Source organism: Phyllobates terribilis, unplaced genomic scaffold, assembly GCF_046119375.1.
Source record: "Phyllobates terribilis strain yellow unplaced genomic scaffold, ASM4611937v1 Scaffold_203__1_contigs__length_3528282, whole genome shotgun sequence".
NCBI classification, from domain to species: domain Eukaryota; kingdom Metazoa; phylum Chordata; class Amphibia; order Anura; family Dendrobatidae; genus Phyllobates; species Phyllobates terribilis.
The window spans coordinates 189,623-333,801 of record NW_027362963.1 but is presented as its reverse complement, the minus strand read 5'-3'; positions in this window follow the sequence as shown (position 1 = coordinate 333,801).

The following is a 144,179-nucleotide window of genomic DNA, read 5'->3' as shown; positions in this document are numbered from 1 at the left end:
GATAGTGGAGGGTCTTGGCCAGTCCTTGATTACGGTGACTTTTTCAGGGTCTGGCGCTACACCTTCGGCGCTTACCACATGACCTAGGTACTGCACCTTGGGCTTCAACAGGTGGCATTTGGACGGCTTTACCTTCAGCCCAAAACCAGATAGGGCTTCGAACACCTCGGCCAGGTGCTCCAGGTGGTCTTCATATGTCTTTGAGTAGACAATTACGTCGTCCAGGTAGAGCAGGACAGTTTCGAAGTTCTTGTGTCCTAGGCAGAACTCCATTAACCGCTGGAAGGTTCCTGGGGCGTTGCAGAGCCCGAATGGCATGCAGTTGAACTCGCTGAGGCCCATTGGCGTGGTAAACGCAGTCTTTTCTTTGTCCGCCTCTGCCACAGGAACCTGCGAGTACCCACTGGTGAGATCCAAAGTGGAGAAATAATTAGCAGATCTTAGTGCAGCTAATGACTCCTCAATTCTGGGTAATGGGTAGGCATCATTATGTGTAATGTGGTTAATTTGCCTGTAATCAGCACACATCCTCATGGTACCATCCTTCTTTCTAACGAGAACTAATGGAGCTGCCCAGGGGCTACAACTATCTCTGATCACCCCAGCCTCCTTCATCTCCTGCAACATTCCTTTGGCACATTGATAGTGAGCTGGGGGTACAGGCCAGTACACGAGTCCTCATGAACAGTTGAACAGTTGCATTTAATGAAGCCACATGTGACGCGCCCACTGGGCCTTGGGGTACCTGGCGCCGGGCCGGTAGATGCTGGGGGATGTCACAGTGGCGGAGACCCGGTCCGTGACCCAGGGTGGTCAATAAAAGGGGTTTATTTATAGGGGATTTATAGTGTTTGTATAAAGTTTGTGACGCCACCTGTGGTATGCGGCTACAGGGAGCCGCCGCTGCGGAGCAGGTCCTCTGGAGCTGATGTTAGTGCAGCAGGGATTGTGTGGCTCTCCACGGGTAGAGCTTAGCTCCAGGGCAGTGTGGATGTTATAGGTGGTGCTGGGCATTGTAGTGCAGGGGTTGATGGCACAGCAATAATCAGTCCACAACTTAATGACGGTTCCTCTTATCTTTACTAGTGGTGAGTAGACAAGCCTGGACTAGGGTACTGGCTAGAAGTGGAAGTCCGGGCAGCCTGGAAGCAAGTAAAGAATCCTCCTTGCCAGGTGAAGTTGGAGGCCTTCCCTTTCCACTAAACTCTATGGCCCTGCTGCTTGTAGCTGTGCGGTGGCCCTCGTCCCTGAGTGCAACGGTTCTGTGCTCACCCGTATGGCAGGCAGCTCGGGCCTTGATGGTGCATCGCTCCCATGTGGCGGTGCTGGGCCCTGTAGTGCTGCTGAGCCTCCGGGCGTCTGATGGGGCCAGGAGACCTGCAATCTCCTGCCCTCCGGTTTCTGCTGCTGGGCCTTCAGTGCCCCACAGCCTCGGACTCTGGTGTCCGGTTCTTCTGTGACGGTCCTTCTGGGGTGAGCTGCCGCGCAGCTCCAGTCCCCAGCTCCTCTCTCTTCGATGTCCTGACTTCAACTCCTCACACTAAGTCTCACTAACCCCGCCTCCAGATCCCAGTTGCCAAGGGGAGGAGCTCCCCTTGCTGGTCTGGAGCCAGGAACATGTTGCGTGCTTAGCAAAACCTGATTAGGGGACCCCTACTTACTTCCAGGCATGGCATCACCTCTTGTGAGGGAGGCAATGCCACTGTGGCAACCGGACCCCTGGGGTGCCACACATGGCCAGTGCAATTTAAGTTTCTTGAGCAACAGGCTCCAGTAACAAACAGTTTCATCATAAAGGCACATTAACAAACAGTCTTTCTTACTAGCACAGTACATCACAGATCAAGTCTCTTTAGCAGCACACTTCTATGCCCCATAACAGTAATGATCCCACCAGCAGTCCCCGGTCCACTGTGTCATAGGCTTTAGCCTCTAGTGCAGTGAGGTACGAGGGATGGTTAGAACGCAAGGATGAGTCCAGTCCTCAGATGTGGTGTTCAATCCTTGCTTCTGCTAAACAACAGTTAACTCCTTTCTCCACTACTTTCTCTTGTAGATACCACTAGCAATTAAAAGGCAGTCACAGTGGGAGAGTCCCAGAACCCTCATCAGCCTGGTGAAGAGGTCTGTATCTTTTAAAGGGTTTGTCCACTACTTTCATATTGATGCCTTATCTGTAGAATAGGGCATCAATGTATGATCGTCTGGGGTCCTGCACCCCACACCCCTGCCGATCGGCTGTTATTGGTGGCGGCAGCCGCCGGCAGGAAGTGCTTACCTGGCCATCAAGTTACAGTGGCCAGTGCTTGTTACTGCACATCTGCCTTCTATTCAATTCAATGGGAGGTGGATGTGCAGTATCCCGCGGCGGCCACTACAGATGGACGGCCAAGCACCGCAGGTAAGCACTTCTGGCCGGCGGCGGCACCGATGACAGCTGATCAGCAGGGGTGCCGGGTATGGCATCACGGCCGATCATACATTGATGACCTATCTTTTGGATAGGGCATCAATGTGAAAGTAGTGGACAACTTCTTTAAGCTGGCTCTCCAGCTCAGAACTGACACTACCCAGTCTCACTGGGGCAGGCCTGACCACTCCCCTTAGCTGCACCCTGTTAACCCCCCTAGTTGCTGGATGCTTAAAGCGCACCTGCCAGCAGGATTGTGCTTAGTAAATTACATAGACTGACAGGTGGACACCGTTACACTGAGTAAAATGATACCTTTCATGATGAAATCCATCCAGCGGTTCTTTTATAATCTTTATTTTCAGTTCTGCCATAATGATATGCATGTGCTCTGGTGCTCTCATTATGTATTCATGTATTCCTATCTCTGGCCTCTGACAGGTCACTGTGCTTTCAGTGACCTGCCTACTATTTTAAATACTGACTGTGTAATTTCCCTGCCCATGTGAAATTTACATATCCCAAAATGGCCGCCCGATGCCCGCGCAGTAGCATCTTTCGGTTGCCGAGAGATGCTACTGCGCACATGCGGCACCATATTTCTGCACCCACGCTCTTTTTCCAAAAGCAAAATGGTGCTTGTGCGTGCGCAGTAGTATCTCTTGGCAACCGAAAGTTGCTACAGCGCATGCGTGGGTGTTGGGCGGACATTTTGGGATATGTAGATTTCACATGGGCAGAGAAATTACACAGCCAGTATTTAAAATAGTAGGCAGGTCATTGAAATCACAGAGACTTGTCAGAGGCCAGAGATAGGAATACATGAATACAGAAGCAGAGCACCAGAGCACATGCATATCATTATGGCAGAACTGAAACTAAAGATTATAAAAGAACCACTGGACGGATTTCATAATCAAAGGTATCATTGGCACCCACCTGACAGTGTATGTAGTTTACTAAGCACAATTCTGCTGACAGGTACGCTTATCAACACCTTATGTAATATCTACCTGTCACACTCTTCCCTCCTTTTTTGAATGTCGTCCTCGACGTTTGCCTTCTACCTGGTTACCTTAACCAGCCTCTTGGAGTTGTGGTAGTTCTCCCCTAACTATCCTCAGATAGTGTTCCCCCAATACTGCCTCTTTACTTAAAGGTGAGTTGGTAGTTAGGCACTATGGACCCCTTTAAGCAATTTACACATACAGCACACTTACCCTATCTACATCTCTTGTCAATCGGTCTCCTGCAAGAAATACACAGATTTAACCACAATTTTAACCAACAACTATTCTTCAGCTGGAGCTTTTTGCTCGTCTTCAACCGGCTCTCCCTAACTACCACTAAACATTTTTCAAATTCAAGTGCAAAAATGTTAAATATAGCATAGTCTTTGTAAAATATTTGGCATGAAATAGAACACATATATTCAACACAACCCATTTTCTTGAGAGAGTGTGCCACTTCAAGAACACAGTCCTTTGTTTCTTAAGGCACGGGGTCCTTGGTCCTTCTAGGTAAGGACCCTGGAACAGGCAAGGGAGACAGTCCTTTAAAACGGGGGCAGAAACAATGTCCGTTTCTTGTAAACATCTAAGGCACAGTCCATAAAGTGAAATTTGGAAAACAGTTCCTGGACAGGATACGGCACAGTCCATAAGTTGAGAGTGAAGACTCCCCAACTCACTTGAGGTGCCCGCATATCCAGCAGAAAAGGACACAACAGGTGCAAATAAAAAAAATAAGGCAAAACCAAAAATAAATATCAACTTCTTCAGCTACTACCGTAGTTTTTAATATACCATAGGCCTATCCGGCCTTAACAGGAAAGCAGTAACGGTCCTTCTACTGTGGTCACAGTCTCTGGTGGCTTTACCAGCCTTCAAGGAAAGAACACATCACATTACCTAGGCAGAGATGAGGAACTATCACTGGAACACGGCGTGCAACCAACACAACTCGGTGATTTTTTTTCTTTTTGAGAGAGAGCAACACTGTCCTAGTCCTTTTTATTCTTTGGTTGGCACCAGTCCACAGTAAATGGACACTGCGCGGCATTGATAGTGGGGAGTTGAACTGATGCTGGGAGGGGTTCCTCTCTTGCCACCCCAGCAGAAGTGGCCCCCTCCTTGGTTGTGGCCTGTGGGACAGGTTTGCTCTCCCAGTTGGGACGAATCCTGAAGCGGGGCCCAGTAGAGATGGGGAAGAATCCTCTCATTTGACACGAAGCTCTTGGTTCTTCTGCATCTGCCCAATCCTCGGGGTGGTACTACTCCATTTCAACTATGCGGGAGACTGAAATGGCGTACCAGCCCCGAGGTCCCCACATCTTTAAGAATCTGACCTTGTCTCCTGGCCAGAGACTCCGGGTCCGTCCTAGGGCATAATCCCTCTCCACCGACCTCCTGTTGACAAATATGTCCAGGCGAAGCCAAATCCCTTTAGCTGATAAAAATTTATGACCGTACCTCTGATCATCCGATCCTCCAGGCAGTCCCTTCCCGGGTACTCTCTCCACTCCTGGGCACACTCCTCCATCCGTCTCTTCTCCTGGATGATCTTTTCTTTCCATGCAGCCAGCCGTTGTTGGAAGTTGTATTCTTCCTGTTCTTCTTTGGAGATGATGGGCACAGGAACAGACCTTTCAGCCTGGCCAGGCTGAGCAACAACATCGGCAGGTGGTGGGATAGGTGCCCCCGGTGGAGTAGGTGGTAGGGTAGGTACTGGTTTCCTGGTGTTGATAGGCAAGGGGAACGTATATGACTCCTGTTTCCTCCAGGCCCCCATCCTTTCACCTCCTCTGGCTATCCAGGCTATATCATGTATTTCCCGGATCCATCCCCTCACTCCACCATACTTGGGATTCACACAGTAGGCCCTAGGGGGTGAGAATGGACCCCGTGGAGGTGGCAGTTTGGTCATCCACTGCTCTCCAGGTAATGCTAACAGAGAGTAATCCAACTCCTCTTCCTCCGCTAGCGGCTTTACGACCGGTCCCTGCTTGGTGGTGACCATCATATGGGTATGGAATGAGGCCGGGGGTTCCCTCACCCTTGCGCTGGGTGAGTGGCGGTCTCCGAGCGGATCATCACTACTGGTATCAGTTGGAGAGCGGGGGCTAGTGACTCACCGGCAGGAACACAGAGCGCCGCCATCTTCCTTCCGGTCCTGCGGTGCACGCTGGTCCCGATCAGAAGTCCCGTCCCTCTCTCGAGAGCGGAGGTCGGGGCGGACGTCACGGCCCCAGTGGTGGCTTCCAGTGCGGTGGGCCGGGTCACGGTCAGGGTACCTGTGGGCAGCAGGTCCTCCGGTGAGTCCGGTACTGGTCGGAATGGTTCTGGAACGAGCAGCGGTCCTTCAGGTGGGTCCGGTGCTGGGCAAGATTACGCGGTGGCCTGCGGCGGGATGACAGCCGGGGCTCCGGACATCGGCTCACGGTCCACAGTTGGTGGTGGGATGGGCACAGGGTCCGACGGCAGACCTCGGGGTCCCAACTCCTGCCTTCGGGCTGCCTCCGGATTCTGATGAGGTGGTGCGGCCGTGCCCTGGCCTGGCTGGGTATTGCCCGGTACCTCGCGGTTGTGGGTGAGGTGATGAAGGGCTGCGTCCTCCCCTGCTTCTCTTCTTGCTGCAGACTGCTGGGACATAGCACACCTTCCTAGCTCCGACATACTGGCAGGCACTATGACTCGCACTCTCCTCTCCTTTTCACTCCTGACCAGAATGGAGTTCTTCTGGCCAGAAGAGCTCCAGCTCACTCTTACTCCTCCTCCTCTGGGACAGTACCTCACTGGCCATTGGTCCAACATGCTGGTGGTTGGGGTGTCTTTTCTCTGAGGCCAGCCTTCCCCAGCTTGTTCCACTGCAGGAGGTTTGGCCCTGTTTGGCGCTCTTTTATCATATACTGCTACAAGATGGTATGTCCTTCTTCTTCCCCACTGTGCTTTTAACAAAAACAGACACCATTTTAACTGTACAACATGTGTCAAGTCTTGCATTTTGCAGGTGCCTGTTTCTCTGTATTTTATCTCCTTATTTCTTCCCAGTCATCACTGGCTGTCTTCCCTTTTCACTGGTATACCAGGGTTGAACTGAGGTGCTTTGCTGCTATGTTTTTCCAGACACTTTGCCTCTTCTCCCTCCTATACGCTAATTCCCGCTCAGGAATCCCCGTACGGGCCACCAATGTTACGTGGTTACAGGTTCATGAATTCTTTGGAATCCTGGGCGAACCGTTACTCAGGGTGACCATATACTGCAGTTTCTCTCAGTCATACAGGGGCATTGACCCTCAGGCACAGACATATAGCTGGATTCACTTGCTGACCAGACACATTTGACACGAGTCCTCATGAACAGTCGCATTTAATGAAGCCGCACGGCCAGTGCAATTTAAGTCCCTTGAGCAACAGGCTCCAGTAACAAATAGTTTCTTCTTAAAAGCACATTAATAAACAGTCTTTCTTACTAGTACAGTACAGCACAGATCAAGTCTCTTTAGTAGCACACTTCTATACTCCCACAACAGCAATGCTCCCACCAGCAGTCCACGGTCCACAGTGTCACAGGCTTTACCTTCTAGTGCTGTGAGGTACGATGGGGCGATTAGAATGGAAGGATGAGTCCAGTCCTCAGATGTGGTGTTCAATCCTTGCTTTTGCTAAACAACAGTTAACTCCTTTCTCCACTACTTTCTACTATAGATACCACTAGCAACTAAATGGCAGTCACAGTGGGAGAGTCCCAGTATCCTCATCAGCCTGATGAAGAGGTCTGCATCCTTAAGGATATGTGCCCACGATGCCCAGCTCGCGGTACACTACACCGAAGGACCTGCCGTCACATGACTATGATGTCAGCGCAGGTCCTTCAGTCCACCGCGATCTGCCGGCAAGTGAAGACGATCGCAGCGGGGGCCATCAGAAGGTAAGTATAATATATATTTTATTCTTTCTTTTACAGGTTCTATGGTACCTGGGTCTGGAGGAGAGTCTCCTGTCCTCCAGACCCTGGTACCATCCGCACACTGAAACGTTTGGACTCCGCATCTACAGATGTAGTGATGCGGATTCCATGCGTTCCAATGAAAGTCAGTGGCGGCAAAAACGCTGTGCTTCCGCAAAATATTTGGTAGTGCTGCGTTTTTTCCCACAATGATAACCCGCAGCGGAAATTTCCGCAGCATGTGCAAAGCACATGCGGATTACCATTGGGGAACATGGCAGGCTTTCTACCATGCATTTTTGCAGCGTTTTTGCCGCTGCGGAAACGCTTAAAAAACGCATCGTGGGCACACAGCCTTAAGCTGGCTCTCCAGCTCAGAACTGACACTACCCAGTCTCACTGGGGCAGGCCTGACCACTCACCTTAGCTGCACCCTGTTAACCACCCTAGTTGCTGGATGCTTAACAACATCTTATGTAACATCTACCCATCACAAGTTTACCAGTAATTCAATTTGCGTTGAATACATTTGCCGCAAATCACATTTTCTGGCCGAATTCAAGTGAATTTGTCTCATTGAATTTTAGCAGTTTGACGCATCTCTAGTAGAGAGATAAATAGACACTCAGACATGAAGTACAGACAGATAGATGATAATAGATAGATGGATAGATGGATATTTTCTTTGTTTTTGCAACTACCTTTTAATAGTTTCCTACAACTCTACTGTAGTTCTAATATAGTATAATATCCTCAAAGCCCCCAATACTCAGTATAATGCTCTCTACACCAGGATGTCTGCATAGCTCCCATATCTATATATATAATCGTCTTATCCCGTCTGTCTGTCTGTCTGTCTGTCTGTCCAGGAAATCCCGCGTCGCTCATTGGTCCGGCAGCAGCCAATCAGCGCCGGGGGATTTCTAAAAAAAGATGGCGGCCGTTAGTGGCTCATCTGCGGGACGGAGCTGAGCGGCGATGCAGCCGGGAGATGAGCACCGCGAGGCGCTCATCTCCCGGCCGGCAACAGCAGAAGGAACCCGACCGCCGGACCCATCTGCGGGACGGAGATGCAGCCGGGAGATGAGCGGCGCGAGGCGCTCATCTCCCGGCCGGTATCAGCGGAAGGACCGCCGGCGCCGCTGACCTCCATGTGGAAGGGAGGACCGGGGAGCGGCGCTGCGGGTCGGGATACTTCTGCTGCGAGCGCCCGCGATGTCCCGGGTTCTCGCAGCGTAAGTAGCCGCACAGGCAGCGCCGCTCCCCGGTCCTCACCAAGACGATTCGATGATTGGTCGCGGTCTTCGGACCCGACCAATCACTGATCTTAGCGCAAAACTTAAACACCGCTGTGCTGATTGGTCGCCGACGCTGGCCGCGACCAATCACCGATTTGGGCGCCAAATTTAAATATCGGCCGCGACCAATCACCACAGCGGTGTTTAAATGTGGAGCCAAGATCGGTGATTGGTCGCGGCCGATATTTAAATTTTGGCGCCCAAATCGGTGATTGGTCGCAGTCAGCGTCCGCGACGAATCAGCACAATAGTGTTTAACTTTGGCGCCAAGATCAGTCATTGGTCGCGGGCCAAGACAGCGACCAATCACCGATTTGTGCGGCAATTTTAAATAGCGTCCGCGACCAATTGGATGTCAGCAACCACCGTCCGCGACCAATCTGCGCTTTTTGTGCCAAATTTATACACTGCTCTGCTGATTGGTCGCAGCCGGCGACCAATCAGCGATTTTGGCGCCAAATTTAAACCCCGCTCTGCATCGCTCTGCTGATTGGTCAAATTTAAACAACATTCTGCTGTTTGGTCGCGGCCGGCGACCAATCAGCAGTATTGGCGCCAAATTTAAACACCGCTCTGCTGATTGGTCGCGACTAATCATCGATATTGCCGCCAAATTTAAACACCGCTTTGCTGATTGGTCGCGGTTGCCGAACGCGACCAATCAGCGATTTTGGCCCCAAATTTAAACACAGCTCTGCTGATTGCGCCTGGTCGGCCGCATACCTATTCTAGAATACCCGATGCATTAGAATCGGGCCACCATCTAGTATACACTATAATGGCCCACATCTCCTGTGTACACAGTATAATACTCCTCACACTGTATGATAGCCAACTATACTAGTACTAACATTGTGTACTGCCCACAAAGCCCCCAATTCTAGCCGCAGAAGGCTTATTACGATCTGACTTTACAGGACGCAAAGGAATACGCCAAATTAAAAACCAAAATATTGGCACGCTCAGGAGTGACTATGTCTGTCAGAGCACAAAGGGTCCACCACTGGGCGTATGCTGGCGACAGATCTCCACGCTCATAGATGTTCGACTTGTTACATCTTCTACAAAAATGGCTGCAGCCAGTGTCTTCCTCTCCTGCCCAGATGGTTGAGCATGTGGTGATGGACAGGTTCATCCATTCCCTAACCAGGCCGATGCAGACCTGGTTTGCCCAAGGTGACCCTCGGACGCAGACAATCTCGTAGGTCTGGTAGAAAGATACCAAGTGGTCGAAAAATCCCTGGGGAAACCCGACATAGCCACCTACCCTTACTGGAGTGCCCAAAAGGGGATAGGTTCACCATGGAAGGGATTCAGAGCTACAACTGATGGCATTCCATTTCCACTGAAGAGACTGCAAGGTCTGTTGTGAAGGATGTGATTTGTTGGCGATGTCGCAGTCCGGGACACGTAGCCGCCCAGTGTCATACATCTGCTGAGCCTAGGCAGATGATGTTCATACTATGCTTACCCAACATGCAGTGTGGACTGTCGACACGGCGAGGGGCCGCAGGGGTGTGCCATGTCTGTTAATGGAGTGATGGGCTGTTGGACTCCAGGAGTCTGGTGACCTTGATCAGGGATAGTGTTCTGGTTCTCATTTCCACTGTCGAAAGTAAGTTCCTGGCCAAGTGGCAGGGCCCATATGAGGTGGTGGAGAAACTCAGTTAAGTGAACTCCGAGTCCACCAGCATGGCTGAAGAAAGCCGCACCAAGTATACCATGTGAACTTGCTCAAGCTGTGGCGGAACCGGGAGCCTGTGGAAACTCCTTGCCTGGGAGCCGCTCCCGAAGGCAAGGGGGAAGAGGTCACTATTTCAGAGACTCTATTGCCAGCCCAGAAGCAAGAGTGTCGAGAACTACTACAGTGGAATCGGGAGCTGTTCTCAGAGTTGCCGGAGCATACTCAGGTGGTAGAGCATGACGAGTTAACAGAACCACATGTAAGAGTGAATCTGAAGCCGTATCAGGTTCCGGAAGCACGCCGGGAAATGATCTCAGCCGAGGTGAAAAGGAGGTTAGACCTCGATGTGATAGAGGAGTCAAAGAGTGGGTGGTCGAGCCCAATCGTCCTCGTACCAAAACCCAACGGAGAGTGGAGGTTTTGTAATGACTACCGCAGGCTGAATCAGGTGTCCAAGTGTGATGCGTACCCGATGCCCCGCGTTGACGAACTCATCGAAAGGCTTGGACCGGCGAGATACATCACCACTCTCGACCTGACGAAGGGCTATCGGCAGATCCCCATGTCCCAGGTGGCCAAGGAGAAGACGGTTTTCTCTACACCCAAATGGGTGCTTTCAATACACTTGGATGCCATTTGGGTTACAGGGGGCCTCAGCCACCTTCCAGAGGGCTATGGATCGGATCATAGCCCCACATAAGAAGTATGCCGCAGCCTACCTTGACGACATTGTAGTTTTTAGCCCAGACTTTAGAACTAAACTACAGCCCATTCTGGATGCTCTAAGGAAGGCGCGATTTGCAATAAATCTGAAAAAATGCACCTTTGGAAAAGAGGAGGCCAAGTACTTGGGCTATGTCGTCGGGAGAGGCGAAATAAAGCCGCAAGTTAATAAAGTGGAGGCAATCCAGACCTGCCCGCAACTGCTCTCCAAGAAGCAAGTGAGAGCATTCCTGGGAATGGTGGGATATTACCGGCAGTTTAACCCAAATTTTGCCATGATGGCTGCACCACTGACGGATCTCCTAAAAGGCACCAGGTCAACCATGGGGAAGTGGACGGAGAAAACAGAGACCACATTCCAACTGTTGAAGTCAGCACTGTGTAAACAACCGGTCCTGGTCGCACCAGACTTTAACCCCTTTACGACATAGGGCGTATTAGTACGTATCTGTGCCCTGGGCCTTATGGACCAGATACGTATTAATACGCCCTATCTTTAATGCGGCACCGCGACCGAAGTCGCGGTGATAGCATTAAAATTCCGGTGCCATCTTACCTTAGGGTAGATGGCGCCAGCATCTTGGGGGTGTCGCCGCCCCTTCACACCCACAATCGCTGTGATTGGCTGTTCAATTCTGAACAGCCAATCACAGCATTTCTCACTGTTTCCGGCAATCAGATTGCCGGAAACAGTGATGTGCAGCCTAGGGTCGGTGCGCCTAAGAGCACTGATCCTAGGCTGTTGCCTAGTAACCCTGCCTGTCACCTCCCCATGACCCCCTGTGATGTCAAATAAGCCCCAGCCAGGTCTGATTGGAGCGATCGATGATGACATCGATCGCTCCAATCAGAGTACCTGAACACAGGTGACAGGGCGGTCACAGGGCGATGACCGGCTTGTGACCTGTGACCTGCCTGTCACCTCTTTGTGACCCCCTGTGATGCTGCCCAGGCCCCTGCCATCTCTGATTGGTGCGATCGATGTCATCATCGATCGCACCAATCAGAGTACCTGACCGGGAGGTGACCGGGTGGTGACCAGCCGGTGACCTGCCTGTCACCACCCTGTCACCCCCCTGTGACCGCCCTGCAGATCCTCACACTTGGTGAGGATTTCTACAGAGCGGTCACGTCTGATCTGCGCTGTGCTGGGCCTTGTAGTGCCACAGAATCTTCTGTTACACTACAAGACCTTTCTCCTACCTGCACCAGTCGCTGCTGCTGCTCCGGCATCCTGCTGCGGTCTCCAGGGTCCTGGATCTCCTGCTCCGGCATCCTGCTGCTGTCTCCAGGTTGCTGGGTCTCCAGCTTCGGCGTCCTGCTGCTGTCTCCAGGGTCCTGGGTCTCCAGCTCCTTATCCAGCTGCTGCGGATCCTGCTCCAGAGCCTCTTCCAGAACCTGCAGCTGATCCTGCTGAAAGAAGAACAGAGAAGACTTTGGTAAGTCCATCTCTGTTCTCCCCTCATTCACCCCTCCCCCCCCTCCTCTCCCCACCTCCTTTTACCCCCAATCCTCCTCCCCCCCAGTTTTTTTTTTTACGTGCGTCCTGCAGCGGCCGAGCGCTGAGCAGTGTCTATGTCACTGATCAACGTCCGTGCTCGCTGCTTTTCAGGACTTTTTCTTGCCCCTGTCAATTCCCCCCCCCCCACCTTTGCACCACATCCGCGCACACACCCATCAGCTGCCGAGAGTTGATAGGTGACATAGTTCACCGATCCGCACTCGTGCTCGCTGTTTGCACCACCTACGGTAGTTCCTTTTTTTCTCTTTTTTTTTTCAGAAAAAAAAAATTCACACCAAGCACACTGACACACACACACTCTAAATAAAGTACTGACACACACGCACCACATACACGAGAAAAAAAAAATGTCCGGCTCATCCCAAACTTGCTATTCAGGGGAGGAGGCATACGCTATTGTTGCCTCCGACACTGAGACTGACAGCGAGGGCGAGGATCCCACATTTCTTTACTTTTCCGACGCCTCATCATCCTCCTCTTCCTCCTCTTCTTCCTCCTCTTCCTCCTCAGGTGCTGCTGGACCGCCCCGCAGTCGTCGCAGGAGAGAAGATGTTCCAGCGCCCCCCACTACTGACCCCATATGGACCTCGCCCCCCGAAAATGTTAAGCCACTGATTCCTGATTTCGTGGCGGAATCAGGAATCAAGTTTGACACCACCGGCCTCACAGAAATAGACTTTTTCAAAGTCTTTTTCTCTGAGGATTTTATAAACCTCATGGTGGGCCAAACTAATTTGTATGCTCATCAATTTTTGGAACAAAACCCCTCTTCATCATTTTCTAACTGGTCTCCTGTAGACGCAGAAGAAATGATGAAGTTTTGGGGCCTGGTCCTTCATATGGGGATCCTGAAAAAAAACAGAGGTTCGGCAATACTGGAGTGTTGACGTTTTGTATAACACTCCAGTGTTCCGAATGGTCATGACCCAGACACGTTTTGAGGCCATCCGCAAGTTCTTGCATTACCAAGATAATGCAATGTGTCCTGCATGCGATGACCCAAACTTTGATCGTCTTTTCAAAGTTCGGCCGGTCATCGAGCACTTCAACAAGTTTGGTGAAGTGCACGTGCCCCAAAGGGACATCTGCGTGGATGAGTCCTTAATTTCTTTTAAGGGGCGGCTTGAATTCCGGCAGTACCTGCCCAGTAAAAGGTCCAGGTACGGGATCAAGCTGTATAAACTTTGGGGGAGTACCTCAGGGTACACTCACAAGTTTAGAGTTTATGAAGGGAAGGACTCCTGGATTGAACCCCCTGAATGCCCCCCTGTTCTGGGAGTGAGTGGGAAAATTGTGTGGAACTTGGTGCACCCACTGCTGGATAAAGGTTATCACCTGTACGTGGATAACTTTTATACAAGTAACCCGCTCTTCAAGTCCCTCTCTGCGCGACATACCGCAGCTTGCGGTACTGTCCGCAAAAATCAGAAAGGCCTCCCAAAGGCGCTAATTGGGCAGCTGCTCAGAAGGGGTGAGAGCAGAGCCCAATGTAGCGACCACCTGTTGGTGGTCAAGTACAAGGACAAGAGGGATGTCCTTCTCTTGACCACCATACATGGTGATGGCAGCACCCTCAGCACTGTAAGAGGCTCCACTACACAGGTCGCCAAACCAGACTGTGTAGTGGGGTACAACAAGTACATGAGGGGAGTTGATCTCTCCGATCAAGTCCTCCAGCCGTACAGTGCTTTGAGAAAGGCCAAGATATGGTATAAGAAGCCGGCCGTGCACATTGTTCAGATGGCAATGCACAACGCTTTCCTTCTGTCAAAATGTGCAGACCAGACTTCTACGTCGTACCTTCACTTCCAGGAGACAGTTATCAAGGCCCTGATATTTGGCAGTGGTGGTGGAGCGGGCCCCTCTACTTCTAGAACTGAAGGACCTAGAATTGTACCTGGCCAGCATTTCCTGGGGCAGATCCCTCACAGCGGAAAAAAAGGTAAGTCACAAAAGAAGTGCCAAGTGTGTTACCGAAGGGGAATACGCAAGGACACCATTTACCAATGTGACACCTGCCCCGACAAACCTGGCCTCTGCATGAAAGACTGCTTCAAAAGGTACCATACTTCCATGGACTATTGAATTAATTTCTGATGTATGACAATCTGACAAACACTACACAGCTGACGTAATGTTCGTCAGGTTGTCATACTTCAGTTGTGTAGTGTTTGTCAGGTTGTCCTACACAACTGGCGTATAACACTACATTATAAAATTGACAAATCAGGTATCTTCCAAAAAGGGGGCACTTGTTGGGCATTTCCACTGTTTAGGCACATCAGGGGCTCTGAGAACGTGACATGACGCCCGCAGACCATTCCATCAAAGTCTGCATTCCAAAGCGTTACTCCTTCCCTTCCGAGCCCTGACATGCGCCCAAACAGTAGTTTTTCTCCAATACATGGGGTATCAGCGTACTCAGAAGAAATTGCACAACAACTTTTGGGATCCAATCTCTCCTAGTACCCTTGTGAAAATAAAAATATTGCGGCTAAAAGAGCATTTTTGTGGGAAAAAAAATATTTTTTTTCACGGCTCTACGTCATAAACCTTTGCCAAACACTTGGGGGTTCAAAGTGCTCACCACACATCTAGATAAGTTCCCTGAGGGGTCTAGTTTCCAAAATGGGGTCACTTGTGGGGGAGATCCAATGTTTAGGCACACAGGGGCTCTCCAAACGCGACATGGTGTCCACTAACAAGTTGAAACCATGTCGCGTTTGGAGAGCCCCTGTGTGCCTAAACATTGGAGTTCCCCCACAAGTGACCCCAGGTGCTTCACAAATTAATCCGTAAAAATAAAAAAGTGGTTTTTTTTCCACTTTTTCATTTTTACGAATCAATTTGTGAAGTACCTGGGGATTCCAAGTGCTCACTATGCATCTAGATAGGTGCCTTGTGGGGTCTAGTTTCCAAAATGGGTTCACTTATGGGGGAGCCCCAATGTTTAGGCACACAGGGGCTCTCCAAACGCGACATGGCGTCCACTAATTATTCAAGCAAATATTCCAATCAAAAAGTCAAATGGCGCTCCTTCCCTTCCAAGCCCTGCCGTGCGCCAAAACAGTGTTTTTTCCCCACATATGGGGTATCTGCGTGCCCAGGGAAAATTGCACAACAAATTTTGGGGTCCATTTTTTCTTCTTACCCCTGCAAAAATAAAAAAAATTGGGTCTAAACTAACATTTTTGTGAAAAAAGTTAAATGTTCATTTTTTTCTTCCACATTCCAAAAATTCCTGTGAAGCACTTGAAGTGTTAATAAAGTTCTTGAATGTGGTATTGAGCACCTTGAGGGGTGCAGTTTTTAGAATGGTGTCACTTTTGGGTATTTTCTGTCATAAAGACCTCTCAAAGTGACTTCAAATGTGATGTGGTCCCTAAAAAAATGGTTTTGTAAATTTTGTTGGAAAAATGAGAAATCACTGGTCAACTTTTAACCCTTATAGCTACCTAACAAAAAAAAAATTTGGTTCCAAAATTGTGCTGATGTAAAGTAGACATGTGGGAAATGTTACTTATTAACTATTTTGTGTGACACATCTCTCTGATTTAAGGGCATAAAAATTAAAATTTTGAAAATTGCAAAATTTTCAAAATTTTTGCCAAATTTCCATTTTTTTCACAAATAAACGCAAGTGATATCGAAGAAATTTTACTACAATCATGAAGTACAATATGTCACGAAAAAAGAGTCTCAGAATCAGGGGGATCCATTTAAGTTTTCCAGAGTAATTACCTCATAAAGTGACAGTGGTCAGAATTGTAAAAATTGGCCTGGTCATTAACGTGGAAATCACCCTCGGGGGTAAAGGGGTTAAGAAAGAGTTTGTGGTCCAGACAAACGCTTCAGAGCTTGGTCTAGGAGCTGTACTCTCTCAAGAGATAAATGGATAAATGGGGAAGAACATCCCATTCTCTATCTGAGCCGGAAGCTGTCCTCCTGCGAGAAAAACTACGCAATAGTAGAAAAGGAGTGTTTAGCCATAAAGTGGGCCGTAGATACATTAAGATACTACCTACTAGGCTGGAAGTTTAAGTTGGTGTCAGACCATGCCCTGTTGAGATGGTTGAGGGAAAAGAGGGGTAACAATGCCAGGGTAACTAGATGGTTCCTAGCTCTTCAGGACTTCAACTTTCACGTAGAGCATAGGCCTGGGAAGTTACATGGGAACGCTGATGCCCTTTCCCGTTTTAGGTCAATTAGGATTACCATAATTTTTAATATTTGCCAAATGCCAGAATAAGGAGAGAGAGAATGTATTAAGGCATTTAAAAAAACGGGAAAGGTTTATTCTGATTTCATGTCAGATATTGAGAAAAACATGCATATGTGTCTTTTTATATACTGTATGTAAACTTCTGGTTTCAACTGTACATCTTGAGCCTCTTCCTTGTATAATGTGCTCTATTCTGCGCCCTTTCCTGGTATAATGTTCCCCATCCTGAGCACCTTCCTGGTATAATACACTACATCATGAGCACCTCCTGGTATAATGCACTCCATCCTGGGCATCTTCCTGGAATAATGTACCCAATTCTCAGCACATTCCTGGTATAATGTACCCCATTCTGAGCACATTCCTGGTATAATGTCCCCCATCATGAGCACATTCCTGGTATAATGTCCCCCATCCTGAGCCCTTTCCTGGTATAATGTTCCCCATCCTGGGACCCTTCCTGGTATAATGCACTCCATCCTGGGACCCTTCCTGGTATAAGCACCCATCAGCCCACGGGTGCTTTTAATTAGTGTTGGTTTCTACCTGCCCACTTAAATTTGTAGGTTTCTCTCCTAAGAGAGGCATGTTTGCCCATTTATATTGTAGGCTTATAGCCCAAGAGAGGCATGTTTAAGAGGTTAGTTACCCATCATGTGGAGGCTACCTTGTCGTGGTTGATGGGCATACATGAATTGGCCAATTTGTGCGCTAAGAGCCTTCATTTTTTGTAAGTACATTTTATTTAGCAATAATGCAGTTTAGCTCTTATGTTCTCAGTGTCAGCATATGTATTGTCCCTTGCAGTGTGTTGCTGTGCTTTCTTATTGTACCCTTCCTGGTATAATGCCCCCCATCCTGTGCCCCTTCCATTAATAATGTTTCCTGTTCTTCTCCAATACATTTAAAAATAAATAAATTATTCTTCTTCCCTTCCTCCACTTCCACAACTCGCAGCGTATTCTTCTATAGCACTTGAAGGAACTGGCATCTAACTTCGTCTTGCTGGCATGGTGCATTACGTCACGGTCATGTGCCGCCTGTGACTGGCACACCAACGTCAACAGCCGGCCTCTGATTGGCTGGCAGGGTGTATTGCGGTGCAGGGACACAGATGGCCTCTGCGTCTCAATACATTTCAGCTGAATGTGTGTCCTTGCATGCACCTCTAACTGAAATAGGTGCTGGTGGCGGCCGACCCCCCTCCTGCACGGGCCCGGTCGCACCCTCTGTGACCGATGTCGTTCCGCTCCTGGAAGGGATATGCTGATGTTTACTATTGGATTCTATCATGTATGTGAGAATAAAAGGCTTCTTGAGATTGATGACACTGCCATATCTAGCAGCCAAGACTTCTCAATAATAGCGGACAATTGAGGCTGCTGGGATCTAGATCAATCACACAACGACACGTGTACAATGCAATAGTGTTTTTATTAGCAAAATCATAAGAATCATTAACCTGAATTACATCGTGATTTACCAATAAAGAAGGTCAGCTCCTGATTTTACATAATGGAACATAATAGCCAAATTGTAAAATCCAGGATCTGGAGCATTTATTCAAGATTAATAGATTATTATTAAGTAAGTAAAATTGTGAAGGCTCCGGCTTATTTACAGATAATAATGGACTTTGAAGTGAAAAAACAAGATATATATGATGTTTAAGTCCTGGAATTCGGAGATGTCCACATGTGTAATGGAGGCCTCCACCATCCAGGTGCCTAAACTGTAAACAGGAAAATTATGTGCAAATTAATCAATATGGCAAAAGTCTGAAATATTCTATCTGCTGACAAGAGCGGTTTATCTCCAGTTTACCCAATACAGAGAAAATGCCGCCAGTGATCAGTAATGGCGCCATCATCCCATTCTCTCACACATTTACACTGCTGCACTGCCATCTAGTGATGAAAAAAAAAGTACAATACCAACACAGTTTATTGTCACTATTGGTGGGATCATATTATTAACACGGCTCATTATAGACTGCAGGTTATTTACAAGTTAATGAACGTTACAGAATATAATAACTAAACTATTGTACATGGCTTTATCAGTGAAGAAGGGTTCTTGTACATACCTCACAAATAAGAAAGAGAGCGAGTGTATAGTGCTGGGACCCTAATCTCACCTGCTCGTTTATATGTGCTCACACAGAAATATTCTCCTAATGAAGCCATGCTGGTTCAGTATGCCTTCAATTTTGAATAAATCCCCAACAGTGTCACCAGCAAAGCACCCCCACACCATCACACCTCCTCCTCCATGCTTCACGGTGGTAACCAGGCATGTAGAGTCCATAAGTTCACCTTTTCTGCGTCGCATAAAGACACGGTGGTTGGAACCAAAGATCTCAAATTTAGACTCATCAGACCAAAGCACAGATTTCCACTGGTCTAATGTCCATTCCTTGTGTTCTTTAGCCCAAACAAGTCTCTTCTGCTTGTTGCCTGTCCTTAGCAGTGGTTTCCTAGCAACTATTTTACCATGAAGGCCTGCTGCACAAAGTCTCCTCTTAATAGTTGTTGTAGAGATGTGTCTGCTGCTAGAACTCTGTGTGGCATTGATCTAGTCTCTAATCTGAGCTGCTGTTAACCTGCAATTTCTGTGGCTGGTGACTCGGATAAACTTATCCTCAGAAGCAGAGGTGACTCTTGGTCTTCCTTTCCTGGGGCGATCCTCATGTGAGCCAGTTTCTTTGTAGCACTTGATGGTTTTTGCAACTGCACTTGGGGACACTTTCAAAGTTTTCCCAATTTTTCAAACTGACTGACCTTCATTTCTTAAAGTAATGATGGCCACTCGTTTTTCTTTACTTAGCTGCTTTTTTCTTGCCATAATACAAATTCTAACAGTCTATTCAGTAGGACTATCAGCTGTGTATCCACCAGACTTCTGCACAACACAACTGATGGTCCCAACCCCAACTACCTCTTGAAGCTCATCAAGAGAATGCCAAGAGTGTGCAAAGCAGTCATCAAATCAAAAGGTGGTTACTATGAAAAACCTATAATATAAGACATAATTTCAGTTGTTTCCCACTTTTTTGTTAAGTATATAATTCCATGTGTTAATTCATAGTTTTGATGCCTTCAGTGTGAATGTACAATTTTCATAGTCATGAAAATACAGAAAAATCTTTAAATGAGAAGGTGTGTCCAAACTTTTGGTCTGTACTGTATATACATCAGCAGCCGCGTATATATATATATATATATATATATATATATATACGTGGCTGCTGATGTTCTCGGCTGTCCCCATCAGTCCCATAGACACTGAATGGAGTGTGGCAGTGAGCATGCCTGGCAACGGCTCCATACTATTTCCTCCATAAGAGAGGATAGGGATCCCCACTCTAGTGATTGGTGGGGTTCCCAGTAACTACCATCACCGATCCTGCAGATCCTTTCTCCTGTCAATAGGTTTTTTATGTTTTACATGGTCCAATAGAGAGATCAGAGGTGCGATATAGTGAACTAACACATGCAAAGCCTAAATTATATAAAATGTGAAACCACCAGACTGTTACTGTAGCCAAACATCTTCTAACCTTCCTTACAATTCCTAAAATTGTTGACCAATGTTTTTCTTTAAAGGGGTTCTCCAACCATAGACACTTATGACATATATACTTCAAAAACTCTTACCAACACTTATCAACCATTTGCAGTCCAAAAAGCCCCTCAGTGGCCAAGAAAGTAAGGAGAAAGTTTGGCCAGTTTTAAGGGCCTGTCTCCAATAGGTGGATGTCCCCAGGTAAATATCATTACTGGCAGATAAACCCTTTTACCACTTTGAAAACCTAACACTCAGAGCAGCGATTCATCCGCAAAACAATTTTATATTATGACGCGCCCCCTGGGCCAGTGCTGTAGGGGATACCCGGAGCCGGATCTCGATGGGGGTAGTAGTCCTTGTGGCGGTGACCCGGTCCGTGCCCAGGGTGTCAAACTAAGTGGCAGTCTATGGCAACAGATGTTAACTTGATTGTCGACTACGCCACCCGTTGAGTGCGGCTTTGAAGCCGCCGCTGCAGAGCAGTCCACTGAGGCCGGTGGTATATGTGCAGCAGTGATGGTATAACCCCCAACGGGAGGGGTATGGCCTCAGGGCAGAAGGTGTAGATGATGGGGGTTGTGAAGATGCAGAAGGGAAGACTCAGAGTCAGGAGATGCAGTTCAGGGCTTTTACTTACTGGTGTTCTTTTGGTCACTCTGGCCTTGAGTGACCACCCGAGCCGTGCTGCGTCCACCAGGTCCTGGACTCGGCCAACCCCCAGGCAATTCTGGAGCGTGGTCCTGAGCTCCTTTCTGACTCTCCCTTCCTCTGGCCATTCCCACCAGGGATCCACTTTTGGCCGGCTCCCTCGGGTCTCTTGGTGGTCAAGCCTCCTCTGGGCTCCCTGACCCTATGCTCGGTGTGCCTTTCTAGTGGATTTGGTGAGGGTCGTGGCAGATCCTGCCCACAACCTCCGGTTCCTGGTTAAGGTTCGTTTTGGCCTCTGCCAGCTTGGGTTCCGGTACCCTTGTGCGCCAACCCTTCACCCTTCTGTCCTTATTCTGGGATCTTGGGGTTCCTTCTTGTTTCCTCTCTGGGTCCTTCTCACTCCTCTCTCTCTCTCTGCAGGCTCTGCTCTGGAGCTGGGCCCAGCCGGAGCCACAGCTCCCTGTCAGCCCTCCTTGCTGAGCTCCTCTGCTCTGCTCCTCAGGCTAAAGACTCACTGACTGACTGACCCTGTTCTAAGATGGTGCCCACCTTATATACTCCCTCTATGTGTGAGCTCAGGTGACCAGCACCCAATGAGCTCCTATCTTTACCCAGACTACTCCCCCTATCTGCCCCTACACTACTGGGATGTTCCACCCCCCTCCCACTCCAGCCAGGGACAGACGCTGTCGTACCTGCACATATACTGGTGGGAGTACCGTCGTTCTGTCCCCCGGAAATGGGATGTATGTAGTGCATGCAGCCTACTAGCTCAGTTCCACACTCCATCCTTACCCGGGAGTGGAATACCACACCTCTGGCTTGAGGTGTAATACCCCTGTAGCAGCCGAATCCTCAGGGTGCTACATTCCCCCCTGGTAAATCACAGCACGTCCTCGGGCTGTAAAAGAATAAAAACATCCACAAACATACAAATTTTCTTTCAAAAACATCATAAACATATAAAACATTATATATATATCATCAGCATAAAACTTTTCATATAAAACTTTTCATATAAAACTTTTCATATTAAACATTCTTGTTCCTCCGGCCACGGTGCAACTTGTGACCGGGTAAAGTGCAACAGTCTCTTGTAGTAAAAACAACAGTTTCCTATAAAACCGGTAGGGGGCGCCTTAGAAAGCGCAACTATATACAAGGGAAGGTATGGCCGCTCTCAGTCCTCGGCCAGTGGGATTAGGGATGGCTGCTCACAGTCCTCAGCCTGTGGGGAGATGGGACACACTGGAACAGTTCACTGGTCCCAACGGGGACTATAATGGTAACAGTTATTGTACCTTCACGGGTAACTATTTACAGTGCTCCTACTGTACTTTAGTAGCGACGTCCTCCAGCTCCTTCCTCCGTGTATTCTTCAGACCCGTCCGGGTCCTCTTGCTCCTCCTGACACCTCAGCTCTTTCTCTGTCAGTCGGTGCACATGAAGGGCATAGGGTCCTTTGGCACATTGGTGCCGGGTGAAGGTGACCTCATCACCCAGGTAAAGATCACGACCTCTGTGTCCCTCCGGTAGGTGGGACTCGACATCTCTTCTGGTCACGAAGACGTCGCCGGGGGTGTGATGATCTCGAATGAAGCCCCAACCGTGCTGCAACTGGAATTTAATTACAGTCCCGGTGGCACGGGGACCGTGGGCTGCACGGGGGTTCCTCCTGGTCCGGCTCTTCTGTTCTGCACTTTTTATTTGCAGCCGCTGCTCGCGGACCCGCCTCTCTCTTCTTTCTCGGTCAAAGGCTTCCAACTGCTGGCGGCAGCACTCTGCACGCTCCGCTGCAGCCGCCCGGGTTTCTTGAGTGAACCCGATGAGGTCTCCTCCTGCGGGGTCCCACTCAAACTGCGCCTCCTCTAACGAGAGCGGGGTCATCTTGACGGGCGCCGGAGCCGGGATCAGGGGCTCATCCAGAGGTCTTTCTTTCCGGAGTCGGGGATGGTGGAACTCCGGTGGCCACACAAAGGGCTGCCCATCCGGGCATGTGTGCTGGGCAAATAGGTTTTCACCCAGGTGTGGCGCTGTGGACGTTGAGGGCGCTGTTTTGGTGGCGGCGCCCGGGTTCACCAGGCCTTGCGACCAGGCTTGGGGCACCCTGAATGTAAAATGCACCGTGAAGACGGCGGCGCCCGGGGTTACTTGGCCCAGCGACCAGGCCGGTGGCTCAGTGGAGGTAGAGGGCGCTGTTGGTACTGCGGCACCCGGGGGTACTCGGCCTTGCGACCAGGCCGGTGGCGTCTCCTGCTTGGCCGCGCTCAGGGTTGAGGCGCGTGACGTCACAGGGGGCGTGGTCGCGGCTCCTGCTTGGGGCCTAGTCTGGAGCGGTAGCGGTGCGGCAACGGGCACGATCAGTGGGACTTCGGGCTCTGCGACGGGGAGCGGGGGTAGGCTTACGGTGGCTGGGCTTGGGGTAGTGACGTCCCCTTTACTTGCCTCCGTCTCTTCAGCTCCCTCTGCGGCGTCGTCTCCGGCCTCCGTCCCTTCTGCATCCTCTTCAGGGGCAGGCGTGCTCCTCGTTGCAGGTGGTGTGCTCCGCTGGCGGGTTCCAGCCTGCTGGGCCATCTCTCTGCTCCATGCGGCCAGTACGTCCCGCTGCACTCGGGCCATCCTCTGAGCCAAGCCCTCCAGTGCGGTCCGTGCATGCTCCCGATCTCTGGGGAGCTGCGCCAGGATCTCCACCAGGCCTTCTGGGGTTGTCGCTTGCAACAGGCTCCTGACCACTGGGTCGGTGCTGCCTGCCTCTCCCTCCATCTCCGGGTACGGCTCCTCCAGACTCCTCCAGGCTGCTCCCATCTTCTCTCTTTTGTTTTGTATCCGCCCATACTGAGGGCGGTCCTGGGGTAACTTGGTGATTGTCAGTTCCAGGGGCAGTCCCCTCACGCTGATGGACATCTCTAACATCACAGTCTCTGCTGGTGGGGGCGGTTTCCGCTTTTGGCGCCATTCCTTGACCTGGCCCACGATGGGAGGTGGCCTCTTGCCACCCTCCGGCACGCCCATAATGGCGTCCGCTCTGCCAGGGCGGGAAATCTTCTGAAATGGCAGGAATCGTCTCCCAGTGGCGGGAAACTTCGTGGATGGCGGGAATCTTCACCGATGGCGGGAAGAAGGCTGAAGATGGCGCCGGATGGCGGGAATCTTCACCGATGGCGGGAAAACTTCACGGATGGTAAGTTTTAAAAGTCTCTTTTTCAGGCACGCAGTACCCGGTGGTTGCGGGCACGAAATCCTGCCGACTACGCAAAAAGTTGACGCGCCCCCTGGGCCAGTGCTGTAGGGGATACCCGGAGCCGGATCTCGATGGGGGTAGTAGTCCTTGTGGCGGTGACCCGGTCCGTGCCCAGGGTGTCAAACTAAGTGGCAGTCTATGGCAACAGATGTTAACTTGATTGTCGACTACGCCACCCGTTGAGTGCGGCTTTGAAGCCGCCGCTGCAGAGCAGTCCACTGAGGCCGGTGGTATATGTGCAGCAGTGATGGTATAACCCCCAATGGGAGGGGTATGGCCTCAGGGCAGAAGGTGTAGATGATGGGGGTTGTGAAGATGCAGAAGGGAAGACTCAGAGTCAGGAGATGCAGTTCAGGGCTTTTACTTACTGGTGTTCTTTTGGTCACTCTGGCCTTGAGTGACCACCCGAGCCGTGCTGTGTCCACCAGGTCCTGGACTCGGCCAACCCCCAGGCAATTCTGGAGCGTGGTCCTGAGCTCCTTTCTGACTCTCCCTTCCTCTGGCCATTCCCACCAGGGATCCAGTTTTGGCCGGCTCCCTCGGGTCTCTTGGTGGTCAAGCCTCCTCTGGGCTCCCTGACCCTATGCTCGGTGTGCCTTTCTAGTGGATTTGGTGAGGGTCGTGGCAGATTCTGCCCACAACCTCCGGTTCCTGGTTAAGGTTCGTTTTGGCCTCTGCCAGCTTGGGTTCCGGTACCCTTGTGCGCCAACCCTTCACCCTTCTGTCCTTATTCTGGGATCTTGGGGTTCCTTCTTGTTTCCTCTCTGGGTCCTTCTCACTCCTCTCTCTCTCTCTGCAGGCTCTGCTCTGGAGCTGGGCCCAGCCGGAGCCACAGCTCCCTGTCAGCCCTCCTGGCTGAGCTCCTCTGCTCTGCTCCTCAGGCTAAAGACTCACTGACTGACTGACCCTGTTCTAAGATGGTGCCCACCTTATATACTCCCTCTATGTGTGAGCTCAGGTGACCAGCACCCAATGAGCTCCTATCTTTACCCAGACTACTCCCCCTATCTGCCCCTACACTACTGGGATGTTCCACCCCCCTCCCACTCCAGCCAGGGACAGACGCTGTCGTACCTGCACATATACTGGTGGGAGTACCGTCGTTCTGTCCCCCGGAAATGGGATGTATGTAGTGCATGCAGCCTACTAGCTCAGTTCCACACTCCATCCTTACCCGGGAGTGGAATACCACACCTCTGGCTTGAGGTGTAATACCCCTGTAGCAGCCGAATCCTCAGGGTGCTACAATTACATCCATTTATAATCTACATAATAAATTGAGCAACTTTGTTACTAGATAGAATTGCTTGTCTTGCACTGGCCCTGAGTTATACCTTATTCTCTTCCACATCTACATTGATCATTCTTAATTTTACTGCATAGCCTGCTTGTTCAGTGTCTGGACAGCAATTATGCTCTTTACTTTATTTGTATTCTTGGCATCATACAGTCATCTGATGTGTTAGAAGGGGCATCATTAAGTCAGTTATTAGTGGAAATAAAATTCAATGCTGGATCCCTGCGGATCCATTGCCATATGGCACCCCTGGATCCCATTGACGCAAGCCGCTGAGTGGTCTTCGAGGTCTGCATTGTTTGGATGGTAAGGAATAGCGCTGCATGCTGCACCTTTTTTGCCATGAAAAGCAAATGAATGCATAATGGACCTCCCATGAACACAGCTGGCCATGGGAGGAAGCAAAAGAGTATACAGACAGGACAGCACAGGATGGCAGCTGATTCTGTGAGGTAAAACATTTCCCTGCCTGTTTAAAAACTTGTTTTACCTCATATAAAGAATCGGCTGTGATCCCCTGCTGTAATGTCTGTATACTCTTTTGCATCCTCCCCGTCCAGGAGATGTGGTATGTTCAGACCATGTTCCTGTATGGTCAGACATTACACAGTACACAGCAGGGGCATATTTCTAAGATTATCTCAGCACAGGAACATTTTATTTAAACACATCCAATTGTGGAACTTATTATTATTCCAAGATCTATTGATTAAAATGAATTTTGTTTGTGGGAAAATGCCTTTAAATAATTGAAAGAGGGTTACAATTGCTCCTTTGAAACTTGATGCAGGTAATCTTATATGAGAGTAATGGCGTATTCACACATCTGTGTGTCATAGATCGTGATGCACAAGCTGTTTGCGAGTCTCCTGCCCCGAACTTTGACAGCCTCATATACATCTATTAGGCCACATTGGCAGAAATGGAAGCTGGCACGTTTAGGTGGGCTGCACTGTGGGAATGAAGAGCCTTGGGATTCCCAAACGTTTTTTATTAATATCAATGCGTTTCTGCAATGGACCAGGGCCTTTCTCAAGGTATAAAAAAACAAGCTCTTGACTCCCGCAGCACGGCCCACCTAAATGTGCCAGCTTCCATTTTTGCCATTCCACCTCTTGAAGAACCTTTCCTCCAGCCACAGGGCAGCAGCAGCTTTCTACACCATTATAGCTGTGGTGACTGCACACAACACCTCTAGGTGAGCGCTGCCATCAATTATCCCGACCCCTTATCAGACGCTATTGCCCTATTTTGTGTGCGCTCCTGTCCTTCTCCACAGCGTCTCTATTAGGCCACCTTCACACGTTCAGTAAGTTTCATCAGTGACGTGTTTCTATTATACTTTTCCTCTAATTGTTCCACTCCTGGTTTTGGCTTCCTAATACTGAGGTAAAATACTGACCAAATTACTGAATGTATGAACATGGCCTTAAGCTCTTAAGTTCGGGTCAAGAGGCCAGCAACTAATCTTTGAATCACTTTGTGCTCAGACCATGACACGCCTTAATGTGTAGAGTCACTTTCATCTTACAACTAAATAAAAACTACGTATTGTTTTAAGGGGGTATGCAACCACTTATCAATTAGGAGAAGGCATCAATATAAGTCAGTAGTATCAGATTGATAGGTGTCCAAATCCTAACACCACCAATCAGCTGTTACCAGCTCCAGCATGGAATCAATGGGGTGGCAGAGTGTTGGAACTCTACCAATCTGATCTTGGTGGTCCATCCTAAGTATAAGTGATCAATATCATAACAGTGAACACCTCTTTTAACTTTTTTTTGCAAATACTTGCTTCTCTCATCCTGAAATGCAGCATGTTTTTGGATCAAATCACATGTGGCATTTTTGTTGCATACATTTTTTTGACTAAAATTCAATTCTTACATTTAAAGGGGTTGTCTTATCCTAAAGAGGACCTGTCACCAAATTTTTCATGTTTTTTTTTCTATTTTATCTTTCATTTGCGGAGATATTAGCAATGAAAGTATTTGGCGCCTAATGAGTTAAAAAAATTAAGTCCAAGTAGATGTTATCAGAGTTTTCACTGGGGGTGCAAAATTCTTCTCCCTGCATGATGCTGACCAATTATAAGCAGACGACAGCACTGAAAAGAAAGATGATCACATCCCCACCATAGCTTAGAGCAAATTTCTCAGTGTCTAAGATGTAAGGATACAGACCTGGTCTCCTGGGCTAACCTCCTGCATGATTAGAGCACACAACTAACTAATACCTTTCAGTTAAGGTCTCTGTGGGTGAAGGGGCAGCACAAGAGAGTTTAGTTGTGCAACATTACAAACCTTTCTAACAGCTTTCCTCCTCTTATGGTACTCTCACCTGTACTGCGCCTATCCCAAACTGCCTGTCCAGAAATGAGAGCACAGCATCAGTATCACACTTAGATCCGTTGTGCTCAACTTGTACTCATTCTGCAGTGAGATTAGAGCAGACTGTCATTACATTTCACCATAGAAGTAACCCAGAACACACTGCTCCTGTGTGAGGTGTAATAACAGGCTAATATCACTGCAGAGAGAATACAAGTTGCTTGAGCACAGAAGACATAAGTGTGATACTGGCACACTCCATAATCAGGAGAGTCAATAAAAGGGTTTGTAATGTGACACAGAGAAACTCAGCTGTGCGGCTCCTTCCTTGTCTTAGAGCTGTTATCTCTGCTTTCTAATCATGCAGAAGGTTAGACCAGGAGATCAGGACTCTCCATCATTATACATCTTAGGCTAGGTTCCCACGATGAGCTTTTGGTGAGTTTTTGATGTTGCAGAATTTCTGCACCCATTAAGATAGGTTACTTGCATTATTTCTAAAATATGCAGCGAAAAAACTCACTAAAAACTCATTGTGAGAACGTAGCTTTATACCCTAAGAAACCCGCTTTGAGCTATGGTGGGGGCGTGTTCTTCTTTTCTTTGAGTGTTGCTGCTTGCTTATGATTGGTCAGCATCATACAGGGGAAATCTGCAGCATATTTAAGGATTTCTCACAAGCCTCATTCGGGTAAATGCAAAAAGGTAAATAAAATTACCAAAATCTCCACAACAAAAGTGTAGCTCTACCTACAGCGTATTCACACCCAGACTATAAGATTATGGCCGGTCTCTGGGTGGGTGTTTTTTTACACAGTAGTCAGAACCTACAACATTGTGGTGCCGTGCATTACATGGGCTATACTAAGGGAGCGCCTGTCAGCATAGAGCGAATACGTCCATATACCGACCAGCAGAAAGTGTAAGAGAAGAACTATAGAAGGATGGACCATAGTGGAGCATTCCGGACTGGAGCAACATAAGGAGCCAGAAGGCTTCCCCCCGGTATTCCATGCTATGTGCTCCTTATAAAGAGACATCTCTCCATAGACCCCTCTGTGAAGACCACCCCCTTATCCAGATGATACATTCTCACTTCCACCATATATAATGCAGACTGGCCTTTTTTTTTTTTTTCAGAAAATCACCAATTTTGGGTCGTCAGCTGTAAAAGAAGAAATGCTTTACACCAGTGCTGGGAACCTATGGCAGCATGCAGAGGGGGCAGCAGAGCCCTCCTGGTGGGCACCATGGCCGCAGCACTAGCGCTACTGGATCGGGCCGGCGGGGAGAACTCTGAGCCGCCGAGTGCCGGCACCAGCTCCGCTACTGCAGCTAGATGTGCGATCTCTCTCGGACGGAAACACATCGAGCTGAAGTGTATTGCAGCGCACGAACTAGCCAGGCCCGTGCGCTGCAATACACGCTGCCGGCCAATCAGAGGCCAGCGGCTTCCGGCCAATCAGAGGCCAGCATGACGTCGGCCGGTCAATCAGAGGCCAGCGGCTTCCGGTCAATCAGAGGCCAGCATGACGTCGGCCGGTCAATCAGAGACCAGCGTCTGTCGGCCAATCAGAGGACAGCATGACGTCGGCCGGTCAATCAGAGGCAAGCGGCTTCCGGTCAATCAGAGGCCAGCATGACGTCAGCCGGTCAATCAGAGACCAGCGTCTGTCGGCCAATCAGAGGACAGCATGACGGCGGCCGGTCAATCAGAGGCAAGCGGCTTCCGGTCAATCAGAGGCCAGCATGACGTCGGCCGGCCAACAGAGGCCAGCGGCTTCCGGTCAATCAGGGGCCAGCATGAATTCGGCCGGACAATCAGAGGCTAGCAGCTTCCGGACAATCAGAAGAGGCTGCCGGCCAATCAGAGGCCAGCATGACGTCGGCTGGCCAATCAGAGGCCAGCGGCCGCTTGCCTCTGATTGGCCGGCAGCGTGTACTGCAGCGCGCACGGGCCTGGCTAGTACGTGCGCAGCAATACACTTCAGCTAGATGTGCCGACTACAGGAGAGGACGCTGCGCGGGAGAAGAAGGAAGGTGAGGAGGAGGGTTTATTATGTGGTTTTTTTTTTTAATATGCGATGCACAGTGACTGGGGGGGAGGAGAGGGAGCATGTATACCAGGATTGAGGGGAGGGCCAGCATATATACCAGGATTGAGGGGAGGGCCAGCATATATACCAGGATTGAGGGGAGGGCCAGCATATATACCAGGATTGAGGGGAGGGCCAGCATATATACCAGGATTGAGGGGAGGGCCAGCATATATACCAGGATTGAGGGGAGGGCCAGCATATATACCAGGATTGAGGGGAAGGCCAGCATGTATACCAGGATTGAGGGGAAGGCCAGCATATATACCAGGATTGAGGGGAGGGCCAGCATATATACCAGGATTGAGGGGAGGGCCAGCATATATACCAGGATTGAGGGGAGGGCCAGCATTTATACCAGGATTGAGGGGAAGGCCAGCATATATACCAGGATTGAGGGGAGGGCCAGCATGTATACCAGGATTGAGGGGATGGCCAGCATATATACCAGGATTGAGGGGAGGACCAGCATATATACCACGATTGAGGGGAGGGCCAGCATATATACCAGGGTTGAGGGGAGGGCCAGCATTTATACCAGGATTGAGGGGAGGGCCAGCATATATACCAGAATTGAGGGGAGGGCCAGCATATATACCAGGATTAAGGGGAGGGCCAGCATATATACCAGGATTAAGGGGAGGGCCAGCATATATACCAGGATTGAGGGGGGGAGCATATATACCAGGATTGAGGGGAGGGCCAGCATATCTACCAGGATTGAGGGGAGGGCCAGCATATCTACCAGGATTGAGGGGAGGGCCAGCATATATACCAGGATTGAGGGGAGGGCCAGCATATATACCAGGATTGAGGGGAGGGCCAGCATATATACCAGGATTGAGGGGAGGGCCAGCATATATACCAGGATTGAGGGGAGGGCCAGCATATATACCAGGATTGAGGGGAGGGCCAGCATATATACCAGGATTGAGGGGAAGGACAGCATGTATACCAGGATTGAGGGGAGGGCCAGCATATATACCAGGATTGAGGGGAGGGCCAGCATATATACCAGGATTGAGGGGGGGCAGCATATATACCAGGATTGAGGGGAGGGCCAGCATATATACCAGGATTGAGGGGAGGGCCAGCATATATACCAGGATTGAGGGGAGGGCCAGCATATATACCAGGATTGAGGGGAGGGCCAGCATATATACCAGGATTGAGGGGAAGGCCAGCCTGTATACCAGGATTGAGGGGAAGGCCAGCATATATACCAGGATTGAGGGGAGGACCAGCATATATACCAGGATTGAGGGGAGGGCCAGCATTTATACCAGGATTGAGGGGAGGGCCAGCATATATACCAGGATTGAGGGGAGGGCCAGCATATATACCAGGATTAAGGGGAGGGCCAGCATATATACCAGGATTGAGGGGGGGAGCATATATACCAGGATTGAGGGGAGGGCCAGCATATATACCAGGATTGAGGGGAGGGCCAGCATATATATCAGGATTGAGGGGAGGGCCAGCATATATACCAGGAGTGAGGGGAGGGCCAGCATATATACCAGGATTGAGGGGAGGGCCAGCATATATACCAGGATTGAGGGGAGGGCCAGCATATATACCAGGATTGAGGGGAGGGCCAGCATATATACCAGGATTGAGGGGAGGGCCAGCATATATACCAGGATTGAGGGGAGGGCCAGCATATATACCAGGATTGAGGGGAGGGCCAGCATATATACCAGGATTGAGGGGAGGGCCAGCATATATACCAGGATTGAGGGGAGGGCCAGCATATATACCAGGATTGAAGGGAGGGCCAGCATATATACCAGGATTGGGGGGAGGGCCAGCATATATACCAGGATTGAGGGGAGGGCCAGCATATATACCAGGATTGAGGGGAGGTCCAGCATTTATACCAGGATTGAGGGGAGGGCCAGCATATATACCAGGATTGAGGGGAGGGCCAGCATATATATCAGGATTGAGGGGGGGAGCATATATACCAGGATTGAGGGGAGGGCCAGCATATCTACCAGGATTGAGGGGAGGGCCAGCATATATACCAGGATTGAGGGGAGGGCCAGCATATATACCAGGATTGAGGGGAGGGCCAGCATATATACCAGGATTGAGGGGAGGGCCAGCATATATACCAGGATTGAGGGGAGGGCCAGCATATATACCAGGATTGAGGGGAGGGCCAGCATATATACCAGGATTGAGGGGAGGGCCAGCATATATACCAGGATTGAAGGGAGGGCCAGCATATATACCAGGATTGGGGGGAGGGCCAGCATATATACCAGGATTGAGGGGAGGGCCAGCATATATACCAGGATTGAGGGGAGGGCCAGTATTTATACCAGGATTGAGGGGAGGGCCAGCATATATACCAGGATTGAGGGGAGGGCCAGCATATATATCAGGATTGAGGGGGGGAGCATATATACCAGGATTGAGGGGAGGGCCAGCATATCTACCAGGATTGAGGGGAGGGCCAGCATATATACCAGGATTGAGGGGAGGGCCAGCATATATACCAGGAGTGAGGGGAGGGCCAGCATATATACCAGGATTGAGGGGAAGGCCAGCATATATACCAGGATTGAGGGGAGGGCCAGCATATATACCAGGATTGAGGGGAGGGCCAGCATATGTACCAGGATTGAGGGGAGGGCCAGCATATATACCAGGATTGAGAGGAGGGCCAGCATATATACCAAGATTGATGGGAGGGCCAGCATATATACCAGGATTGAGGGGAGGGCCAGCATATGTACCAGGATTGAGGGGAGGGCCAGCATATATACCAGGATTGAGAGGAGGGCCAGCATATATACCAAGATTGATGGGAGGGCCAGCATATATACCAGGATTGAGGGGAGGGCCAGCATATATGCCAGGATTGAGGGGAGGGCCAGCATATATACCAGGATTGAGGGGAGGTCCAGCATATATACCAGTATTGAGGGGAGGGCCAGCATATATACCAGGATTGAGGGGAGGGCCAGCATATATGCCAGGATTGAGGGGAGGGCCAGCATATATACCAGGATTGAGGGGAGGGCCAGCATATATACCAGTATTGAGTGGAGGACCAGCATATATACCAGGATTGAGGGGAGGACCAGCATATATACCAGGATTGAGGGGAGGGCCAGCATATATACCAGGATTGAGGGGGGGCCAGCATATATACCAGGATTGAGGGGAGGGCCAGCACATATACCAGGATTGAGGGGAGGGCCAGCATATATACCAGGATTGAGGGAAGGGCCAGCACATATACCAGGATTGAGGGGAGGGCCAGCATATATACCAGGATGGGGGTGAGCACATTCTTTATTTCTGCAGTCTCTTACCCCTGCTCCTCTTTGTGGCTGCTCTATGCTGCCCTCGTCTGCTCTTTGTATCAGTTGTTTGTATCAGTAAAACCTCAATATTTAGGATAAATTGCCGTGTTGGCACTTGGCGATAAATAAGTGGGTTTTGGATTGCAGTTTGGGCACTCGGTCTCTAAAAGATTTGCCATCACTGCTTTAAACCAATCAATGTGCAAATATCAACATTTTTGAGAAAATACAATACATTTGATCAGATGTCAAAAAATTTTCCAGAAAAAAAAAAATTGTGATCAGAAATCATAAAGAAAAATTAACTCTTTAATACCATTTTTACCAAAAATACATTGTAAAAAAAGAAGTGTAATTTTCTACAGTACAATATTTATTTCTATTTTTCTCAAAAGAATTTTCATTTTAGGCCCCCCAACAATTGAAAATCAATGTAAAAAGTGTATTTTAATACAATAAAAAAAATCAGGGTAATTGTTCAGTTGTATTGCCAGTTTTACAGCACGACCCGTAGCGATTTACGATCCCACAGGCCGATGAGCTACAATCTTCCTGAGAAAGGATTCATCAATGTATCAGATGCTTTCTTGCATGTTTCTACATGGAGCAATACACATATGTTCCATGTCCCTTCCTCTAAGAAACCTTCAATGAACCCTGATAGGATCTACAGAGAATAGACAAGACGTCCTTTACAGTGTTACACACTTACTCGATACTCAGTCTAATTTCATCATTCATTTTACTTTCTGCTTATAAATGCATTCATTAAAATAATGAATATCTGCATTGAGGACAGTAGAACTAGTTTGTGTTTGTTCATCAAGATGCATTATCTTGGTTTCGTCTTGGCACTGTAACTGTTGGTAGGTAGGCAGAGTACTGGAGAGGTTGCTCCCGTCGTTCAGAGAGTTGCTCCGGTGCGGTGTTCTGTTGGTAGACTGACCGCTTTGTTGGTTTGCTATCAGGTGGTGAATCATATCGGTTATGAGATTGAGTTTATGATCCATTTGAGTTACCTACAAATGTATAAAAAAAAAATTCAAACAAAGAGAATAGCATAGATACAGACCACACTCCATACACATTTCACACTACCCGTGAGCGCTGCCTGATATTGTAGCTTATCCCTAACCAAATCAATGGGGCACTGAGTTGCAATACCAGACACACCCCATGGACTAGAGAGGCACAGTTTTGGGGAGAAATAAAGTAGATAGATCCTTTAATGCAATATTGGTTAGCCATTTAGACATTGTTGTTTTATTTGAAAACTATAGTTGGTGCGATTCGTTTCGCAGCACTTGGTCCATCGGCCACGTCAGTAATCTTTGGATGCTGGACAGGAGCCTCAAGACCTGCCTTCTACCTTCCAAGATTCCCTGCTTCTCTTCTGATTAGTTGCATCTTTATGGTTACAGCATGATGCATATGTGACATTGCATCAGGCCGGCTAATCAGTAGAACAGCTGTGGATGTCGGGATGTAGGAGGTGGTTCTCAGGGCTCCGATGCAGCGGTCACAGATTATGGATGTGGCTGATGGACTGGGTCCTGCGAATTGACTCGCACCAACTCTATTGGAAACCTTTGTCAGATTGAACTGCTTAACTCAGAAAGAGCTTTCTGTCCACATCCATCAAAGTAGTAGCCAACAGTTAAAGGGGTTTTCTACTACTCGGACATCTCCTTCTCCATAAATAAATTTTTGCCCTCAGTAAAATAATAACACCTATACTCCCCTCCAGTGTTCCAGCCGTGTCGGCATTGGCTCTCCTTGGGATCACGTGACATTGTTATGTCAAGTGATCCCTGCTGCCAATCAGCGCTGGCTTCACTCTTCCTGCCTCTGACGCGCCCCCTGGGCCAGTGCTGTAGGGGATACCCGGAGCCGGATCTCGATGGGGGTAGTAGTCCTTGTGGCGGTGACCCGGTCCGTGCCCATGGTGTCAAACTAAGTGGCAGTCTATGGCAACAGATGTTAACTTGATTGTCGACTACGCCACCCGTTGAGTGCGGCTTTGAAGCCGCCGCTGCAGAGCAGTCCACTGAGGCCGGTGGTATATGTGCAGCAGTGATGGTATAACCCCCAACGGGAGGGGTATGGCCTCAGGGCAGAAGGTGTAGATGATGGGGGTTGTGAAGATGCAGAAGGGAAGACTCAGAGTCAGGAGATGCAGTTCAGGGCTTTTACTTACTGGTGTTCTTTTGGTCACTCTGGCCTTGAGTGACCACCCGAGCCGTGCTGCGTCCACCAGGTCCTGGACTCGGCCAACCCCCAGGCAATTCTGGAGCGTGGTCCTGAGCTCCTTTCTGACTCTCCCTTCCTCTGGCCGTTCCCACCAGGGATCCACTTTTGGCCGGCTCCCTCGGGTCTCTTGGTGGTCAAGCCTCCTCTGGGCTCCCTGACCCTATGCTCGGTGTGCCTTTCTAGTGGATTTGGTGAAGGTCGTGGCAGATCCTGCCCACAACCTCCGGTTCCTGGTTAAAGTTCGTTTTGGCCTCTGCCAGCTTGGGTTCCGGTACCCTTGTGCGCCAACCCTTCACCCTTCTGTCCTTATTCTGGGATCTTGGGGTTCCTTCTTGTTTCCTCTCTGGGTCCTTCTCACTCCTCTCTCTCTCTCTCAGCAGGCTCTGTTCTGGAGCTGGGCCCAGCCGGAGCCACAGCTCCCTGTCAGCCCTCCTGGCTGAGCTCCTCTGCTCTGCTCCTCAGGCTAAACTCTCACTGACTGACTGACCCTGTTCTAAGATGGTGCCCACCTTATATACTCCCTCTATGTGTGAGCTCAGGTGACCAGCACCCAATGAGCTCCTATCTTTACCCAGACTACTCCCCCTATCTGCCCCTACACTACTGGGATGTTCCACCCCCCTTCCACTCCAGCCAGGGACAGACGCAGTCGTCCCTGCACATATACTGGTGGGAGTACCGTCGTTCTGTCCCCCGGAAATGGGATGTATGTAGTGCATGCAGCCTACTAGCTCAGTTCCACACTCCATCCTTACCCGGGAGTGGAATACCACACCTCTGGCTTGAGGTGTAATACCCCTGTAGCAGCCGAGTCCTCAGGGTGCTACACCTCCAGTTATAGCACATACCTGTACATCCGGAGGAAGTAAGAGCAGCAACAGCTCTCACTTCCTCTGGATGTATGCAAGTTGGCTAATGGTGGGGAGAGTAAAGTCAGCGCTGATTGCCCCTAGGAATCATGAGATATAATGTCATGCTGTCAAGTAAGGTGTGGGAAAGACTAAGTGCAACACAAAGGGAAAAGGGAAAGGGAACCCAGACTAGGGAAAGTGGGGAGTGGAGAACTCCTAGGCTGATCTAGTGTCACCCTGTCTCCAATAATGTCCCTTTATTGGTTCTTCACCAATCGCCGCACGCGTATCTCCGCCTGTCTTTCCCTGCCATTAGGCTCAGGCTAGGGAACAGAAAGGATGAGCACTAGTTGATCCCCACTGAACACTAAAGACAACAAGGGGGGACAAACAAGGGAAAATCGCTTAGCTTTAGTCGACTCCAGACAAATGCGCACACGTTCTCTAGCACAGGAGAGGAAGAAGTACTGCTCTTGCTCGCTCAAGCCTTCACAAGGGGTAATGAATATCGCCGGCACCTCCCTCTGGCTCACAACAGGTATTTATACATCCAGGCCAGGGTGTTAATTAGCCAGAAGGAAGCTAGCCGCTGGGTCGTAGAGATACATATTCTAAGAAGTTGTCTGTAAGGCCAAATGAAGAGATCTCCTGCAACCAACTGCAGGATGACTGTCTGTCACTTCTGACACACCCATAACACACGCAATCCCCAGGAGAGCCAGTGCAGACACCGCTGGAATAGTGCTGGCACTGGAGGTGAGTATAGGTGTTATTATTTTACTGGGGGACACACATATGGATTGAGAAAGTGTTGTCTGAGTAATGGAAAACCCTTTTAAGCCTCCATACACAATAGACTAAGCTAATAGTCCAAGGGGACATCCAGACTCTTCCCTGACAGATGAGGTCAGAGGAGGTAAAATTCAAACTGCCTGACCCTTAATGCCCGACCCTTTTGTTATTCAGGTGATAAGCTGCTGCCAGAGCCGTTTGGCAGTGATTTTCACAGTTCTCCACTTTGAAAACACATGAACATTTAACCAAGCCAAACCTTCTCGTGTATGAGAGTTGGGAGAGGTAGTGGACGGCCGAACCAGCAATCAACTTTCAGTTATTGTGTATGGCCACCTTAACTTGTTGTTTCCCAAATTTTTTGTGTTAAGTATATAATTCCACCTGTGTTAATTCATAGTTTTGATGCCTTCAGTGTGAATGTACAATTTTCATAGTCATGAAAATACAGAAAAATCTTTAAATGAGAAGGTGTGTCCAAACTTTTGGTCTGTACTGTATGTATATATATATATATATATATATATATATATATATATATATTATTTAGAATCATTTATTTTTATTTCAGACATGTAGTTCATACACATTCTAAAATATGTAGATCTATATTCTTTCTATTTGAACAAAGGAAATGTTTGATGCCTAAAAGGAGTTTTAATAAGTGATCTCTTGAGCTGCTCAGGATGGATAAGAGCATCTCGTCAAAAGCCTAAAGGGAGAAGGCAGGGAGCAGCTAACTGATGTATAGAAATGAATGGGCTGGACAGAGATAACGGTATGTTAGGAGTTAACTTTTCTCCTGGAATGTGACTACTGCACACTCTCTACCAAGGTCTACTAGTGGCTGAACTCCATGGAAATGAGCTTTACACTATGTAAGATAAAAGTTCTCATTGCAGGAGAATGACAGCAGATAGAAAAAGCAAGTCAGTGGCAAACTTGCGTATTTTCATGCTGTTTAACTAATTAAAGCAACTTAGTAATTTGAGAATACCTGTTTATTGACAAAGGTGTTATGAGACTTAATGAGGTTGTCTGGTTTAGAAACCACTTGCACATACTTGGGGCACTATACAGGTTAATAGTGGGGATTCTCCGTTGTAAACCTGAACCCATTTTATGCAGACTAGAGAGCAGTTACATGGAGTCATTCCCACTTTGAAGGTCCCAGTACTTCATTCATTACATAGTCAGCTTATTGATTTCACTGGATACTGTGCAGTACCTCCTGTTTCCTTTGGTGGCAGTGCAGGAGAATTAAATGCTTGTTGCCAGATTTTTCAACAAATGGCTTATCGCTGAGATTGCCAGCAACAGATCATCCTTTAGTCAGCATATTGGGGCCCTTCTAACAAAAATACATTAACTAATGCAGACATTCCCTTTAAGTACAAAGCATATGCCAGTATACTATCTGCAAAGTAAAAAATAAATACATTCTTAAGTGCTTAATCCCATTTAACTTCGCTTGGAATTTTTGTTCCAGTTTTCCAGTATATTGTAGGGTAAAAAACCAGCCCTCATACAGCTATGTCACACGAAAGGGGAGAAAGAAGGAGAGGAACAAAGAAAAAGTGCAAAAACTAAAACTGTCCATGGTGAGAAGGGATTACATAAAATTTACTTTAAATGTCATTTTTTTTAGCTTTTCACTTTTTAACATCACAATCAAAAAAACCAATCCTGAAGTCTTACAATTTTCACACTGGCCACTAGTCCTAAGAATAGACTCATTGTGAAGGAAGGGTGAGGAGGTGAGCTGTGACTATCATTTAATGTGAATGGTGGCTACTTTATCTGCTTTATATAGAGGTGTCATCTTTCATTGTCATTTTCAGTCATGATAATAAAACTGCTGAAAATTCTTCTGCATACAACAGGAAATATGAAACTAATTTTGGCCAGGGTGATAATTGCAGGATCTGTGGGTGTGTTTTTTAGTTTAGATGGTTACTATAGTGGAAAAAAAGTAAAAAAAAAATAATACATTTCATGTAAAAAGGTAATTTAAACAATTGGTTATTGTTTGATAACACATTCTCTTTAACTGCTCTTCTCTAATAAGATGGCAATATTGCACCGCTGCAAAAATAGGAAGAAGTAGTTTGTCAATTTTAAAGCAGCTTCTTGGAAACGAATGACTTAGTCATTGATATAACATCCTGACAAAATGACTGTTCACTGTCTGTTTCTGAGAAATTAATTCAAAGGCCACAACCGATATGGCTGCACTTCCTATTATCACTTTTGGAAAGACAGACAGTGGATAATGATTATTTCTATTATATAAGATCTACGGTATATTCTGATTTGCTAAAAGTGAGATAAGTGACAAGTCTATTGGAAGTAGCAATCCTAAAAGTCAATATCGACCCTTTAACGAGCCTTGTCACATGACTTGGGAGAAAAGCCAAACCAGAATCTCAATTTGCAGCCACGGTGTTTCAGGGTATTGCTCCTCGTCAGTACAAAGCATGAGATCCGATTTGACTGTATGAGAGGCTTCTCACTGGGATCTAAAGGGTCATTTTTCTCCTTGTGGAGATTGACATGCCTGGCATGCCAGTGTATATATAGATACTCGGCACTCAAATATTCAGAATGATAATGCAATTCTTTATTTCATAAAGAAATCCCAAAATTCAATGTAACGTTTCAGCCTTATGCAAAAGGCCTTTTTCAAACACTGAGACATAAATGAAACAGATAAAGAAATCAATATTACAAAATTAACACCACAATAGAATTTTTTATTTTAATTTTTTTATTATAAGAAAATAACATCCTGTTGTATTGTTGAAATCACTTGAGATTTATTTAAATATAAAGACATTATTATATAATGTCAAATTAATGTGGGAATTCACTTACTTCATTCAAAATAAATTACAATATGACCAATTAAATTTCAATATCTCATATACAGTTGAAACCAGAAGTTTCCATACACTATATAAAAAGACATACAGTATATGCATGTTTCTCTCCATATCTGACATGAAATCAGAATAAACCTTTCCTGTTTTAGGTCAATTAGGATTACCATCATTTGTAATATTTGCCAAATGCCAGAATAATGAGAGAGCGAGAATGCAGTAAGTAATAAAAATGCTTAAAACAAAGTCAAAACTTTCCATCCATTTCATTAGTATTTGGTACCATTGTCCTTAAAGTGAATGACTTGGGTGAAACATTTGGGATTTCCTCCCACAAGCTTCTCACAATATAAGGCTATGTGCCCACGTTGCGGAAATGAAGCAGAAAATTTCTGCTTCATTTCCGCACGTCCTCTCCCGGAAAAACACATGCGGAATTCCACGCGCGTTTATCCTGCGTTTATCGCGCGTTTTCCACATGCGGAATTCCACGCGCGTTTATCCTGCGTTTATCGCGCGTTTTCCACATGCGGAATTCCACGCGCGTTTATCCTGCGTTTATCGCGCGTTTTCCACATGCGGAATTCCACGCGCATTTATCCTGCGTTTATCCTGCGTTTTTTATTGCATTGCAAAGGTAATTCCGCTTGCGGAAACGCAAAATTAATTGACATGCTGTGGATTATTGCGCGCATCAAAAACGCTGCGGAAAAATCCGCAGCATGGGCATAGAACTTGTGGATTCCCCTTGGGGACCATGGGGGGCAGATTACCTAGCGTTTCACAAGCGTTTACCCTGAGGAAAGTCCGCAGCATATACGCTTGTAAAACGCTACGTGGGCACATACTCTTAGGTCGGAATTTGGGCCCATTTCTCCTGACACAACTGGTGTAACTGATCCAGGTTTGTAGGTCGTCTTGCTCGCACCGGCCTTTTCAGCTTTGCCCATACATTTTCAATAGGACTAAGATCAGGGCTTTGTGATGGCCGCTCCAAAACATTGACTTTGTTATCCTTAACCCCTTATTGACCAATAGACGTCTTTTTACTGATCTGCAGTATAAGAGACTAGCGTTCCCCGACAGGTGACTATCCTGTAGCTGTCACCTGTACATTATAGCTGACAACTTGCGGCATCAGCCATGATCAGTGTTGGCACAGACCATGGACGTTTAACCCCTTCGATTCTGTTGTCAATAGTGATTATAGAATCTAAATAGTTAACACAGTGTGGGGGCTTCCTTTTAACTTTATCGGCACCTTGATATCTTGATTGTGTGGTCCTGATGTTTGCCTTGCCAGCTCATGGCCAAATAACTACCTTTAAAGTATGCCGGCTATAATTGCCTGTTCAGAAGTTATCAAAATCTAGATTGTAAAAATAAACTTTTTCATTCTTGTCATTCCACTTTCCATTACTTCCTGAAAAGAACCAGAAGGGTTAATGAACTATATGAAAGCAATTTTAACCCCTTAACGGGTGCCGAATTAGTACACACATTTGGCCTCCCCCCGGTTCAGTGAGGGCTGCTGCGCTGAGCCCTCACTGAACCGAGCACATGTCAGCGGGTGGAATCGCGATCCACTCGCAGCTGTTAACATGTTAAATGCCGCTGTCAATCTCCGACAGCGGCATTTAACGCGCGCTTCCTGGAAGCGCGTCCTAAGCCCCGCCCACCGGCGACCCCGTCAGGTGATCGCGGGTCACCGATGGGTGGGCATGACAACCCAGGGTCTGCAGCGGACGCCTGTGGTTGTCATGATCTGGTCGCTATGAGCGCCACCTAGTGGTCGGCGCTCATAGCACAGGACCAATTCTGCTATATGCAGGGGATCTGCTGATCCCCAGTATGTAGCAGAAACAATCGGATAGTTGCTGCTTCTAGTCTCCTATGGAGACTATTGAAGCATGCAAAAAGTGAAAAAAAAAAGTTTTTAAAAATAAAAAAAAATTAAAAAAATATAAAAGTTTAAATCACCCCCCTTTCGCCCCATTCAAAATAAAATAATAATAAAAAAAATCCACACACACATATTTGGTATCGCCGCATTCAGAATCGCCCGATCTATCAATATAAAAAAAGAATTAATCCGATCAGTAAACGGCGTAACGAGAGAAAAATTCTAAACGCCAGAATTATGTTTTTTGGTCCCCGCAACATTGCAATAAAATGCAATAATGGGCGATCAAAACATCGTATCTACCCCAAAATGGTATCAATAAAAACTTCAGCTCGGTGCGCAAAAAATAAGCCCTCACCCAGCCCCAGATCCCAAAAAATGGAGACGCTACGGGTCTTAGAAAATGGCGCTATTTTTTTATTTTTTTTTTAACCAAATTTTGGAATTTTGTTTCACCACTTAAATAAACAATAACCTATACATGTTTGGTGTCTACGAACTCGTAACGACCTGTAGAATAAGAAGGGTAGGTCAGTTTTAGCAGTCAGTGAACATGATAAAAAAAAAAATAAAAAACAACTGTGGTATTGCACTTTTTTTGCAATTTCACCGCACTTGGAATTTTTTTCCCGTTTTACCGTACACGATATGGTAAAACTAGTAATGGCGTTGAAATGTACAACTCGTCCCGCAAAAAATAAGCCCTCACATGGCCATATTGACCAAACAATAAAAACACTATGACTCTAGGAACAAGGGGAGCAAAAAACGAAAATGCAAAAACGGAAAATGCTCCGGGGCTTAAATACGTTGAGGGGTGCAGTGTTTAACCCCTTTACAACCCAAGGTGGTTTGCACGTTAATGACCAGGCCAATTTTTACAATTCTGACCACTGTCACTTTATGAGGTAATTACTCTGGAACGCTTCAACGGATCCCCCTGATTCTGAGATTGTTTTTTCGTGACATATTGTACTTCATGATTGTGGTAAAATTTCTTCGATATCACTTGCGTTTATTTGTGAAAAAAACGGAAATTTGGCGAAAATTTTGAAAATTTAGCAATTTTCAAAATTTGAATTTTTATGCCCTTAAATCAGAGAGATATGTCACACAAAAGAGTTAATAAATAACATTTCCCACATGTCTACTTTACATCAGCACAATTTTGGAACCAAAATTTTTTTTTTTGTTAGGGAGCTATAAGGGTTAAAAGTTGACCAGCGATTTCTCATTTTTCCAACAAAATTTACAAAACCATTTTTTTAGGGACCACATCACATTTGAAGTCACTTTGATGGGTCTTTATGACAGAAAATACCCAAAAGTGACACCATTCTAAAAACTGCACCCCTCAAGGTGCTCAAAACCACATTCAAGAACTTTATTAACCCTTCAGGTGCTTCACAGGAATTTTTGGAATGTGGAAGAAAAAAATGAACATTTAACTTTTTTCACAAAAATGTTACTTTAGACCCAATTTTTTTTATTTTCGCAGGGGTAAGAAGAAAAAATGGACCCCAAAATTTGTTGCGCAATTTGCCCTGGGCACGCAGATACCCCATATGTGGGGAAAAACCACTGTTTGGGCGCACGGCAGGGCTTGGAAGGGAAGGAGCGCCATTTGAGTTTTTGATTGTAAAATTTGCTTGAATAATTAGCGGACGCCATGTTGCGTTTGGAGAGCCCCTGATGTGCCTAAACAGTGGAGCTCCCCCACAAGTGACCCCATTTTGGAAACTATACCCCTCAAGGATTTTATTAAGGTGTATAGTGAACATTTTGAACCCAGAGGTACGACACAGAATTTGATAACATTAGGTCATCATATTGAATAAGTTGTCATTACTCTTGAGCGCAAGTGCTCGTTACTTGAGTTTGCATCGGGTACTCAGGTATGCACCATGTATCACGGTTGCTCGAGTCCCCGCCTGCATGTTTCACGGTTATTAGATCCCCCCAAAAAAACATGCGGGGATCGATTGTGCATGGCAGGCAATCCCCGCGAGTTTTTTTTGGCCGCGAAGCATATGGGGCGGAGACTCGAGCACCCGTGATACTCAATGCATACCCGAGCACCCGATGCAAACTCAAGTAGCGAGCACTTGCGCTCAACACTAGTTGCCATATCGTCATCTTTTTTTTTTTTTTTCTTTACTTTTGAAAAAAAACACTACCCCAACCCTAACATTAGCACAACCCCAGCCCTTGCGCTTATTTTTTGCGCCGTTCCTCGTGCGGTATAAGTGATGAGATTACTTTATTCTTCGGGTCGGTGCGATTACAGAGATACCAGAATCATATTGGGTTTTTATGATTGACAGCTGTCACACACTAAAAGACACATATTTTGTAAAATCTAGTTTTTGCATTGCCATATTTTGGCCGACAGAGTCATGTGACGGCTTGTTTTTTGCGGGATGAGTTGACGTTTTTATTGGTGCCATTTTCAGGCATGTGACATTTTTTGATCGCTTTCTATTCCAGCTTTTGGGAGGCAGAATAAACGAAAACCAACAATTCAGGAATTGTTTTTTTTTTATTCTGCTCCGGGTGTGGTAGAATTGATAAGGTAGCTTTATTCTTCGGGTCAGTACGTTTACAGCGGTACCACATTTATATAGTTTTTTATGTTTTGGCGCTTTTACACAATAAAAGCTATTTTATAGAAAAAAATATTTTTTTTGCATTGCTTTATTCTGAGAGCTGTAACTTTTTGATTTTTCGGCTGATGGAGCTGTATGGTGGCTTGTTTTTTGCGGGACGAGATGACGTTTTCAGCTGTACCATTTTTATTTATATTCGTCATTTTGATCGCGTGTTATTCCATTTTTTGTTTGGCGGTATGATGATAAAGCATTGTTTTTTGCTTTGTTTTTTATTTTTACCGTGTTCACTGAAGGAGTTAACTAGTGGAACAATTTTATAGGCCAGGTCGTTACGGACGCAGCGATACCAAATATGTGTACTTTGATTGTTTTTTTTGTTTTTTTTTCATAATAATATTGATGGGTACATTATATTTTTATTTTTAGTGGATTATTTTTTTTTATTTTTTTTTTATATTTTTACAATTTTTTTTTTATTTTTTTTTTCACTTTCTGGGAGTTTTTACACTTTTTTTACTTTGTCCCACTGTGGGACTTTCACTTTTTTTATTCTGATCGCCTGCACAGCATAGGGATGGAGCACCATCCCTGTGCCATGCAGGCTGTCAGCGCTGGACAGGGAGAAGATAGTTTGGAGATGCACTGCACATGTCCAAACAATCTTACTGCTGTCTGGTGACCCGGATGTTGTCATGACGACATCGGGTCGTCATGGCAACAACCGGGAAGCCGCGGCAGACAGCGCTGGAGGCCGGAAGAGGAGGTGAGTATACTGATCACCTCCCCTTGCCTCCGCAATGCTGCGATCAACGTCGATCGCAGCATTGCGGGGGTTAATGTGCTGGGAGCGGTGCGGGACCGCTCCCTGCACATAGTACCGGGTGTCAGCTGACACCCGGCGGCGATCGCGCCCGCACAGCCTGTGTGCGCGCGCTATCGCGATGACGTACTAATACAGGTCAGGCTCTTAAAGCTCAGGGCACAGATGCGTATTAGTACGTCATGGGCTTTAAAGGGGTTAAAATGGTAACACTTTTGGGTGGTTTCCAACATATAAGACTCGCAGGCTAAGTGCCCACGAAGCAAAAATGCTCCAGATTTTTTCTGTATCTCCCTGGCAGGAAAAATGCATGCGGATTTTACACGCGTTTTTCCCGCCAGGTAGAAGCGTTTGTCAAGCGTTTTTGCATGCATTTTTGCATGCGGGTTGTCAAGCGCTTTTCCAAGCGATTTTAGCATCACTTGGAAAAGTGCTTGACAACTTGGTCACACTATATAAAACCATGCAACCGGCATGGATTTATATAGTGTGACCAAGTTAATAGTTAAAAAAAGAATAAAAATGGTAAACAAAAAAAACATTCTACTCGCCTTCCGATGGCCCCCGGTCTCCTTCTCCGGTGCGTCCGGTGTCTTGGGCGGCTCGCGATGGTGTAAAAGGACTTTCCATGACGTCATTTAGTCATGTGACAGGTCAAGCGACCCCCGACATCAGCGGTCACGTGACCTGTCACATGACTAAATGACGTCATGGAAGGTCCTTTTACACCACCACGAGCTGCCGAAGACACCGGACGCATCATACAGGAGACCAGGGGCCATGAGAAGGTAAGTATAATGTTGCATATACCAACATATACCAACACACCGCACATGCGGGTTATCATTGAAGACCATGGGGCACGCATTACCAAGCGTTTAAGCGTTTTTCGCTTTGAAAATTCCGCAGCAAAAACGCTTGAAAAACGCACAGTGGGCACGCAGCCTCAAAGTCACTTCAAAACTGAACAGGTCCCTATAAAAATAAGTTTTGTAAATTTCCTTGAAAAAAATGAAAAATAACTGCTACATTTTTAAATCTTCTAAAATGCTAATAAAATAAAACAACATTTTACAAATGGTGCTGATGTAAAGCAGACATGAGGGAAATGTTATTTATTACTGTTTTTGTGTGGTATGACTATTGGGATTAAAGGCATAATCAATCATAGTTTGAAAAGTGCAATTTTTAAGACATTTTTGCCAAGTTTCTGATATTTTTATAAATAAACGCAAACCATATCAGCCTAAATTTACCATTATTATAAAGTATCATGTGTCACAAAAAACAGTCTCAAAAGCTATGGGATATGTTATTCCAGAGTTATTACTACATAAAGTGACACTGGTCAGATTTAAAAAAATTGGTTTGGTCACGAAGGGGTTAAGCCACTTTGTTACCATTTTGGCAGTATGCTTCGGGTCATTGTCCATTTGGAGGACCTATTTCTGCTCAAGCTTTAACTTCCTGGCTGATGTCTTGAGATGTTGCTTCAGTATTGCCACATAATCTTCTTTTCTCATGAAGCCACCTACGGATTTTGTGATGTGCACCAAGTCCCTCTTGCAGCAAAGCAACCCCACAACATGATGCTGCCACCCCCGTGTTTCACAGTTCGTATGGTGTTCTTAGGCTTCTAAGCTTCTCCCTTTTTCCTCCAAACTTAACGATGGTCATTATGCACAAAAAGTTCAATTCTAGTTTCATCAGACCACAGGACATGTCTCCAAAAATTAAGGTCTTTGTTCCTGTGTGCATTTGCAAACATTAATCTGGATTTTTTATGTTTCTTTTGGAGTAATGGCTTCTTCCTGGCAGAGTGGTCTTTCAGCCCATGTTGATACAGTACTCGTTTCACTGTGAATTGTCACTCTGACAATCTTACTACCTTCTGCCATCCTCTTCACAAGGTCTTTTGCTTTTGTCCTGGGGTTGATATGCACATGTCGGACCAAAGCACGTTCATCTCTGGGACACAGAACCCGTCTCCTTCCTGAGTGGTATGATGGCTGGACATTCCAATCTTGTTTGTACAGATGAACGAGGCACCTTCAGATATCTTGAAATTGTACCCAAGGATGAGCCAGACTTGTGCAAGTCCACAATTCTCTTCCTGATATCTTGGCTGATTTATTTACACTTTCCCATGATGCTACACAAAGAAGCAGTGTGTTTCAGGTGTGCATTAAAATACATCCACAGGTGTGTCTCTAATTAACTCAGATGTTGCCCAAAAAACTATTAGAAGCTTCCAAACACATGGCATCATCATATGGGCAGTCGGGAATAGTTTAACCACTTCGCGCCAGAGCCTGCTTTTGCCTTCGTGACCGGGCCAATTTTTTCAATTCTGACCACTGTCAATTTATGAAGTAATTACTCTGGAACACTTCAACGGATCCCCCTGATTCTAAGAATGTTTTTTCGTGACATATTGTACTTCATGATAGTGGTAAAATTTCTTCGATGTCACTTGCGTTTACTTGTGAAAAAATCGAAAATTTTGAAAATTTTGCAATTTTCAAATTTGAATTTTCATGCCCTTAAATCAGAGAGATATGTCACACAAAATAGTTAATAAATAACATTTCCCACATGTCTACTTTACATCAGCACAATTTTGGAACCAACATTTTTTTTTGTTAGGGAGCTATAAGGGTTAAAACTTGACCAGCGATTTCTCATTTTTCCAACAAAATTTACAAAACCATTTTTTTTAGGGACCACATCATATTTGAAGTCACTTTGAGGGGTCTTTATGACAGAAAATACCCAAAAAGTGACACCATTCTAAAAACTACACCCCTCAAGGTACTCAAAATCACATTCAAGAACTTTATTAACCCTTCAGGTGCTTCACAGGAATTTTTGGAACGTGGAAGAAAAAAATGAACATTTAACTTTTTTCACAAAAATGTTACTTTAGACGCAATTTTTTTTATTTTCGCAGGGGTAACAGAAAAAATTGAACCCCAAATTTTTTTGTGCAATTTGTCTTGAGCGCGCTGATACCCCATATGTGGGGAAAACCACTGTTTGGGCGCACTGCAGGGTTCGGAAGGGAAGGAGCGCCATTAGACTTTTTGAATGTAAAATTTGTTTGAATAATTAGCGGACGCCATGTTGCATTTGGGGGGGCCCCTGATGTGCCTAAACAGTGGAAACTCCCCACAAGTGACACCATTTTGGAAACTAGACCCCTTAGGGAACTTATCTAGATGTGTGGTGAGCACATTGGGAGACATAATAAACAAATCAGTAGCAGGTGAAGAATTGGTTTTATTTATTTTTTACGCTGTTCCTCGTGCGGTATAAGTGAAGAGATTACTTTATTCTTCGGGTCGGTGTGATTACAGAGATACCAGATTCATATCGGGTTTTTATGATTGACAGCTGTCACACACTAAAAGACGCTTTTTTTTGTAAAATCTAGTGTTTGTGTCGCCATATTTTGAGAGCTATAATTTTTCCATATTTTGGCTGACAGAGTCATGTGATGGCTTGTTTTTTGCGGGACGAGTTGACATTTTTATTCGTACCATTTTTGGGTACGTGACATTTTTTGATCGCTTTCTATTCCGTTTTTTGGGAGGTAAAATTAACAAAAACCAACAATTCAGGAATTGTTTTTTTTATGCCGTTCTGCGTGTGGTAAAAGTGATGAGGCAGCATTATTCTTCAGGTCAGTACGTTTACAGCGATACTACACTTACTGTATATTTTTTTATGTTTTGGCGCTTTACACAATAAAACAATTTTATAGAAAAAATATTTTTTTTGCATTGCTTTATTCTGAGAGCTATAAATTTTTTATTTTTTGGCTGATGGAGCTGTATGGCGGCTTGTTTTTTGCGGAACAAGATGATGTTTTCAGCAGTACCATTTTTATTTCCATTTTGCTTTTCAATCGCATTTTTTTTCACTTTTTGTTTGGCGATATGAGGAAAAAGCATCATTTTTTGCTCCGTTTTTTATTTATTTTTATTACGGTGTGCACAGAAGGAGTTAATTAGTGTGACAGTTTTATAGCTCGGGTTGTTTCGGATGCGGCGATACCAAATATGTGTACTTTTTTTGTTTTTGCATAAATATACGGATTTATTGGCTTAATATTTTATTTATTTATTTTTATTTATTTTGATTTTTTTAGTAGTTTGAAAACATTTTTTTTACTTTTTTTTTACATTTTTACTTAGTCCCGGTATGGGACATTAATTTTTATTTTTCTGATCACTGATCTCATATATTGTAATAGACATATATTACATTACATGAGATCTTTGCTGACTGTTTCACAGTCAGTGTCTCCTGCCAGGCTTCAGCTGCAGGCTGAGCCTCGCAGGACACCGTATATGGCAGATCTGGAGGCGGTCATGTGACCTCCAGCTGCTATAGCAACGCCAGGTCCTGGAAGGTATCAGGGGTCGTTGGAGAGGTAAGTAGACGACCCCCTCTCCTCCTGCTGTCTTCTATATGCCGCGATCACTATAGATCACGGCATATAGAAGACAGCAAAGGGTTAACATCACTGGGACCTGATCCAATCAGGTCCCGATGATGTTCCCTGTCAGAGCTATCGCTCTGCACCGCACCCTTAGCGCTTGCAGTACCCTCGGGGTCCTGAGCGCTGCGGGACCACCCACCGTTTTTAAGCGTCCGCGCTGCACAGAGCCCAGGCAGCCCGGACGTTTATCTACAGTGGGCGGTCGGGAAGCGGTTAAATAAAAAAAAAAAAGTTTTCACAAAGTAAAATAGAGAGTTACCTTTTTATTATCATCTAGGACTGTGTTCATACTTTCTATCCCTAGCGTATCAATAGGTCCATCAAAGATAACCCATTTTCTTTACGGGGTCTCAGAAACTCTCGGGAAGTATTAGCGACTATCCCATCGGTCCACTGCAAATGAAGAGAGGCATCAATAAAATTACTCTTCCCATGAAATCCAATACAATCCCACAATTGAAAGGATTATTAAAGGAATGCCTGGGATTATGATATTGATGATACACATGTATTGACTACACGTGGCCCCTATTGAAGTGAATGTGCCGGCACCGGGAGAGACCACAAGTAAGTGATTTGCATATATGCGGTCACATGCCAACTAGAAGTGCGTGACCTCACTCAAAGCAAGTGTATTGAGTGAGGCCAGACACAGTCTAGTCAGAATGTGGCTGGAAGTATGCAAATTTATGCTAATTTCTGGCATAAATAATACAATTTGTTGTTTCCATGTCTGATGGGGAAAATAAAACAGTTTCCAATTTTTGTGCAAACAGGGAGTAAGTCATAATAAAATGATTGCCCGGCAATGTATGGCTGGGGTCTATGTCTCTGAAGGAACCCCTTCTACCATGTCCATAAGCCATAAAAGGGGAGAGTTTCCCATTTTCAGCAAAGATATTAGTATTATAAACAATAATTCCAATCATAGACGAACCTCATGTGACACTGGATCAAACTGCCCGAACAGCTGCCCCATGGTGATGGCTTTAGGGTTCACTGTCCGGTAAATCACTTTTTCTTCTTCGCACCCTCGCTCACTCATAAGAGACAGCGTATCAGCGAGGACGTGGAGGACCTTCGTTTTTCCAGAGAACGGCTCTCCAACCAACATAAAACTGTACGGGATGAACAAAATGCAGCATGGTCCATTGTATAAAATGGAAACAGCGAAGAATAAATCCCCCGTCCCATGGACTTCTGTAGTTGCAGCTTACCCGTGTCTGACAATCATCATCTCATACGTCTGGATCATGTTCTCCAGGAAGACCTTCTCGGGCTGGATGTTGTGTCCAGCACAGCTCTCCTGTGCGCATTCCAGTAAATCCTGAGCAAAAGGAAGGTAAAATATTTCATCAGTCTGTTTACAGTGGATCCAATTAGAGGTGGGAGAATACATTTTCAGGACCCAGATCAGTATTCTGTGGCCGCTGGACGGGACCCCTGAGAGCCGCCTCTTAGCTGCCGGCATCCCCGGCTCCTCTTCTGATTATATGGCCTGGTGTACATCATGCTGCAACCATAATGTCATGCCAGGCCGGCTAATCTGAAGAAGAGCCGGGGGGCAGGAAGAAATAAGGTGGCTCTCAGGGGTCTCATTCAGTGCCCACCACTGACTTGATGTCACGCACACTGTAGGAAAGACAAAGTGCGACACAAAGGGATGAGGGGAAGGGAGCCCAGACACTAGGGAAAGGGGGAAATGGAGACCTCCTAGACTGACCTGCAATCACCCTGTCTCCCCTACCGACTCTATATTGGTTCCTCACCAATTGCCGCACAGGAACCTATCCCTGTATTTCCTTAGCGTTTGGCCCTGGATAGGGAAGGGGGGGTGAGCACTAGTCGATCCCCACTGACAACTAAAGACAGCAAGGGCAGACAGACACAGGGGAAGTAGCTTAGCTTGAGTCGACTTCAGAGAGATGGCACACACATCCTCTTAGCACCAGAGAGGAAGTAAGAACTGCACTTGCTCCAAGCCTTCACAAGGGGTCATGTGAATATCACTGGCACCTCTGTGTAGCAACCAGGAAGTATTTAAACACCCAGGCCTGATTGTCAATTAGAACAGGAGGGAGGTAGCCGCTGGGTCCTACAGTGAGACCGCTAAGAAGATGTCTGTAATGCCAAACGAAGGGATCTCCTGCAACCAACTGCAGGGCGACTGTCTGTCACATCTGACGCACCCATGACACCTGGCCATTGGATCAGTCTCCTGCAAATCGATTCATTCATCTAAAAAAAAATGTCTGCATAACCTACAACTAAACTAGTGATAAATCACTCACAGATGTTTTAACCATTTTTTTTTCTACATCAGATCATCCTGCATTGGAGGTGTAAGTGAGCCCCCTTATCTCTGGTGCCCCTGTGCTGCTGCCCAGGTTGCACTAATGGGACCGGACGATGAGTGACAAGGTTATGTAACCCAATTCCAAAGCAGTGGATCAGGATCGGGTGATTTCAATGGGATTGGTCTACCATCTACTGTGTATGGGGGCCTCATTACAGATTATGTTGGGGGACATAAAAATCGGGCGGTTGGAATTTAATCACCCGATCCTTACTTTCTGACCCTGAAATTAGCAGCTGCCATAAGATTCTGGCAGCGACTCTGTCATAGAGAAAACAGGAGCGAGCATTCCTGAATATGGGGGAGCTGGGAAAGATAACTGTCATCCAAATGATAGCTGGCCCGCTATATAGGACCTATCACTTGCCGTTAATATGCAATTTTATTACCTGGTGTAAATGCCGCTGTTCTCCTGAATCCGGTGTTGTTTTTCTTTTGCTCCTGCGCCTCTCCATTCCTGAGATATAGCCTCTTTATAGAAATATAGTTCATAATTTTTAATAGTCAAGTGGGCGTGGTCATCAAGTCCTCTCTGTGGGAGTCTTCAGGAAGGCCTTGCCCAGTTGGCTTAAAGGGCTAGAGGAGAGTGACAGATGTCAGGAACGGAGAGGAGCAGGAAGAAAAGAAAAACAATGCCAGAGTCAGGAGAACAGCGGCATTTATATATTTATGGCGAGGGACAAGTCCTCTTTAAGTCTTGGAAAACCCCTTTAAGACACTATTATATTTTAATACCTTATAGTCGGCTTTCGGAAGTTGAATGCCAGGGAACAGGTCGCTGGTAATCCCATTGAACAGAGGAATATCATGAGACAAAAATTTGGGTTCGTTTACATCCTTAATTGACCGCAAGAGCTAAATAGAATGAAAAAGGATTAAATGATAAAATAATTCATATACAATATGACATGAAACAATATTAAAAGTGAAGAACCCCATTACAAAGGAGCAGTCAGTTCTTGTGGTATGTCTGTATTAGTAAAGAATAGTATTCTCCAAAAAATAAGGATGAAACCTCTTTTCCTAAAACTCTACATTGTATCGTCCCTCTGTTATACCTCCTGGAAATGTATGTGTAAATGATATATAATGTATATATAATCTATATAGGGGACAACCCTATACACTCTGACTGTGCCCAAACAGTGGTGACATTGTCAGACTGTGTAGGGGACTCGTTATTGACAGATTTCAATTAATTCCTACATTTCCAGGAATGATAAAAGAGGAATGGAACGCTGCTGAGTTGCACTAAAATATGCTGCAGAATTGTTTTTCCATAGGGAATACATGTGGCCTCTGTGTTACTGTTAATTGCCGGCTGCAGAATGAGTTAAGTGAGATACTGTCAGTGAACTCGTTTTTGCTGGCTGACGGGGAGTTTGTAAATGTTTTATCTGTCTTTTTCTGAGCTCCTCTCAGTTTATTTATGACCACAGACCTTATCAAAATTGAATGTGCAGGGAATCAAAAAGCCGGTGAAAGCCAAGCGATGCAACGTTTTTAATAAAACCCAATTGTTAAAATGATTTTTAGCCTAAAATACATGTGTTTAAGTTAAAAATCAAAACTGTCCCATAAGATGAACAAGCTACGTGTTTAACAACTATAGTTTTGACATTTTTGCACAGATGAGATCTAACAAGCCAGGAACAGTAATGTGCAGAAATTATTTGCAAGTCTCTGTCTGCTACTATAAAATCATACAGCTGTAATTTTTGTGATCCAAATGCTTCTCGGTAAGATGGTAATGCTATCCTATACGAGATGTAAAGCGACCAACAGTTCAGAACTTACAAGAATATCTTCATTTTCATGGGGGAATTTCAGCTTCAGATTGCCAGCAGCGATCAGCACAGCCTTTACTGCACGCATCCCATAATCATAATGGAACTGGGACGAGAGCGGCTCCGAGCACAGCCGGTAAGTCATTACCATCTTCACCGAGAGAGGTGCAGAAAACCGTAAGAATAAAGGCAGATCTCCACAATCAGAGCATAGCTGGGGACCATCATTGCTACAGTCCAGAAAAGAGCCTGAAATGCGCAAACCAGATGGGTCAGTCAACAAATGAAACTAAATTACTGTAAACTAGGCATAGAGCCGGGGAACCCATTATGTCCATTTACACTATCCTCCACCCCAGACCTAAAAGTGATGTGTCTATTCCACATCAGAGGAAAGTCAGTCAAAGTGTGGTTAAAGGGGTATTCCCATCTCCAAGATCCTGTCCCAATATGTAATAGGTATAATAATAATAATCTTTGCAAATATCTCCAATTAGAAATGTAGTATAGTTCTTCTGATTAGCTATGTTTCTTACCCCCATGTGCAGGACATTGCAGTAGCTTAGGTATCCATGGTTACGACCACTCATAGTAACAGTTAGTTACTTGCTAGTGGTCGTAACCATGGATACCTAAGCTACTGCTATGCCCTGCACATGGGTTAAGCAACATAGCTAATCAGAAGAACTATACTACATTTCCAATTGGAGGTATTTGCTATTAATATTATTATTACACCTATTACATATTGGGATAGAATCTTGGAGATGGGAATACTCCTTTAACACTTTCCAAATCTCTCTCCACACCTCTACTGTGTCCATTTTGGAAAATAGGAGAATGGGACATCAATATTAAGGAGCTTGCAGAAATGAGGGCATCAGGTGTTGTGATTATACATAGGAAATGTACAATCTCATATAGGTTTGGGGGAGAATAATCCCTTTGATGAAATCTTATGTTTCTTTTGTAAACCTAGTATTTACTTGAAAGTTTGTGAACCCCTCAAAAATTTCTGTATTACTGCTAAATTTGACTTAAAGCTACATCAGTCTGTGAGGTCACAAAGGAACTCAAGGTAACCTCTAAGCAACTAAAGGCCTCTCCTCACATTAGCTAATGTAATTGTTCATGAGTCCACCATCAGAAGGACAATGAACAACAATGGCGAGCATGGCAGGATTGCAAGGAGAAAGGCAATGCGATTTAAAATGTCACTGCTAAAACTCACCTGGGCACATCAATAGGTAACTGGAATAATGCTTTGTGGAAGGATGAGGCCAAGATAGAGATTTTAAGTGAGAAGCTATATGTTTGCAGAAAGAAAATACTGCATTACAGCATAAGAACCTCCTATCATCTATGAAACACAAAGATGGTAATCGTAACATGCTTTGGGCCTGTTTTGCTGCACTTGGCCAAGGACGGCTGCCATCATTGATGGAACAATGAATTCTAAAATCTATCAGCAAATGCTAAAGGAAAATATCAGGATATCAGTTCATGTACTGAATCTCAAGAAAACGTGGGTCATGCAGCAAGACAATGGCCCAAAGACACAAGTCGTTCTACAAAAGAATGGTTGAATAAACATAAAGTTTTGGAATGGCCGAGTCATAGTCCTGAGCTTAATCCTATAGAAATGTTGTGGAAGGACCCGATGCAAGGCACTGGGACTCTTTACCTTGAGGTTATCCGGCAGCTCAGAAGGTCCCGCGGAGCCAGGATTCATGGTAATGGCTACGAAGCAATTTGGGTTAAGCTTCAGTTCTGTTCCTTCGAAGTTGAACATGTCCATCTTCATCTGGATGGCTCTCTGGATGCGAAGAAACTGTTGGGCCACCACGGACAACACCTCCAGCTCAATACGGTTAAACTCATCAAAACACGCCCATGCTCCCCATGATGCCAGCCCTTTGAAAAACTAAAAAAAATATATACAATACAGACCAAAAGTTTGGACACACCTCATTTAAAGATTTTCTGTATTTTCATGACTATGAAAATTGTACATTCACACTGAAGGCATCAAATTATTAATTAACACGTGGAAAAATATATACTTAACAAAAAAGTGTGAAACAACTGAAAATATGTCTTATATTCTTGGTTCTTAAAAGTCGCAGCTCAGATTAGAGACCAGGTCAATGCCACACAGAGTTCTAGCAGAAGACACATCTCTTCAACAACTGTTAAGAGGAGACTTTGTGCAGCAGGCCTTCATGGTAAAATAGCTGCTAGGAAACCACTGCTAAGGACAGGCAACAAGCAGAAGAGACTTGTTTGGGCTAAAGAACACAAGGAATGGATGTGGCACCCCAGGGGTCTGGTCTCCACAGTAATAGCAATGTTATGTCTGAGAGCAGGTGGGAGGTCTCTTGGTCAGGAATCCTATGCATGCCACACCTCCTGCCCAGTCCTGGGAGGGGAAGAACTTCCCCTATATAAAGCTGGGGCTGAGGCAGGGTTAGTGAGAAGAGTAGAGAGAAGAAGAGGAGCAGCTTAGGAAAGAAAGATCAGGAGCTCAGTGGGAGCAGTGCTAAAAGGAATCAGGGGCTGGCAGCTGAAGAGCTCGCCCTGATTGAAGAGTTACCACCGGACCCGGAGTCCAAGGCTGTGGGGATTAACCCAGACCCAGCAGCAGAAACCGCCCGGCAGGGGATTTCAGGTCCTCTGGCCAAGAAACCCGAAGGCACGGTCACACGCGTGGGACCAGCACCGCCGTCGTGGAGCGGAAGCCACTAGAAGGCCCCGAGTCACCGGCCATACGGGTGAGCACCACACGGTACACTCAGGGACGTGGGCTACCTTTACCCGCCTCTAGCAAGGAAGCCAGAAGAGTACAATTAGTTGGGGAGGCCTACAACTCCGCCTGGCCAAGGGGGATCCCATCTGCTCAAGGACTGACCAGGCCCCGACCGCTAGCCAGTACTCCGGGAGGGTCTATCTTTGTCACCAGTAAAGACCCTGAACTACACCGCATCGTCTCTGAGTGGTTCCTACTACCCCCATCATCCACGTCGGCTGCCCTGAGGCCATACCCCTCCCGTTGGGGGTTATACCATCCACGCTGCACCATCCTTCCACCGGCCTCAGCGGTCTGCCCTGCAGCGGCAGCTCCATAGCTGCATTGAACGGGTGGCGTAGTCGTCCTACATCTACTGCTAATATACTGCCACTCAGCTTGACTCCCTGGGCACGGACCGGGTCACCGCCACGAGACTACTACCCCTATCAGATCCGGCTCCGGGTAGGCTCCCGCGTGCGCAACGCTACTCAGCACAGGCCCAGGGGCGCGTCAGCTTTTGGCGTAGTCGGCAGGATTACGTGCCCGCAACCGCCGGGTACTGCGTGCCTGAAAAAGAGACTTTTAAACTAACCTGTGGTGAAGATTCCCGCCATCCGGCGCCATCTTCAGCCTTCTTCCCGCCATCCGCAAAGATTCCCGCCATCCGGCGCCATCTTCAGCCTTCTTCCCGCCATCGGTGAAGATTCCCGCCATCCGGCGCCATTTTCAGCCTTCTTCCCGCCTTCCGTGGAGTTTTCCCGCCGTTGGACGCCATCTTGAAGACGCCGCGCGGGAAGAAGAGGGGCGTGGACTCCAAAAGCGCGCGAGAACTGAAGCCCCGCCTCACGTCCAGACGTCGCGTAAGGTCCTGGAAGGAGCCCAGCAGACGCTGACGTCACAGGAGCGCGACGGAAGGTCCTCAACCCTGACGATCCACTGCGGAGCCGCGGCCTACGGAAGAGGATCATCGCAAGGTAGGCCACGGTCCACTAGGGGGGAGGAAGATGTCGGATACGGAGGAGAGCTTCACTGCCTCAACCCCCGCCAGCGCCAGCGCTGCTGCAGTCATGCCTTTTACCATGCCCTATATCCCGGGAGCAGCCTGGCTACCCCAATACTCAGGGGAGTCACATACCCTGAATGACTTTAGAGAAAAGCTGGATAGCCTCTTCCAGGTGTACCCCCTCACAGAAGAGCAAAAAGTGAGCATCCTGGTGGCCCAACTAACCGGGGCAGCCCAAAGGGAGGTAAAGTCCTGGCCACCTGGGAGGAGGACTGTCGCGGGGATACTAACCCGGCTGAGGGACACCTTTGATACCCGCACCTCAGCCGAGATTAAGCTTAAATTCTATGGGTGCAAGCAGCGAGCACATGAGAGTATAAGGGACTATGCACTAAACCTACAAGAGGCCCTGAGAGCCATTAAGCAGACCGACCCCGACAGCGTGGGAAACGAGGACAGGCTGTTGACCGAACAATTTATAGAGGGACTATATTGCAATGTCCACCGAACCTAGTTGCGGGCCATAGCCTTACAGGATCCTCATCTGGACTTTGCACAGTTCAAGGACAGAGCCATCCGGGTGCTCCGAGAACCGGCACCGGGTGGCGTTGTGACCCACAGGCGCCCAGCTATCACTTACCACCAGGAGGCGGCGCCCTTGTCGGCAGGGCCTGTGGGGGCTGATGCGCAGGCTTTGAACAATGACCCGGCTCCAGACCTGCACCATCAGGTCCAAGAGCTAGCTAAAAGCGTTGCTGCGCTAACCCGAACTGTGCAGTCTTTACAGGTTTCCACTCCAGGGAAGATCCAGCTGGCATCCGGACCGGAGGACATCCCGTGGCGTCGACCAAGGAGGACCCCACCGGCCAGAGGAAGACCCAGCGACCGATACAACGAGGACGGACAACCCATCTGCCGCCGCTGCAATCAACCCGGACATATGGCAAGGTACTGTCCTTTAAACTGGCACAACCTGGGGTAGAGGGCCAACCCCCAGGAAAAAGATCACCAGGCCCATCGAGCTGGCGCGACAAATATGTGGGAGGACGTCCAGTCTTGCCTGTGGTACTGGATGGCATTCCTATGAGTGCCCTACTGGACACCGGGTCACAGGTCACCACCATCCCGTACGTGCTCTTCAAGCAGTACTGGAATGACTCGGATATAACCCGCTACCCTGACGACGACTTGAGTATCATTGCCAGCAATGGTCAACCCGTGCCGCAGATCGGATTTAAAGAGATGACCATTAAAATCGGTAGAGTCGAACTGGCAGCACAGGGACTGATCATTGTGGACATTGACAAGCGCGAGAGTCACCCAAAGATAACTCTAGGAACTAATGTGATTGAAAATTGTCTTGCAGAGGTGATTTTCATTTTACAGCAGGTTGCCAAGAACGCCAGCTCCGGCCAGCAGCGAGTGCTCCAGAAAGAGATCCGGGCACTGATGCGACGGCAACAAGTGGAACTCTCCGGCGGTGAGATTGGTAGCGTAAGAATGTGTGACCCTTTCCCTATTGCCATACCCCCGAAAAGTGAAATGATGATTTGGTGCCGGGCAGCTATTGGTCTGAGAGGTAGAGATTACCAGGCCATTGTAGAGCCAGTCTACTCAGACAGTAGGCCCACCATTTTGACAGCCCGGGGGGTAGTTGATGTACGCCATGGGAGGGTACCCGTTCGCATAATAAATATTGGGAAAAGGGAAGTATACCTGCCCCGGTATGCTACGCTAGCCAAATTATATACTATCAACCAAAATTCTATACAGTCTGTGGAACCCTTGCCTCCATCTCATCCGGAGGAAGGTAACGGCTCTGAGAAAATAATGGAGGATTGGTGTCAGCAACTACATTTGGGTACTGACTCCACTCCCTCCCACCAGAAACAGGGAGTCTACCGGGTGGTTCAAGAGTACGAGAGAGTGTTTAGTAAACACCCGTTAGACTTCGGGCGAGTCAAGGGGGTAGAACACCACATCCCCACGGGAGACCATCCTCCCATAAAAGAGAGGTATCGGCCCGTACCCCCTGCACACTACCAACACGCCAAGGGGATGCTTAGAGACATGAAGGAGGCTGGGGTAATCAGGGATAGCTGTAGCCCCTGGGCAGCTCCACTAGTCTTGGTCAAAAAGAAAGACAACACCATGAGAATGTGTGTAGATTACCGGAAAATTAACCGTATCACACACAAAGATGCGTACCCCTTACCAAGAATAGAGGAGTCTTTGGCTGCTTTAAAATCTGCTAACTTCTTCTCCACCTTGGATCTCACTAGCGGGTACTGGCAGGTTCCTGTAGCAGAGGCGGATCGGGAGAAGACCGCATTCACCACCCCGATGGGACTTAGCGAGTTTACCTGCATGCCGTTTGGACTCTGCAACGCACCAGGAACCTTCCAGCGATTGATGGAGTGCTGTCTGGGACACCGGAACTTTGAGACGGTCCTGTTATACCTGGACGATGTCATCGTCTACTCCAAGACCTACGAGGACCACCTGAAGCACCTGGCGGAAGTGTTTGAAGCTCTGGCAAGTTACGGCCTAAAGGTGAAACCTTCCAAGTGTCACCTCCTGAAGCCAAAGGTGCAGTACCTGGGACACGTGGTGAGTGCTGACGGAGTGGCTCCCGACCCTGATAAGATCACCGCAATTAAGGAATGGCCAAGCCCCTCCAGCGTAAAGGAAGTGAGGCAGTTCCTCGGGTTGGTAGGCTACTACCGAAGGTTCATACCCGGTTTCACCAAAAAGGCAGCTCCTATGCAGGACCTCCTGATAGGCCAGTCCAGGAAGGCCAAGAACCAGAAGCCGCCCTTCAGATGGGAGAAGTTGGAAGAAGAGTCCTTCCGCCAGCTGAAGATGGCCCTCACGGGGGATGAAATCCTGGCGTACCCGGATTACAGCCAGCCCTTTATCCTCTACACCGACGCCAGTAACATCGGGTTAGGAGCCGTACTATCCCAGATCCAGCAGGGGAAAGAACGGGTAATTGCTTACGCCAGCCGAAAACTGCGACCCACCGAAAGAAACCCTGAGAATTACAGCTCATTTAAGCTATAGTTCCTGGCAGTGGTGTGGGCAGTCACCGAACGCTTTAAGCACTACCTCGCTTCTTCCCGGTTCACCGTGTACACGGATAACAACCCGTTGACACACCTGGACACTGCAAGACTCGGTGCCCTAGAGCAGAGATGGATGGCCCGCTTGTCCAACTATGAGTTTACAATCAAATACCGGGCAGGACGCTCCAATACCAACGCACACGCCCTGTCCAGGATGCCAAACCTACCGGACGTAGGGGAAGATTCAGAGGAACTGGAAGAAGTTGAGCTCCCCGCGTTCCACCGTCATGGGACTATCCAGTATTCCCACCGTGTAAGAAGTAAGCAAACCGCTACGTTCAACCCCTTACCTCATTACAACTGGGTGGAGACGCAAGACAGTGACCCTGCCGTCCGTCTGGTAAAGGAGATGCTGACTCGGCCAGATGCACGCCTTGACCCAGACGCTCCGGAGGAAGCCAAGCAACTGTGGGCTGAGAAGAGTCGACTGTTCCTTTACAAGGGAAAGTTGTGCCGCAGAATGGTTAACTCCCGGACGCATGAACTAATCTGGCAAGTAGTGGTGCCATGAAGAGACGCAGCTATGGTGATGGAGGCATACCACGACGGAGCTGGGCATTTCGGATGGAAGAAGCTGGAGTTCCTGCTGCGCGGGCGGTTCCATTGGGTAGGCATGAGAGGAACCATCGAGAGGTGGTGCAGAGACTGTGGCCCATGCAACTTAAGAAGGAGGGACCGTGCCAGCCAGAAGACTCCCCTGCGGTCCATCATCACCAGACAGCCGTTGGAACTGGTAGCCTTGGATCATGTAAAACTGACCCCAAGCAGAAGTGGCTACGTCTACGCGTTAACCATCGTGGATCACTACTCCCGGTTCTTGGTTGTCGTCCCCGTCAAGGACTTAACGGCTCACACAGCAGCTAGAGCCTTCCAGCAGCACTTCTGCCGTCCGCATGGATACCCGGAGCAGGTGCTGACGGACCAGGGGACTGCCTTTGAAGCGGAGGTCTTCCAGGAGTTCTGCACCCTGTATGGATGCCGGAAGATAAGAACAACACCCTATCACCCGCAAACTAATGGACTTTGTGAGAAAATGAACCAGGTGGTCATAGATCTCCTGAAAACATTGCCCCTGGAGGAACGCAGTCTGTGGCCTGAGAAGCTGCCCGACCTGATGGACCTATACAACCACATCCCTGTAGGTTCCACCAACTGTACCCCGGGTTACCTAATGAGGGCAAGACCTGGTAAGCTTCCTGTTGATCTGGAAATGGGAGTCCTGACACCCGAGGACACTTCACCAGAAGCCAACTGGGACACAGAGAGGCAGCAGCAATACCGAAAAGTACAGGAGAGCGTGGAGCGTAGTCTCTGTCAAGCTAGGGAAAGACAAGAGAAAACTTACAACCAGTATGCTCCCGCTGTTCCCCTGGTGCCCGGAGAGCAGGTCTTGAAGAGGAAAAGACGGCTCCACAAGTTGGACGACCAATGGGAGAAGGACCCGTACACCGTACTGCCCTCAAGCCACGACAACCCAAAGGTCTGTACAATCAGTAAAGACGGAGGGGAAACCACAGCCATTGTATCCCGGGATCACCTAAAGAAGTGTCCCGAACAGCTACGGAACCCTGAAGAGGAACAAGAGGACCCTCGACCCGTAGAGGAAAGGGAAGATATGGTTAGTACTGTGCTCGGAGACTTCCCTCGGTCTTGGACTCAAGTCAATGGTGCTGTTGTGGTACCCGTCCTCACGTTCCTCCAACCAGCATCCCAAGTGCCTACGGAGACACAGGTAGAACTGGAAGAACAGCCGGTCCAGGAGGCAGAAGGCCCCACACAAGCAGACCAGGAAAATCAACCCTCTGCTTATAGTGAGCCTGCCATACCCCTAGTGAGCCAAAGAGTCCGTAGACGGCTGCCCAGTTTACCCTTGACAGCTCCTATACCCTGTAGCTCAGGACCAATCAACCAGCTCCGTAGGTCCACTAGGGTCACTAGAGGCCAGCTGCCCATACGGTGGAGGATCTAAATGTTCAAGCTATTTTATTAATGTTTACCTGTTTATTGTTGCTTGTGTATAATTATGTGTTTCTAGTTATTTATAGGAGTCTTTGGTGGATTTACCGGGAATCCTTTGTGCATATAGTTGGAGCGTAACCCAGGACGGACTAAAAGACTGTTAAGGACTCGGGGCAGGACAGACCCCTACCTGGTTACGTCTCCCTGTGTTGGTGAAATGGACAACCTTGTTTTCCTCAAAAGTTACACCCGGTTGCGGACACGCCGTGACCACCTTATGTGTTGTCTCCATTAGAATGTTATTGTTTGCACCTTGTTATGTTTACAAAAGTATGTTTAGTCCCGGAGTACTAACTTTCACTAGGGGGGAATGTGGCACCCCAGGGGTCTGGTCTCCACAGTAATAGCAATGTTATATCTGAGAGCAGGTGGGAGGTCTCTTGGTCAGGAATCCTATGCATGCCACACCTCCTGCCCAGTCCTGGGAGGGGAAGAACTTCCCCTATATAAAGCTGGGGCTGAGGCAGGGTTAGTGAGAAGAGTAGAGAGAAGAAGAGGAGCAGCTTAGGAAAGAAAGATCAGGAGCTCAGTGGGAGCAGTGCTAAAAGGAATCAGGGGCTGGCAGCTGAAGAGCTCGCCCTGATTGAAGAGTTACCACCGGACCCGGAGTCCGAGGCTGTGGGGATTAACCCAGACCCAGCAGCAGAAACCGCCCGGCAGGGGATTTCAGGTCCTCCGGCCAAGAAACCCGGAGGCACGGTCACACGCGTGGGACCAGCACCGCCGTCGTGGAGCGGAAGCCACTAGAAGGCCCCGAGTCACCGGCCATACGGGTGAGCACCACACGGTACACTCAGGGACGTGGGCTACCTTTACCCGCCTCTAGCAAGGAAGCCAGAAGAGTACAATTAGTTGGGGAGGCCTACAACTCCGCCTGGCCAAGGGGGATCCCATCTGCTCAAGGACTGACCAGGCCCCGACCGCTAGCCAGTACTCCGGGAGGGTCTATCTTTGTCACCATTAAAGACCCTGAACTACACCGCATCGTCTCTGAGTGGTTCCTACTACCCCCATCATCCACGTCGGCTGCCCTGAGGCCATACCCCTCCCGTTGGGGGTTATACCATCCACGCTGCACCATCCTTCCACCGGCCTCAGCGGTCTGCCCTGCAGCGGCAGCTCCATAGCTGCATTGAACGGGTGGCGTAGTCGTCCTACATCTACTGCTAATATACTGCCACTCAGCTTGACTCCCTGGGCACGGACCGGGTCACCGCCACGAGACTACTACCCCTATCAGATCCGGCTCCGGGTAGGCTCCCGCGTGCGCAACGCTACTCAGCACAGGCCCAGGGGCGCGTCAATGGACATTAGACCAGTGGAAATCTGTGCTTTGGTCTGATGAGTCCAAATTTGAGATCTTTGGTTCCAGCCACCGTGTCTTTGTGCGACGCAGAAAAGGTGAACAGATGGACTCTACATGCCTGGTTCCCACCGTGAAGCATGGAGGAGGAGGAGGTGTGATGGTGTGGGGGTGATTTGCTGGTGACACTGTTGGGGATTTATTCAAAATTGAAGGCATACTGAACCAGCATGGCTACCACAGCATCTTGCAGCGGCATGCTATTCCATCCGGTTTGCGTTTAGTTGGACCATCATTTATTTTTCAACAGGACAATGACCCCAAACACACCTCTAGGCTGTGAAAGGGCTATTTGACCAAGAAGGAGAGTGATGGGGTGCTACGCCAGATGACCTGGCCTCCACAGTCACCAGACCTGAACCCAATCGAGATGGTTTGGGGTGAGCTGGACCGCAGAGTGAAGGCAAAAGAGCCAACAAATGCTAAGCATCTCTGGGAACTCCTTCAAGATTGTTGGAAGACCATTTCCAGTGACTACCTCTTGAAGCTCATCAAGAGAATGCCAAGAGTGTGCAAAGCGGTCATCAAAGCAAAAGGTGGCTACTTTGAAGAACCTAGAATATAAGACATATTTTCAGTTGTTCCACACTTTTTTGTTAAGTATATAATTCCACATGTGTTAATTCATAGTTTTGATGCCTTCAGTGCGAATGTACAATTTTCATAGTCATGAAAATACAGAAAAATCTTTAAATGAGAAGATGTGTCCAAACTTTTGGTCTGTACTATATAATCAAAACATGTCAGCAGAACATCGGTTGGAGTCAGTTTATTATCTGCAATGGAGCAGCTTAACATTGTATGTACCTTTGACATTGCTATGTAGTCCAAACCATCAGAGCAGTTAAAGACCACACACTGCACGGCCAGCGCCTTGGCCAAATCTTTGGTGGTCTCGGTTTTTCCTGTGCCGGCCGGACCTTCTGGAGCTCCACCAAGATTTAGATAAAAAGCACCGATCTACCAATGAAACATGAAAGAACTGGTATGAAATATCAATAAACTTTCTAATAAGTTTCATGCATCATACAAAAGTCAAAAAGATTTCTGAGCATAACCCATCACATCATAGCAGAGTCCGCTAGCATCTGTCAGTGAGCGGAGTGATGACCAGGCGTGGGGAGTTGCCCAGGTACTCATAGGCGGACTTCACATTGCAGTTGATGATTCGCACTCTCGCATTCTCATTCTCCCAGTAATAGCGGAGTTGGGCAAGCCACTGGAAGTCTGTTCATGAGAAACTCCTGAGCAATGTAGGAAAAGATAGTCAACCTCTAAGACACTGCAGAATCACAAGGGAGAGTTTCTAAAGGGAAGGCAAATGCACATACATTATAGGACAAAACTCCTAGTCACCGAATTCTGCTTTTACATTTAGTCCCATTGCCCACGGTGTATAACATCCGGACTCTCAGCCCCCAGTTTATAAAATCCGGCCTCTCGCCTCCCCCGATGCATAACATCCGACCCTCGCCCCTAGTTTAGTATAACATCCGTCCCCTCGCCCCCCCGCCAGTGTATAAAATCTATCCCCTCAACCCCACTGTATAACATCCAACCCCAAGCCCTCCTTTGCATAACATCCGACCCCCAGGGTATAACATCCGGCCCCCAGCCCCGGTGTATAACATCTGTCCCCTCGCTCCCTCCCCCTGGTGTATAACATCCGGCCTCTCGCCTCCCCCGGGGTATAATATCCGTCCCCTCGCTCCCAGTGTATAACAACCATCCCCTCGCCCACGGTGTATAACATCCGGCCTCTCGCCCCCCGGTGTATAATATCCGTCCCCTCGCTCCCAGTGTATAACAACCATCCCCTCGCCCACGGTGTATAATATCCGTCCCCTCGCCCCTGGTGTATAATATCCGTCCCCTCGCCCCTGCTGTATAATATCCGTCCCCTCGCCCCTGGTGTATAACATCAATCCCCTCGCCCCTGGTGTATAATATTCATCCCCTCGCCCCTGGTGTATAATATCCGTCCCCTCGCCCCTGGTGTATAATATCCGTCCCCTCGCCCCTGGTGTATAATATTCATCCCCTCGCCCCTGGTGTATAATATCCGTACCCTCTCCCCGGTGTATAATATCCGTCCCCTCGCCCCTGGTGTATAATATCCATCCCCTTGCCCCTCAGTGTATAACATCCAACCCTCGGACATGTATAACATCTAGCCCCTCGTACCCCTAGGGTATAACATCTGGCCCCTCGGCCTTGTATAACATTAAGACTCTCGCCCCCCACCAGTGTATAACATCAATCCCCACGCCCCCCGGTGTATAACATCCGCCCTCCCATGCTGTGTGCTGTTACTAACATATGACAGAACGGCTGGTGATCCAGAGCCCTCTGATACCAACGCGGTCCTGTAATAGGAGCCACCGAGGTAACAAGTCTGGATATTACATTTCTTCCCTCCTAAATCTTCCCCCATCACATGTGAGTGATATTATTAAGGAGTGGAAGGAACTGCAGCAACTCAGGAGACCCCGGAACATTACAGAGCGGGGTCACTGAGTGCTGAGGAGCAGAGGGCAGAACGCTCTCCTGACTCCATAACTGCAGAGTCCAGATCTCCTTTGGTAACAACATCACCACAAACACTGCGTCCCCGCCAGGAGCTTTATGGCCGAGCAGCTGCATGCAGCCTTACATCACCAAGGACGATGCCGAGCGTCGGATGGAGTGGTGTGAAGCCGCCACCACAGGACTCTGGAGGAGACCTGTTCTGTGCAGTGACGGATCACACTTCTCTATCTGGCATCTGATGGACGAGTCTGGATTTGGTGAATGCCAGGAGAACGTTACCCTATTAACTGCATTGTGCCCGCTGTACAGTTTGCTGGTGGGGGTATGGCCTTGTTTTTAGGGGTTGGTCTAGGCCCCTTAGTTCCAGTGAAAAGATATCTTAATGCTTCAGCACAAGATGTTTTAAACAATTGTAGCTTCCAACCCTAAGGGAATAGAAGAGCAGAACTGTTTCACACACGTTCTCAACCTCAACCCCACTAAACACCTTTAGGATGATTAATTAGAACAAATACTGCACAATGGCAGCATAAATATGTCACCGCAACATAGGGAAGAACAATGTCAGTCACACATCAATTACATTGCCATATGTCTGCTCAGGCTTAGAATGGCTGACCATTCAGAGAATTACATAATACCTACAAAGAAACCGAACAAAAGGCCATTAAAGGAATTGACATAAAACCCCTTTATTAGTACATCCATGGTTATGGAAGGACACCGCACAGAGGAGGGCACACACCATTGATAGAAAATATTACAAACCGCACCTAGGCCATCCAAAATACTGACTATAAAGAATATCAATTGTGGCAATGAGTCATATACAGGGGACGCCGACACCTACAGATGCCAAAACATTCCTATATAGGGACCACCATCTCAATATGCAGAAATGACTACTGCCCCATAGACGTCATTGTAAGTACACCCCAAGATTGCTTTACTGTGACAAGATCAATTGTGTCCTATGAAAACTCAAAGAAAAGAGGGGGGAATATAACATAGATATGGAAAGAAGATAGGAATGGGGTGAAATGTATGAAGGTGCTCGGCATATTGAGCTGTGATATCTGTAGAGGGACGGACTCCATATTAACATCCTGGATATGGATTTAGAATAGGGGGCCATAAAAGCCCCTGTAGGTGTAATGTGGAGGGGGCACAATACCTTTCTCCATGTAGTGTATGATAAATAGAACATGGTATTGGAAAGTTTGGTGCCAGCCATGATGTTTGTACAAACCTGTTTGGATCATTTCCATGCCCATGTCACGAGCGTGCCCCTCTATGGTGACGAGAGCCCCCAATGTGCTGCGAGTCTGCTGGGACAATTTGCCTCCTCGCACAAGCTCCACAATATCATTTAGCTGGAGCTGCAGATTATCATAGGAGTTTTTCAGGCCCTACAAGAAGGATGTAACGGTGAAATCATCTGCAGAAACATTCATAGAACATACATATTGCAAGGGGGCTGAAATCTATACAGATTATAAGCTGCAGACTAGATTGAGAACTCCACAATATGCAGGCACTTTTTAATGTACATAACAATTTTACAACATATCTTTATAGAAGTTGGAGATCTGGATTGAACCCAGAGCTCCAAATACCCAGATGTACCTCTATAAAACCCTGCCACAAACAGCATGGAAAACTCAATGCAGATGGATTCATTTTATGCTGGTATTATGGGAAATCCCATACAATGTCTTCCCTTATTGGTAGATATGACGAGAGTAGAGATGAGCGAATGGATTTGCAGGACTCTGGTCCAACAGTCGGGTCAATATTCCACGGCCCCAGGACCGGAGCCCCGTGAACCGGCATCTCCGTCTCCTCTTTTGATGTCGATGTCATAGTTGTGGTGTGAGGCACAAATGACATCACGCCTGGCCGGCTAATCAAAAGAGGAGCCAGGGATGCCGGCATGTAAGAGGCGGTTAGCAAGGCTCCCATCCAACAGCCACAGACTACTAACCTGCTCTCTTAGACCAAGGTCCTGCAAATTTAGTTGCTCATCTCTAGACAAGATGCATGAATCAATGCAAAATCCCAACAATACTATGGAGCCTTTTGGGTACCTTCAAGATATTGAGCCGCTGTACAACTGCAACCCCCAGGAGAAGACCCCTGGGCAAGAACAGTACATGGGCTCTTTGCAGTCTAATAACGTGCTGTGAAAGAAGCTACTTGCATCTTTTGATGTGAATGTGGGTCCCCTTACCTCTGTTGCACCAATGGTATATCCGCCCCTGGAAACTCCTATAAGCTGCGTCCCTGGATATGACAGTCTATTAGCAGGAGAACACATGAAGTCTGTCTATGAATGTATATATATGTATTTCTCCCAGAAAATTATTACAATTACACATGTTTTGTTGTTCACATGTTTATTTAATTTGTGTGTATTGGAACAACACAAAAAGAAGATATTGGTCAACAATTTTGGTTCTCAAGTCCTCAGACAGTTCTCTTTTCCTCTTTCTGTTCTCCCTACTTAGTGTGGCACGTAACAACGCAAAGATTGAGTCAACTTTTCCCCTTTGTATCGGGTTTCAGGTGTGATTTTCATATTGCCCACACCTGTTACTTGCCACAGGTGAGTTTGAATGAGCATCACAAGCTTGAAACAAAATGGTTTACCCACAATTTTGGAAAGATGCCAACAATTTTGTCCGGCCCATTTTTGGGGTTGTGTGTGAAATTATATCCAATTTGCCTTTTTTTCTCTGTTTTTTTTGTGTTGTTCCAATACACACAAAGGAAATAAACATGTGTATAACAAAAAATACACATGCAATTGCAATAATTTTATGGAAAATACTTCAAGGGTGCCAACACTTCCGGCCATGACTGTTTCTAGTGAAGCAACCTTGATCAGTAAAGGAGCTTATGCCGTACCTCTGGGCCACTGCCGATAGCTTCATGCCCTTCACTGGTCCAGAACATCTGAGACACACAGAGCACGACCTGTCCCGGCCATTCCCTCACCCAGTCTTTTCTTGCAGTCTCAGGGTATGCCTTTTAAAAAACAAAGTTAAATTACGTTGACAGAAGCATTTAAGAGAGGGACAACCTTACTAGTATTATCTAGCAAATTCATTTCTACCGATTGCAGGTAGAAGATCTGCTACCTGGCTCTATTGCAAGAGATACATCATCCACAAATCATTCACTGCCGCCAAATAATCTTATACAAATATAAAAGTACTAGATTAGTTCCAATTAATGCTTTTGGTCTGTAGGTAGATCCGTACCATTCGTGACCGAGCAATAACATCATGCACGCTCCTTAACATGACATCTTCCCCTTGGATGAGCCACTTCTCCACGGCCCCCCGAGCCTCGGAGGTGGAGATGGTCTGGATGAGCTCTACGCGTTCCCCCTCGGTGCTGTACATGGCTTTGATGTCCAGGTTAGGAAGGAACTCCAGCTTTGCGATGCCTTCAAAGCCCTTCTTTAGATGTGGTTGGACCCGCAGAGGATCTTTAGTCTCAGAGAGAATTTCTAGCATTTCGTCGTTGGACAGGAAGAAAATTTGTATTAGTGTCTATGTGAGAAAATAGAAAAGCAAAGCTTTCAAGTAAAGATTCAGTCCCCATACACATTGGATTAAAATAGTTTAAACCTGACGATTGCAGCAGGACCGGCCTACCCACTGATGTGTATGGGGGTCTCCTGACTCTCCCCCGATAGAGGATGTCAGGGCCAGAAGGATCGGGCAGATGGGATTTCAATACCGGGTCTTTTGGTTCTCAGGGGAGATAACCCGCTGCCGGAGGTGTCCAGTACAGACTTTCTCCTCTCTCCCCATTAAAAACACATGACTGTTCAGCAGAATATGTGGGAGTCAGAAGAAATAGCCAAATAACCATTCAGACCACGGGTATCTCATATCTCATGCGTATGGCTAGCTTAAAGGGGCTATCCAGTTTTGGGAACTTTTTTTATTTAACTGAAATGGGTATTCCCATCTCCAGGATTCTACCCCAATATGTAGTAGGCGTCATAATAATATTAGCAAATACCTCCAATTAGAAGTGTAGTATAGTTCTTCTGATTTGCTTTGTCGCTTATCCCATGTGCAGGGCATTGCAGTAGCTTAGGTTACGACCACTAGCAAATAACTGTCACTATATGAGCGGTCGTAACCATGGATACCAAAGCTACTGCAATGCCTTGCACATGGGGAAAGCGACATAGCGAATCAGAAGAACTATACTACACTTCTAATTGGAGGTATTTGCTAATATTATTATTATTACTACGCCTACTACATATTGGGATAGGATCTTGGAGATGGGAATACCCATTTAATTGCGAGTATTTGCGACAATTCAGTTTCATTAAAAATGTTGCACCGTTAGGCTTTTTGTTTCCTGCACATTCAGCTTTGATGTGATCTGTGGTCATAAATCGGCTAAGAGGAGCTGAAAAAAGACAGATTAAAAATAAGTCCAATAGCCAGCGCAACACAGAGCCAATAGAAGGCAAACAGTGCAAAATTATTAATGAAATCCAATTACAAAAATGATTTCAATGCGTTTAAATAAGAAAAAAAAAATTCTTTAAGTAGTATATAGAATCATTGCAACAAGTGAAAGGACTATACCGTGGGAAAAAAGCCTCTTCTTCTCCAGATAGGCATTCAGCCCTTTCATGATTTTATCCAGAAGCACATTGCTGTCCTGAAGTTTTTCCAGAAGTCCGGTCAGAGAAGTGGCGCTTAAAACCTAAAACAAAGTAGATAGCCCATAAGTAAGATTCCATTATATAGTTATAGAGACTGAAAAAAGGTCACATTCATTCACTATTGTGCCAATAGTTCATATTAAAAAAATAATTACAACATACAGTTATATGAAAAAGTTTGGGCACCCCTATTAATCTTAAGCTTAATGTTTTATAAAAATTGGTGTTTTTGCAACAGCTATTTCAGTTTGATATATGGAATAACTGTTGGACACAGTAATGTTTCTGCCTTGAAATGAGGTTTATTGTACTAACAGAAAATGTGCAATCTGCATTCAAACAAAATTTGACAGGTGCATAAGTATGGGCACCTCACCAGAAAAGTGACATTAATATTTAGTAGATCCTCCTTTTGCAAAAATAACAGCCTCTAGTTGCTTCCTGTAGCTTTTAATGAGTTCCTGGATCCTGGATGAAGGTATTTTTGACCATTCCTCTTTACAAAACAATTCCAGTTCAGTTAAGTTTGATGGTCGCCGAGCATGGACAGCCCTCTTCAAATGATCCCACAGATGTTCAATGATATTCAGGTCTGGGGACTGGGATGGCCATTCCAGAACATTGTAATTGTTCCTCTGCATGAATGCCTGAGTAGATTTGGAGCCGTGTTTTGGATCATTGTCTTGCTGAAAGATCGATCCCCTGCGTAACTTCAACTTTATCACTGATTCTTGAACATTATTGTCAAGAATCTGCTGATACTGAGTGGAATCCATGCGTCCTCATCCATCCATCCTGGGTAGGTGTATATGCCCCGCCATCCATCCATCCTGGGTAGGTGTAGATGCCTCTCCATCCATCCATCCTGGGTAGGTGTACATGCCCCTCCATCCATCCTGGGTAGGTGTATATGCTTCTCCATCCATCCTGGGTAGGTGTATATGCCCCACCATCCATCCATCTTGGGTAGGAGTAGGTGCCCCGCCATCCATCCATCTTGGGTAGGAGTAGATGCCCCTCCATCCATCCATCCTGGGTAGGTGTAGATGCCCCTCCATCCATCCTGGGTAGGTGTATATGGTCCTCCATCCATCCATTCTGGGTAGGTGTATATGCCCCTCCATTCATCCATTCTGGGTAGGTGTATATGCCCCTCCATCCATCCATCCATCCATCCATTCTGGGTAGGCATAGATGCCCCTCCATCCATCCATTCTGGGTAGGTGTATATGCCCCTCCATCCATTCTGGGTAGGCGTAGATGCCCCTCCATCCATCCATTCTGGGTAGGTGTAGATGCCCCTCCATTCATCCATTCTGGGTAGGTGTAGATGCCCCTCCATCCATCAATCCATCCTGGGTAGGGGTATATGCCCCTCCATCCATCCATTCTGGGTAGGCGTAGATGACCCTCCATCCATTCATCCTGGGTAGGTGTAGATGCCCCTCCATCCATCCATCCTGGGTAAGGTGTAGATGCCCCTCCATCCATCCATCCTGGGTAGGTGTAGATGCCCCTCCATCCATCCATACATCCTGGGTAGGTGTAGATGCCCCTCCATCCATCCATCCATCCTGGGTAGGTGTAGATACCCAGGATAAATGGATGGATGGAGGGGCATCTACACCTACCCAGGATGGATGAATGGACAGGCATCTACACTTACCCAGGATGAATGGATGGATGGAGGGGCAAGTGTAGATGCCCCTCCATCCATCCATCCTGGGTAGGGGTAGATGCCCCTCCATCCATCCATCCTGGGTAGGGGTATATGCCCCTCCATCCATCCATTCTGGGTAGGTGTATATGCCCCTCCATCCATCCATCCTGGGTAGGCGTAGATACCTTTCCATCCATCTATCCTGGGTAGGTGTATATGCACCTCCATCCATCCAGGGTTTGCGTAGATGCACCTCCATCCATCCTGGGTAGTCTATTCTGGTAGGTGTATATGCCCCTCCATCCATCCATCCATCCTGGGTAGGAGTATTTGCACCTCCATCCATCCTGGGTAGGTGTATATGCCCCTCCATCCATCCTGGGTAGGTGTATTTCACCCTCCATCCATCCTGGGTAGGTGTATATGACCCTTCATCCATCCATCCATTCTGGGTAGGCATAGATGCCCCTCCATCCATCCATCCATCCTGCGCAGTCTATTCTGGTAGGTGTATATGCCCCTCTATCCATCCATCCTGGGTAGGTGTAGATGCCCCTCCATTCGTCCATTCTCGGTAGGTGTAGATGCCCCTCCATTCGTCAATCCATCCAGGGTAGGTGTAGATGCCCCTCCATCCATCCATAGTAGGTGTAGATACCACTCCATCCATCCATCCTGGGTAGGTGTATATGCCCCTCCATCCATCCTGGGTAGGTGTATATGCCCCTCCATTCATCCTGGGTAGGAGTATTTGCCCCTCCATCCATAGTGGGTAGGTGTATATGCCCCTCCATCCATCCATCCTGGGTAGGTGAATATGCCCTTCCATCCATCCTGGGTAGGTGTATCGGCCTCTCCATCCATCCTGGGTAGCTGTATATGCCCCTCCATCCATCCATCCACCCATCCAGAGTAGGTGTATATGCCCCTCCATCCATCCATCCTGAGTAGGTGTATATGCCCATCCATCCATCCTGGGTAGGTGTATATGCCCCTCCATCCACCCACTCTGGGTAGGTGTAGATGCCTCTCCATCGATCAATCCATCCTGGGTAGGTGTATATGCCCCTCCATCCATCCATTCTGGGTAGGCGTAGATGCCCCTCCATCCATCCATTCTGGGTAGGCGTAGATGCCCCTCCATCTATTCATCCTGGGTAGGTGTAGATGCCCCTCCATCCATTCATCCTGGGTAGGTGTAGATGCCCCTCCATCCATTCATCCTGGGTAAGTGTAGATGCCCCTCCATCCATCCATCCTGGGTAGGTGTAGATGCCCCTCCATCCATCCATTCTGGGTAGGTGTATATGCCCCTCCATCCATCCATCCTGGGTAGGCGTAGATACCTTTCCATCCATCCATCCTGGGTAGGTGTATATGCACCTCCATCCATCCATCCATCCATCCATCCAATCTGGGTAGGTGTATATGCCCCTTCATCCATCCATTCTGGGTTTGCGTAGATGCACCTCCATCCATCCTGGGTAGTCTATTCTGGTAGGTGTATATGCCCCTCCATCCATCCATCCATCCATCCTGGGTAGGAGTATTTGCCCCTTCATCCATCCATCCATCCTGGGTAGGTGTAGATGCCCCTCCATCCATCCACCCATCCTGGGTAGGTGTAGATGCCCTTCCATTCATCCTGCGTAAGTGTAGATGCCCCTCCATCCATCCATCGTGGGTAGGGGTAGATGCCCCTCCATCCATCCATTCTGGGTAGGTGTATATGCCCCTCATTCTATCCATCCTGGGTAGGCGTAGATACCTCTCTATCCATCCATCCTGGGTAGATGTATATGCACCTCCATCCATCCAATCTGGGTAAGCATAGATGCCTCTCCATCCATCCATCCATCCTGAGCAGTCTATTCTGGTAGGTGTATATGCCCCTCCATCCATCCACTCTGGGTAGGTGTAGATGCCCCTCCATCCATCCAATCTGGGTAAGCATAGATGCCTCTCCATCCATCCATCCATCCTGAGCAGTCTATTCTGGTAGGTGTAGATGCCCCTCCATCCATCAATCCATCCTGGGTAGGAGTAGATGCCCCTCCATCCATCCATGGTAGATGCGAATACCCCTCCATCCATTCTTCCATCCATCCATCCTGGGTAGGTGTATATGCCCCTCCATTCATCCTGGGTAAGTGTATATGCCCCTCCATCCATCCAGTGTAGGAGTATTTGCCCCTCCATCCATCCTGGGTAGGTGTATATGCCCCTCCATCCATCCATCCTGGGTAGGTGTATATGCCCATCCATCCATCCTGGGTAGGTGTATATGCCCCTCCATCCATCCTGGGTAGGTGTATCGGCCCCTCCATCCATCCATCCATCCATCCTGAGTAGCTGTATATGCCCCTCCAGCCATCCTGGGTAGGTGTATATGCCCCTTCATCCATTCTGGGTAGGTGTAGATGCCCCTCCATCCATCCTGGGTAGTCTATTCTGGTAGGTGTATATGCCCCTCCATCCAACCTGGTTAGGTGTAGATGCCCCCTCCATTCATCCATCCTGGTTAGGTGTAGATGCCCCTCCATCCATCCATACATCCTGGGTAGTCTATTCTGCTAGGTGTATATGCCCCTCCATCCATCCTGGTTAGGTGTAGATGCCCCTCCATCCATTCATCCTGGTTAAGTGTAGATGCCCCTCCATCCATCCATCCATCCTGGGTAGGTGTATATGCCCCTTCATCCATCCATGTGTAACATACCTGGCGGCGTCCTTGCATGGTGGTCCATCTCCCACTGTGCAAGAGAGCGCACTTGATCTCCTGTCCAGAGTGTCTCTCTGGCTTCCCTCCATGCTGTCTGTTTGTGTCTGTCTCTGCTGCTTAAGGGCGGCGCCCGATCACTTCCTGCTTTGCGGTATTAGTTCCCGTGTCTGAACTGAGTCCTGTATGTCTCCTGCTTTTGTATCAGTTCCCGTGTCTGAACTGAGTCCTGTATGTCTCCTGCTTTTGTATCAGTTCCCGTGTCTGAACTGAGTCCTGTATGTCTCCTGCTTTGCAGTATCAGCTCCCGTGTCTGAACTGTGTCCTGTATGTCTCCTGCTTTGCGGTATCAGCTCCCGTGTCTGAACTGAGTCCTGTATGTCTCCTGCTTTGCGGTATTAGTTCCCGTGTCTGAACTGAGTCCTTTCTGTGTATCTTGTCTGTCCTGTCTGAACACGCTCCTAGCCTGTTCCTCCCGCCTTCTAGGGGCCGATTACCTGGACCCGCTCCTGTATCTTGTCTGTCCTGTCTGAACACGCTCCTTGCCTGTTCGTCCCGCCTCTCTGGGGGCAGTATTCCCAGACCTGCTCCTGTATCCCGCTGCAGTGTCGGTCTCCTCCGTACACTCAGTTCCAGTCTGAACTCTCTCCTATCCTTTACCTGTTTTGCCTCTATGTCCGTTCCCTTCCTTTTTCTGCAGAGTCTGAACTCGTACCTAACTCCTGCCTGTTGTCTCTGTACTCCCGTTTGTGAGTTTGTGGTCCACTCGCTACTTCACTGCAAGTACCCTGTGGGTGTCTGGCTCTGTCTTTCCCTTCCTGTCTGTTCCGTGTGAACAGAGTCCTGTCCTGCCCTGCTTCTGCCCGCTGCTCTGGCAGTCCTGTCCTGCCCTGCTTCTGCCCGCTGCTCCGGCAGTCCTGTCCTGCCCTGCTTCTGCCCGCTGCTCCGGCAGTCCTGTCCTGCCCTGCTCAGCCTTGTCTGCACTCTAGCTGTGCTTGCCTGTAACCCTCTGCCTGTATTGTTCCTGAGTCCCGGTGTGTACTGGGTCCTATCCCGCCTGTGTTCCTACCTGCTAGTGCCTCCCTGTCTGCACTCTAGCTGTGCTTGCCTTTACCCCCCTGCCTGCATACCCGCCTGCCTGCATACCAGTCGTGCCTGCCTATACCCACCAGTCTGTGTGCCAGCCTACCAGCCTGTTCCTGTATTCCCCTGTGTGGGTCAACAGCTGTGTCCGGGGTCTGTCCTGGAGTAGCACCTGGTCCCTCTGCTCGGTTCCTCCTTGGTGCACTGGCGTCGTATGCCGTCGTGCGACCCTGGTCGGATCGGGTGAATACTTAGTCACGCCCCTCCAGGCATTCACTCTCCGGCACGGTCCAGTGGAATCACTACCAATCACACGCACACGCCGCTTAGCCCGGGCGTGTGCATAACAGCATGCTCAGGCCATGGTTCCCGTTGAGCCCCACGGCCTTCGCCCTCTGAGAAGTTTTCCAGCGAATATATGCATTAAAATAAATAAATAAATTTTTTTTCCCTTAGCTGAGTTCCAGGCGAATTACGCACCGTCCAGATGGATCTATCAGCTCTCGTTCCTGCGGATCCGCCACGTTATTATGGGGATCCAAGACAGTGTCGTGCATTTGTGGAGCAATGCATGCTACACTTTAAGGCCTACCCTCTTTATTTTCCTTCCGATTGGGCTAAAGTGGCCTTTATGATGTCTTACCTGGCGGGTGATGCCTTGGAATGGATCAACCCCCTATATGAAACACAGGATCCGATCCTCCGGGACCTAATGGCCTTCCTGGTGGCCTTTCTAATGGTCTTTGATGATCCTAACCCGGAGGCTCCTGCTGAAGCTTCACTTCCCAATATCCCGGAGCAGCCCCAATGGGTAATGTGTGTGGGTAGCGCAATAGTCCTCCAGCCCAATGAGACTACTGCCCACCCAGAATCCTCTCAGGGTGACTACGCTTTCCGGAATACTTCTCTCAACCTCAAGAGGCAGTCCAGACGTGCTAGACTTAGAGGCAAGCCGTCACGCCAGGGCCTGTCCTCCCTGAGACCTCCTGACCCCAACCTTGAAGTCCCTACTGAAGCTTCATCTCCCTGTATCCCGGAGAAACCCCAATGGGTAGTGTGCGTGGGTAGTGCACCAGTTCTCCTGCCCGAAGAGACTTCTGCCCATCCAGACTCCACACAGGAGAACTTCCTGCACCCGGCATCAGATGCTTCTCTCTCTTTAACCGGTGTGCATGTCCAAGGATGCTCCAAAGCTGTGGTTACTCCTGAGTCTCTACACCCCTCCGACCAGGCGGAGGACCTCCAGTTGTGTTCAGAATCCTTCGGGGTGCCACCTGGTGGTGAATGGACAGAGACTTTCCTATACTCTGTACCTGATACCTCGCTCGCTTCGTCCAGTGAGTCCAACCTAGTGTACTCCGAAGCAGAGGTTACTCCTGAGTCTCTACACCCCTCCGACCAGGCGGAGGACCTCCAGTTGTGTTCAGAATCCTTCGGGGTGCCACCTGGTGGTGAATGGACAGAGACTTTCCTATATCCTGTACCTGATACCTCGCTCGCTTCGTCCAGTGAGTCCAACCTAGTGTACTCCGAAGCAGAGGTTACTCCCGAGTCTCTACACCCCTCCGACCAGGCGGAGGACCTCCAGTTGTGTTCAGAACCCTTCGGGGTGCCACCTGGTGGTGAATGGACAGAGACTTTCCTATACTCGGTACCCGATACCTCGCCTGCTTCCTCCAGTGAGTCCGACCTAGTGTACTCTGAAGCAGTTGTTTTCTCTGAGCCTCTGCACTCTTCTGACCCGGCGGAGGACCTCCAGTTGTTTCCTGAATCCTCCGGGGTACCACCAGATAACAAAGAGACAGTGACTTTTCCTCATTATGTACCTGATAACCCGTCTATTTTTTCCTGTGAGCTTGACAAGATGTACCTCGAAGCAGAGATTACCCTCAAGTCTCTGTCCCCCTCCAACCCAGTGAACGACTGGTCCTCGAATTCCCTGCGGAAGATTCTGGCAGGCCTGAAGAAGAGGGGGCGTAAGGGGGGAGGTACTGTAACATACCTGGCGGCGTCCTTGCATGGTGGTCCATCTCCCACTGTGCAAGAGAGCGCACTTGATCTCCTGTCCAGAGTGTCTCTCTGGCTTCCCTCCATGCTGTCTGTTTGTGTCTGTCTCTGCTGCTTAAGGGCGGCGCCCGATCACTTCCTGCTTTGCGGTATTAGTTCCCGTGTCTGAACTGAGTCCTGTATGTCTCCTGCTTTTGTATCAGTTCCCGTGTCTGAACTGAGTCCTGTATGTCTCCTGCTTTTGTATCAGTTCCCGTGTCTGAACTGAGTCCTGTATGTCTCCTGCTTTGCAGTATCAGCTCCCGTGTCTGAACTGTGTCCTGTATGTCTCCTGCTTTGCGGTATCAGCTCCCGTGTCTGAACTGAGTCCTGTATGTCTCCTGCTTTGCGGTATTAGTTCCCGTGTCTGAACTGAGTCCTTTCTGTGTATCTTGTCTGTCCTGTCTGAACACGCTCCTAGCCTGTTCCTCCCGCCTTCTAGGGGCCGATTACGTGGACCCGCTCCTGTATCTTGTCTGTCCTGTCTGAACACGCTCCTTGCCTGTTCGTCCCGCCTCTCTGGGGGCAGTATTCCCAGACCTGCTCCTGTATCCCGCTGCAGTGTCGGTCTCCTCCGTACACTCAGTTCCAGTCTGAACTCTCTCCTATCCTTTACCTGTTTTGCCTCTATGTCCGTTCCCTTCCTTTTTCTGCAGAGTCTGAACTCGTACCTAACTCCTGCCTGTTGTCTCTGTACTCCCGTTTGTGAGTTTGTGGTCCACTCGCTACTTCACTGCAAGTACCCTGTGGGTGTCTGGCTCTGTCTTTCCCTTCCTGTCTGTTCCGTGTGAACAGAGTCCTGTCCTGCCCTGCTTCTGCCCGCTGCTCTGGCAGTCCTGTCCTGCCCTGCTTCTGCCCGCTGCTCCGGCAGTCCTGTCCTGCCCTGCTTCTGCCCGCTGCTCCGGCAGTCCTGTCCTGCCCTGCTCAGCCTTGTCTGCACTCTAGCTGTGCTTGCCTGTAACCCTCTGCCTGTATTGTTCCTGAGTCCCGGTGTGTACTGGGTCCTATCCCGCCTGTGTTCCTACCTGCTAGTGCCTCCCTGTCTGCACTCTAGCTGTGCTTGCCTTTACCCCCCTGCCTGCATACCCGCCTGCCTGCATACCAGTCGTGCCTGCCTATACCCACCAGTCTGTGTGCCAGCCTACCAGCCTGTTCCTGTATTCCCCTGTGTGGGTCAACAGCCGTGTCCGGGGTCTGTCCTGGAGTAGCACCTGGTCCCTCTGCTCGGTTCCTCCTTGGTGCACTGGCGTCGTATGCCGTCGTGCGACCCTGGTCGGATCGGGTGAATACTTAGTCACGCCCCTCCAGGCATTCACTCTCCGGCACGGTCCAGTGGAATCACTACCAATCACACGCACACGCCGCTTAGCCCGGGCGTGTGCATAACACCATGCATCCTGGGTAGGTGTAAATGACCCTTCATCCATCCATCCATTCTGGGTAGGCGTAGATGCCCCTCCATCCTGCGCAGTCTATTCTGGTAGGTGTATATGCCCCTCTATCCATCCATCCTGGGTAGGTGTATATGCCCCTCCACCCATCCATCCTGGGTAGGTGTATATGCCCCTCCACCCATCCATCCATTCTCGGTAGGTGTAGATGCCCCTCCATCCATCAATCTATCCTGCGTAGGTGTAGATGCCCCTCCATCCATCCATAATAGGTGTAGATACCACTCCATCCATCCATTCTGGGTAGGTGTATATGCCCCTCCATCCATCCTGGGTAGGTGTATATGCCCCTCCATTCATCCTGGGTAGGAGTATTTGCCCCTCCATCCATAGTGGGTAGGTGTATATGCCCCTCCATCCATCCATCCTGGGTAGGTGTATATGCCCCTCCATCCATCCACCCATCCTGGGTAGGTGTAGATGCCCTTCCATCCATCCATCGTGGGTAGGGGTAGATGCCCCTCCATCCATCCATTCTGGGTAGGTGTATATGCCCCTCCATCCATCCTGGGTAGGTGTATATGCCCCTCCATTCATCCTGGGTAGGAGTATTTGCCCCTCCATCCATAGTGGGTAGGTGTATATGCCCCTCCATCCATCCATCCTGGGTAGGTGAATATGCCCTTCCATCCATCCTGGGTAGGTTTATCGGCCTCTCCATCCATCCTGGGTAGCTGTATATGCCCCTCCATCCATCCATCCTGAGTAGGTGTATATGCCCCTCCATCCATCCATCCTGAGTAGGTGTATATGCCCCTCCATCCATCCATCCTGAGTAGGTGTATATGCCCCTCCATCCATCCACTCTGGGTAGGTGTATATGCCCCTCCAGCCATCCATACATCCTGGGTAGGTCTAGATGCCCCTCCATCCATCCACCCATCCTGGGTAGGTGTAGATGCCCTTCCATCCATCCATCCATTCATCCTGGGTAGGTGTAGATGCCCCTCCATCCATCCACCCATCCTGGGTAGGTGTAGATGCCCTTCCATCCATCCATCGTGGGTAGGGGTAGATGCCCCTCCATCCATCCATTCTGGGTAGGTGTATATGCCCCTCATTCCATCCATCCTGGGTAGGCGTAGATACCTCTCCTTCCATCCATCCTGGGTAGGCGTAGATACCTCTCCATCCATCCAATCTGGGTGAGCATAGATGCCCCTCCATCCATCCATCCATCCTGAGCAGTCTATTCTGGTAGGTGTATATGCCCCTCCATCCATCCACTCTGGGTAGGTGTAGATGCCCCTCCATCCATCAATCCATCCTGGGTAGGTGTAGATGCCCCTCCATCCATCCATGGTAGATGCGAATACCCCTCCATCCATTCTTCCATCCATCCATCCTGGGTAGGTGTATATGCCCCTCCATCCATCCAGTGTAGGAGTATTTGCCCCTCCATCCATCCTGGGTAGGTGTATATGCCCCTCCATCCATCCATCCATCCTGGGTAGGTGTATATGCCCATCCATCCATCCTGGGTAGGTGTATATGCCCCTCCATCCATCCTGGGTAGGTGTTTATGCCCCTCCATCCATCCTGGGTAGGTGTTTATGCCCCTCCATCCATCCTGGGTAGGTGTATATGCCCCTCCATCCATCCATCCATCCTGAGTAGCTGTATATGCCCCTCCAGCCATCCTGGGTAGGTGTATATGCCCGTTCATCCATTCTGGGTAGGTGTATATGCCCCTACATCCATCCTGGGTAGTCTATTCTGGTAGGTGTATATGCCCCTCCATCCAACCTGGTTAGGTGTAGATGCCCCCTCCATTCATCCATCCTGGTTAGGTGTAGATGCCCCTCCATCCATTCATACATCCTGGGTAGTCTATTCTGCTAGGTGTATATGCCCCTCCATCCATCCTGGTTAGGTGTAGATGCCCCTCCATCCATCCATCCTGGTTAAGTGTAGATGCCCCTCCATCCATCCTGGGTAGGTGTATATGCCCCTTCATCCATCCATCCATCCTGGGTAGGTGTAAATGCCCCTCCATCCATCCACTCTGGGTAGGTGTAGATGCCCCTCCATCCATCCACTCTGGGTAGGTGTAGATGCCCCTCCATCCATCAATCCATCCTGGGTAGGTGTAGATGCCCCTCCATCCATCCATGGTAGATGCGAATACCCCTCCATCCATTCTTCCATCCATCCATCCTGGGTAGGTGTATATGCCCCTCCATCCATCCTGGGTAGGTGTATATGCCCCTCCGTCCATCCAGTGTAGGAGTATTTGCCCCTCCATCCATCCTGGGTAGGTGTATATGCCCCTCCATCCATCCATCCTGGGTAGGTGTATATGCCCTTCCATCCTGGGTAGGTGTATATTCCCCTCCATCCATCCATCCATCCTCGGTAGGTGTATATTCCCCTCCATCCATCCATCCTGGGTAGGTGTATCGGCCCCTCCAGCCATCCTGGGTAGGTGTATCGGCCCCTCCAGCCATCCATCCATCCTGGGTAGGTGTATTTGCCCCTCCATCCATCCTGGGTAGGTGTATATGCCCCTCCATCCATCCATCCTGGGTAGGTGTATATGCCCTTCCATCCTGGGTAGGTGTATATTCCCCTCCATCCATCCTGGGTAGGTGTATATTCCCCTCCATCCATCCTGGGTAGGTGTATATGCCCCTCCATCCATCCTGGGTAGGTGTATATGCCCCTCCATCCATCCTGGGTAGGTGTATCGGCCCCTCCATCCATCCATCCTGGGTAGCTGTATATGTCCCTCCAGCCATCCTGGGTAGGTGTATATGCCCCTTCATCCATTCTGGGTAGGTGTAGATGCCCCTCCATCCATCCTGGGTAGTCTATTCTGGTAGGTGTATATGCCCCTCCATCCAACCTGGTTAGGTGTAGATGCCCCCTCCATTCATCCATCCTGGTTAGGTGTAGATGCCCCTCCATCCATCCTGGGTAGTCTATTCTGGTAGGTGTATATGCCACTCCATCCAACCTGGTTAGGTGTAGATGCCCCTCCATCCATCCATCCTGGGTAGGTGTATATGCCCCTTCATCCATCCATCCTGGGTAGGTGTAAATGCCCCTCCATCCATCCATCCTGGGTAGGTGTAAATGCCCCTCCATCCATCCATGCTGGGTAGGTTTATATGCCCCTGACTAGCCCAGGGGAATGGGTATGACTCGGTACCCGGGCCTTTAGGGATGTCGCGGTGGTCGGCTCCCGGGCCCGTACCCTGGGGTCGCTCCTTTAAAAGGGTTGGTGATTTGTGAAGTTTATAAAAGAGTTTGTGACGCCACCTGTGGTTTCTGGTGAGGATCACCAGTGCTGCGCAGTCCACTGAGGCCGGTGATAAGGCAGCTCGATGGTATAGCTTCCCACAGGTGGAGCTAGGCCTCAGGGCAGCGTATGGACGGGGAAAGCAGGACGGAGAGACCCAGCCGGGTCAGAGCAAGAACAGGGACAGACACGATTGTCACTTCAGTACCTTTTACTGATGGAAATTCAGGCACGTCCCAGAGCACTGTAGGGTGAAGGGTGCACGTCAGGATCCTCCCCAATGAGCGGGTTTTGGGCCTCCTGTTTCTTGCCTCTGCGTAGTAAGTTTCTGACCTTCCTGGAGCAAGGCCTAACTTTGTCTCTGTCCTGCGCTGGCTGACTTTGTGGTAGAGCCTTTTCTTGGATTACACGCTCCCGACTTAAGGGGCCTATGTGTCTCCTGGCTCTATTACGTATCAGCACTTTTGCGATACTGGGACTTGTAGTTCTCCAGGGATTCTGGTTATATCTTACTGGGTCGTGGAGATCCCGGTAAGCTTCGGACCCGATGTCCGGTAACTGCTTCTTCGGGGTGAGCTAGTTAAGCTCCTCTGCCCCCTATGTATTAACTCTCCACTCGCCTTCGGCCTACTCGGGCCCTCACTAGGCTATACACACTAACGGCAGCTTGCCGCGCTTCACCGATCTTATGGCGCCGGCACACCTAAAGCTCACCTCTCTGAGCTACAACTGAGTCTAGAACGTGCTCCACTGCAGACTGACCTCTCTCAGGCTTTTGCACTGCAGGAACTCTCTCAACAGGTTTGCTTTCTGTCGACTCCAGTCTAGACTAACTGCTGCCTGGCTCCACCTTCCCTTATATATCTATCCCTAACGGGCTCCCTCTGATGGTCTGAGGTGGAAGGTGGAGATGTGTGAATGGTTATGGGGGCCTCTTGTGGAGGAATCCATCAATACACCCTGCTAAGATCTGTGATACCAAGCGCAGCTAGGCGTCACACACCCCCCATCCATCCTGGGTAGATGTATATGCCCCTCCATCCATCCATCCATTCTGGGTAAATGCATATGCCCCTTCATCCATCCATCCATCCTGGTTAGGTGTAAATGCCCCTCCATCCATCCCGGTCAGTGTATGCCCCCCTCCATCCATCCATCCAGGTGGATATATCCTCCCCTTCATACTGGTGGGTATATGCCCCCCTCCATCCATCCTGGTGGGTATATGCCCCCCCCTCCATCCATCCATCCTGGTGGGTATATGCCCCCCCCCCTCCATCCATCCTGGTGGGTATATGCCCCCCCCCTCCATCCATCCTGGTGGGTATATGCCCCCCCCCTCCATCCATCCTGGTGGGTATATGCCCCCCCCCTCCATCCATCCTGGTGAGTATATGCCCCCCCCCTCCATCCATCCTGGTGGGTATATGCCCCCCCCTCCATCCTGGTGGGTATATGCCCCCATATATTCAATGCGAAGGGAAAAAAAACAAAACAAACGCTTCTACTCACCTTCCACGTTCCCACGCAGCGCTGTGTCTGTGTTGCCTGAAGATGTCGGCAGTGATAACAGCTGAGAGGCTGAGATCACCGCACGGCGCCGCTGCAGATACTCACTCGGGACGTCCACTCCTAGGCATTTCCTCCCCGGCAGTTCCTGTCATGGCATGCTCTGACTGAGCAGTGCGTGCGACGACAGGGGGAATGTACAGCTTACACTGCAGGCTCCACAAAGATGGCTGCAATCTCCTCCCACGGCTGCGACCTGAACAGCCAAGGGGGCGTGCCCAGGTCACAGCTAGAGGCAGGAGGAGCGGCCTCTAATGTTAGAGAAAGGGTCGGTGACAGACTACTGTCTCTTATGGCCAGGGCTGCCGTAAATGAGGTGTGTAAGAGCGCTTCTTACACACCCCCCAAATAAAAATGGCAGCCCCTAGTGGCCAATGTAAAAATAAATAAAAAACTAATAAAGTGGTACATTTAATTTTGTATTAAAAATAATTGATTACATAATTATTAATACAAAACATAAAATCGTGGCCCCTTCCCTGTAAGAATAGCACATGGCTCTTTTCACGTCTGGTTATTTCTCTAGCAGGTAGAATATGCTCCGTTATAGACCGTGGACAGGTTTACAGCTCTATTTATTGTGGACGATTGATCTGCAAATCAGAACTGAGACCGGTCCGATTTTCATCCGATTTGTAGATAAAGATCATCTATTGAAGTCAATGAGTCTGTCAGAAAAATGCCCAGAACCAACCATGTTGCCTGTACTGCTTGTTTTCCAGTGTCTATAGGCCGGGCAAGCGAGGCGAGGAAACCTTTAGCTTTTTACTTTACATATAAAAAAATATGCCCCACTGAGGAGAAAAACTGACACACTGACCAAAATCAGATGAAAATTAGAAAAAAAACACTGATTAAAACCTGACATGTGAACGGGGCCTTAATCAGATGTCAGCAGGGTCGGACTGGGGTGTCTGGGGCCCACAGGGGACACTGACTCTAGGGGCCACCTCCAGCAATATGCAGATCGCTCTTCTCTGCTCTCCCTGTTATAGTGGAGCAGTGACCGGCGGCTCCTCACATCTACTCTGCACAGACTACAACAGGGATGGACAATTTCTGTAGTTTACATGAAAGGGCTTCTTTGGTTAAAACAAGTCATCACAGATTCATGGGCTACACAGGATAGGTGATCACTTATTGATTGGAAGAATGGGGAAGTTTTATCCCTGACAGGACACTTATCCCCATTTTAAAATGCAGCGACAGGTGGGACGTCTGACCACAGCCTCATTCGTTCTCTTGGGGGCTTCCAAAAAAGAGCAGCGCTCGCAGCCTCTGAGGGAATGAATGGATCAGTGGTCAAGTCGCACATGAGCTCCAGTGTAATGGGGAGAAAAGCTCCACAGTCTGCTGATCGCTGCAGGTCCCAGTAGTCAGACCCCACCAATCAATAAGTTATCACTTATTGTTAGAACCTTGCTCTTAGGTTTTTTCCTTTGCTGGTCACATGACCTTGTTGGCCTATTTAATCCTGCTCCGCCCTTCTGGCTTTGCTGGACTTCATTGTATAACTACTTTCTAGCTAGCCTGTGCTCTGTATCTAACTCTGTTAGTTTGCTTGGTCTACGGACCTCTATGTTCTATATATTTTGTTTGTTCGTCTGTCTGCTACTATTTCTGTTAGGAGGTGTCCCATTTTCCTCCCAGTCCTTAGTACTTGTAGGGATTCCTTCCCCACATCTATAGGTCTCCGTACAGACTAGCTTAGGACTTTAGCAGGTCTGATCGCAGGATCAGGTTCCCTGTTACATTGTAGGGATTCAGCTGAGTTCTATCGTAGGGACAGATCTCCTCTCTTTCCTTAGCTCTGGTAGCAGAACATAACACTTATCCTGTGGAGAGGGGATTACTTGTTCTCCCCGGAGAACCCCTGTGAGTGCATCTCTGACGCTCTGCTCCAAGTATTTCATCTCTAAGGCCACAGCCCCACTATCAGTATTCAGTCAGGATTTTTTCTCAGGAGTGGGAGCCAAAACCAGGTGAGGAACAATCAGAGAAAAGGTAGAATAGAAACAAGTCACCAATTCTGTATTTATCACCCACTCCTGCTTTTGGCTCTCACTACTGAGAAAAAATACTGACCAAATACTGATAGTGAAGCCGTGGCCTCATGGAAAAAAATCTTTTCCTAGTTAATCTCAGCGAGAACAAATGACCGCCATACACAACATAATCCACTATAACAACACCAATAATACCACATACAAAAGGGACAAATCACCACACCATGACCAGACCACATATTACCACCACATAGTGACCAAATAATACAATACTGATCAGGAATACAAACCACAATACTAACAACACTGTCACTATACATATGAGCTCTGTATATAGTGTCAGTGTACAGGTAATACAGTGATCCCCAGTGACATTATAAACAGGATCTCTGTATATAGTGTCAGTGTACATGTAATACAGTGATCACCGGTGACATTATACACAGGAGCTCTGTATGTAGTGTACAGGTAATACAGTTATCACGAGTGACATTATACACAGGAGCTCTGTATATAGTGTATAGGTAATACACTGGTCACCAGTGACATACACAGGAGCTCTGTATATACTATATAGTGTAAGTGTACAGTAATACACTGACTCACCAGTGATGTCTCTAGGTGAAGTTCTTCATCTTCGCTTTTCTTCATCTGGCACAGTCCACCATCACTTCTTCCAGCCAGGAATCATCTCTGCAGAAAATAACACACAGTTATCAATAACTGATCTCTTTTAGAGCACATTCCCACTTTTCCCCAGGCTTCTACACTACACCAGTTGAAGAAATAAAGCGACATAGTGGCGCCCTGCACAGTAACAGGACCCCCTTTTGTCCCCTCTTACGGAAAACAGTTTCCTAAAAATAAAATTATATTACAGAAGTAATAATGTCCCTAATTGGACTCTAAAGTAAGAATGTTCCCCACTCGCCATATATCCATTCTGGTCTCCATGTGTCCAGTCTGCCCCTCCCATATATCCATCCGGGCCTCCATGTGTCCAGCCTGCCCCCCTTCATATATCCATCCTGTCCCACTCATATATGCATCCCACCCCACCCCATATATCTATCCAGGACCCCATGTGTCCAGCTTGCCGCCCTTCACCTCCATGTGTCCATTCAGGTCCCCATGTGTCCAGCTTGCTGCCCTTCACCTATATGTGTCCATCCAGGTCCCAATGTGTCCAGCTTGCCCCCCTTCACCTCCATGTGTCCATCCAGGTCCCCAACTTGGCCCCCTTCACCACCATGTGTCCCCTTATGCGTCCATCCAGCTCCCCCCCCCCTTCAGCCCCGTGCCTCCATCCATATGTCTCCCCATGCGTCCAACCAGCCCCCCCTTTTCAGCCCCATGCCTCCATCCATACGTCTCCCCATGGGTCCAGCCAGCCCCCCCTTCAGCCCCATGTCCCCATCCATGTCTCCATGGGTCCAGCCAGCCCCCCCTTCAGCCCTGTGCCTCCATCCATATCTCCCCCATGCGTCCAGCCAGCCCCCCCTTCAGCCCCATGTCCCCATGGGTCCATCCAGCCCCCCCTTCAGCCCCATGTCCCCATCCATGTCCCCATGGGTCCATCCAGCCCCCCCTTCAGCCCCATTTCCCCATCCATGTCCCCATGGGTCCAGCCAGCCCCCCCTTCAGCCCCATTTCCCCATCCATGTCCCCATGGGTCCAGCCAGCCCCCTCTTCAGCCCCATGTCCCCATCCATGTCCCCATGGGTCCAGCCAGCCAGCCCCATGTCCCCATGGGTCCAGACAGCCCCCCCCTTCAGCCCCATGTCCCCATCCATGTCCCCATGGGTCCAGCCAGCCCCCCCTTCAGCCCCATGTCCCCATCCATGTCCCCATGGGTCCATCCAGCCCCCCCTTCAGCCCCATGTCCCCATCCATGTCCCCATGGGTCCAGCCAGCCGCCCCCCCTTCAGCCCCATGTCCCCATCCATGTCCCCATGGGTCTAGCCAGCCCCCCCTTCAGCCCCATGTCCCCATCCATGTCCCCATGGGTCTAGCCAGCCCCCCCTTCAGCCCCATGTCCCCATCCATGTCCCCATGGGTCTAGCCAGCCCCCCCTTCAGCCCCATGTCCCCATCCATGTTCCCATGGGCCCAGCCAGCCCCCTCCCTTTCAGCCCCATGTCCCCATGGGTCCATCCAGCCCCCCCTTCAGACCCATGTCCCCATCCATGTCCCCATGGGTCCAACCAGCCCCCCCTTCAGCCCCATGTCCCCATCCATGTCCCCATGTGACCAGCCTGCGACCCCTCCATATATGGATGATGACCAATGCTGGGAACACTCACCCAGAAAAACGTGGATATTGCACTTGACTTGAAGTTGAAGCAGGGAGAGCTGTAGCCAGACCTGCAGCCTTGTTTCCAGGGTTATGGTGAGAGAGCAGAGTGCTGGTCACCGCATACTCAGCCCAGGAGCCGGCTTAAAAGGCAAGAGAGCAGGAGAGAAGAGGGCGGTGCGCGGTGCTGGTGCGGTGTTCCATACCCGGACGGGAGCCGGTGTTACAAGGCCAATTCCAAGGGAGCAGGAGCCGGGACTGGAGAGCAGAGCGCGGCGTCGGCGTATCAAAAGCCGGCAGGGGAGCAGGGAGAGGAGAGCGCGACGTCAGCGTGTCACCTGACAACACACCACTGCCAGCCACCAGCGGCAAAGCAGAGCGCGGTGCGTGTCACCGCCCACCAAGAACACGTCCTCAGTCATGTGACTATGCGCGTCACCCGCTGTCACCACTGAATAGTATGAGCGCCGCACGCGACGCTACATTTCCTTCGGCTGCGCTTTTAAAGGGCCCGCACTTTTTAAGAGCCCCCGCTACCAATTCTCTCACTCTCTCATCGGGGCCCACCGGGAATTTTTCCAGCTATCACACCAGGCCAGTCCTACCCTGCGCGCTGGCATCGGGGCCCCCTCCTCAAATACTTACCTCTCCCGTTCCCAGCAACTCCTGTGTCTACAGCGTCTTCGGAGTCTGTCGTCACTACCGTGCGCCCTCTGTCTTATCTAGCAATCCATAAGTATAATGCAAACTATGGGGCCATTCTACAGCATGGAGCAATCTATGGGGCCATTCTACAGCATGGAGCAATCTATGGGGCCATTCTACAGCATGGAGCAATCTATGGGGCCATTCTACAGCAGGGAGCAATCTATGGGGCCATTCTACAGCAGGGAGCAATCTATGGGGCCATTCTACAGCAGGGAGCAATCTATGGGGCCATTCTACAGCAGGGAGCAATCTATGGGGCCATTCTACAGCAGGGAGCAATCTATGGGGCCATTCTACAGCATGGAGCAATCTATGGGGCCATTCTACAGCATGGAGCAATCTATGGGGCCATTCTACGGCATGGAGCAATCTATGGGGCCATTCTACAGCATGGAGCAATCTATGGGGCCATTATACAGCATGGAGCAATCTATGGGGCCATTATACAGCATAGAGCAATCTATGGGGCCATTATACAGCATAGAGCAATCTATGGGGCCATTATACAGCATAGAGCAATCTATGGGGCCATTATACAGCATGGAGCAATCTATGGGGCCATTATACAGCATGGAGCAATCTATGGGGCCATTATACAGCATGGAGCAATCTATGGGGCCATTATACAGCATGGAGCAATCTATGGGGCTATTATACAGCATGGAGCAATCTATGGGGCCATTATACAGCATGGAGCAATCTATGGGGCCATTATACAGCATGGAGCAATCTATGGGGCCATTACAGCAGGGAGCAATCTATGGGGCCATTATACAGCATGGAGCAATCTATGGGGCCATTACAGCATGGAGCAATCTATGGGTCCATTCTACTTATGGAGCAATCTATGGGGCCATTACAGCATGGAGCAATCTATGGGGCCATTATACAGCATGGAGCAATCTATGGGGCCATTACAGCATGGAGCAATCTATGGGGCCATTCTACTTATGGAGCAATCTATGGGGCCATTACAGGATGGAGCAATCTATGGGGCCATTACAGCAGGGAGCAATCTATGGGGCCATTATACAGCATGGAGCAATCTATGGGGCCATTATACAGCATGGAGCAATCTATAGGGCCATTATAGCATGGAGCAATCTATGGGTCCATTCTACTTATGGAGCAATCTATGGGGCCATTACAGCATGGAGCAATCTATGGGGCCATTATACAGCATGGAGCAATCTATGGGGCCATTATAGCATGGAGCAATCTATGGGTCCATTCTACTTATGGAGCAATCTATGGGGCCATTACAGCATGGAGCAATCTATGGGGCCATTATACAGCATGGAGCAATCTATGGGGCCATTATACAGTATGGAGCAATCTATGGAGCCATTATGCAGCATGGAGCAATCTATAGGGCCATTACAGCATGGAGCAATCTAATGGGCCATTATACTTATGGAGCAATCTATGGGACCATTACAGCGTGGAGCAATCTATGGGGCCATTATACAGCATGGGGCAATCTATGGGGCCATTATACAGCATGGGGCAATCTATGGGGCCATTACACTTATGGAGCAATCTATAGGGCCATTACAGCATGAAGCAATCTATGGGGCCATTATACAGCATGGAGCAATCTATGGGGCCATTATACTTATGGAGCAATCTATAGGGCCATTACATCATGGAGCACTCTATGGGGCCATTATACTTATGGAGCAATCTATGGGGCCATTACAGCATGGAGCACTCTATGGGGCCATTATACAGCATGGAGCAATCTATGGGGACATTATACAGCATGGAGCAATCTATGGGGCCATTATACAGCATGGAGCAATCTTTGGGCCATTATACAGCATGGAGCAATCTATGGGACCATTACAGCATGGAGCAATCTATGGGACCATTACAGCATGGAGCAATCTATGGGGCCATTACAGCATGGCGCAATCTATGGGGCCATTATACAGCATGGAGCAATCTATGGGGCCATTATACAGCATGGAGCAATCTATGGGGCCATTATACAGCATGGAGCAATCTATGGGGCCATTATACAGCATGGAGCAATCTATGGGGCCATTATACAGCATGGAGCAATCTATGGGGCCATTATCCTTATGGAGCAATCTACGGGGCCATTATCCTTATGGAGCAACCTATTGGGCCATTACAGCATGGAGCAATCTATGGGGCCATTATACTTATGGAGCAATCTATAGGGCCATTACAGCATGCAGCAATCTATGGGGCCATTATACAGCAGGGAGCAATCTATGGGGCCATTATACAGCAGGGAGCAATCTATGGGGCCATTATACAGCATGGGGCAATATATGGGGCCATTATACTGCATGGGGCAATCTATGGGGCCATTACAGCATGGAGTAATCTATGCAGCCATTATACTTTTGGAGCAATCTATGGGGCCATTATGCAGTATGGAGCAATCTATGGGGCCATTATGCAGTATGGAGCAATCTATGGGGCCATTATACAGCATGGGGCAATCTATGGGGCCATTATGCAGTATGGAGCAATCTATGGGGCCATTATACAGCATGGAGCAATCTATGGGGCCATTATACAGCATGGGGCAATCTATGGGGCCATTATACTTATGGAGCCATCTATAGGGCCATTATACAGCATGGAGCAATCTATGGGGCCATTATACAGCATGGAGCAATCTATGGGGCCATTATATTTATGGAGCAATCTATAGCGCCATTACAGCATGGAGCAATCTATGGGGCCATTACAGCATGGCGCAATCTATGGGGCCATTACCGCATGGAGCAATCTATGGGGCTATTATACTTATGGAGCAATCTATGGGGCTATTACAGCATGGCGCAATCTATGGGGCCATTATACAGCATGGAGCAGTCTATGGGGCCATTATACTTATGGAGCAATCTATGGGGCCATTATACTTATGGAGCAATCTATGGGGCCATTACCGCATGGAGCAATCTATGGGGCCATTACTGCATGGAGCAATCTATGGGGCCATTATACAGCATGGAGCAATCTATGGGGCCATTATACAGCATGGGGCAATCTATGGGGCCATTATACAGCATGGGGCAATCTATGGGGCCATTATACTTATGGAGCAATCTATGGGGCCATTATACTTATGGAGCAGTCTATAGGGCCATTACAGCATGAAGCAATCTATGGGGCCATTATACAGCATGGAGCAATCTATGGGGCCATTATACTTATGGAGCAATCTATAGGGCCATTATACTTATGGAGCAATCTATGAGGCCATTATACAGTATGGAGCAATCTATAGGGCCATTACATCATGGAGCAATCTATAGGGCCATTATACTTATGGAGCAATCTATGGGGCCATTACAGCATGGAGCAATCTATGGGGACATTATACAGCATGGCGCAATGTATGGGGCCATTATACAGCATGGAGCAATCTATGGGACCATTACAGCATGGAGCAATCTATGGGGCCATTATACTTATGGAGCAATCTATGGGGCCATTACAGCATGGCGCAATCTATGGGGCCATTATACAGCATGGAGCAATCTATAGGACCATTATACTTAGGGAGCAATCTATAGGGCCATTAGACTCATGGAGCAATCTATAGGGCCATTATACTTATGGAGCAATCTATGGGGCCATTACAGCATGGCGCAATTTATGGGGCCATTACCGCATGGAGCAATCTATGGGGCCATTATACTTATGGAGCAATCTATAGGGCCATTAGACTCATGGAGCAATCTATGGGGCCATTACAGCATGGCGCAATCTATGGGGCCATTATACAGCATGGAGCAATCTATGGGGCCATTATATAGTAGGGAGCAATCTATGGGGCCATTATACAGCATGGGGTAATCTATGGGGCCATTATACAGCATGGAGCAATCTATGGGGCCATTATCCTTATGGAGCAATCTATGGGGCCATTATCCTTATGGAGCAACCTATTGGGCCATTACAGCATGGAGCAATCTATGGGGCCATTATACTTATGGAGCAATCTATAGGGCCATTACAGCATGGAGCAATCTATGGGGCCATTATACAGAAGTGAGCAATCTATGGGGCCATTATACAGCATGCAGCAATCTATGGGGCCATTATACAGCAGGGAGCAATCTATGGGGCCATTATACAGCAGGGAGCAATCTATGGGGCCATTATACAGCAGGGAGCAATCTATGGGGCCATTATACAGCAGGGAGCAATCTATGGGGCCATTATACAGCAGGGAGCAATCTATGGGGCCATTATACAGCAGGGAGCAATCTATGGGGCCATTATACAGCAGGGAGCAATCTATGGGGCCATTATACAGCAGGGAGCAATCTATGCAGCCATTATACAGCATGGAGCTATCTATAGGGCCATTACAGCATGGAGCAATCTATGGGGCCATTATACTTATGGAGCAATCTATGGGACCATTACAGCATGGAGCAATCTATGGGACCATTATACTTATGGAGCAATCTATGGGACCATTACAGCATGGAGCAATCTATGGGACCATTACAGCATGGAGCAATCTATGGGGCCATTATACAGCATGGAGCAATCTATGGGGCCATTATACAGCATGGAGCAATCTATGGGGCCATTATACAGCATGGAGCAATCTATGGGGCCATTATACAGCATGGAGCAATCTATGGGGCCATTATACAGCATGGAGCAATCTATGGGGCCATTATACAGCATGGAGCAATCTATGGGGCCATTATACAGCATGGAGCAATCTATGGGGCCATTATACAGCATGGAGCAATCTATGGGGCCATTATACAGCATGGAGCAATCTATGGGCCCATTATATTTATGGAGCAATCTATAGCGCCATTACAACATGGAGCAATCTATGGGGCCATTACAGCATGGTGCAATCTATGGGGCCATTACCGCATGGCGCAATCTATGGGGCCATTACCGCATGGAGCAATCTATGGGGCTATTATACTTATGGAGCAATCTATGGGGCTATTACAGCATGGTGCAATCTATGGGGCCATTATACAGCATGGAGCAATCTATGGGGCCATTATACTTATGGAGCAATCTATAGGGCCATTACCGCATGGAGCAATCTATGGGGCCATTATACAGTATGGAGCAATCTATGGGGCCATTATACAGTATGGAGCAATCTATAGGGCCATTAGACTCATGGAGCAATCTATAGGGCCATTATACTTATGGAGCAATCTATGGGGCAATTATACAGCATGGGTTAATCTATAGGGCCATTACAGCATGGAGCAATCTATGGGGCCATTATACTTATGGAGCAATCTATAGGGCCATTACAGCATGGAGCAATCTATGGGGCCATTATACAGTAGGGAGCAATCTATGGGGCCATTATACTTATGGAGCAATCTATAGGGCCATTACAGCATGCAGCAATCTATGGGGCCATTATACAGCATGGAGCAATCTATGGAGCCATTATACAGTATGGAGCAATCTATGGGGCCATTATACAGCATGGAGCAATCTATGGGGCCATTACAGCATGGAGCAATCTATAGGGCCATTATACTTATGGAGCAATCTATGGGGCCATTAGACTCATGGAGCTATCTATGGGGCCATTACAGCATGGCGCAATCTATGGGGCCATTATACAGTAGGGAGCAATCTATGGGGCCATTATACAGCATGGGGTAATCTATGGGGCCATTATACAGCATGGGGCAATCTATGGGGCCATAATACTTATGGAGCAATCTATGGGGCCATTACAGCATGGAGAAATCTATGGGGCCATTATACAGCATGGAGCAATCTATGGGGCCATTATACAGTAGGGATCAATCTATGGTGCCATTATACAGCATGGGGCAATCTATGGGGCCATTATACAGCATGGAGCAATCTATGGGGCCATTATACTTATGGAGCAATCTATGGGGCCATTATACTTATGGAGCAATCTATGGGGCCATTATACTTATGGAGCAATCTATGGGGCCATTATACTTATGGAGCAATCTATGGGGCCATTATACTTATGGAGCAATCTATGGGGCCATTATACTTATGGAGCAATCTATAGGGCCATTACAGCATGGAGCAATCTATGGGGCCATTATACAGTATGGAGCAATTTTTGGGGCCATTATACAGCATGGAGCAATCTATGGGGCCATTACAGCATGGAGCAATCTATGGGGCCATTATACTTATGGAGCAATCTATAGGGCCACTATACTTATGGAGCAATCTATAGGGCCATTATACTTATGGAGCAATCTATGGGGCCATTATACTTATGGAGCAATCTATGGGGCCATTATACTTATGGAGCAATCTATGGGGCCATTATACTTATGGAGCAATCTATGGGGCCATTACAGCATGGAGCAATATATGGGGCCATTATACAGCATGGGGCAATCTATGGGGCCATTATACAGTATGGAGCAGTCTATGGGGCCATTACAGCATGGAGCAATCTATGGGGCCATTATACTTGTGGAGCAATCTATAGAGCCATTACAGCATGGAGCAATATATGGGGCCATTATACAGTATGGAGCAGTCTATGGGGTCATTACATAGTATGGGGTAATCTATGGGGCCATTACAGTATGGAACAATCTATGGGGCCATTACAGGATGGAGCAATCTATGGGGCCAGTATACTTATGGAGCAATCTATAGGGCCATTACAGCATGGAGCAATCTATAGGGCCATTATACTTATGGAGCAATCTATAGGGCCATTACAGCATTGAGAAATCTATAGGGTTATTACAGTATGGAGCCACTATACAGTATGGAGCAATATATGAGGCCATTATACAGTATGGAGCACTATATGGGGCCATTATACATTATGCAGCAGCATGTGGGGGCATTATACAGTATGGAGTTATATATGGGGCCATTATACAGTTTGCAGCAGTATCATGTGGGGCCATTATGCAGCATGGAGCAATCTATGGGGCCATTACAGTATGGAGCAATCTATGGGGTCATTATGCAGCATGGAGCAATATATGGGGCCATTATATTATGGAGCAATCTAGGGGGGCATTGTACAGTAGGGAGCAATCTATGGTGCCATTACAGTATGGAGCAATCCATGGGGCCATTATGCAGCATGGAGCAATCTATGGGGCCATTATGCAGCATGGAGCAATCTATGAGGCCATTATGTTGCATGGAACAATCTATGAGGCAATTAATGTATGGAGCAATCTATTGGGCCATTATGCAGCATGGAGCAATCTAGGGGGCCATTATACTTATGGAGCAATCTAGGGGGCCATTATACTTATGGAGCAATCTATGGGGCCATTACAGCATGGCGCAATTTATGGGGCCATTACAGCATGGCGCAATTTATGGGGCCATTACAGCATGGAGCAAGCTATAGGGCCATTACAGCATGGAGCAAGCTATAGGGCCATTACTGCATGGAGCAAGCTATAGGGCCATTACTGCATGGAGCAAGCTATAGGGCCATTACTGCATGGAGCAATCTATGGGGCCATTACAGCATGGAGCAATCTATGGGGCCATTACAGCATGGAGCAAGCTATAGGGCCATTATACAGTATGGAGCAATCTATGGGGCCTCCTCCTCCTCCTCTCCCTCTGTCCCCCAATGCACGTTGGGATGAGATGAGGCTGGGCTGTGTGTAATAGCCCACTACGGCTTCTTGATCCATCTCATACTCTGGCTGCAATGCCTCCTCTTTAATTCTCTGCAGAGAGCGTTGCAAAAGACAGACAAGTGGGATGCTGACACTAATGATGGCGTCATCGCCACTCACCATCTTGGTGGCCTCCTCAAAGTTTGTCAGGATGGTACATATGTCAAACATCCAGGTCCACTCATGAGGTCTTATGTGTGGAGTCTGACCTGAACATCGACGGCCTTGTTGCATCTGGTACACCACAACTGCTCTCTTCTGCTCACAAATCCTTTGCAACATGTGGAGGGTAGAGTTCCAACGTGTGGGGACATCACACACCAGTCGGTGTGCCGGAAGCTGCAAACGCTGCTGCAACACAGCAAGGGTGGCGGAAGCTGTAGCAGACTTGCGAGAATGAGCTGACTGGCGGCGTACTTTCACGAGCAGATCTGGCAACTTGGGGTATGATTTAAGAAACCGCTGAACCACGAGGTTAAGCACATGAGCCAGGCATGGTACGTGTGTGAGCCCACCTCGCCTCAGAGCCGCCACCAGGTTACGGCCATTGTCACACACGACCATGCCTGGATGTAGGTTCAGCGGTCTCAGCCACAGATCTGCCTGCTCTTTCACAGCTGTCCACAACTCACAAGCAGTGTGAGGTTTATCACCTAAGCTTATGAGTTTCAGGACAGCTTGTTGCGAGGAGGAGGAGGAGGCAGTACTAGGAGGAGGAGGCAGTACTAGGAGGAGGAGGAGGAGGCAGTACTAGGAGGAGGAGGAGGAACTATACACTGTGGGGGCAACTATGACTGACATAGGGCCCGCAATCCTCGGTGTGGGGCCCAAGGTCCGACTGGCTTCCACTATGGGCAAAATAGTGTCGGCTGGGGGCCGAGTACCGAGGGACGGCCACCGCCATAAGATTGCGGAAGGATTCAGTCTCCACCAGCCTAAAAGGCAGCATTTCCAAAGCAAGCAGTCGTGAAATGTGCGAATTTAGGACTGTGGCCTGTGGGGCGTTAGCTGCGAATTTCCGCTTTCGTTCAAAAGGTCTGGGATATGGACAACTGAACGCTGCGGTGGAACATGGACATGGATGCTGTTTCTTGAGAAACTGCCATAACAAGTGAAGACTGAGAGGAGGGGGAATCTTTACATGCAGTATGGACAGGGGATTGCCTTGCACACACAACAGGGGGTTCTATTGAACGCACAACAGTGGAAGAAGCAGTGGTGACACTCGCTGACACTGGTCGTGGACCCTGGGTTTCGCCCCACAAAGTCAGGTGCTTTGCTGCCATGTGCCTGATCATGCTGGTGGTGGTCAGGCTGGTAGTTTTGTCACCCCTGCTGATGCTGGCATGGCAGGTGGAACATATGGCCTTTTTGGGGTTATCAGCAGAGTCTTTAAAAAAATTCCAGACTCTGGAAGACCTACCGCTTGTACTGGCAACGTCCCTCGTGTTGGTGTTACGGGAAACGGTTGCCCGCCTTCTGTCTGCGGCCACCACACTGCTTCTTCCTGCCTGTTGGGGTACTCTGCCTCCCTCCCCCTGTGTGCTGCTGGCCTCACTCTGCATGTCCTCCTGCCACATTGGGTCAGTTACTAGATCATCCAACACCTCCTCCTCTTCCACTTGCGCACCACGATGCTCCTCCTCACTTCCTGGCAATTGTGTCTCGTTATCGTCCACCTCTTGTGACAAATTGCCAGCGTCGACTTCCTGTGGCCGTGGCTGTTCAAATATTTGGGCATCGCTACATAGGAACTCCTCTTCCACCACTTCAAGCGTATCAGGCGAGGGGCACAAATATGGAAATGGACCAGTGAACAGCTCTTCAGAGTGTCCAAGTGTGGGATCAATTGCTGTCTGACGACACTCGGCATGGTGGGAGGAAGGAGCATCAGGGTGAGGAGGAGTATGCGGTCGAGACTCACGGCTACTAAGAGTTGACCGTGTGGAAGACAGAGCGGAGGTGGTGGTGCCCAGGTAACTGGAAGTATTATCTGCTATCCAATTAATAACCTGTTCACATTGATCAGTTCGCAATACTGGTGTTGTTCTGTGCTTCCCTAATAATTCGGTCAAGAAGTGGGAGCGAGAAGATGTGGCATTGGTTGTGGCACGTTTTCACCTTGGCCACGGCCCCGTCCTCTGCACGAACCATCACCAGAACGTCCACTTCCACGTCCCTTGCCACGCGCCTTGCCCATTGTAAAGGAAGTAAAATAGCTTATCCTTTTTCCATTGATAGTGCGAGTGTAATAAAAAGTAGATTAGAACCGTGGAAGAGGAAAACCACAGTTCTATTTCTCTGGCCTACACCCGACTCTTTTAAACAATCTGAACAATCAGGGAGAAACTATTACGGTTTTTCTTAACATAAAAAATACCAAAACCTGAATAGAGATTTTTTACCATGGGATGGCAAAACCACAGTTATTGTTTACTGGGGTATACCAGACTTTTTTAAATAGATATAATTGCGGCTGAACAGTGAGCGACACTCAAACCATGTTTTTTTTTAGATACAAATGGGCCAAAGTGGATAATACAGAGGTTTGAACCGTGGAAGTGCAAAACACCACTTCTGTTTCTCTAGCCTACACCAGACTATTTTCAACAGATATATTTGTGTCTGAAAAATCAGAGACACGCTTTTTTTGGGGGGGGGTGGACCAAAAGGTTAATAAGACGGGTATTTGTACAGTGTGAAGGAGGAAAAAAAAAAAAAAAAAGGATTTTTCCTGTCCCCTGAGACCTGGAGCTAAGTCCAGCAATTTCAGCAACAGGAGCAGCACACAGGACTGTAATGCAGCGTTTGCTGCTATAACCACTGCATCTCCTATACAGCCTGCCTGGTATCTGGGATGGATATTAGTCCTGAGAAGGACTGTTTGTTTGCTTTTGCTGGCTTTACAGACCCTACACTAACTATTTCGCAGTTTATATCTCTCCCTAAATCAGCAGCGCTGTCTCTGCACTGTCTGATCCGGAGCGACTGTGTCCAAGATGGCGGCGCCCGGTTTTAAATACTCGAGGTGACGCTGTGCGGCCAACCAATCACTGTAATGCCCACAAACATGGCTGCGGCATTACAGTGACTGGCTGGCAATCCCTGCATGTTCATTGGCTCTGTAAAGAGCGCCAAACCTACAGGGCGGAGACCCGAGCTCCCGCCCGAGTAACCCGGAAATGCTCGGTGCTCGCCGAACATCCCGAGTAGTGAGATGCTCGGGCGAGTACTGAGCAGTGTCGAGCATGCTCGCTCAACACTAAAAATGACCTCTTGAACAAATTGAAGTTTAATAACAATAGGACAAATTTCATCAGAATTTCTTCCTTTGTTTTTATATTATAAAATACTCATCTGAAGACTTAATAATACAGATACATCGATACAATCAGAATAAAAGTCATCCCAATGTCTATTATGGACATATTGATACGATCAAATGAAATGAACTTTGAGGAAATAGACGTCCGCAAGCGTTTGCTGGTGCGGAAGCAGTGACATAGCCAGATGGCATTTGTCACGATGAAAGGAAGTTCTGCATCGATGTAAGTGTAGGTGGGACGAGGTAGCACATGAAACAGGCAGATCTGTCTGTAAACCAAACAAATGACAAACTACGAACAAACACTATTAACAACTCATATCGCAACAAACTCGTAGAGACTACATTATAAGATGCAATGCAATATACCAGTCTCCTTCCCTAGATATAAAAGACATATTAATACTGTGAGATCGCAGTGCAGCCAAGACATCTCTGTGAGAAAAAGATCCTACTGGAAGAATGAGACGAGTCCCTGCATGATTATATGATCGCAACATGATACGCCTGCAACGCACCCGAGTCACTCGATTGGATGACAGAAGGGGGGGCGCACAAGAGGGGGCACCAACTTTCCTATAAAGTCACGCTGGTTTAGCCGCCAGACGCTGCCGGCAACCCTGCCAATAAGTTTATTACAAAACTATCGTACTATCAAACCAAAAAAGATCATAGACTGTGAGCCCCTGATGACCATGAGAGTCTCATAAGAATGATGAAACGCGTAGGGCTGAGCATTTCTATAGAAAGTACTACAAGAGATGATTAGCCAGGCTACCTCAATATAAAGCTCCTAGATCAGGAGAAACAAGCACCGCACCGGTATATGACGGCAGCACTATAAAGCCGTTCTGAAGAGAATAGCACAGGACATGGTAAAATGAATATTATTAATGCCATTATCAGACTGCAGACTCACAATGAGGAGAAATGAGATGGCATGATTTCTAATAGCCAGAGGCCAAATTGAAAAGGGAGTTATACATATAAATAAAGAGATACCCCTAGGAATTGTGACTAATCCCTGGCCTCCCAACAAGACAATATATATATAAATGGTTAGCCGGTGAGATAAATTAAAACCATTCACAATAGTCCTATGTTTAGGATAATTTTAGGAAATTTGTGACGGATTTTGGACACTTAAAATCTTTTTAAAATATTGAATAAAGGTTATTTTTTATATTTTACACCCATTGGATTTGACTGTGAAATACTGCAGAATTATCTTGGAGCATATTTATACTACACTGCTCAAAAAAATAAAGGAGACACTCAAATAACACCTCCTAGATCTGAATGAATGAAATATTCTCATTGAATACTTAGTTCTGTACAAAGTTGAATGTGCTGACAACAAAATCACACAAAAATCATCAATGGAAATCAAATTTATTAACCAATAGAGGCCTGGATATGGAGTCACCCCCAAAATTAAAGTGGAAAAACACACTACAGGCTGATCCAACTTTGATGTAATGTCCTTAAAACAAGTCAAAATGAGGCTCAGTATTATGTGGCCTCCACGTGCCTGTATGACCTCCCTACAACGCCTGGACATGCTACTGATGAGGTTGCGGATGGTCTCCTGTGGGATCTCCTCCCAGACCTGGACTAAAGCATCCTCCAACTCCTGGACAGTCTGTGGTGCAACGTGACGTTGGTGGATGGAGCCAGACATGATGTCCCAGATGTGCTCAATCTGATTCCGGTCTGGGGAATGAGCGGGCCAGTCCATAGCTTCAATGCCTTCATCTTGCAGGAACTGCTGACACTCCAGCCACATGAGGTCTGGCATTGTCCTGCATTAGGTTTCACCCAGGGCACCAGCATAAGGTCTCACAAGGGGTCTGAGGATCTCATCTCGGTACCTAATGGCGGTCAGGCTACCTCTGGCGAGCACATGGAGGGCTGGTAGGTCCTTTCACAAGCATTTTGGTCGTACTATCACTTCTGGTCGGCCTGGGCTCGCGTCATTGTCGTGCACCAGCTGTGCCAAGGCCTGCATTTTGTCATGGAAGCGTAAGACATTCAATGACTGACACTCCAGGGGAGGCCAAGTCCCCTTCCCAGACCTCCTTCACCAGAGCCAGGCGCCCCGCGCACGCCAGTCGCACAGGAGCTCAAAAGGGAGAACCCCGTTGAGGCCCGTGGAACCTCCCGGTAGGCAAGGAGCAGGTGTGGGAGGTACCGCGCCCAGTCGTGCCCCTAGGAGTCAACCAACATCTTAAGCATCTGCTTCAGAGTGCCAGTTCGCACAGGCCATTGGTCTGTGGGTGGTATGGGCTGGTCACCAGATTTTGCACCTGTATTTGCTTACAGAGGGTCTCCATCAGCTGCGACATGAACTGGGTTCCCCGGTCGGTGAGCATTTCCTGGGGAAAACACACTCGGGAGAACATCTTCAGTAAGGCGATAGCCACCTTGTCTGCCCGAATGGATGACAAGGCTACCGCTTCCGGGTACCGGGTGGCATAGTCTACCACCATCAGTATGAAGCGTTTCCTTGAGCTGCTGGGAGTGGCCATCGGGCCAGCCAAATCCACAGCCACCCTCCTGAAAGGCTCTTCGATGATGGGCAGAGTTACCAGTGGGGCTTTGGGCCACCGCCCCACCTTCCCCACCCTCTGACAGGTGTAACACGAACGGCAGTAGACAGTTACCTCAGCCCCCAACCTTGGCCATTAGAAATGCTGGGCTAGCCTGGCCTTGGTCTTATGGATCCCTAGATGTCCAGCCATCGGAATTTCGTGTGCCATCTGCAACAAACTCCACCCTGAACGGATAGGGTACCACTAACTGTCGATCCCTGGGCCACGCCTCCGGTGAGCCTCGCTGGACTGCTACCCGGTATAGCCATCCTTGGTCCCAGACCACCCACTGGAGGACCAAGTTCGAGGGAGGCTGTGCCGCCCGCTCCTCACGAGGCTTCAGGCTGTCAGTCTCTAACGCCACCTGAAACCCCTGACTGGACATGGCCAGAATAGACAAACCTGCCACGTCTCCTGGCCTCCGTCTGACCCGGCAGCCACTTGGTCGGAAGGGGAGAAGCCGTCGGACTCCCGAGGGGCCACTAGGGCCCGGGTGCCGCCACTGCAAGCAACAGTGGCTACGGCCGCTGAGACCGCAGGTAGCGCCCGTTTCTCCTCTGCTTCTGACCAAGCATCTGGTCTAAAAGGACTACCCTGGCCCTCTAACATCCTGGTTGTGGAGGAACCCTACCATGCGGCCTTACCTGGGAGCCCTATCTCTCCTGGAACTGCCCCGCCCTCCATGGCATGCTCCCCCTCTGCAGCCGTTTGCCCCTTGTCTGCCCCCTCTGCAACAACCTCACAGGACAAATTTCTCCAGCCTGCCGTATGGCCACATTCTGAGGCCTCATCACAGCTGACTTGATTGATCTCGTCCCCCATGGGGAGAGAGGTGTTAGGGGCTCAGGGTGGTGAGGGGCTGCTGTGTTCCCACACTCTGGCTCCCTGATAAAGACACATGTCCCAATTCTCCTGTGCTCTGTATGTGGTGTGTAACACTCACGTTTTGGTCGCAGATCTCTGCTGTCTTCGGTTCTTCCACCTCAGGAACCACCGCACACACATTAGGGAACTTCCACTCCATTTTATAAAAAAGAACTTTACTTGAACGTTTGAATACAACTTCATACAGCATGCAGCATTGATCACATACACCTTGGCGATGGACAGCGCCGGCTTGATGCCTCCAATCCCGGAGCCGGCGAAAGTTTTATCAGGTATCAAATCCTAGGGTGACACCAGTTCGGGCCGCACAAGGGTCATCTCAGCACCGGTGTCTCACAGTCCCATTGCTCTGGCGTGGCCTATGGTAACAGTCTGAAAGTTGTCAAGGGACCTCCCACCACCCCCACTCACACAAAACAGTGGACAGATTCTGGGACGAGGATCAACTGCTCTCATTAGGGCCCACATGTGATCGACCCAGCAGTCTGCAGGACACCACTGCATACTCTGGAGCTTCTTCCGGTATGACTCAGGAGTCAAGTTGTACTGCCAGACCAGAGCCTGCTTGAAGTCCTCATAGCTCAGGGTGGTCTCACTGTGCAAGTACCCAAAGATTTCCAGGGCCTTACCCCTAAGCTGAGGGGTTAGGAACCGGACCCACTGTTCCTCAGGCAGATGGTACTGATGGCAGTTTTTTTCAAATGCCAGCAAGAAAGTGTCCAAGCCCCCTCCTTTGTGCAGAAGGGAGAAGTCATTCGTCCATAGCTTCGGGACTCGGATCTCAGGGGACTTGCGACTGGCTGGGGCCTGCAGTTGGAGCTGGAACACATCTTTCTGGTGCTCGTGCTCCCGCTGACGTTCTGCCATGAGGGTCTCATAGGTGGCCCTGTCTCCAACCTGGAGACTGGCTAGGGAAACTTGTATGAGGGGGTCAGGTGGTGGGTAGCCCACTGCGGGACCGACCACTGGTGAATCTCTCTCTGGGGGGCCTAAGTTGGACTCCCCTTCTCTTAGAGTAACGTGGTCTTCCACCTCCTCAACACCATATGGTGCATTGGCCATCTCCTTGGTTTTGGCCCTGGTGCCACTGGCCATCCTCTATGGTCAGTGACACCGAACTGCCACCTGATGCACCCACACACACCTTACAGTATTTGCACTCGGACTGTCTAGTGCTGAGCTGATCTTAAGTGTCTGAGTATGTGTTACACACACACACTATTATCTTGATCCCACCGCTTGCCACCAATGCAAAGAAATTGGCAGCAGGAGGGACCCCGCAGAATCCTACCACTGTCGGAACTGATGAATCCACACCCCACCACCTGCCTGACGTCACAATTACGTGAGACGGAGCACGTGGTACGGATCTGTCATTTGCACCATCGTGACATTCCGCACCCCCTCGAGGACGTGTAAGGTCAGATTGGTACAGTTCTACACAGACAATGGGACCTCTGCTTATAAAATATATAATTCCCGGCATGACTATATTCTCAACTACAGCTGGAACTTTTATGCTGAAAGGGGCCCTGCCCACACATTCCCCTGTCATGACTTCACTGTGGGCTTGGCACCACTTCATGGTTTTATTAAGATCTCTAACTTCCACAATAACTCCTCGCTGGTTGATCGCAGAAGTTTCCATGTAATATCACATTTCTTATTACAAATTTACCTTTCTTTAGAGACTAGACATGACATATCTTCGGTTGGTCATTCCTGCCTTCTTGCATCATAGCGCACCCGTACTGTTCTCAGATAAGGAAAAATATGTATATTGTTCCTTAGCTAACCCTGCCACTAAAAATATGTATCCTATCACAATCAGCATTATAGAAACTCTGATATTCCATATTTCATTTCAGTGCCTACCAGACTGCAGCTTGAATACATGTGCAAATGGAGATGAGCTAAGCTTCAAAGGAATTCTAGGAGCTGTATCCTTTTCACCCAGGTGTCAATTCATCACTCCTGTCTCCATTTTATATGGTGATTAGCCTGAACACTTGGTGGATCCCGCTATTTGCATATGGGCAATTGGGAAGAGTGTAAGCTCTTGCTCCTTTGACAAATGGTAGATAGGGGAGGAGGGAAGAGTGAGTGGGATTTCGGAGGGGGAGAAAGAGATTCTCAATATTTCTATGACCGTGACATTTCCCATTCTCTTGGGATCTCGAAAATCTAGATTATGAATAACTAGGACATGCTATAATTCAATACCGAGTTATGGGAATACTGTATCTGACACAAAGGGCATGCTGCATGGCTGGGGTCCAAAGGGGGTCTTGCTGTGGCAGCTTCTTGGCTGAGAGCTGCTGTGAGACATTTGTCACTCGCTGCCTCTCTGCCCCCTCCCTTCTTAGCTGCAGAAGTGTCCAGTTACAACTGTATGCTGTAGACCTCTATAATCCCGCCAAACAGGGCACAATGATTGACATGGGGTTAAATTTTCAATATTCTTCTCAAGGCAAAATCACATTAAAAAAAGATGGCATCACTTGCTAACTTCTGTGATCAACCAGTGAGAAGTTATTGCAGAAATTATAGATTTCATAAAACCATGATGGACAGAGATGAGCCCACGTGAGGTCATCACAGGGGAGTGTGTGGGCAGGGCCACCCCTTCAGCATAAAAGATCCAGCTGAATATGGGTCTATACTCATGCCGTGAGATACATATTTGTAAGCACAGGTCCTGCTCCATAACAGTCCATTGGAGCACCTCTCCTCCAGGTAAATTGAATAGTCTCTGATCTGTCTAGTAAGTTCTTCCATTAATACCTTTTATTTTGTGTAACTGTATATGTATTGTACTGTCCCTCTTTGTAAAATCCTTTGTATATTTTTTCATAAACCCTGCCTCCCTTTGGATTAAATATAAAATGTATTAGTCCTGTTTCTTCTGTTCTGTAATCGTTCCTCCCCCGAAGCCATACGCTACCAGAAAGCAGGAGTCCGATCAGGCCTGTATTTAGAACTGATCGGTGGTGGCAGTGAATACTATTAATTGGGTTATCGTGAAGCTGGCAATGATCGTATGGGGGCATATACACATTCAATGCGTTGAAATTCGGAGGCGTGTACGCCATACGCTCACGGCTTGCTTGCCGGTAACTACATAGTGAGTAATCAGGATAGTCTGTGTGTGCAAATCCCTGACAAATTGGTGGCAGCGGTGGGATATTGTAAGATCTCGCCGATGCCTTCCCCCATAGTTCACTATCCAGCTACATCTAATTTTCCTACTTGTCAACTGGGCATTCTGCATATGGGCTGCTTAGATTGCCCTCTTTTGTCCTATTGCAAAAGAGGAGGTGAGAGGGGTGAAGGAATGCTCCTTTACTAGTGGCTTCAGAAATTGCAATATTTTCTATGACACGGTGCAATACCACATTATTATGCTATATAGTGAAAATACCAGTTTCCTTCAAAGCTCTGATTCAGATCAGTTCAAATATAGTCGAGACAGGGACCTTCAGCATGCCACCAGCTTTCATTTTAACTCATCAGCCTCATCCCAGAGCGCCAATGGGAGCCAGCGGCATTTAAATGGTTAACAGCTGCGGCCGAAACGAAGCTCTGACTGCGACTGTTAGAGATAAAATGTCAGCTATATAGAAAGGGTTGTCCACTACTCAAACAGCTCTCAATCACAATATTTCCTACATATTAAACAGCTATAATCACCTTTTGTGCTGTTGCTGTTCTACCCAAGTCTGCGCTTAGTCTCCCAGGACTCGAGTGACCTCATATCACGCAGTCAGTAGCCATTTCACTCTCACTTCCTTCAGACGAAAGGGACACCCTAAAGAAGTGTAATCTGCTGCTGCTCTCTGGCTGTCAGTTCTGTTCAAAGGATGAGAGAGTGATGCAGTTGTAGCGCCCAGAGGGTTCGGTCGCTACAGGGGTATTGCACCTTAACCAGAGGTGTGATATTCCACTCCCAGGTAAGGATGGAGTATGGACCAGGGCTCAGTTAGCTGCATACACACACTCCTCATTTCCGGGGGACAGTTCGCAGATGCTCCCATTTATTGCAGGCACAACTGACCATGTCCCTGGCTGGAGTGGGGAGGGGGGAGAGAACCCGGTGATGCAGGAGCAGAAGGGGACGGTTTCTGGAGCATAGGAAGGAGCTCATTGGTTGCAGGTCACCTGAGCTCAGACACAGTGAAGCAGATAAAAGGTGGGGGCCATCTTAGGAGAGTGTTCAGTCGGTTAGTTCAGAGAGGGAAGAAGTTCAGCCAGAGAGGGCTGACAGGGAGCTGAGGCTCAGCTTGGGCTCAGCTCCACGAGGCAGGCCTAGAGAAGAGGCCGGGGCCAGGAAGGAGAAGAGGAGAAGGAGAAGGAAGGAAGAAAGGTGGAGAGAAACAGGAGTAGAAAGGCTCCAGAAACAAGAAGGCAGAAGGGACCCTGAGAGAGAGAACTACATAACCGGACACTGGGATCCGAGGCTGTCAGGGTTGCAAGCCCGGCAGCAGATCACCTACCTGCGAGGGATTTTAGATCCCTGGGCCTGAGAAGCCTGGAGGCTCCGCCACACAGAGGGACTGGTACAGCACAGAGAAGCAACAGGTACCTAAGGCCCGAGTCGCAAGCCATACAGGCGTAGTACACGGCCAGCTCAGGGACGTTGGCTATCACACCACTAAAGGGGGAGATAGTAAGCAAGGGCAGAGAGAACGGTAGGCCTACCCACTCACCCTGACCAGTGGGGTTCGCCTGAATGTTCTCAGACACCCAGGCCCATTCCTACCCTGTACTCCTGTTGGGTCATAAGTACCACCTACAATAAAGACCCTGGACTGTTTGAAGTAGACTCTGGACCTTTATTATTGCGGCCTGCACCATCACCCCCAGCATCCTATTACCTGCTCTGAGGCTACACTCTTCCCGTGGGGAGTTATCCTATCCCTGTGCTGCATATCTACATCAGCCTCAGCGGTCTGCCTTGCAGCGGCGGTCCTCCCTGACCGCAATCCACAGGTGGCGTAGTCTGACATTCAAAACCCTACAAATAGATTGTCACAACACTTGGTCTGACCACCCTGAGCCACGGGATCAGGTTGCCACTACTACCCCCATCATCACACTGAAGCCCGGTTCCAAGTGCCCCACGGCCCAGGGGGTGAGTCACAGTCACTGATTGGCTGCAGGGATCCTATGATTAGTCATGCATGTGACTCGCCCCCTGAGCCGTGGGGTACCCGGAACTAGGCCTTCTAGTGTACGGTGCTGATGGGGGTAGTAGTGGCAACCCGATCCCGTGGCTCAGGGTGGTCAGACCAAATGCTGTGGCAGTCTATTTATAGTTTTGTGAATGTCCGACTACGCCACCCGTGGATTGCGGTCAGAGATAACCGCCGCTGCGAGGCAGACCGCTGAGGCTGGTGATAGTGTGCAGCACAGGGATAGGATAACTCCCCATGGGAAAAGTGTAGCCTCAGGGCAGTGAAAGTGAATGCTGGGGGTGATGGTGCAGGCGCAGCATAAATGACACAGAGTCCAATGATGCAGTCCAGGGTCTTTTACTCACAGTTGATATCCAAGTCACTTCTGTCAGCAAGGACTGCCCGAGCCGTGCTGTGTCCACCAGGTGAGGAGCTGTCAACCCCCAGGCAATTCAGGAGTATGGCACAGGACCCCCTTCTGTCCTTTCTCTGGCCTCTCGTGCCCCACCAGTGTCCTGACTTCTGTCCGGCTACCGCGGACCGTGTCGGGTAAGCATTGGCCTTCACTTCCCGCTATCCTATATGGTGCCTCCCTAGCAGGTTTAGCGGGGGGTCGCACCAATAAATGGTCACAACCTCCGGTTCTTGGCTGAGGGTAGATTCGCCTCCACCAACTTAGGGATCCGGTACCTTTCCACGGCCTGACCCTTTCACCCGGTATAATGGGGTTTGCAATGGTTGCTGGCCGTTCTGCACTCTTAGGATCCCTCCTGCCTTCTTGTTTCTGGAGCCCTTCCACTCCTCTGTCTCTTCTCCTTCCTTCCTTCTTCTCTTCTTCTCTCTGGCCCCGGCCTTCTCTCTAGGCCTGCCTCATGGAGCTGAGCTCAGGCTGAGCTGCTGCTCCCTGTCAGCTCTCTCTCTTACTACTCCTACTATTCTCCTAGACTTGAGATGGCTCCCACCTTATATCTGCTTCTCTGTGCTGAGCTCAGGTGACCTGCACCCAATGCGCTCCTTCCTATGCTCCAGAAACCGTCCCCTTCTGCTCCTACACCACTGGGTTCTCTACCCCCTCCCCACTCCAGCCAGGGACATGGTCAGTTGTGCCTGCAAAAATGGGAGCACCATCGAGCTTTCCCACGGAAATGGGGAGTGTGTGCGTGTGCAGCTAACTGAGCCCTGGTCCACACTCCATCCTTACCTGGGAGTGGAATATCACACCTCTGGTTGAGGTGCAATACCCCTGTAGCAACCGAACCCTCGGGGTGCTACACATGCCCCAGGAGACCAGACACAGACATCACTGGAATGGCGTTGGCCGCAGGGTTCCCGTGATATGTCATGCATGCTCCAGGAGACCAGACATAGACATCACTGGAATGGCGTCGGCTGCAGGGTTCCCGTGATATGTCATGCATGCTCCAGGAGACCAGACGCCGACATCACTGGAATGGCGCCCGCACCAGAGGAGAGCATAGCTGCTATTTCACATGATTGAAACCGTAATTAAGAAGGGGTTGTCTGAGTAATGGACAACCCCTTTATTTCAGTCTGCATCAGACACGTGTGGAAGGAGTTCAGCTCCTGAGCCGCCTCCACATGCGTTCACCTCAGCGCGGACGTACAGTTACGCCCATATATGCAAAGGGGTCAAATTCATATAAAACATTAAATGTTATTCTGAATTTATCTGCCTTTCATTCATTTCTAACAGTAAATCCTCATAGTAGTTGGTGCTCAGTTTTTCAGATTCAGAGCTCCAAATTTTCATAAGCAAAATTAAAGGGGAGGCATCATAAAAAAAGTTTACTTTAAATGCATTCAAAAAAATTGGCAATATTTTCCCATATCAAAATTTATATTTAAAATGAGAAATCTTAGAATTTTTTACACTGACCACTGAGGCTATTCTATGTTCATATGTCCTGTTCTTTCAGGAAATCTACATTAACAGCAATAAACTCACTTAGACACTATGGGCCTCATTCAAAGCCAGAATACTAGTGTAAAAAGCTTTGAAAAGTCACAAAGTTTTAGCGCAACTCGAAGCTGGGCTGAAATTGTGACTTTTTAGCGTTCACACTCCATTTTCACCCAGCCCTGATAAAGTGGGCACCAGCAAAATTTTATAAGCTGTGGCATTCTCTGTGCGACATATGTTACTCCAGTCACTGACTGGAGTAAGATTATTGGCAAGGCACACATGGAGACACACAAGGCGCTCGCTAGTTCTCTGATAGTCCTGATTCATTGACCTCTGCATGACTCTAGCACACCGACCTCATCAAGATTAGCATGAACACCACCGGTCTGAAGTCAGGGCCTCTGTTTTGCATTGAAGCGTCCAATGAGCTTGTACAAAGATCATTGGGTGAAGGGGAGTAAGGTCTGGTGTGACATCAACTGTGATTGGTGGAACCTGCGTTATCAGCTGTATGTTACCTGTCATTGTAATCCGGCCTCTGATAAAAAGCTTTGCTGAAAATTCTTCCAGAAAGGACAGAAGTAAATGTCTAAAATAGCCCTGGTGGCCAGTGTGAGAACTGCAAGATTGTGAGAAGAAAGTATTTAAACATTAAAAAAAACACACGGAAAACAAACTAATTTAAACATTTTCTGAAGACTAGATCTGAGCGAATCGATTCAACGGGAATCAAGTTCATGTTGAATTTTTGTGCCTAAAATGAATGTCACCTTTTGAGACATTGCAGAAGATTGCATCAGTCAGAGAAGACGGGCTTTCCCAGAATGCCTTGCTGCCATCATATTAGGTCTCATCTGCATTGCACGTACGAGTTGTAGCAGTTTTAATGGATAGAACGTGTACTCAATGTATGGTGCTATTCACACACCAGTGTTTTTACACACCCCTTGTGTCCATACAGAACACACAGAGCCATGTCCATTTTTTTTCCGGCAGCACGGATGACACGGAGGTCCAATAGTGGTCTATGGGTCGGTCAGTGTGCCATCAGTGTCCTGTACAAGTTTAACATTGTATAGGAGAAGCTTTGTAATTTCTTTATCCATCGGTGAAAAACACTGATCGAAAACTGAGGACACCGGTACCATTTTTTCACGTATAGGTTTAAACCCTGCACATGTGAATGAGGCCTAACATAGTATAGCTCAGACAATTAAGAAGGACTATTATAGCAAGTATAAAAGCAGAAGCAGGAAAGGAAGCAGCCATTTTGTGGTGAACCTGGATAGAGAAAAGTACATCACAGCTCACAGCCTAGCCATAGAAATAGGGAGAGAAAGCTATGAAACATGATAGAAAACAGACAGAGAGAGAGGGCGACATCAATGCAGTGAAGGGGATTAGTGTGTTAAGGAAAAAAGGGAATGGCGTCATACATGTTTTTCAGGGCAAGTAGAGGCTTTGGAAGACATTTGCAGAGAATGGAATTTCCTGGGAAAACTCTGCAAATGTAAGTTTCAAAAGTCTTGCTCATCTTTACTGATCGGTCATTATCCATTGGTGGCAGTTTTACCTATAGTATGTTCCCCTCCATACAGGGCAATAACTCCCCTGTGGGCCTCATTGTTCCAGTTACCTTACACATCTTCCTTCCGTGTAGTGCACATTCCCATCATCTTCATGCTTTCCCATCCTGCACAGCCGGCTGCAGCGGAGGAGGATCAGGACAAATTCCTATCCTCCTCCTTGAGGGATAAGAGGGAATGTGGAGCCATCACCCTGCTCCATGCTGCTCTGCTCCTCCAAGCTAATTACTCTAAAGGCAAACCTGGGACTGAGCTTTATATTAACTCTTCTCCTCCCGCCTTCTGGATGCTACATAGCTAATCTGTTGGGTTAACCCTGTAGTGTGTAAAGTGCTGAATTATACAACAGTGATATGTCTTCTACTCACAAAAATGGTGTAAGTGTGATGAGTGTTTTTGATCAGTTTCATCACAGTTTGGTCAGGGTTCATTAGCTTTTCTCAGCTGAAAATAAAACTGATGAATGTTTCTCCCCCTTCTCATAACCAACAGTCCATTTCATGACTGGCACACAGATGACATCCAAATGCTGTCCACATTTTTTGCGGCCTAATAGACTTGCATTGGTGATACTGTATATAATTTTGTGTGGACCACTTAGGCCTCATTCAGACATCAGGTTTTTTCATGTACGAGAAAAATGGAGCGAGTTTAATCAGTGATTTTTACCTTAGGTTGGTCAGAATTACATCAGTACTTTTCCCATCGGTCAGTCAAAAACGGACAAACTTCATCCGAGTTCTGGCCCATCTTTTAACAGACCCGGACACTTTCATTGATGAATTTGATCTGACACTTGAATCAATATAAAACATATCTCAATGAAAAATCATGGACATGTGAGCATCCCCATAGACTGTCATAGGTACACATGCTACCTGTGAAAAAAATAAAAAATAGCACAGAAACTAACAGGTGAATGAGCCCCAAGACTGTGAAAATACACTGGCATGTAAACAGGCCCATAGACATGGATGTACATAGAAATCATGGGATCCCATAGCAGAAGTGCTAGTTGCCCCCCACCCAACAAAAAAAATAACATTCGACGGGGTGACAGAAGAGCATATCTCACAGCTTTCCAGCCTTTAGAAAGTAATTTTCCTCCTACTGAAGCCCCAGATTCCTCTTTCATTGCATGTTTAAAGTATGATACCAACAAAAGTGCCCAACAAACACAGTATGTGAATTCTTTCACAGTACCCTGGACATGCACATAATGATGACCCTACTGTACTCGACTTCAACTCCCCCGGCAAAGTATGGTGACCGTGACACAGTGTGATCCCCCATCTTTGGCCCCCACACAGCCCTCTATAAAGTATAATAGGTCATCATACAGTATAATGGCCCCACACCTCGCCATGCTGTATAATGGCCCCCACTAGGTCTCCAAACAGTACAACCAAACAGTGCAATGACCCCCACGGCCCTCCACATGGTATGATGGTCCCCACTCAAACCTTCACACTGTATAATTGCTTGCATACAGTATATTGGCCCTCACATAGCCCTCCACAAAGTATAAAGGCTCCCACATAGCCCTCAAAATATTATAATAGCCCCCACATAGCCCTCTATATACTATAATGGGCCCCATATTCCTCCATATTGTATAATGCAAAATCATAATCTTTTATATAGTGTGCTGAACCCTATAGTCCTCCATATAGTATCATGCACTCCCCATAGTCTTCCATATAGTATAATGCACTCCCCATAGTCCTGCATATAGTATAATGCAATCCACATAGTCCTCCATACAGTATAATGCACCCCATATTCCTCCATATACTATAATGCACTTCCCATAATCCTCCATATAGTATAATGCACTCCCCATTGTTCTCCATATAGCATAATGCACTCTCCATAGTCCTCCATATAGCATAATGCACTCCTCCATATAGTAAAATGCACTCCTCATAGTGCTCCATACAGTAAGATGCACTCCTCATAGTCCTCCATATAGTATAATACACTCCCCATAGTCCTCCATACAGTATATGGCACTGCCGATAGTCCTCCATGTAGTATAATGCACTCCCCATAATCCGCCATATAGTATAATGCACTCCCATAGTCCTCCATATAGTATAACACACTCCCCATAGTCCTCCATATAGTATACTGCACTCCCCATGGTCCTATATAGTCCATACAGTATCATGCACTCCTCATAGTCCTCTATACAGTACTATGACCACCACAATGTGTTCATTGATTTAAAAAAAAAATACTCACCTCTCCTCCATGTTCTCCGCTGCTCAGGTCTATGCAGCAAGCATTCTGAAGTGCTTGCACATCTCAGGGCAGTGGATGCCATGTAATGATGTCATAGGGCCCGCTGTACTGAGACGTCAGATGCTGAGGAAGAATGACGAAGTAGGAAGTCACAGGCCCCATAGTACTCGCGTGGCCTATGTTCCAACAATGAGCTTTTGGTTTGCTTTTGACACTAATTATTTTCTGTGGCAAAAACTGAGTGTTTTACAATTCAAGCAAAGTGGATGGAATTTATAGAAACCTCATGGCCACTGTGCTTTAATTTTATTCAGTGTAAACTGAGCTGCGGTGTGTGTATCAAATCCACATCATGTCAATTTCTCTTGTGAGTATGCTGAGTTTTATGTGTGGATTTTCCCCATAGATTTTCATTAGATGCCGAAAATCTGCAGGTAAAAACGCACATACATAGTCCTGCATATAGTATAGTGCAATCCACATAGTCCTCCATACTGTATAATGCACTCCACATAGACCTCTATATAGTATAATGCACCCCATATTCCGCCATATAGTATAATGCACTCCCCATAGTCCTCCACATAGTATAATGCACTCCCATAGTCCTCCACGTAGTGTAATGCACTCCCCATAGTCCTCAATGTAGTATAATGCACTTCCATAGTCCTCCATATTGTATAATGCACTACCCATAGCCCTCCATACAGTATAATGCACTACCCATAGTCCTCCATATAGTATAATACACTCCCCATAGTCCTCCATATAGTATAATGCACCTCCATCGTCCTCCATACAGTATAATGAATTCCCCATGGTCCTCTATACATTACTATGACTACCAAAATGTGCTCATTGATTTAAAAAAAAAAAAATACTCACCTCTCCTCCTTGTTCCCCGCTGCTCCGGTCTATGCAGCAAGCATTCTGAAGCGCCTGCACATCTCAGGGCAGTGGGTGCCATGTAGTGATGTCATCAGGCCCGCTGTGCTGAGACGTCAGACGCTGAGGAAGAATGATAGAGGAGGAAGTCACAGGCCCCATAGTACTCTTGTGGGTTATGTTCCCACAATGAGCTTTCGGTTTGTTTTTGACAATATTTATTTGCTGTGGCAAAAACAGAGTGTTTTGCAGTTCAAGCAAAGTGGATGGGATTTTATAGAAACCTCATGGCCACTGTGCTTTAAAGGGGTTGTCCACTACTTTCACATTGATGCCCTATCCATAGGATAGGGCATCAATTTATGTTTGCCCGGGGTCCCGCACACAGCACCCCCGCCATCAGCTGTTATCGGTGCCGGCGGTGGCCGCCGGCCGGAAGTGCTTACCTTCCGGTGACTCGTCGCCATGTTGTAGTGGTCGGCACTTGTTAGTGCACATCAAACTGCCATTCAATTGAATGGGAGGCGGATGTGCAGTACCCCGCGGCGGCCACTACAGATGGATGGCCAAACACCGCAGGCAAGTACTTCCGGCCGGTGGCCGCCGCCGCCAGCACCGATAACTTCTGATCGGCAGGGGTGCTGCGTGCAGGACCCCGGCCGATCATACATTGATGCCCTATCTTATGGATATGACTCGCCCCCTGGGCCGTGGGTTACCCGGAACCGGGCAATAGGGCAATAATGGGGGTAGTAGTGGCAACCCGGTCCATGGCTCAGGGTGGTCATACCAAATGTTGTGGCAGTCTATTTGTAGGGTTTTAAATGTCCGACTACGCCACCCGTGGATTGCGGTCAGGGTTAACCGCCGCTGCAGTGCAGACCGCTGGGGCAGATGTAGGTGTGCAGCACTAAGTAGTATAACTCCCCACGGGAGGAGTGTGGCCCCAGGGCAGTATATAGATGGATGATGGAGGGGATGATTCTGACCGCAATAGCCAGGAAACGGAGGCCTCTTAAACAGTTCAGGGTCTTTATTAGAACAGGTGAGACGACCCAAAAACAGTCCCGGCTAGGAGGGGGCCTGGATGTCTGAGAACAAGTGGGAAGCTGGCCCTGGTCAGGGTGAGGGTGAAGGCCTACCATGCTCTCTGCGCTCTTTCTGGCTATTTCCCTCCTTGTGGTGTAACAGCCCACGTTCCTGAGCTCACCGTGTCTTCTCGCCCGTATGGCTTGCAACTTGGGTCCCTTTCTACTCTTGGCCTGGTGCAGCTTTGCTGGTCCCTTCTGCTGTGGCGGAACCTCCGGGCTTCTTAGGCCAAGGAACATACAGTCCCCTGCGGGCTGGTTATTTGCTGTAGGACTTGGATTCCTAACAGCCTCGGACACCAAGTCCGGTAGATCAGTTTCTCTCTCAGCCAGGACAGGCTCTCCTCGCCTTCCGTCCCTGGCTCGTGGCTCCTCTACTGCCACACGACCTCCTCAGCTTCAGCTGAACTGGCTCTCCCTTCTCTGGGACACCTCTCACTCCAGAGACAGGTCGTCCAGAACTCTCTAACCCTGCCCCCAGTTCCAGCTTTTATAGGGTCAGCCTGCTCCCCCTACTGACTTGGGACAGGAGGTGCTGCATGCTAATGGTCCCTGACCAGAGAACCTCCCCGTTGCTCTCAGACACAGCTTTATTATACATTTGTGGCATCCAGGCCAGGGTGACACATTCCCCCCTAGTAAAACTTAGTACTCCGGGACTAACAGGAAACACAAATATAGGTTATAAACAACAACATAACATATGTACAAGTGCATTTTGTCCTTAAGGAAACGGCGCTTCCGCGACCGGGTGTCCATTTCACCCAACAAGGCGAAGTCTTTGAGCGATGTGGGGACCTGTCCAAAGCAAACCCCAAACGTTGGGCGTGGCTGCAAGGCAAAACTACCTACTTTGGACCACATGGGGCCACGCCAGACAGGTTTTTCTTCCGTGGCCGTCTTCGCAAGAGGCACCAACTGCAACTATCTACATGATAGTTCCGGTTATTCATCGTCCATAACCTGTCAGTCCATGAGCTAGAAAAACTAGAAAAACATAATTAATAACCAGGGTACAACATAACACATTAAATACATACATTATCCACTTAGATCTTCCAGCGAGCTGGCATTTGCCCCTTAGTGCTTCGGGTTGACCTACGTAACCCACTGTCTGGTGGTGGTCTAACCTGGTTTTTCTCACTAGCGCTCGGGGTGCAGTCACTGGCTAAACTTACAGGCAGGGCAGGCAGCTGTCTGCGGGTCCTCTGGCTTACCGCAGGCATGGCAGGCTCACTGTCAGCAGAGGGTTGACTCTCCTGGGCTGCTGGTACAGGCCCTTCTGCCTCTGGAACTGCTTGTTCTTCTCCACCTTCCTGCTCTGGTGTAGGTTGTTGCTGAGCCGGTTGCAGGAAATGCAGGACGGGTACCACTATGGCACCGTTTATTCGAGTCCAGGACTGAGGGAATTCTCCGAGAATGGTGCTGATCATTTCTTCCTTGTCCTCTGCGGGTTCAAGGTCACTTTGATCCTCTTCTGCACTACGGAGTTGCTCGGGGCACATTTTTAGGTGGTCTCTGGAGACGGTACTAGTGGTTTATCCTCCATCCTTAGTGACCACGCACACCTTCGGGTTGTCGTGATCAGACTGCAGTACTGTGTAGGGTTCCCTTTCCCACTGGTCATCCAGCTTGTGTAGCCTTCTCTTTCGCTTCAGAACCTGCTCACCAGGTTCCAGGGGACAAGCAGGGACGTGTTGGTTGAAGAGCCTTTCTTGCTTTTGTCTCGCCTGGGCCAGGCTCTTCTCCACACTCTCCTGTACATTCTTGTACTGCAGTCGCCTTTCCGTATCCCAGTCCGCATCTGGGGAGGTGTCCTTGGGTGTTAGGACTCCCATCTCCAGGTCTATGGGCAGCTTACCTGGTCTGGCTCTCATCAGGTAAGCCGGGGTGCAGTTTGTAGCATTCACCGGGATATGGTTGTATAAGTCTATCAGGTCCGGCAGTTTTTCTGGCCACAGGCTGCATTCCTCCAGGGGCAACGTCTTCATGAGATCAATGACTATATTGTTCATTTTCTCACACATCCCGTTGGTTTGTGGGTGGTAAGGCGTTGTCCGAATCTTCTTACAGCCATAGAGGTTGCAGATCTCTTGGAAGATTTTGGCCTCGAATGCAGGACCTTGGTCTGTCAGGACCTGTTCTGGATACCCGTGTGGGTGGCAGAAGGTTTGCTGGAAGGCTCTGGCCGCCGTTTGAGCTGTCAAGTCTTTTACCGGGACCACCACTAGAAATCGGGAATAGTGGTCCATGATTGTCAGGGCATAAACGTATCCTGACCGGCTTGGAGCCAATTTGACGTGGTCCAGAGCTACCAGCTCAAGAGGCTGCTTGGTGACGATGGGCCTCAAGGGTGTCTTCTGGCTGGTGCGGTCCTTCCTCCTTAGATTACAAGGGCCACAGTCTCTGCACCACTTCTCTACAGCCCCTCTCATGCTGATCCAGAAGAACCGTCCTCTTAGCAGAAACTCCAGTTTCTTCCAGCCGAAGTGCCCCGCTCTGTCATGGTAAGCCTCCAGGACCATAGCTGCATCTCGCCTTGGGACGACTTGCCAGGTCAGCTCGTGCGTCCGGTGGTTGACGAGTCTTCTGCACAGCTTACCTTCATAGAGGAACAGCCTGCTCTTCTCTTTCCATAGCTGCTTGGCTTCCTCTGGGGCATCCGGATCTAGACGGACGTCTTCTCGGGTCAGCAGGTCTTTCACCATGCGGACTGCAGGGTCACTATCTTGGGTCTTGGCCCAGCTGTGGTGAGGTAGGGGATTGATCATGATGGTTGTTAAGTCTTCCTCCTTCACGCGGTGGGAATATTGAGTGGCCCCATACCGGTGGAATGCAGGGAGCTGTTATGAACTGCTACAAACACTAAGGAAAGAAAGGAAAACTGTCCCTACCATAGGACTAAGCTGATTCCCTACGATGCAGCGGGGGACCTGTTCCTTGTGAACAGACCCGCCTAAGTCCTCGGCTAGTCCGAAAGCTGACCTATAGATATAAGGGAGGGGTCCCTACAAGAACTAAGGACTGGGATATAGTTGGACACCTCCTAGCAGAAATTGCAGCAGAGCAAAGACAAACAAACAAACAGAAGTACTAGTGGTCAAAAGACCAAGCAAACTACAGAGTAAGGTACAAGGCACCTGGCTAGCTTAAGAGTAAATGTAACACTGAAGTCCTGCAAGGCCAGGAGGGCGGAGCTGGATTATATAGGCAAAAAGTCATGTGACCAGCAAAATAGAAAAAACTAACAGGAGGGTTCTAACAGTACCCCCTCTTCAATGAGGATCCTCCGGATCCTCCAGGCCCAGGTCTATCAGGAAACCTCCTGTGAAACGCTCCGACAAGTCTAGGAGCAGAGACATCATCCGCCCTTACCCAGGAGTTATCCTCGGGACCGAAACCCTTCCAAGCGACGAGATACTGCAATCTCCCTCTATGCCATCTAGAATTAAGAATGCGAGAAATTTCATATTCACCTTCTTCCTCCACCGGAGGAACAGAGACAGTGGCGTCCCTATCAGAAACATCAGCTTTTTTCAATAAGGAAACATGAAACACCGGATTAATCTTCCAGGAGGTAGGAACCTCCAACCTAACAGCAGATTGGTTAACTACCTGAAGCACCTTAAACGGACCTACAAACTTCGGGCCCAATTTCTTAGAAGGAATCCTCAACCGCAGATTCCTAGAGGACAACCAAACCATGTCACCAACAGTAAACAAAACCTCTTGACGTTTCCTGTCAAAGTACCTCTTGGATTTTTTGTTGGCCTCTTGAAGGTTACGACGTACATCAGTCCAAACTCTCTCCAAATCATCGGAAAAATTCTCCTCCTCCGGCACAGCCGATACCAATTTGGAGAATGACCCAAACGACGGATGTCTCCCAGTACAACAAAAAAAAGGAGAACACCCAGCAGAAGAGGATGTATGGTTGTTAAGAGCAAATTCAGCCAGTGGCAGAAACTCAGACCACCCCTCTTGATTGTCAGCCACAAAACAACGCAAAAACTGTTCAACATCCTGGTTCTTTCTTTCTGTCTGTCCATTAGACTCAGGATGATAACCAGACGAAAATGACAAATGGACTCCCAACCTGTCACAAAAGGCACGCCAAAAACGATCCACGAACTGAGGTCCCCTATCGGAAACAATGTCGGAAGTAACGCCATGGAGCCTGACAATTTCTTTAACAAAAGCCTTAGCGAGTGTCCTGGCGCAGGGCAGTTTGATGAAGGGAACCAAGTGACACATCTTGCTAAAACGGTCCACGACCACCCAGATAACAGTGAAACCCTCAGAGGCAGGAAGGTCAGTAATAAAATCCATAGCAAGATGCGTCCAAGGAGCACTAGGAACCTCCAGAGGGCAAAGCAACCCCGCAGCAGGAGCATGTGAAGACTTAGATCTAGCACACACAGTACATTGACGCACCCACTTAATGACTTCCTTCTGCCACCCAGGCCACCAAAAACTGCGACCTACAAGTCTCTTAGTCTCCGAAATTCCTGGATGACCTGCCAACCGAGACTTATGACACTCCACAAAGAAATCTCTCATAAAGTTCCTAGGCACAAACAACCTTCCATGGGGAGTGTTAGATGGGGCATCCTCCTGGGCTTTCAGAATCCCATCTTCCAAAACGGAGTCCAATGCTGCTATCACAACACCTTCCTGTAAAATGCTCTCCTCCTCCTCGGTACCAACCATGGGAGAAAAACTGCGAGATAAAGCATCAGCTTTTACATTCTTGGTACACGGGATGTAAGTAACAGAAAAATTAAACCGCGAAAAAAAAAAGTGCCCACCTAGCTTGACGGGCATTCAAGCGCTTGGCAGCATCAAGATAGATCAGATTCTTACGATCAGTAAAAACCTGAATGGTAAATTTAGCACCTTCCAAGAGATGACGCCAATGTTCAAATGCGAGTTTAATCGCCAGCAATTCCCGATTACCGACATCGTAATTAAGTTCGGTCTCAGAAAATTTTTTTGAAAAAAAAAGCACAGGGATGTACTCCATCCTTGTTTTCCTGAGACAAAACAGCACCGACCCCCACCGAAGAAGCATCAACCTCGACCAAAAAAGGCTTGGTCTCATCAGGCTGCATAAGGATGGGGGCAGAACTGAACCTCTCCTTGAGATACACAAAAGCTTCAATGGCCTCAGTAGTCCACTGAACCGTATTCGCACCTTTCCTGGTGAGATCGGTCAGCGGCTTAACAATTATAGAAAAATTCTTAATGAATTTTCTGCAATAATTGGCGAAACCCAAAAATCTCTGTATTGGTTTCAAACTAATAGGCCTAGGCCATTCCTGCACCGCCTGAACCTTCACCGGATCCATCTCAAAGCCCTCACTGGAGATAATGTAGCCCAAAAAACTAATTCTCTGCACAGCGAACTCACATTTCTCCAGCTTAGCAAAAAGTGAATTGTCGCTTAACAACTGCAATACCTCACGTGCGCTCTGCCAATGAGACTCCAGATCCGGCGCAAAAATCAAAATGTCATCCAAATACAACACCACATTCTTACCGATCAACGGTCTTAGGATGTCATTAATAAGGTTCTGAAAAAAAGCTGGTGCGTTGGTAAGACCAAAGGGCATAACCAGATTCTCAAAATGACCCACTGGAGTGTTAAAAGCAGTTTTCCACTCATCACCTTCCTTCATACGTAACAAATTGTATGCCCCCCGGAGATCAATCTTAGAGAACCACTTGGCCCCCACTAACTGGTTGAACAAGTCAGGAATTAATGGCAGTGGGTAGGAATTGCGTACTGTAATTTTATTAATTTCGCGAAAGTCCAGACATGGACTTAAACCGCCGTCCTTTTTTTTTCCAAAAAAAAATCCAACAACCACAGGTGACTTAGAAGGTCTAATGTGACCGGCGGCCAAGCTTGTCTGTATGTATTCCTCCAAGGCCTTTCTCTCAGGGATAGCAAGATTAAATAAGCGACTCTTGGGAAGAGTAGCTCCAGGGACAAACTCAATAGTACAATCATAGTCCCTATGAGGAGGCAAAACTTGCAACTCCTCCTCTGAAAAAACCTTCCAAAAATCCTGAATAGGTACAGGTAATTCCCCTCTTTCCACAGCAGCAATGCGACCGTTACAACATCTATCATAACACTTAGGACTCCAAGACTTAATTTCATTGGTAGACCAGTCCAGTACAGGATTGTGCAATTTTAACCAAGGTAACCCCAAAACCACTGGAGCAGGCAAATTATTTAACCGGTTCCCGACCGCCCACTGTAGATAAACGTCGGCGCTTGCTGGGCTCTGTGCAGCGCCGACGTTTAAAAACGGTGGGTGGTCTCGCAGCGCTCAGGACCCCCAGGGTCCTGCAAGCGCTGCGATTCCGGTGCAGAGCGTTAGCTCTGACAGGGGACATCATCGGGACCTGATTGGATCAGGTCCCAGTGATGTTAACCCTTTGCTATGTTCTATATGCCGCGATCTATAGTGATCGCGGCATATAGAAGATAGACAGAGGAGAGGGGGTCGTCTTACTTACCTCTCCGACGACCCCTGATACCTTCCAGGACCTGGGGTAGCTATGGCAGCTGGAGGTCACATGACCACCTCCAGATCTGCCATATATGGTGTCCTGCCTGGCTCAGCCTGCAGCTGAAGCCTGGCAGGAGACACGGTGTGAAACAGTCAGCAAAGATCTCATGTAATGTAATACATGTCTATTACATTACATGAGATCAGTGATCAGAAAAATAAAAATTAATGTCCCATACAGGGACTAAGTAAAAATGTAAAAAAAAGTAAAAAAAAAGTTTTTAAACTGTTAAAAAAAAATCACAAAATAAATAAAAAATAAATAAAATATTAAACCAATAAATCCGTATATTTTTACAAAACCAAAAAAAGTACACATATTTGGTATCACCGCGTCCGAAACAACCCAAGCTATAAAAGTGTCACACTAATTAACTCCTTCTCTGCACACCGTAATAAAAATAAATAAAAAACGGGGCAAAAAAATATGCTTTTTCATCATATCGCCAAACAAAAAGTGGAAAAAAATGCGATCAAAAAGCAAAATAGAAATAAAAATGGTACCGCTGAAAACGTCATTTTGTTCCGCAAAAAAAAAGCCGCCATACAGCTCCATCAGCCGAAAAATAAAAAAGTTATAGCGCTCAGAATAAAGCAATGAAAAAAATATATTTTTTTCTATAAAATTGTTTTATTGTGTAAAAGCGCCAAAAAATAAAAAAAATACAGTAAGTGTAGCATCGCTGTAAATGTACTGACCCGAAGAATAACGCTGCCTGATCACTTTTACCACACGCAGAACGGCATAAAAAAAAACCCTCAAAAAACAATTCCTGAATTGTTGGTTTTTGTTAATTTTACCTCCCAAAAAACGGAATAGAAAGCGATCAAAAAATGTCACGTACCCAAAAATGGTACCAATAAAAATGTCAACTCGTCCCGCAAAAAACAAGCCATCACATGACTCTGTCAGCCAAAATATGGAAAAATTATAGCTCTCAAAATATGGTGATGCAAAAACTAGATTTTGCAAAAAAAAGCGTCTTTTAGTCTGTGACAGCTGTCAATCATAAAAACCCGATATGATTCTGGTATCGCTGTAATCACACCGACCCGAAGAATAAAGTAATCTAATCAGTTATATCACACGAGGAATTGAGTAAAAAATAAATAAAACCAATTCTTCACCGGCTACTGATTTGTTTATTATGTCCCCAAAGATCGCAGTAAGGCTCTGCCCACATTTATCCTGCGCTCTGCGCTGAGCACTTACACCAGAGTTTCCGTGTAAATCTCTCAAATACGTGATTCAGACAAAACCCATGACGGAAGATTCCCTCTAATGAGGCAGATATAGGCCACTGTGGATGCCGTCTGGCCTGGGATCCCACGGTGTCATTTGTTTTAGGCGTGCATAAAAGTGCGGTTGGCCACAGTTTTGTGCACTTCTGAAAAAAAGGACACCGCTAAACAGAGGCCAGACGGAGTCCAGAGTAACTCTGCTGCCTCATTATAGTGAATGGATCCCACAGGGGTTTCATCTGAATTACATCACTTGGAAATTTAGATGGAAACCCCGATGTAAGTGCTCAGCCTAGAGCGCCGGATAAATGTTACGTAAAATGTTCCCAATAAAAGCTTCAACTCAGTCCTCAAAAAAAGCTAGTCCCCACTCAGGTCCGTCATCTGTTAAAAATATAAGGGACTTCCAAGTTACTGGTAGCAGAAAGGCTCTGGAAAAGCGAAATGGCCCTTGCCCCCCAAAAGAAATTCAGAAAATGTTGTGCTCCCAAATTCAAATGCCTATTCTACAATAATTTGTTCTCCAATTGTCAAATAGCACTCCGTCCCCCCAGATCTCGCCGTATGGCTGAGCGGTACAATACATCCACATATGGGGTATTGCCACTTTTAGTAGAAATTGTGTGACACATTTCGGCACCATTTTTACCCATTGCCCTGTGTGAAAATGTAAAATCTGAGGGTAAAACATTTTTTTGTGGTAAAAATATAATTATGCTTTTTTCACTGCCCAATGGTATGAATTTAAAAATTAAAAAATACTCACTACTTCCCTAGATGAATTCCTTGAGAGATGTAGATTACAAAACGGGGTCACTTGTGGGGGTTTCTGCTGTTTAGGCATGTCAGCGACTCTTCAAATGTGACATGGTGTCTGCCACCTATCCCAGCCAACATAGCGCTCCTTTCTCTTCCGAACCCTGCCGTACACCAAAGCAGTGCTTTTCCCCCACATATGGGGTATCGGCGTACTCAGGAGAAATTGCACAACAAATTTCATGGTGCAATTTATCCTGTTACCCTTATGATAATGCAAAATTAGGGAATGAAAAACATTTTTTGTGGGAAAATTGTATTTTTACGGCTCAATATTATAAACTTCTGTGAAGCACTTGGGGTGCAAGGTGCTCACCAACATCTAGATAAGTTTCCTAAGGGGTCTAGTTTCCAAAATGGTGGCACTTGTGGGGGGTTTCCACTGTTTAGGCACATTAGGGGCCCCCCAAATGCGACATGGCGTCTGCTAATTATTCAAACAAATTTTCCATTCAAAAAGTCAAATGGCGCTCCTTCCCTTTCAAACCCTGCCATGCGCCCAAACAGTAATTTGCCTCCACATATTGGGTATCGGCGTGTTCAGGAGAAATTGCACAACAAATTTCATGGTGCAATTTATCCTATTACCCTTATGATAATGCAAAATTAAGGGATGAAAAACGGTTTTGTGGGAAAAATGTGAAAATTTTATTTTTACAGCTCAATATTATAAACTTCTGTGAAGCACCTTGGGGTTCAAGGTGCTCACCACACATCTAGATAAGTTCCCTAAGGGGTCTAGTATCCAAAATGGTGTCACTTGTGGGGGGTTTCCACTGTTTAGGCACATCAGGGGCTCCCCAAATGCAACATGGCGTCCGCTAATTATTCAAACAAATTTTACATTCAAAAAGTCAAATGGAGCTCCTTCCCTTTCAAACCCTGCCGTGCGCCCAAACAGTGGTTTGCCTCCACATATGGGGTATCGGCGTGTTCAGGAGAAACTGCACAATAAATTTCATGGTGCAATTTATCCTATTACCCTTATGATAATGCAAAATTAAGGGATATAAAACGTTTTTGTGGGAAAAATGTGAAAATTTTATTTTTACAGCTCAATATTATAAACTTCTGTGAAGCACCTTGGGGTTCAAGGTGCTCACCTCACATCTAGATATGTTCCCTAAGGGGTCTAGTTTCCAAAATGGTGTCACTTGTGGGAGGTTTCCACTGTTTAGGAACATCAGGGGCTCTCCAAACGCAACATGGCGTCTGCTAATTATTCAGACAAATTTTACATTCAAAAAGTCTAATGGCGCTCCTTCCCTTCCGAGCCCTGCAGTGCGCCCAAACAGTGGTTTTCCCTCACATATGGGGTATTAGCGCGCTCAAGAGAAATTGCACAAAAAATTTTGGGGTCCATTTTTTCCTGTTACCCCTGTGAAAATAAAAAAAATTAGGTCTAAAGTAACATTTTTGTGAAAAAAGTTAAATGTTCATTTTTTTCTTCCACATTCCAAAAATTCCTGTGAAGCACCTGAAGGGTTAATAAAGTTCTTGAATGTGGTTTTGAGCACCTTGAGGGGTGCAGTTTTTAGAATGGTGTCACTTTTGGGTATTTTCTGTCATAAAGACCCCTCAAAGTGACTTCAAATATGATGTGGTCCCTAAAAAAATGTTTTTGTAAATTTTGTTGGAAAAATGAGAAATCGCTGGTCAACTTTTAACCCTTATAGCTCCCTAACAAAAAAAAAATTTTGGTTCCAAAATTGTGCTGATGTAAAGTAGACATGTGGGAAATGTTATTTATTAACTATTTTGTGTGACATATCTCTCTGATTTAAGGGCATGAAAATTCAAAGTTTGAAAATTGCAAAATTTTCAAAATTTTTGCCAAATTTCCGATTTTTTCACAAATAAACGCAAGTGATATCAAAGAAATTTTACCACTATCATGAAGTACAATATGTCACGAAAAAACAATCTCAGAATCAGGGGAATCCGTTGAAGCGTTCCAGAGTAATTACTTCATAAAGTGACAGTGGTCAGAATTGAAAAAATTGGCCCGGTCACGAAGGCAAAAACAGGCTCTGGAGCGAAGTGGTTAAAACATTATCTTTCTTATTATTCTAACATTTGGCAAATATTAAAAATTATGGTAATCCTAATTGACCTAAAACGGGAAAGGTTTATTCTTATTTCATGTCAGATTTTGAGAAAAACATGCATATGTGTCTTTTTATATAGTGTATGTAAACTTCTGGTTTCAACTGTATATATGTATATATGTGCACATCTCATTGCTATAGCAAATCAGTGGGAGTCATCAACAGTGATAAAATAATAGAAAAAAAGGAAGAAAATTGAATCCTTAGAGGAAAAGTAAGATGATTTGTCTAAAAAATGCCAGTGTAAGGAGGCTCGTAAGCTCCCCGGGGAGCCATTGCATGGTTTATAAGCCTCCTTACTCTGGCATTTCACTCTCCTCACTAGGATCTAAGGGGTAAAGTTTTTCCTTCTGAAGTCTCTCACACAGCTAAATCAGATCTCATGCTTTACACTGCTGAGGGGCAACACCCCGAAACACCATGGCTGCAAATTGAGATTCTAGTTTGCCATTTATCCTAAATCATGTGGCAAGGCTTGTTAAAAGGTTGATATTGACTTTGAGGATTGCTACTTCCAATAGGTGGCACTGGAAGAGACAGTTTGCAAGTTTTGGGTAGAATTTCTCTTCAATAAAAATACTTTTTGATTACACCAGTGTTTTTTCCCTTTCTTACAGACTGGACCAGTCATTGGGGAAGCCCTCACTGTTTCTTTCTGGATAGATTCCACTTCCTACCACTATGAAATGGAATAAATGCTATGTTTTAGAGAAATTAACAATAGTAATGGTAATAATCTGACACCATATGATAGCAAATCCAAGCAACATGCCGTCATTTGTAACAATGGGAAAGCCTTTTTTTAAGAGGTTGTCCAGAATAAGGATGCCATATTTCATCGCTTTGTGGAAAAATAGGTAAATCGTTTCTCATGTTATATTCTCTGAACTGTAAATCGTAAACAGTTTCACAAATTTGGTTGAATGCCAGTGGACCCAAAAAATGCTAATTTCTAATAGTAAATTTAAAAATGACTTTTTTTTACTTTTATTTATTTCCAGATAAAGTGAAAGATCGAGGCACTAATACAATTGGGTCAAGATTGAACCGTGTCGAGGACAAGGTAAGAAAATAAGATAAAACCATATATATTTATATTATGCACAGCTACTACTTACACATACACACATGGAGTACAGGATATACAGACAATTACCACATACTACATACAGAATATTCCTCACTCTCTGAAAAAGTGTAAAATACATAATGGTGCATCCAGACACCAATTCTACAGCGCTGCTCATACACTGCAAAGAGTCTAAATACCTGTGGTCATCTGTGACTTGCACACACAAGTTAAGGTGGCCACACACAATAACTGAAAGTTGATTGCTGGTTCGGCCGTCCACTACCTCTCCCAACTCTCATACACGAGAAGGTTTGGCTTGGTTAAATGTTCATGTGTTTTCAAAGTGGAGAACTGTGAAAATCACTGCCAAACGGCTCTGGCAGCAGCTTATCACCTGAATAACAAAAGGGTCGGCCATTAAGGGTCAGGCAGTTTGAATTTTACCTCCTCTGACCTCATCTGTCAGGGAAGAGTCTGGATGTCCCCTTAGACTATTAGCTTAGTCTATTGTGTATGGAGGCTTAAAGGGGTTTTCCATTACTCAGACAACTCCTTCTCAATCCATATGTGTGTCCCCCAGTAAAATAATAACACCTATACTCACCTCCAGTGCCAGCACTATTCCAGCGGTGTCTGCACTGGCTCTCCTGGGGATTGCGTGTGTCATGGGTGTGTCAGAAGTGACAGACAGTCATCCTGCAGTTGGTTGCAGGAGATCTCTTCATTTGGCCTTACAGACAACTTCTTAGAATATGTATCTCTAGGACCCAGGGGCTAGCTTCCTCGGGCTAATTAACACCCTGGCCTGGATGTATAAATACCTGTTGTGAGCCAGAGGGAGGTGCCAGCGATATTCATTGCCCCTTGTGAAGGCTTGAGCAAGAGCAGTACTTCTATCTCTCTGGTGCTAGAGAACGTGTGCGCATTTGTCTGGAGTCGAGTAAAGCTAAGCGATTTTCCCTTGTTTGTCCCCCCTTGTTGTCTTTAGTGTTCAGTGGGGATCAACTAGTGCTCATCCTTTCTGTTCCCTAGCCTGAGCCTAATGCCAGGGATAGACAGGCTGAGGTATGCGTGCGGCGATTGGTGAAGAACCAATAAAGGGACATTAGTGGAGACAGGGTGACACTAGATCAGCCTAGGAGTTCTCCACTCCCCACTTTCCCTAGTCTGGGTTCCCTTTCCGTTTTCCCTTTGTGTTGCACTTAGTCTTTCCCACACCTTGCGTGACAGCATGACATTATGTCTCATGATTCCTAGGGGCAATCAGTGCTGACTTTACTCTCCCCGCCTTTGGCCAACTTGCATACATCCAGAGGAAGTGAGAGATGTTGCTGCTCTTACTTCCTCCGGATGTACAGGTATGTGCTATAACTGGAGGCAGGAAGAGTGAAGCCAGCGCTGATTGGCAGCAGGGATCACTTGACATAACAATGTCACGTGATCCCAAGGAGAGCCAATGCCGACACGGCTGGAACACTGGAAGGGAGTATAGGTGTTATTATTTTACTGAGGGCAAAAATATATATATGGAGAAGGAGATGTCCGAGTAGTAGAAAACCCCTTTAAGTGTTGGCTACTACTTTCATGGATGTGGACAGAAAGCTCTTTCTGAGTTCATTAAGTAGTTCAATCTGACAAAGGTTTCCAATAGAGTTGGTGCGAGTCAATTCGCAGGACCCAGTCCATCAGCCACATCCATAATCTGTGACGGCTGCATCGGAGCCCTGAGAACCACCTCCTACATCCCGGCATCCACAGCTGTTCTACTGATTAGCCGGCCTGATGCAATGTCACATATGCATCATGCTGTAACCATAAAGATGCAGCTAATCAGAAGAGAAGCAGGGATCTTGGAAGGTAGAAGGCAGGTCTTGAGGCTCCTGTCCAGCATCCAAAGATTACTGACGTGGCTGATGGACCCAGTGCTGCGAAACGAATCGCACCAACTATAGTTTTCAATTAAAACAACAATGTCTAAATGGCTAACCAATATTGCATTAAAGGATCAATCTACTTTATTTCTCCCCAAAACTGTGCCTCTCTTGTCCATGGGGTGTGTCTGGTATTGCAACTCAGTGCCCCATTGATTTGGTTAGGGATAAGCTACAATATCAGGCAGCGCTCATGGGTAGTGTAAAATGTGTATGGAGTGTGGTCTGTATCTATGCTATTTTCTTTGTTTGAATTTTTTTTTATATATTTGTAGGTAACTCAAATGGATCATAAACTCAATCTCATAACCGATATGATTCACCACCTGATAGCAAACCAACAAAGCGGTCAGTCTACCAACAGAACACCGCACCGGAGCAACTCTCTGAACGACGGGAGCAACCTCTCCAGTACTCTGCCTACCTACCAACAGTTAACAGTGCCAAGACGAAACCAAGATAATGCATCTTGATGAACAAACACAAACTCGTTCTTCTACTGTCCTCAATGCAGATATTCATTATTTTAATGAATGCATTTATAAGCAGAAAGTAAAATGAATGATGAAATTAGACTGAGTATGGAGTAAGTGTGTAACACTGTAAAGGACGTCTTGTCTATTCTCTGTAGATCCTATCAGGGTTCATTGAAGGTTTCTTAGAGGAAGGGACATGGAACATATGTGTATTGCTCCATGTAGAAACATGCAAGAAAGCATCTGATACATTGATGAATCCTTTCTCAGGAAGATTGTAGCTCATCGGCCTGTGGGATCGTAAATCGCTACGGGTCGTGCTGTAAAACTGGCAATACAACTGAACAATTACCCTGATTTTTTTTATTGTATTAAAATACACTTTTTACATTGATTTTCAATTTTTGGGGGGCCTAAAATGACAATTCATTTGAGAAAAATAGAAATAAATATTGTACTGTAGAAAATTACACTTCTTTTTTTTTACAATGTATTTTTGGTAAAAATGGTATTAAAGAGTTAATTTTTCTTTATGATTTCTGATCACAATTTTTTTTTTCTGGAATATTTTTTGACATCTGATCAAATGTATTGTATTTTCTCAAAAATGTTGATATTTGCACATTGATTGGTTTAAAACAGTGATGGCGAATCTTTTAGAGACCGAGTGCCCAAACTGCAATCCAAAACCCACTTATTTATCGCCAAGTGCCAACACGGCAATTTATCCTAAATATTGAGGTTTTACTGATACAAACAACTGATACAAAGAGCAGGCGAGGGCAGCATAGAGCAACCACAGACAGGAGCAGGGGTAAGAGACTGCAGAAATAAAGAATGTGCTCGCCCACATCCTGGTATATATGCTGGCCCTCCCCTCAATCCTGGTATATATGCTGGCCCTCCCCTCAATCCTGGTATATGTGCTGGCCCTCCCCTCAATCCTGGTATATATGCTGGCCCTCCCCTCAATCCTGGTATATGTGCTGGCCCCCCCCTCAATCCGGGTATGTATGCTGGCCCTCCCCTCAATCCTGGTATATATGCTGGCCCTCCCCTCAATCCTGACATATATGTTGGCCCCCCCTCAATCCTGGTATATATGCTGCCCCCCCCTCAATCCTGGTATATGTGCTGGCCCTCCCCTCAATCCTGGTATATATGCTGGCCCTCCCGTCAATCCTGGTATATATGCAGGCCCTCCCCTCAATCCTGGTATATATGCCGGCCCTCCCCTCAATCCTGGTATATATGCTGGCCCTCCCCTGAATCCTGGTATATATGCTGGCCCTCCCTTCAATCCTGGTATATATGCTGGCCCTCCCCTCAATCCTGGTATATATGCTGGCCCTCCCTTTAATCCTGGTATATATACTGGCCCTCTCTTCAATCCTGGTATATATGCTGGCCCTCTCCTCAATCCTGGTATATATGCTGCCCCTCCCCTCAATCCTGGTATATATGCTGCCCCCCCTCAATCCTGGTATATATGCTGGCCCTCCCCTCAATCCTGGTATATATGGTGGGCCTTCCCTCAATCCTGGTATATATGCTGGCCCTCCCTTCAATCCTGGTATATATGCTGGCCCTCCCCTCAATCCTGGTATATATGCTGGCCCTCCCTTCAATCCTGGTATATATGCTGGCCCTCCCCTCAATCCTGGTATATATGCTGGCCCTCCCTTTAATCCTGGTATATATGCTGGCCCTCTCTTCAATCCTGGTATATATGCTGGCCATCTCCTCAATCCTGGTATATATGCTGGCCCTCCCCTCAATCCTGGTATATATGCTGGCCCTCCCCTCAATCCTGGTATAAATGCTGGCCCTCCCCTCAATCCTGGTATATATGCTGCCCTCCCCTCAATCCTGGTATATATGCTGGCCCTCCCCTCAATCCTGGTATATATGCTGGCCCTCCCCTCAATCCTGGTATATATGCTGCCCTCCCCTCAATCCTGGTATATATGCTGGCCCTCCCCTCAATCCTGGTGTATATGCTGGCCCTCCCCTCAATCCTGGTATATATGCTGGCCCTCCCCTCAATCCTGGTATATATGCTGGCCCTCCCCTCAATCCTGGTATATATGCTGGCCCTCCCCTCAATCCTGGTATATATGCTGGCCCTCCCTTCAATCCTGGTATATATGCTGGCCCTCTCTTCAATCCTGGTATATATGCTGGCCCTCTCCTCAATCCTGGTATATATGCTGGCCCTCCCCTCAATCCTGGTATATATGCTGGCCCTCCCCTCAATCCTGGTATAAATGCTGCCCTCCCCTCAATCCTGGTATATATGCTGGCCCTCCCTTCAATCCTGGTATATATGCTGGCCCTCCCCTCAATCCTGGTATATATGCTGGCCCTCCCTTCAATCCTGGTATATATGCTGGCCCTCTCTTCAATCCTGGTATATATGCTGGCCCTCTCCTCAATCCTGGTATATATGCTGGCCCTCCCCTCAATCCTGGTATATATGCTGGCCCTCCCCTCAATCCTGGTATAAATGCTGGCCCTCCCCTCAATCCTGGTATATATGCTGGCCCTCCCCTCAATCCTGGTATATATGCTGGCCCTCCCCTCAATCCTGGTATATATGCTGGATCTCCCCTCAATCCTGGTATATATGCTGCCCTCCCCTCAATCCTGGTATATATGCTGGCCCTCCCCTCAATCCTGGTGTATATGCTGGCCCTCCCCTCAATCCTGGTATATATGCTGGCCCTCCCCTCAATCCTGGTATATATGCTGGCCCTCCCCTCAATCCTGGTATATATGCTGGCCCTCCCTTCAATCCTGGTATATATGCTGGCCCTCTCCTCAATCCTGGTATATATGCTGGCCCTCCCCTCAATCCTGGTATATATGCTGGCCCTCCCCTCAATCCTGGTATATATGCTGGCCCTCCCCTCAATCCTGGTATAAATGCTGGCCCTCCCCTCAATCCTGGTATATATGCTGCCCTCCCCTCAATCCTGGTATATATGCTGGCCCTCCCCTCAATCCTGGTATATATGCTGGCCCTCCCCTCAATCCTGGTGTATATGCTGGCCCTCCCCTCAATACTGGTATATATGCTGGCCCTCCCCTCAATCCTCGTATATATGCTGGCCCTCCCCTCAATCCTGGTATATATGCTGGCCCTCCCCTCAATCCTGGTATATATGCTGGCCCTCTCTTCAATCCTGGTATATATGCTGGCCCTCTCCTCAATCCTGGTATATATGCTGGCCCTCCCCTCAATCCTGGTATATATGCTGGCCCTCCCCTCAATCCTGGTATATATGCTGGCCCTCCCCTCAATCCTGGTATATATGCTGCCCTCCCCTCAATCCTGGTATATATGCTGGCCCTCCCCTCAATCCTGGTATATATGCTGGCCCTCCCCTCAATCCTGGTATATATGCTGCCCTCCCCTCAATCCTGGTATATATGCTGGCCCTCCCCTCAATCCTGGTGTATATGCTGGCCCTCCCCTCAATCCTGGTATATATGCTGGCCCTCCCCTCAATCCTGGTATATATGCTGGCCCTCCCCTCAATCCTGGTATATATGCTGGCCCTCCCTTCAATCCTGGTATATATGCTGGCCCTCTCCTCAATCCTGGTATATATGCTGGCCCTCCCCTCAATCCTGGTATATATGCTGGCCCTCCCCTCAATCCTGGTATATATGCTGGCCCTCCCCTCAATCCTGGTATAAATGCTGGCCCTCCCCTCAATCCTGGTATATATGCTGCTCTCCCCTCAATCCTGGTATATATGCTGGCCCTCCCCTCAATCCTGGTATATATGCTGGCCCTCCCCTCAATCCTGGTGTATATGCTGGCCCTCCCCTCAATACTGGTATATATGCTGGCCCTCCCCTCAATCCTCGTATATATGCTGGCCCTCCCCTCAATCCTCGTATATATGCTGGCCCTCCCCTCAATCCTCGTATATATGCTGGCCCTCCCCTTAATCCTGGTATATATGCTGGCCCTCCCCTCAATCCTGGTATATATGCTGGCCCTCCTCTCAATCCTCGTATATATGCTGGCCCTCCCCTCAATCCTCGTATATATGCTGGCCCTCCCTTCAATCCTGGTATATATGCTGTCCCTCTCCTCAATCCTGGTATATATGCTGGCCCTCCCCTCAATCCTGGTATATATGCTGGCCCTCCCCTCAATCCTGGTATATATGCTGGCCCTCCCCTCAATCCTGGTATAAATGCTGGCCCTCCCCTCAATCCTGGTATATATGCTGCCCTCCCCTCAATCCTGGTATATATGCTGGCCCTCCCCTCAATCCTGGTATATATGCTGGCCCTCCCCTCAATCCTGGTGTATATGCTGGCCCTCCCCTCAATACTGGTATATATGCTGGCCCTCCCCTCAATCCTCGTATATATGCTGGCCCTCCCCTCAATCCTTGTATATATGCTGGCCCTCCCCTCAATCCTGGTATATATGCTGGCCCTCCCCTCAGTCCTGGTATACATGCTCCCTCTCCCCCCCAGCCATTGTGCATCCCATATTAAAAAAAAAAAAAAAACACATAATAAACCCTCCTCCTCACCTTCCTTCTTCTCCCACGCAGCATCCTCTCCTGTAGTCGGCACATCTAGCTGAAGTGTATTGCAGCGCACGTACTAGCCAGGTCCGTGCGCGCTGCAGTACACGCTGCCTGCCAATCAGAGGCCAGCGACCGCTGGCCTCTGATTGGCCAGCCGACGTCATGCTGGCCTCTGATTTGCCGGCAGCCGCTTCTGATTGTCCGGAAGTCGCTAGCCTCTGATTGGCCGGCCAACGTCATGCTGGTCTCTGATTGGCTAGAAGCCGCAGGCCTCTGATTGGCCGGCCGAATTCATGTTGGCCTCTGATTGGAAGGAAGCCGCTGGCCTCTGATTGACCGGCCGACGTCATGCTGGCCTCTGATTGGCCGGCAGCCGCTGGCCTCTGATTGGCCGGCAGCGTGTATTGCAGCGTACGGGCCTGGCTAGTTCGTGCGCTGCAATACACTTCAGCTCGATGTGTTTCCGTCCGAGAGAGATCGCACATCTAGCTGCAGTGGCGGAGCTGGTGCCGGCACTCGGCGGCTCAGAGTTCTCCCCGCCGGCCCGATCCAGTAGCGCTAGTGCTGCGGCCATGGTGCCCCCCAGGAGGGCTCTGCTGCCCCCTCTGCACGCTGCCATAGGTTCCCAGCACTGGTGTAAAGCATTTCTTCTTTTTCAGCTGACGACCCAAAATTGGGGATTTTCTGAAAAAAAAAATAAAATGGCCAGTATGCATTATATATGGTGGAAGTGAGAATGTATCATCTGGATAAGGGGGTGGTCTTCACAGAGGGGTCTATGGAGAGATGTCTCTTTATAAGGAGCACATAGCATGGAATACCGGGGGGAAGCCTTCTGGCTCCTTATGTTGCTCCAGTCCGGAATGCTCCACTATGGTCCATCCTTCTATAGTTCTTCTCTTACACTTTCTGCTGGTCGGTATATGGACGTATTCGCTCTATGCTGACAGGCGCTCCCTTAGTATAGCCCATGTAATGCACGGCACCACAATGTTGTAGGTTCTGACTACTGTGTAAAAAAACACCACCCAGAGACCGGCCATAATCTTATAGTCTGGGTGTGAATACGCTGTAGGTAGAGCTACACTTTTGTTGTGGAAATTTTGGTAATTTTATTTACCTTTTTGCATTTAGGCTATGTGCCCACGATGCAGAAATGAAGCAGAAAATTTCTGCAGCATTTCTGCATCTCCCTGGCAGAAAAAACGCATGCAGATTGACAAGCGCTTTCCAGGCGATTTTAGCATCACTTGGAAAGTGCTTGACAACTAGGTCACACTGTATAAATTCATGGAAACAGCATGGATTTATATAGTGTGAACCGTAAAAATGAAAACAAATAAAGCTATACTCACCCCTGATGCCCGACGTGGCTGCAGCGCTGCTTCCTGTCTGGTTCCTGGATGCCGGCATATCGCGAGACAGAGCGGTGAAGGGCCTGCGGTCACATGACTGTGACGTCACCGCAGGTCCTCAAGCGATGTCGGCATTCAGAGAGAAGCCGCCGGACAGGTGAATATAAACTTTATTTGTTTTTTTATTCTTTTTTTACAGGTACAATGGTACCCAGGTCTGGATGAGAGTCTCCTCTCCTCCAGAACTGGGTACCATCCGCACATAGAGACGCATAGAAGCCGCTTGTAAAAATGTACAGTCGCGGTTTCTATGCGTCTCAATGCAAGTCAATGGCGGGAGTTCCGCTGCGCTTCTGCAAAATTAAATGACATGCTGCGGATTTTTGTACGCAGCATAAACGCTGCGGAAAAATCCGAAACATGTGCATAGAACATGCGGAATCCCCTTGGGGACCATGGGGTGCGGATTACCTAGCGTTTCACAAGCGTTTATGCTGCGGAAATTCCGCAGCATAAACGCTTGAAAAACGCTACGTGGGCACCCAGCCTTACCCGAATGAGGCTTGTGAGAAATCCTTAAATATGCTGCAGATTTCTCCAGTATGATGCTGACCAATCATAAGCAAGCAGCAACACTCAAAGAAAAGAAGAACACGCCCCCACCATAGCTCAAAGCGGGTTTCTTAGGGTATAAAGCTACGTTCTCACTATGAGTTTTTAGTGAGTTTTTACGCTGCATATTTTAGAAATAATGCAAGTAACCTATCTTAATGGGTGCAGAAATTCTGCAACATCAAAAACTCACCAAAAGCTCATCGTGGGAACCTAGCCTAAGATGTGTAATGATGGAGAGTCCTGATCTCCTGGTCTAACCTTCTGCATGATTAGAAAGCAGAGGTAACAGCTCTTAGACAAGGAAGGAGCCGCACAGCTGAGTTTCTCTGTGTCACATTACAAACCCTTTTATTGACTCTCCTGATTATGGAGTGTGCCAGTATCACACTTATGTCTTCTGTGCTCAAGCAACTTGTATTCTTTCTGCAGTGATATTAGGCTGTTATTACACCTCACACAGGAGCAGTGTGTTCTGGGTTACTTCTATGGTGAAATGCAATGACAGTCTGCTCTAATCTCACTGCAGAATGAGTACAAGTTGAGCACAACGGATCTAAGTGTGATACTGACACTGTGCTCTCATTTCTGGACAGGCAGTTTGGGATAGGTGCAGAACAGCAGAGGTGAGAGTGCCATAAGAGGAGGAAAGCTGTTAGAAAGGTTTGTAATGTTGCACAACTAAACTCTCTTGTGCTGCCCCTTCACCCACAGAGACCTTAACTGAAAGGTATTAGTCAGTTGTGTGCTCTAATCATGCAGGAGGTTAGCCCAGGAGACCAGGTCTGTATCCTTACATCTTAGACACTGAGAAATCTGCTCTAAGCTATGGTGGGGATGTGATCATCTTTCTTTTCAGTGTTGTCGTCTGCTTATAATTGGTCAGCATCATGCAGGGAGAAGAATTTCGCACCCCCAGTGAAAACTCTGATAACATCTACTTGGACTTAATTTTTTTTAACTCATTAGGCGCCAAATACTTTCATTGCTAATATCTCTGCAAATGAAAGATAAAATAGAAAGAGCATGGATGAGATACCAGGACACTGTGTGTGGCACTTTATTATTATTATTTATTATTCTAGCTCCATTTATTCCATGGTGCATTACATGTGAAAAAGGGGGTATACATAGCAAACACAATTGCAAAAATCTTGAACAAAAACGCAATGGCAAACTGGTACTGGAGGAGAGAGAACCCTACCTGCGATGTCTCACAATCTTCAAGGGATGGGTGAGGATACAGTAGGTGAGGGTAGAGCTGGTCATGCAGCGGTGTGGTGGAGCAATGATTACTGCAGGTTGTAGGCTTTTCGGAAGAGGTGGGTTTTCAGGTTCCTTTAGAAGGTTTCCACGGTAGACGAGAGTCTGATGTTTTGGGGTAGAGAGTTCTAGAGTAGGGGGGATGCACGGGAGAAATCTTGTATGCAATTGTGAGAAGAAACGATAAGAGGGGAGTAGAGAAGGAGATCTTGTGAGGATCGTAGGTTGCGTGTAGGTGTGTACCGGGAGACTAGGTCACAGATGTATGGAGGAGACAGGTAGTGGACGGCTTGGTATGCCACGGTTAGGGTTTTGAACTGGAGTCTCTGGGCAATGAGGAGTCAGTGAAGCATTTGACAGAGAGGAGAGGCTGGGGAGTAGGCGGAAGGCAGGTGGATTAGTCGGGCAGCAGAGTTTAGGATAGATTGGAGGGGTACGGGAGTGTTAGCGGGGAGGCCACAGAGCAGGAGGTTGTAGTAGTCGAGGCGGGAGATGATGAGGGCGTGCACTAGTGTTTTTGCAGATTCATGGTTGAGGAATATGCGGATCCATGTTTTTGAGTTGGAGTCGGCAGGAGGAGGAAAGGGCTTTGATATGTGGCTTGAAGGAGAGGTTAGAGTCCAGGGTTACTCTGATGCAGCGAGCTTGTGGGACTGGGGAAAGTGGACAGCCATTGATTTTGATGGATAGGTCAGATGGGGAGGCTGAGTGAAATGGGGGAAAGATGATGAATTCTGTTTTATCCATGTTAAGTTTTAGAAATCTAGCAGAGAAGAAGGATGAGATAGCGAACAGACATTTTGGGGTTCTGGTTAGTAAGGAGGTGATATCAGGTCCAGAGAGGTAAATCTGTGTGTCGTTAGCATAGAGATGATACTGAAAGCCGTGGGACTCTATGAGCTGTCCCAGGCCGAAGGTGTAGATGGAGAAGAGCAGGGGTCCTATGACTTAACCTTGGGGAACACTGACAGATAGGATGCGAGATGAGGAGGTGGTGTGTGAGTGAGAAACACTGAAGGTTCTGTCTGTTAAGTATGAGTAGATCCAAGATTATTATGATCTGCAACATAAACTAGGGAAAGAAGGGGAGAGCTGTCCCCACAGTAAGACTAAGCTGAGTCCCTACGTTGTAGCAGGCAACCTGTTCCTTGTGAACAGACCCGCCTTCGTCCTCGGCTAGTCTGAACGGAGACCTATAGAGAAAGGAAGGGGTCCCTAAAAGAACTAAGGACTGGGACAAAAATGGGACACCTCCTAACAGAAGTTGTTGCAGAGCAAAAGAAAAACTGACAAAAGTACTAGAGGTCCAGAGGACCAAGCAAACTAGAGATAGATAGGCACAAAAGCACCTGGCTAGAAAGACAGTCTAAACAACACTGAAGTCTAGCAAGGCCAGAAGGGTGGAGCTGGAATAAATAGGAAGATGGTCACGTGACCGCAAAACACAAGATAGAAACAAAAACAAACAGGAGGGTTCTAACAGTATCCCCTCTTTTATGAGGATCCTCCGGATCCTCCAGGCCCAGGCCTATCTGGAAATCTCCTGTGGAAAGCTCTGACAAGTCTAGGGGCAGAGACATCATCCGCCTTAACCCAGGAGTTATTCCTCGGGACCGAAACCTTTCCAAGCAACGAGATACTGCAATCTCCCTCTATGCTCTCTGGAATTCAGGATACGAGAAATTTCATATTCGCCGTCTTCCACTACCGGAGGAACTGTGACAGTGGCCTCCCTATCCGATACATCAGCCTTTTTCAACAAGGAAACATGAAACACAGGATTAATCTTCCAGGAGGAGGGAACCTCCAACCTAACAGCAGACTGGTTAACCACCTGAAGCACCTTAAAAGGCCCCACAAACTTCGGACCCAATTTTTTAGAGGAAATCCTCAATCGCAGATTCTTTGAGGACAACCAAACCATGTCACCCACAGTAAACAAAACCTCTTTACATTTCCTGTTAAAATACTTCTTGGACTTTTTGTTAGCCTCTTGAAGGTTACAACGTACATTAGTCCAAACTCTCTCCAAGTCACCGGAAAAATTCTACTCCTCCGGCACCGCCGACCGCAATTTGGAGAACGAACCAAAAGACGGATGTCTCCCAGTACAACAAAAAAAGAACACCCAGCAGAGGAGGATGTATGGTTGTTAAGAGCAAATTCTGCAAGTGGCAGAAACTCAGACCACCCCTCTTGATTGTCTGCCACAAATCAACGCAAAAACTGTTCCACATCCTGGTTCTTTCTTTCAGTCTGTCCATTAGACTCAGGATGATAACCAGACGAAAATGACAAATGGACTCCCAACCTGTCACAAAAAGCACGCCAAAAGCGAGCCACAAACTGAGGTCTCCTATCAGAAACAATGTTGGTGGGAACGCCATGGTGCCTGACAATTTCCTTAACAAACGCCTTAGCGAGTGTCTTAGCGCAGGGTAGCTTAATGAATGGAACCAAATGACACATCTTGCTAAAACGGTCCACGACCACCCAGATGTCAGTGAAACCCTCGGACACAGGAAGGTCAGTAATAAAATCCATTGCCAAATGCGTCCAAGGCGCACTAGGAACCTCCAGAGGTCAAAGCAACCCCGCAGCAGGGGTATGGGAAGCCTTTGACCTAGCACACACCGTACACTGACGCACCCACTTGATGACTTCCTTCTGCCACCCGGGCCACCAAAAACTGCGACTGATAAGTCTCTTAGTCCCAGAAATTCCTGGATGACCTGCCAACCAAGACTCATGATACCCCACAAACAAATCTCTCCTAGAGCTTCTAGGCACAAACAATCTCCCATGAGGAGTGTTAGATGGGGCATCCTCTTGGGCTTTCAGAATCCCTTCTTCCAAAACAGAGTCTAATGCTGCTACCACAACTCCTTCCTGTAAAATGCTCTCCTCCTCCTCGGTACCAACCATGGGGGAAAAGCTGCGAGATAAAGCATCGGCTTTAACATTCCTAGTACCAGGGATATAGGTAACAGAAAAATTAAACCGAGAAAAAAAAAGTGCCCACCTAGCTTGACGGGCATTCAAGCGTTTGGCAGCATCCAGATAGATCAAATTCTTATGATCTGTGAACAGGAAATTTAGCACTTTCCAAGAAATGATGCCAATGTTCAAACGCAAGTTTAATAGGCAACAATTCCCGATTACCAACATCGTAATTAAGTTCGGTTTCTGAAAATTTTTTTGAAAAAAAATCACAGGGATGTACTCCATCCTTGTTCTCCTGAGACAAAACTGCACCGACCCCCACCGAAGAAGCATCAACCTCGACCAAAAAAGGCTTGGTCTCATCAGGCTGCATAAGGATGGGTGCAGAACTGAACCTCTCCTTGAGATACACAAAAGCTTCAATGGCCTCAGTAGTCCACTGGACCGTATTCGCACCTTTCCTGGTGAGATCAGTCAGTGGCTTAACAATTATAGAAAAATTCTTAATGAATTTCCTGTAATAATTGGCGAAACCCAAAAATCTCTGTATCGATTTCAAACCAATAGGCCTAGGCCATTCCTGCACAGCCTGAACTTTCACCGGGTCCATCTCAAAGCCCTCGCTGGAGATAATGTAGCCCAAAAAACTAATTCTCTGCACAGCGAACTCACATTTCTCCAGCTTAGCAAAAAGCGAATTATCACTCAATAACTGCAACACCTCACGTACGCTCTGCCAATGGGAATCCAGATCTGGTGAATAAATCAGAATGTCATCCAAATACACAACCACATTCTTGCCAATCAAAGGTCTCAGGATGTCATTAATAAGGTTCTGAAAAAACGCGGGTGCATTGGTAAGACCGAAGGGCATCACCAGATTCACAAAATGACCTACCGGAGTGTTAAAAGCAGTTTTCCATTCATCACCCTCCTTCATTCGTAACAAATTGTATGCCCCCCGGAGATCAATTTTATAGAACCACTTGGTCCCCACTAACTGGTTAAACAAGTCTGGAATTAACGGCAATGAGTAGGAATTGCGTACGGTTATCTTATTAATTTCACGAAAGTCCAGACATGGACGTAAACCACCGTCTTTTTTTTTAACAAAGAAAAATCCAACGGCCACAGGCGACTTAGAAGGTCTAATGTGACCAGCAGCCAAGCTCGTCTGTATGTATTCCTCCAAGGCCTTTCTTTCAGGGATAGTCAGATTTAATAAGCGACTCTTGGGAAGAGTAGCTCCAGAAACAAACTCAATGGTGCAATCATAGTCCCTATGAGGAGGTAAAACTTGCGACTCCTCCTCTGAAAAAACCTTCCAAAAATCCTGAATAGGTACAGGTAATTCCCCTTTTTCCACAGCCGCAATGCGACCATTACAACATTTATCATAGCACTTAGGACTCCAAGACTTAATCTCATTAGTAGACCAGTCCAGTAAAGGATTGTGCAGTTTTAACCAAGGCAAACCTGCACATGCGGATTTCAATTGGGGAACATTGCTGCCCTTCTA